Source organism: Pristiophorus japonicus, chromosome 8 (genome assembly GCF_044704955.1).
Source record: "Pristiophorus japonicus isolate sPriJap1 chromosome 8, sPriJap1.hap1, whole genome shotgun sequence".
Classification (NCBI taxonomy): Eukaryota; Metazoa; Chordata; class Chondrichthyes; family Pristiophoridae; genus Pristiophorus; species Pristiophorus japonicus.
Window position 1 is genome coordinate 46566635 of NC_091984.1, and position 144179 is coordinate 46710813.

A 144179-nucleotide genomic window follows, 5' to 3' on the forward strand; every position below is an offset into this window, starting at 1 on the left:
GCTTTTTTGATATATATATAAATGACTTGGATATTGGAATACAGAGTAAAATTTAAAAATTTGCCAATGATACCAAACTTAGACGAGTGGCAAACAGTGAGGATGATATCAACTGACTGCAACAGGACATAGATAGGTTAGTAGAATGGGCAGTCAAGTGGAAGATGGAATTTAATACAGAGAAGTATTACATTTTGGCAGAAGGGATAGGGAGAGGCAATATAAACTAAATGGCACAGTTCAAAAGAGTGTGTAGGGACAGAGGGACAGAGGGGTTCACGTGCATAGATCTTTGAAGGTGGCAGGACATATTGAGAGAATAGTTAGCAAAGCATATGGGATCTTGGGCTTCATAAATAGAGGTATTGAATACAAAAGCAGGGAAGTAATGCTGAACCTTTATAAAGCTCTGGTTAGGCCACAACTAGAGTATTGGTCACAGTTCTGGTCACCACACTTTAGGAAGGATGTGAAGATCCTTCAGAGGGTGCAGAGGAGATTTACCAGAATGGTTCCAGGGATGAGGGATTTTAGCTACAAGGTTAGGTTGGAGAAGGTAGGGTTGTTCTCCTTGAAGCAAAGGAGGTTGAGGGAAGATTTGATAGAGGTGTACAAGATTATAACAGGTTTGGATAAGGTAGACAGAGAAAGGCTGTTCCCATTAGCTGATGGTACAAGGACTAGGGGACACAGATTTGTGGTTTTGAGCAAGAGATACAAATGGGATGTGAAGAAGAACTTTTTTACGCAGCGAATGGAAGGACCTGGAACTCACTGTCAATGAAGGTGGTGGAAGTGGATCAATGATTTCAAAAGGAAATTGGATAGGCATTTGAGGGAAAGAAACGTGCAGGCCTTTGGGGAGAGAGCGGGGGAATGGGACTGGCTAGATTGCTCTACAGAGAGCTGGCATGGACTTGATGGGCCGAATGGCCGCCTTCTGTGCGTAATGATTCTATGGGCTAGACTTTTCACTTTTGTGCAGATCGCCCAAAAATGGTCGTTATTTCCAGTGTTGGCGGTTAATATGGGTTTTGAGATCACCGGATTATCGCACATTTTCAAAAGCCCAACTTCCCAATTTATAAAATGGCCGTTACCGTGAGCGACGTGAAATGGACGTTAGCAGTAAAATTTTTGCCCTTCTGCCGTAAAATGTTGGTGTCCATAGCAACGCCATGGCAACGATCATTTCCCGCATTTCAGGAAGTCAGGGGTCATCAGTAAATGCGCAGAAGAGGCGAGAGAGAGAGGGAGCAGAGAGGAACTGAAAACGTGTGTGGGTGTGTTGTGTGGTTGTTTGGCTGTTGTGGGAGGTAGTAAAGAGATTTAGCAGCAGCAAAAATAATTGAGTGCACAAATAATGTTGTTCGTACGGAGTTTTAGGGGAAAAAAGTATAGTTAAAATGGAAGGGGTGGAGGAGGTGACACAGCACGCTGTGAGGACTGAGGACACTGGCGAAAGCAGTGATGTGGGAGAGGAACGAGTGGGAGGATGAAAATGAGCTCGGAGATTCTCCGACGAGGCAGATGTCTCCCTCCTGCAGGAGGTGGAGTCATGCTGAGGTCAATTGACCCGGGGTGTGCGTGGGAAGCCCACCCCAAAGGTTTACCAGAAGATTGGGTCAACATAGCCGAGGTAATCTCGTCGGCGACAAATGAGGTGCGTGAGGGCAACCAGTGCCGCAAGCGCTGGAACGACCTTGTCGGATCTGCCAGAGTAAGTATTACATTTATTTACATGTACTTATATATTTATATAATTTGAATTGTAAGTGTAATGAATGATTAAAATCAGATGTGATGTCTTGCACTTATACTGGGAATGTTTTACTCAAAGCCTGCGTTGACAGTGTATGTCTTTAGGTAAAGAATGATCATTTTCATAATAATCATGATTACATCTGTCTCTGTGACAGTATCTCGCAATGATCTCACGCAATGATCTCATGCCATGTCATGCTGGTGTTACCTTTTACCGAAGAAGCGTTCGAAGAATAGGGCCGAGCAGAGGCGAACGGGTGGCGGGCCACCAGTCATCAGCAAGCTCACCGACATCGAGGAGCGGGTGCTGGCACTAGTGGGGACCCACCCCTGGTCGGCCACGCAAACAGCAGCAGAACCTGATGTGATGCCACGTGAGTAAAGTATACACCATTGCTTGATGTAAATTCAATGGATGCCACACCCACTCATATCCGAACAATAATATATGATAGATGATTGATAAAGGTGTTCTCTAAATAATGATAGCCTCATGAAAATCATTGTAATGCAGAATTTGGTCATGATCATGAAATGTGATGTCTGTGATGATTTTGATAGCGGTGGTGCTTTTGTTGTGCATATGCTGTGCGTAGCCCTGGAATCACCTTGTGACCCTAGCACCCCCTTCTCCTCTAATAACCTCATTTGTGTTTTGTAGCTCAGCAGCAGTGTGGCCCCATGCAACACCACCGAGCCAAGAAGCTGCGGGTCTGTCGCCGGTGGATCGCCAATCTGGTGCTGAGGAGCCCCGAACCTCGCCCGTGGAGCTGCAGGGTGCCTTCTTCACGGATGACAGTGCCGACTTCGAGGAGCCTGGATCGACAAGCTTCATAATCCATTCGACACCGATAACATCTAGTGCTCCTGCGGCCATGTCCTTCTCCACCGTGCCCAAGCACCGTGCCGCAGGGCACCGCAAGTGTCTCCATTACGGCGGCGACCACGCAGAGGTTGATTTGACGCAGCAGGCCTGCTCCACAAGCGGCAGATCTGAGCGGGGACATGGTACACTTGTCCAGAAGGGGTGTTGAGATAGGTCAGCAGATCCTCCAGACAATGGGGGGGCATATCCCACAAGCTGGCCAGCATGTCCGCCACCATGACCGAGTACGTGCCGCAGGTGGCCGAGACCCTGGAGATGATAGCCAGGAACACTGGTGGCAGAGGGCTCCCAGTGGTCCCGGAGCGCGGCACCGCACCCCAAAGCGCCGTACCCCCATTGCCAACGAAACATGCGAGCCAGGAGGAAGGTCTTGCTTCTGGTTCAGAGGATGTTTCTTCCTTGGGACTGTCCTCTCCCTTAGCCATCCAACCAGTGGATCTACCATCATCCCCTCCCTCAATGAAGCAGCGCCTGAGGAGCTCCTCGGCAAGGCGGCTTGGAGTCGGGAGGGGAAGGGGAAGGGGTAGAGGTGGGGAGGAGCAGCGGGAGGGCGGGGGGAAGGAAAGGAGGTGCATGGCCGCAGGAGTTGTATTGGTCACAGTATTTTTATGTTGTGATTGCTATTTTGTTGGGAGGTTTGGGGGAAGGCGGGGGGGGGGGTACCTTGTTTTTTTGCATTTGTGTTCTTTGATTTTGACAATTTGTTTGAAATGGGAACACTCTTATGAATGATATAAATGTTATCAATTTGTTGTGGGGTGGGTGTTTTTTACAGTTATAATTATGGTTTTATACAAATGTTCTCATTAAATGTTTTTTATTTCACATAACTTTGTTGCACATTGTCTCAGTTAAGATGGCTTCTCCCTGTAAGTGCGTGGGGTGTAAGTTCTCGTTCTCCTCCTCAGTCTGCCACCTCTTTGACTGGGCACACAATGCTCTTGAATATACCTTCTGCCATCTCTAGTCTGCGGCATGTGCAGAGTCATCAAGACAGGCTGAGAAATTACAGGCCCCATTACAATTACAATCAGTATTATACCTATTGTTCACAAACAATAAATTTACCTACTAAACACCTAAAATAAATTCAAATCGTCCACAGTATAATAAGATGTTTATTCAGATGTTCAAATCACCTTAAAAGAACTGCACAGTACATCAAAACTCCCCAGAACTTGAACAGCCTTTTATATGAACCGGCCTCCGATTTACAACATGGCGTCCATACTGCTGGGTTTAGTTCAGGTGAGAGCAACTTTTTCTCAGCAGTTTTTTTGGCGAGCGATATTTTCGGCGATATGTGGGCGAGGTGCCGAAAGTAATGCTCGGCAATATTATGGGCGCTAGTTTCGCCCATTCTGATCTTTATGGCAAAAAAAAGTGGGCGGGTGGTATTCTTAATTCTCGGCGTTAACTAAAAGCCGAAAGTAATGCTGGGCGATAAATGAGCGATACATGGGCGTTAGTTTCCATTTTGTTGCTAATTGGCAATATCTGGGCGTTATACCTCATCTCAACGTTAAGATGGACGTAAAGTGGGCGGTATCGATGCAAAAAAAGTGGAAAGTCTAGCCCTATGACTCTATGCCTGCCTGACACCCATGGAAAACATTTTGTAAAATCACAAGTTACCGCCACACCAACCAGACTTCATCCACATCATCTAGCCCTGGATGATAAATTAATTTGGTTGGCTTTGTATTAAAATCTACCTTTTATAGATTACTAATAAAAGAGACAGTTTCAAACAAGGGAGCACTTTGCTGCACATCGGTGGGGCAAAGAACGGCCAAGGCTAGGGTCCCATCAATCTTATTTAAGATGGCATTCAGAGTGCAAGACATTGCAAGGGCCTGCATGCACTCGCTTGATTGCCACGTTTGATGCTCCAGGCAGGTGGCTATCCTTTCCATGGACGAAGACATCATCACAAAGGCCTGCATCATCATGGCACTCATGCTTGAGAGGGACTCCTCCAATCTCTCTGCAAGCGTGCACAGTGTGGTTGGAAAGCCTGCCAGTACATCACACATCCCTGCTGCTGCTCCAGAAGTGTCATCTTCATTGGTGGCCCCCGAGGTTCAGCATCTGCGTCCAGCTGAGCAGAGCTTGGAGCATCCTGTGCCATCTGACGTGGACTCTCCACTGCTGTCCCTGTCTCCACCATCTGCTCTTGCTCACGTGTGATGTGTGCGTCATTAGATGAAAACACAACTATCTTCTTTACTGATCCAGTGAAGTGTGCGTATCTGAGCAGGTGCATGGTCTGCAGGAGTCCTGTGATGGTGCACCCTCAGAGTGTGTGTACTTCACTGAGGAATCAGCGTCATACTCCTGGACCACCTCCTGTGGGACGCTTGAAGGCCCTGCGGGAGATTAAAGACATGATTTAGAACTGCCAAGGTAAGAATGTTTTAAGAGATCATTATGCGCATGATCATAATTCACTGGCTGCTGACATCAAGTCAACAAGAGTGAGTGTTGTATGCCATGTGACTGTGTGATATTTAATTCTGTCACCAGGAAACTGGGAGACCCCCATTTCCCCATCTCCGACAGCCAGACTCGCCGAGACTCCGTTGATCTCCAGCGCCGCCTCCTCTGCAGATATTCATTGTGAGATTGCTGGAGGACAACCTCCAGTTCTCTGCTTCTCCCAGATGTTCTGTGCTGCCTTCTCCTGCAAAGTGGGAAAGAAGAGACCTATGAGTGAGAGTAATGGAATGTGTTGGACGCATGGATGGACAACATTCGTTGAGGGTGACGATGAGAGAGACATGACTTTGCATTAAAATGAGGGTGAGTGTCAGTGGTGGATGGACAGATGGGGATGTGAGTAAGTACATAGATAGAGAGGGGTGGGTGCACCTGCAAGGTAAGTTGTGTGAGGAGTGATGTGCTGGAGTAGCCTTGAGAAGGCAGAGTGAGGGGGTTGGCGTGATACACACATCAGGATGTCCCCTTAAAGATCGCGGCTGAAAATGAGTCATAAATGATGTCACCAGACATCACCAGTGACACTGTACATACCTTTCCTGCCCTGATTGGGTCATTAACCCACTTTCAGCAGTGAATCCAGGAGCACAGCATCATAGTCCTGCTGCTCACCTCTTGAGCAACCTCCAGCCGTGCCTTCTTGCTTTCACTGCAGGCTTCTTCCTAACGTCAGTAGGAAACAGTATCTCCCTGTGGGCTCTTACAGGCCCCAGCAGCACATCTAAGGAGGCCTCACTAAAGTGAGACGCAGATTTGGATCATTGGGACTCCATTATGACAGTTTCTTCTTTTGTTCTCCCACCTCCAGAATCCATCAACTGACATCTTTTCAGAGTCTCTTAAAATACTGGAGTTGAACTCGGCTCATACGGGCCGTCCTCACTCTCACTCAACCTAATTGGTTGGGAAACCTGGAAGTCAGATGCAAATGCAGTGGCTGGGTTAAAAATCCACTGACAGACGCGCTGCACTTACTTCCAGATTTTCCGCGTGATACCGGGCCCCCACTCCCAGCACGCCATCAAGTAAAAAAAAATTCTCCGCATAGTGTTAAGTAGTCAGGAACCAAATCTCAGTCATCTTGTATAAATTGATATTGTAACAAGGCTTTATAATGAAGGACAGGTGTATGATCCGTTTTATTGCTATTACTTTATATCCTACATGGCATAGGTCAGAGCTCACCTAATTCATTTAAACCATTGATAGATCAGATTCTGGTGGATCATCTGGAGGTGGAGGAAGTTGTGCTTGCAGGAAAAACAATATCCCATACTGGTCAGTGGGGTTACGCTAGTGCTGCAGCTGAATCTCTGCTACAGATAACACTTTTATTGCCTCGAGTCACAGCGCCCAGTTATGCTCAGTATGCCAACCACATTATGGGAAGAAAAGTAAGGAAAAAAAGCAACTAAATATTAATATTCAGTGTGGGTTATAAACAATGGCATTTATTTTGGTCCAGCCTCGAGCCTATGCTTAAACTCATAACCGATATCTTCTTCGCTCTCACAGATCATGATGTTATGAACCACACCCTTCGCTGCACGGTTGTATCACAATGGTCTGGGAGCAGGTTGTTTCGCTGTCCCCTCAGATGGGGAATGATGATGGTTGAGGGAACCACAAGGAAATAGATAGAAATGGGAAGCAGGAAAAATACACTTTAAGCAGTACCTTTTTATGATGGAGTATAATGTTGGAAAGTATGAGGTCATGCACTTTGGCAGAAAAAATTCAAAGAGCAAGTTATTATTTGAATGGAGAAAGATTGCTAAGTGCTGCAGTACAGCGGGACCTGGGGGTACTTGTGCATGAAACACAAAAGGTTAGTATGCAGGTACAGCAAGTGATCAGGAAGGCCAATGGAATCTTGGCCTTTATTGCAAAGGGGATGGAGTCTAAAAGCAGGGAAGTCTTGCTACAGTTGTACAGGGTATTAGTGAGGCCACAACTGGAATACTGCGTGCAGTTTTGGTTTCCATATTTACGAAAGGATATACTTGCTTTGGAGGCAGTTCAGAGAAGGTTCACTAGGTTGATTCCGGATATGAGGAGGTTTACTTATGAGGAAAGGTTGAGTAGGTTGGGCCTCTACTCATTGGAATTCAGAAGAATGAGGGGTGATCTTATCGAAATGTATAAGATTATGGGGGGGCTTGACAAGGTGGATGCAGAGAGGATGTTTCCACTGATGGGAGAGACTAGAATTAGAGGACATGATCTTAGAATAAGGGGCCGCCCATTTAAAACTGAGGTGAGGAGAAATTTCTTCTCTGAGGGTTGTAAATTGTGGAATTTGCTGCCTCAGAGAGCTGTGGAAGCTGGGACATTGAATAAATTTAAGACAGAAATAGACAGTTTCTTAAACGATAAGGGGATAAGGGGTTATGGGGAGTGGGCAGGGAAGTGGAGCCATGATCAGATCAGCCATGATCTTATTGAATGGCGGAGCAGGCTCGAGGGGCCATATGGCCTACTCCTGTTCCTATTTCTTATGTTCTTATGTTTTTAAAAGTTTTTCTCTCAGGCTCCAAAATGAAGAAATAAATCACATGCGGCACACATGAAACTTATCGAATTATCAATCAGAATACAATAAAAATTTCAAAAATAGGATTTAGCCCTCAAATTTATTTTCAAAGTGCTGAAACCTGGTGAGTTTTTGTAATAATCAAATGATGTAATTATAAATGATTGAGTAATAATTAGCAGGGAAATGTATATAAAATAAATCACAAGTGCAATGCATGTTGGAGCATCAACAACAACAACTTGCATTTAAATAGTGCCTTTAAAGTAGGAAAATGGCAGGTGGATAATCAGTAAAAAATGGAGCTATAGATGGAGATATTAGGCAGGGTGACCAAATGTCGAGTCAAAGAGGGGAGCTTTAACATAAGAACATAAGAATTAGGAACAGGAGTAGGCCATCTAGCTCCTCGAGCCTGCTCCGCCATTCAACAAGATCATGGCTGATCTGGCCGTGGACTCAGCTCCACTTACCCGCCCGCTCTCCATAACCCTTAATATCCTTATTGGTTAAAAATCTATCTATCTGTGATTTGAATACATTCAATGAGCTAGCCTCAACTGCTTCCTTGGGCAGAGAATTCCACAGATTCACAACCCTCTGGGAGAAGAAATTCCTTCTCAACTTGGTTTTAAATTGGCTCCCCCGTATTTTGAGGCTGTGCCCCCTAGTTCTAGTCTCCCCGACCAGTGGAAACAACCTCTCTGCCTCTATCTTGTCTATCCCTTTCATTATTTTAAATGTTTCTATAAGATCACCCCTCATCCTTCTGAACTCCAATGAGTAAAGACCCAGTCTACTCAATCTATCATCATAAGGTAACCCCCTCATCTCCGGAATCAGCCTAGTGAATCGTCTCTGTACCCCCTCCAAAGCCAGTATATCCTTCCTTAAGTAAGGTGACCAAAACTGCACGCAGTACTCCAGGTGCGGCCTCACCAATACCCTGTACAGTTGCAGCAGGATCTCCCTGCTTTTGTACTCCATCCCTTTCGCAATGAAGGCCAACATTCCATTCGCCTTCCTGATTACCTGCTGCACCTGCAAACTAACTTTTTGGGATTCATGCACAAGGAAGCCGGTCCAGGCAGCGGGCGGTCGAGGGGGTCGTTCAATCTGACTGCCTGCCTCTCTTCCGCTCTTACATCCGGTCCAGGGTGTCCTTGGAGATGGAGCACGCGGTGTCCACCGGTACGCTCGCGGCCTTCCGCGAGAGGTGGGCACCGGAGGGACTGGAGTGCATCATCACGCCCGGCAACCAAATTTTAATTTGATTTTACGTTTTAAAGTTTAATTTGTTTTAATTGCCGGTGCTTTTAGTGTCCCCCTTCCCTTTTATAGGGGGCACTGGGGAAAAATTGTGATTTTAGTGCCCAAAAAAAACCCAAAAAAAAAGAAGAAGAAAAAAACCAAAAAAAAGGAAAAAAAGGGCCTTGTAAATGTCTGGTGTGTCACCCAGGTCGGGTGGCACGGTTTAATGTTTATGTTTTTTTTCAGGTAAACTCAAAAGAGTTTCATGCACAAGGACCCCCAGGTCCCTCTGCACCGCAGCATGTTGTAATTTCTCCCCATTCAAATAATATTCCCTTTTACTGTTTTTTTTTTCTTTTTTTTCATCTTAAAGGTGGGGATGCTTTAGGAGGGAAGTTTGGAGCATGGGGCCGAGACGGTTGAAGACATAGCCCCCAACGATGTGACAATGTGAAGGAAGAATATATTAAAATCTTGGAGTGTTAGAATGGGGGTTCATGCCTGGTCTTATTACGTACATGTTCCAAAACTTAGTCATATCTTGAAGGTAAAGATGTAAAATGGAGGTCCAGTGCCTCCTCCATAGCTACAGACAAAGAGACACAGAGCCTGGAATTTGTCGGCGGGTCCAGTGCGGGTGGTGTCCATTGGTGGGTCGTGACTCCTCTGCTGGCTCCATCCGACTGTTGAAAATGAACTTACCTTAATGGGGCCTTTTAAGCCCACCCAGCGCGTTGCCCAGCCCAATGAGATGGAGCGGGTCTGGTAACGTCATTCATGACGCGTTTTCAGCCAGAATCTTTAAGGAGGCCATGGCCACATTGCATTTGAAGTTTAATCTAACATAGTCAGCACTGGAGTGCTGCAAGCACTGACAATGACTGTACTGAGGCAGAGGGCTGCACCCAGATTCTCCGATGATTCCCTCCATATGTGGCCAGGAGTACCTGGGTGCAGTGTCGCAAATATTTCAATGATCTCAGTAGATCACAAAATGTTAGTACAAAGCCACACTCAACTGCATCCTGCTGTGCCTCTCATCACATCCCATCACTCTGCCTTCACCTACCCTACTCCTGCAAATCCCAACACACTATGCACCTCCACCCATCCCTCTCTATCTACATTATCACTTCCCCATCTTACTAGCTGTCATGTATGTAACCTTTATGCAACAACACTGCAATACTGTATATACGTAAGAAATGCACACCTTGACCACAGGGGGTGAACTTGTGGGAGACACTCCTTACCTGGTCATCCAGGTATATAAAGGGAGGTCCCACGCAGGGTCATCACTTCTTGGTCCTGTGAATAAAGGTTCAGGTCATGGAGTGACCTTGTCCATAGAATGTGCCTCATGTGGATTTGTGGTATTGTGTAAGGACTTTACATTGGCGACAAGAAACGGGAATCAACGACCCACGAGAATGGCCACCGGCAGCACAGATGAACTGTACTATGTTGGTGAGGACTGGGACGATTTCATTGAGAGGCTCCAGCAGAGTTTTGTCACGAATACTGGCTGGGAGATGGAGTGGCCGACAAGCGAAGGGCTCATCTGCTGACCAGCTGTGGACCTAAGACTTGCGCAATCATGAAAGACCTGCTAACACCCGAGAAGCCGGCGGACAAAACCTTTGAAGAGCTCAGCAAACTAATTGGTGAGCACCTCAAACCGGCGAGCAGCGTACACATGGCCCGACACAAATTCTATACTCACCGACGTCGGGAAGGACAGAGCATACCAGATTTCGTTGCGGACCTCCGGTGCTTGGCCAGCCTCTGTAAGTTCACAGATGCCTGCAGGAGGGAGATGCTAAGGGATTTCTTTATTGAGGGCATCGGTCATGATGGGATTTTCAGAAAGCTAATTGAGACCAAGGACTTGACCTTGGAAGTGGCGGCGTTAATGGCTCATACCTTTATGGCGGGGGAGGAGGAAACCAAGATAATATACGCGTGCAATTCTGCCTTCAACGTGGTGATGGATCAGGGAGTCAATATCATAAACGCGACACAGAGCCCCCCAGGCAGGAAAGGTCAGTTCGACACACACCAGGCAGCAATAGACCCAAGAATAAGTCTCCAACAGAGACAATGGCAGGCTGAACGGACATTTACGCCCCCCCAGTGGACAATGCGGCCCAGGATAGGGCCATTGACACCCACTAACAGGGTGCTCAAGAGCAGTCAAAGGGACAATCAGCAAGGAATGCCTTGTAACAGCTCTTTTGTTCACAACAATGGGAATCTCAGTTCATGCTGGAGGTGTGGGGGCAGACATGCTGCCAGGACTTGCAGGTTTCAATAGTTCCCTGCAGAAATTGTAACCTCAATGGCCATTTAGCCAGAATGTGCAGAAAGCCTGTAACCAGGCTAATATACGAGGCGGATGAACCAGATGAGGGGTCTGCGAGGCAGGATGATGCTTGGGGCATATCACTGGATGCTGAAGTTCAGCGGGTTCATGTGGCAGACATTCACAGCTCATATACCAAAACGCCACCTATGATGATGAAAATCCTATTAAACAGCATCCCTGTATGCATGGAGCTGGACACGGAGGCCAGCCAGTCACTCATGAGTGTTCAACAATTCGAAAAGCTGTGGCCACTCAAAGACAGCAGACCCAAATTAGAATGCATTGAGACGCAATTACGGACGTACACCAAAGAAATCATTCCAATGCTAGGCAGTGCAATGTTGGCGGTCACACACAATGGATCGGTGAACCGGCTGCAGCTCTGGATTGTCCCGGGCAATGGTCCCCACACTGTTGGGAGGAGCTGGTTAGCTGAGATGAACTGGAAAGGGGGGATGTGCACGCCATGTCATCTGTGGAGCGAAGTTCATGCTCACAGGCCCTACAGCAATTTGCGTCACTATTCCAAGCTGGCGTCTATACGTTTAAAGGTACCAAAGTAGTGATACGCATCACCCCAGACGCCAGACCAGTGCACCACAAAGCCAGTGCTGTGCCGTATGTGATGCGGGAGAAAATTGAGAGCGAGTTGGACCGGTTGCTGAGAGAGGGCATCATCTCGCCCGTTGAATTCAGCGACTGGGCAAGCCCCATTGTTCCTGTCCTAAAAGCAGATGGCTCGGTCAGGATCTGTGACGACTACAAAGCCACTATCAACCGGGTGTCCCTGCAAGACCAATACCCGCTCCCAAGAGCGGAGGACCTTTTTGCCATGCTGGCAGGCGGCATACTGTTTACCAAGTTGGACCTCACTTCAGCCTACATGACCCAAGAACTGGCCGACAAATCTAAACTACTGACCACCATCACTAAGCACAAGGGACTGTGCGTTTACAACAGGTGCCCGTTTGGCATTCGATCAGCGGCTGCGATTTTTCAAAGAAACATGGAAAGCCTGCTCAAATCCATTCCCAGAACAATCGTATTTCAGGACGACATCCTCATCACCGGTCGTGACACTGAGGAACACCTCCACAACCTGGAGGAAGTGCTACGCCGACTGGACCGGGTAGGCCTGCGACTCAAGAAGTCTAAGTGTGTGTTTTTGGCTCCCGAGGTCGAGTTTCTGGGCAGACGGTATTCGGCCCACCGAATCCAAAACGGAGGCGATTCGACGAGCACCCAGGCCCTGCAACACATCGGAGTTGCGTTCATTTCTGGGACTCTTGAACTATTTCGGGAACTTTCTGCTGAACATAAGCACATTGTTGGAGCTGCTACACGTGCTCCTGCATAAGGGTTGTGACTGGTTTTGGGGCGACTATCAGGAACGGGCTTTCAATCGAGCGCGGAACCTACTTTGTTCAAACTAGTTGTTGACCCTGTACGACCCACATAAGAAATTGGTTCTGACATGTGATGCATCGTCCTATGGGGTTGGGTGCGTGTTGCAGCATGGTAATGCTGAGGGACAACTACAACCTGTGGCTTATACTACCAGGTCACACTCTCAAGCTGAACGGAGATATGGGATGGTTGAGAAGGAAGCACTCACATGTGTCTACGGGGTGAAAAAGATGTATCAGTACCTTTTTGGCAGGAGGTTCGAATTAGAAACGGACCACAAGCCATTAACATCCCTGTTGTCAGACAGCAAGGCTGTCAATGCCAATGCGTCAGCTCGTATACAGCGATGGGCTCTCACGTTCGCTGTGTATGACTACACCATCCGGTACCGGCCCGGCACCGAAAACTGCGCTGACGCGCTCAGCAGCCTTCCACTGGCCACCACTGAGAGGGCAGCAGAGCAAAGCACTGAGATGGTCATGGCTGTCGATGTCTTTGACAGCGCAGGCTCCCCCATCACAGCCCGCCAGATCAAAATCTGGACCAACAGAGATCTCCTCCTATCCTTGATTAAGAAATGTGTCCTGACTGGGGATTGGGCGCCCGCACACGGAGCATGGCCTAAGGAGGTCAGACCATTTCACAGACGGATGGATGAGCTCTTCATCCAAGCCGACTGCCTACTATGGGGCAGCCGGGTAGTCATGCCCCAGAGGGGCAGGGAAGCATTCATCAGGGAACTCCACAGCGAGCACCCAGGCATCGTGCTGATGAAGGCCATTGCCCGGTCACATGTGTGGTGGCCGGGAATTGATTCGGATCTGGAACACTGTGTTCGCAGGTGCACGACGTGTGCCCAGCTAGGTAATGCCCCCAGGGAGGCCCTGCTCAGCCCGTGGCCCTGGCCCACCAGGCCATGGTCACGTATTCACGTAGACTACACGGGCCCATTCATGGGGAAAATGTTTCTCATTGTGGTTGATGCATACCCGAAATGGATCGAGTGCATCATTCAAGGACCCTCCCTTCAATGTCGCCTATCGCGCCTCCTGCTGGCCTATAGGTCCCGACCGCACTCGCTCACGGGGCTCCCGCCAGCGGAGCTACTCATGAAACGAACACTCAAAACTCGGCTTTCCCTCATTCATCCAGTCCTGTCCGACATTGTTGAGGGCAAGCGCCAGACCCAAAACGAGTACTATGACCGAAATTCAAGGGGGAGATGTATAGAAATTGATGACCCCGTATTTGTTCTCAATCACGCTTTGGGGCCCAAATGGCTTGAGGGTACTGTAATGGACAAAGAGAGGAATAGGGTCACAGTGGTTAAACTTAACAATGGGCAGATATGCCGCAAGCATCTGGACCAAGTTAAAAAAAGGTTCAGCATGGACACTGAGGAACCTGAGGAAGATCATGAGATGGTATTCACACCACCGCCAGTGAACAAGCAACAAGAACATCCAGCAGCATGCACAGTCCCTGCGGTCAGCCCGGACAGGCCGGAATCACCACAGGTGACAGACACGCATACCAAGGCTCAACAAGCAGAGCCCCAACTGCAGCGCTCCACGAGAGAGCGCAGACCACCCGAGAGACTTAACCTATGATCCCAATAAGATGTTGAGGGGGAGGTGATGTCATGTATGTAACCTTTATGTAACAACACTGCAATACTGTATATACGTAAGAAATGCACACCTTGACCACAGGGGGTGAACTTGTGGGAGACACTCCTCACCTGGTCATCCAGGTATATAAAGGGAGGTCCCACGCAGGGTCATCACTTCTTGGTCCTGTGAATAAAGGTTCAGGTCATGGAGTGACATTGTCCATAGAATGTGCCTCATGTGGATTTGTGGTATTGTGTAAGGACTTTACACTAGCCATCACTCACACTCATCCTCATCCCGCAACTAACAGCACAAAAGGGTAGGCATTTGGATGTTTTATGCAATGTCCATGTAAATTTTCTAATAATGTGGTGTCAGACATTGGTATCTTTATTTTCAACACTTTGTGTCCTTGGACAGCTTTGTGTGCACCTTTGGAAGTGGTTTAGTGAGTTACAGTGAATGGTAGGACATAACGGTACCCCACACAATGGTGATGAGTGTGAAAGGAATGGCTTGGTTATTGTAGGGATACTTTATGGTGTTGGTGTGGGGTGGTGTCAACCTAGGACATGATGTGGCAGCCATATGGGTGTACAGCATAAAGTTAACTACATCTGGCCATGATGAGACCATTGGTGACCATGATGAGACAATGTGGATGGGTGCTGATGCCCTCTGTCCTATGCAGCATCAGATGATTGCGGAGAAGGTTGGTGTTGTTGGTGCTGCTGGTGTTGGGGCTCATCGTGGTCCGATTCTGAGGACCAAAGTGAGAGAGTGTAAATGGCACCAATGTTGATGGAATAGATGGCAGGTGAAGTACAGATGACAGAAGCATTCTGTCAATGGTGAGAGAATTCTTCCAATGAGGTGACACTGGATGGAGATTTATTTGGAAACAATTGCAGTCTGCAGAATCTGTGCTGGAAATGGACTGAGAAACAGCTTCTGCCTGAGGAAAGTGATCATCTGTCAGGTGGGAGCTTTTACTGTACATTTGATGCTGTCAAGTAATCAGCTGGAGCAATGGCCACTGAACTCCTGCCTCAGGTTGACAGACGTGGTTTCCGAGCTGTGAGAATCCCTTGGCCATGCAGAGAAATTTAAAAAGTAAGTGAAAAAAGGCTCGTATTCTACCCGTCTCAAAAATAACAACTTTCCCACCCGATCCGTCATTGATCGTGTCCGCTATCACCCTGGATATGAGTCTCTCACTATTTCTTAGATATGGCCCTTACAGCTAAAGGGATCAAGGGGTATGAAGAGAAAGCAGGAAAGGGGTACTGAGGTGAATGATCACCCATGATCTTATTGAATGGTGGTGCAGGCTCGAAGGGCCGAATGGCCTACTCCCGCAACTATTTTCTATGTTTTTATGTTTCTTCAGATTTGTTCTTGGGTAAGGATGATACTTCAGACTCTTAGAGGAGAAATGTGGAAAAAAAAAGAAGAAAAATAACTTTCAGAAAAGTAAATGATTTTGATTGGTTTTCATTCTGATTTTGACTAAAGTATGGAGAAGCAGTCCAGGATTGTAAAATGACAATCCACTGATCAGTAAGTAAGACCAGATTGAGCAGATCACTGGCAAGATGAAGTCGCAATAGCTTTGGTGCTTTAACTGAAGTATTTATTTCTGTATTTTTAGAAGTTGTGGACATCTGATGTCATTTATGGCAGGTTGTGTGGGATCGGGCGTCGTCGTTGCAATCCTGGATATGCTTTGCTGCAACCTGCTCCTCATTATCTGCAGCTTTTATTACTGCCACATTGCATCCCGCCAAGATAAGTTGAAGCTGTGATGTGGCATTCTTCAGGGGCACAGACCAAAGAAGCCCAACAAAACTGACTCACAGCACATGTTTTTGTCAATCAGACACTCTGCAAACACAACCACAGAGTGTATTCTATGACATTGGAGTTTCCTCTGGGCAATTTTAGTCCACTTATTTGTTCTTTGCTCCTTGGGGTTTTTTTTGGGTGGGAAAAATGCCAATTTGTTTTGTGTTGTGTGCTTGCTAAGAATGACAGTGAAGAAACACAGAGTTCTTGACTCTATTATCTGAAGCAATCTTTAGAGAGTCTGGACCATACCTGATTCTCAGCTGGTTATGTGAGTACTGACATAAGGACAGTATTATACCATACTTTCTCACTGCTCCAGTTCATCATCACCTTCATTGCTTGAGCTCCATTTCTACCCAGGGCTTAGAGGTTAAGGCACAGAGTTCTAAGAGACGAGGGGCACTTTTAACCTAACCCGCTCGCGAGAAAATGACATGATTGGATCGGCCAAGCGTTAAGCTAATTGAAAAATAAAATTAAACGTGGTGTAAAATTGACAACCGATTCGATTCATCACTTTCCCATCGGGCGGGTTAGGTTAAAGTTACCCGCAGTGAGTCACCTCAATGTGAGAAGACCTTTAATCTGTCTGTCTCCATTGCATTTCAAACTAACGGCATGATTTTTCCATCCTTGGTAGCAAGGGGCGGTACAACAACCGATGCCAGAAACTCAAGTCTCTATGGCCAGCTTCCCATTGCCAATACTTGGTGAATCAAATATCTGAAACATCCAGTAAATCCATCAGGATTTATTTAGGAGCAAATTGTGGCCACAATGAAAGTATAGTATTCTCCTCCAATATGTCACCCCGATGATGTAATTCGAGATCTGATTTGCATTAAGGGGAACTGGGTAGGATGAAAATACACTGCATATACTTCAGTTGGAATAATTCCAAATCCACTTCAAATAGAATCCAATGTGAACTAATATCAAAGCTTTGCAAAAGTTCAATCAACATTCCGCGGACATATGACATATATCAAACATAATTCTAGGGAAGCTGGAAGGTGCAGGTGGTTAAAGCACAGTCCTTCCACTTCTGTAGACCGGGTTTGAATTCAGCCTCCAATGAGCTATTAGGACAGCAGGACAGAAAATGCATGCAGTGAGAACAGACTATTCAGCCATGCAAGCCAGCTCATTCCACAAACCCTGCCCAATAACGTCTACTCCACTTATTCAATGTGATTAGCAAAAGAACCAGAGGCAACATGAGGGGAAATTTATTTACGCAACGAGTGGTTAGGATTTGGATACGATGGTGGATACTGATTCAATAGCAGCCTTCAAAAGGGAATTGGAGAAATACTTGAAGGAGAAATGAGGAAAGAGCAGGGGGAGGTGGGACTAACTCTTCGAAAGAGTTGGCGCAGACTCGATGGGCCAAATGGCCTCCTTCCGTGCTGTACGATTCTATGACTCCATTCAATCTGCTGAGATAAAGGTGGGACTTCTAACCTAACCCATGGAAAACTAACAACATAAAACCAGATGGAATGTAAAACGAGCACCCGATCCTCGTAGTCTCCTTGGGTTGGGTTAAAATTACCGCAAATCCTGCAAACTTCTCCCTGCCCACTCAGAGAGTGGTTAACTTGTGGAATTCTCTACCGCAGAAAGTTGTTGAGGCCAGTTCGTTAGATATATTCAAAAGGGAGTTAGATATAGGCCTTGCGGCCAAAGGGATCAAGGAGTATGGAGAGAAAGCAGGAAAGAGATACTGAGGTTGAATGATCAGGCATGATCTTATTGAATGGTGGTGCAGGCTCGAAGGGCCGAATGGCCTGCTCCTGCACCTAATTTCTATGTTTCTATGTTTCTAAGGTGATGAAGTGAAGCACTAGCACACTTATCCTTCCTCCACATCTCCATTATTTAACTTAGCTGCCTGCTTTCTATAGATGGCTTTTCCTTGGACAATGAAACACAGGAGGTTTAGTGGAATAAATGTGGGTGCTCGCAGCTCAGTTTTTAAGGGGTACAGTTCAGCACAAAACTGACCCTAATTTGGTATTAACTTATTGTCATTAAAATGGCAACTTGGATCTAATATTCCTGATCTGAGGGCACAAGACACAAGTCCAAATAGTAAGAAATGAAAGAACTATAAGGGACTGAATACAGATCAGATTGAAATCGTCGTGAATCAGACATTGGCCACATATACTCAGTGAAACTCCAACGTTGCACGAGGTTGGCAAAGCCATAAAACAGCTCAAGAATAACAAGGCTACGGGTGCGGATGGAATCCCTGCTGAGACGCTAAAGTATGTCGGAGAGGCGCTGTTGGCGCGGATACATGACCTCATCTCTCTCATCTGGAGGGAAGAGAGAATGCCGGGAGATCTCAGAGATGCAGTGATTGTGACCATTTTGAAAAAAGGGGACAAGTCCGACTACAGCAACTACAGGGGAATCTCCCTGCTATCAGCCACTGGGAAAGTTGTCACTAGAGTTCTCCTCAATCGTCTTCTCCCTGTGGCCGAGGAGCTCCTCCCGGAATCACAATGCGGATTTCGTCCCCTATGGGGCACAACAGACATGATCTTTGTAGCACGACAATTGCAGGAAAAATGCAGGGAGCAGCACCAGCCCTTATACATGGCCTTTCTCGATCTTACAAAAGCCGTTGACACCGTCAATCGTGAGGGTCTATGGAGTGTCCTCCTCCGTTTCGGGTGCCCCCAAAAGTTAGTCAACATCTTTCGCCTGCTTCACGAGGACATGCGACTGTGATCCTTACCAACGGATCCATTACAGACCCAATTCACGTCCGTACCGGGGTCAAACAGGGCTGCGTCATCGCTCCAACCCTCTTCTCAATCTTCCTTGCCGCCATGCTCCACCTCACAATCAACAAGCTCCCCGCTGGAGTAGAACTAAACTACAGAACCAGTGGGAAGCTGTTTAACCTTCACCGTCTCCAGGCCAGGTCCAAGATCACCCCAACCTCTGTTGTTGAGCTGCAGTATGCGGACGACGCCTGCGTCTGCGCAAATTCAGAGGCTGAACTCCAGGATATAGTCAATGTATTCACTGAGGCATATGAAAGCATGGGCCTTACGCTTAACATCCGTAAGACAAAGGTCCTCTGCCAGCCTGTCCCCGCCGCACAGCACTGCCCTCCAATCATCAAGATCCACGGCGCGGCCCTGGGCAACGTGGACCATTTCCCATATCTCGGGTGCCTCTTATCAACAAAGGCAGACATTGATGCGGAGATTCAGCATCGCCTCCAGTGCACCAGCGCAGCCTTCGGCCGTCTGAGGAAAAGAGTGTTTGAAGACCAGGCCCTCAAGTCTACCACCAAGCTCATGGTCTACGGGGCTGTAGTAATACCCGCCTCCTGTTAATGGTTCTGAGGCATGGACGATGTATAGAAGGCACCTCAAGTCGCTGGAGATATATCACCAACGATGTCTCCGCAAGATCCTGCAAATCCCCGGGAGGACAGGCGTACCAATATCAGTGTCCTCGACCAGGCTAACATCCCCAATATTGAAGCACTGACCACACTCGATCAGCTTCGCTGGGCAGGCCACATAGTTCGCATGCCAGATACGAGACTCCCTAAGCAAATGCTTTATGCGGAGCTCCTTCATGGTAAATGAGCCAAAGGAGGACAGTGGAAACATTATAAGGACACCCTCAAAGCCTTCCTGGTAAAGCGCGACATCACCACTGACACCTGGGAGACCCTGGCCGAAGACCGCCCGAGGTGGAGAAAGTACATCCAGGAAGGCATTGAGCTCTTCGAGTTTCAACGCAAAGAGCGTGAAGAGTCCAAGCACAGGCAGCAGAAGGAGCGCGCGGCAAATCAGCCCCACCGACCCGTTCCCTCGATGAATGTCTGTCCCACCTATAACAGGGTCTATGGCTCTCGTATCGGACTGTTCAGCCATCAAAGAACTCACATTGGGAGTGGAAGCAAGTCTACCTCGATTCCGAGGGACTGCCTATGATGATGACATATACTGAGAAACAAAAGAAAGAAAGACCTGCATTTATATAGTACATTTCACAACCCTAGGACGTCCCAAAGCACTTTACAGCCAATTGCGTACTTTTGAAGTGTAGTTACTGAAGTCATGTAGGAAACGCGGCAACCAATTTGTACTCAGCAAAGTCCCACAAACAACAATTAAATAACTGACCAGATAATCTGTTTTAGTGATGTTGGTTAAAGGCCAAATCTTTTTCAGGACACCGGGATAACTCCCTGCTCTTCAAAATAGTGCCATGGAGTCTTTTACGTCCACCTGAGGGGGCAAGCAGGGCCTCAGTTTAAAGTCTCATCTGAAAGGTGGCACCTCTGACAGTGCAGCACTCCCTCAGTACTTCACTATCAACCTAGATCTTGTGCTCAAATCTCCGGAGTTGGACTTGAACTCGCAACTTTCAGAAACGAGAGTACAATTGCTGGGTCATAGCTAGCATCACCTCCAATCGAGTGTAGGCCACATACACTGAGGAATCAGCCTCCAACCTCCATTGCATCGCGAGTGGATTGAAATTACATTGCACACTATTTTTAAGTCTTTGGTTGATGTGTTCACATCAAATTCCTGTGTGCACTATTTTAACAACCTATTTATTTTAAATAAAAAATAATGCAGAGAGGAATTTCAATCCATGAATGTACATAAAAGCTTTAAATTAAGAATATCTAGATATTGCTTCTTTGGCACCAGTGCAAATGGCAGCCCCTCACCCACACACACCATTGCAATTGCGTAGAAATGTATTTCACCCGAAATGCCAACATAAGTTGAGGTCGAAGATCAGCTATGATCTTATTGAATGATGGAGCAGGCTCGAGGGGCTGTATGGCCTACTTCTACTCCTAATTCTTAATTCTTATAAGCCAATGATGAGATGTGGAAAATGAGGCCAGCATACACTCTAGAACTTGCTGTTGCAACATTAGTGCAGAAACGCAAGATGATATGATTTTAGCAGAAGCTTTAACCCAGTTAAAATAACAGATTAATGTCATCATTAAAATAGTGGATCGAAAAATGCCATACAAATGTGTTAAAATTTCATATGTTAGTATTGCAAATATTAATATTTTTTAAAATGTCATGTATTTTGGTTGCACATGTTCAAAAGAAAAAAAATAGTTATTTGATATAATTCTATTTATCTTACATTGAATTATAGGATAGAATTAAAGGGCTTCTTCCTATGTGAAGCCTGTTTGTGTGATAGAAGTTAATTGTGCCGTGTTGAATAGATCTTATTAGTGTAAGCACTTGCATTATTAATGTAAAAATAGCCAGACCACGTAGGTGGCAAGGAAGAAAAGGGCAACTTAATATATGTTTTATTTTAAAAGTAATTAAGTGGCATTTAGATCTCATTATGTTGGGAGTTGCCTCAAATCTGCAAAAATGACATAGATTTTCCAATTATTGGATATAGGAGGAATAACCCATAGGATCATTCCCAAAATGCAGTCTTCGAATCCAGTTTCACAAAGGGCCACTTTTTCACTGAACGTAAACAGAACAGTAAGTTATAATTAAAGAAAGCAAAACATAGTTTCAAGTTGCATGTGTGGTGGGTACTACCTTGATTAAAAAACCAAGTGCCTTGAAGGAAAAATAAGAAGCATATGTAAGCATTCACATCTACTTATAAAAATACATTAAACAGATCAAAAAATATACCCTGCCTTCTCCAATTCTGCTCAGTAAGTCCTGAAATACTTACACATGCATGTTTCTGCTTGTGTGTTCGTAATTATATATGTGCATATTCGTGCTTGTATTTGTATGTTTCAGTGTTCTCTGCATATATACAAGCTTGCTCATGCATTTACATGTTTCTGTATTAGTGTGATGCTGCGTCTGTCATATTCTGCAATTATTGCATGTTTGCACGTATAGGTTTGTGCATTTGTCTGCTTATGTAAACAGTTGCATCTTTATGTGCAACCACTTGCATGTGTATGTATGTCTTAGTTTATGATTAAGATAGATAATATCACTAATTAATCAACTAGATTGCTAAATTCAGTGCTACCCAGAACTCGGCCTAGAAACTGCATAAGGCCTGAAAACGGGCATGGGCATCACGCAGCGTTCTGTACACGCGCCTGTTCAAAGTGGTGCAGGCAGCATGCAAATTTTGTGCTGACTGCTCATTCTAATTATTGCAGCGCTGATCTCCGCGCTAAATGAGCTGCTGATTGGCTTAGCACTCAACAGAAGAGCCAATATCGGGTGCAGTGCACTGGGCAATAAAGTATGGCCTAGGTTCTCTGCACTACTGGAAGGGGAGGTGGTTTGTTGCCGAAGCACCTCATTGTCATTGTGGCCCAACAGCCAAGTGGAAAGAACAAGGAGATTTTCAGATGCAACACTGGAGGCCTTGGTCCTGGGGCACAAAGACACCGATAGGTCCTCTACCTGCAAGGGGGCAGGAGGCCTTCTAGGCTGGACACCAGAAGGCTGCAGGAGGAGATCGCTCAAACCATCGCTGTGACGAGTGTTGGCTCCAGCACCTGAATCCAGCGCCGCAAAAAGTTTAACAATCTCACACGAGTGGTGTGAGCAGAACCCTTTAATTGAGAAGCAAGGTGTTCTCCACTCCCTGTCCTCAGCGACTTTAAACAACTCTAGAAAGCTCCAAACAGTTGCACAAACTTACGCAGAGTCAGTAGAAATGAAAAAGCAAGTCAGCTGCAAGTTAATTGATAATCCCTTTATATAGCGATGTTCGGGGATCTGTCCTGCTACTGAACACATGCTCAACTGGTCGTGATTAGGAGAGGGTGCTAAGTGGAGTGGCGACGTCAAAAATGCAGATCGTGCATCAAATCAGTGGTGCACACTCATTGACGTCACAATCTGCCTCATCTAAATATCTGTAGCGAGCACAGGCAAAGGCAGCTTGCCAACCTGCTGAAAATGGCGGCCACCACGGGACCCATCAGAAGCGAGGTGGAAGTGAGGCGGATTCCCTTTTTTCTTCCAATCGGGCCTTAATGGCCAGCGCTAAAGGCTCCAATTTGGTGGCCCTCCTGTATTGAATAGGGAAAAAAATAGAAAAACAAGGTTAGCCACCAATATACATTAGCTGCAAAGTTGTGGGCAGAGTTTAAGTATGTAGACTGTACTGCCAAACATTGAACACAGCCAGCCAGCTTCATCACTTCTCACAACTTGTAGGCCACAACACTGCTGTACAAGCGGTTATGGCCTACAACTATCATTCCGGCATTTTTTTTCCCGTGGGCTAAAAGTTTGATTGCGTAGCACTACGGGTGCCATTTTTGGGTCAAAAATGGTGTCCAAACCACGCGCACACATGTTTGGTGAAGGCTGCACCGGACACCACCTTGGTGAGGGCGTAAGCGTCGACACTGGGAGCATGCGGCAGAAGTATAGTAAGTAGGCAGATTGTGATGACAATCAGCGTGCAAAGTTGATTTGACTCCAGCTGTATCATTTTTGTCCTCAACGCTCAGGTGAGTTGTTGATTAATTTCTACTGGCTCTGTGTAAATTTGTGGAAGTGTTTGGAGCTTTCCAGAGTTGTTTAAAGTAGGTGAGGTGACAGGTAGTGGTTCTGCAAGTGAAGAAGGCTTTGGTTCTGACTTCAAGTGTTCTGGTCAGACCAGTTGCTCCCTGTCATGGGTGCTCTAGTGTCATCCCCCTTGGTCTGCTGCATGACAGGGAGATGGAGCAGAGGCAGAGAAGAAGAGGACAAGCAGCTCGTAGAGGGAGGAGGATGGAGAGAAGAGCCCTCAGCGGGGGGCCTTACCCACCCAGGGTTTTCCAAGAGCAATTCTCTTACCTCAACCTGAGCCAAGAGCAGTGTATGAAGTGATTGCTCTTTATGAAGAAGTTGCTCACAGAAGAGATGCCACCTCTTGCAATCAGCCCTGCCGCCAGTGGCTGTGAAGGTGATTGTGGCCCTGTATTTCTTTGCGACGGGATCCTTCCAGGCTGAAGTAAGCGACGTCTGTAACATCTCCCAGTTCGCCGTCCATTGCTGCATAAGAGAGATGATAGATACTCTTTATGCCAGGAGAGGGGACTTCATTGTCTTCTCTCCGACCAGAGAGAAGCAGGCTGAGTGTGCACGTTGCTTTGCCGGGATAGCGGGCTTCCCCATGTTGCAGGGTGCCATCGACTGCATGCATGCTGAGATGTATCACAACCGCAAAGGTTATCACTCACTGAATGTCCTGTTGGTGTGTGACCATGCTCAGCGCAACGTGATGGTGACTGCCCAGTATCCTGGCAGCAGTCATGATGCTTCCTTTCTGTGCCAGTCCACTGTTCCCTCAGTCTCTGAGCCACCATGACAAACCAGAGGGTGACTACTGGCCAACTAGGGCTATTGCTTAACCACCTGGCTCATGATACCACTCCGTGACCCAATCACACATGGGCAGCATGAGTACAATGAGAGCCATACTAACACACAAAATCTGATAGAGCAGATCATTGGCATCCTTAAACAATGCTTCGGCCCTGCATTACTCACCAGGACGCATCTCAAGATTTGTTGTGGCCTGCTGCATGCTCCACAACCTCACTATCATAGGGGCACAGCATACAACGACCCGCTGAGGAGGAGGATGACCTCGAGCATATCTGGGCCTAGAATGTCCAGCTGTGGACTACACTACCTCAGCATGGGCAGCAGCAGTCTGGGCTGGCCGGCTGGCTGACAGGCAACAGCAGGGGCACTGGTGGAGGGGCAGTGGTGGGAGGACGAATGCTGTTGGGCATGTTGGATTTCTTGGATCTCCGAAATGAGAAAGACACAAGGGCAGCATTGTGGTGAGGTGAGGGGGCGGGGGGGAGGGGGGAAGCAAGTGGTACACACTTACACCATGTGCAGCTCGTAAATCAGAAGAGACTGTGGATGAAGGAGAAGTGGGATATGAAAAGGAAAATAAATTAGGAGGAGACCAGCATCTTGTTTTCTTTCAGCCTCACCGCTGGCCACAGGCTCAGTCATGCCCCTCCCAAGAATGGCCAGCACCATCTCTTTCTGGGGGTAAGGTGATGCAGGCGAGCCTGTCCACCGCCGGTGAGGTTCTGGTGGTGCCGGTTATGCACCGCCTTTTCCTGCAAGAGAAAGGAAGGTGTGTCAGTGAGTGCAGTGCAGTGTGTTTGGGTGATGTGCCTGTCGTGGTTGAATAGCTGACAGTGTGTGCAAGCTGTGAGATGTATGAGGCATGTGGAAGCGGTAAGTGTGTGAAGGTGAGGTGAAGCTATGAATGTGAATATGAGTTGTGTTTGGGATAAATTGTTGGTAGGTCAGTGATGGGGTGTGGTGCATTGAGCAGTGTGTGAGGCTCGAGGTGCAGATGGCGGGATTTGACATTTGAAGATGAATTCACTGACCATGACCTCTCGTGAGATCATTATACTTCCTTTCACTGCGTCTACATCCTCAGGGCTACACTGTTTGCATTCACTACAGTGGCTCTCTGCTCCCACTGCACTTTGTTCTTTTGCCTGGAGGGTCTCCTGGCCCCCTGTGGAAAGAGCACCTCTCTCCTCCTATTGGCCTCTTGCACCAAGGCCTCCATTGCTACATCGGAGAAACTTGGTGCACGGACTCTCCCATGTTATGCCATTATTAATTGTTCTAATTTAATGTCTTCCCCAGCCAATTCAATGATGTACTGCAGGCAGAATATACCTCCCCTTTAAGAGGTGCAGATTGCCTTTAAGTAGTGCAGGTTAGCTTTAATTGGTGCTAGCCTCGCACAAACTTGGGCCCCCCGCTGAGTTTCAGCCACTCAGCAGTGCCTTCAGCACTGGGCTGAATGCCATAATCATGAAAATAAGCAGGCAGCACGAAGAGCACTTACTGCCTGCAATCCTCCGATCACACAGCGTGATCCCTGCAACCGTTTACGGGGGCAAACCAATTTTTGGCCCATATTTTTGTGTGAGTGAGCAAGTACTGGAATATTCTGAATGTTCCTGAATTAATTTCCAATCCTGTTCTGTCCTTCCATTCCCAGAACAAATACAGCATGGAAATATTAAATGGCATTAATTATTTATGAACATACAAAAAAGACCCCCAGTTGGTCCATCAAGCCTGCCCCATCTCATAATGGCTGGAGAATCATGCCTACACTCATCATACTCCTTATATGCTCCATCACAAAGACCACTGACTTCCACCTCTGTAGCAGCACCCATCTCCACCCCTGCCTCAGCCCGTCTGCTGCCGAAACCCTCCTCCATGCTTTTGTCGCCTCTAAATTTGACTATTCCAATGCTCTCCCATCCCATCCTCTACCCTCCATATACTTCAGTTCATCCAAAACTCTGCTGTTTGTACCCTAACCCGCACCAAGTACCCTTTTCCCATCATCCCTGTACCAGCTCACTTACATCGGCTCCAATTTAAAATTCTCATTCTCGCGTTCCAATCTCTTCACGGCCTTGCCCCTCCATATCTCTGTAACTTCCTCACAACTTTCCAAGAACGTTATGTTCCTCGAACTCTGGCCTTTTACATATCTTCCACTCCCTTTGCCACACCATCACCATGCGTGTTTTTACCCTTCTAGGAAGTAAGCTCTGGAATTCTCTCCCTAAACCTCTCCACCTGTCCACCTCTCTTTCTACTCCTACCTCTTTAACTAAGCTTTTAGTCACCCCTTCTAACATCTCCTTCTTTGGCTTGGCATCAATTTTTGTTAAAGGCACTGTATAAATGCAAGCCTTTCTTGTTCTTGTTGGGAGCTGACTTCCCTCTTGGTCTACCTTTAGGGTCTCAACTTCGGTTTAGCAACAGAGCATCTCAAAGAAAATTCTCAACACCTAGGGCCCAGGTTTCAGCTGTCCCGCAGAACCGCGTGCCTGCGAGAGGCCCGCCTATTTTGCTAAATTAAAAGCGCGCCTAAAACTTACTTCGCAATTCTCCGTGTTCAGCAGGCCTGTTTAGCAGTCAGCGCAGCACAGCACAAGCAGCTGGGGACGGAGCCACAGCCTTGCGCAGAAAAGAGTGCTGGCAGCTGCGCGCACGCGCAGTGGCTCCTGGCCCTCCCAGCGGATCCTGTCTCCGGGGGACCCTATCCCTGGCCGAAGGGACGTCGTGATGTTCGACGCCCCTATCCCGGGCCGAGTGGCCTGCCTGCCTCACTGTCACTCGCCTCGCCTCGTCGCCACTGCCCTTACCTCGAGGCATCCGCTCCGGCCCGCCCGAACACCTCCTCCGCGATGGGGCAGCCCGACCAGCTATTCGGCGGGCCCCGCCCGAACTCCTCCCCGTTGGAGGGCCCCACCTGAACACCTCCTCGGCAGCGGGGCACGTCTGACCAGCAGCTCTTCGGCAGCGGGGCCCGCCCAAACTCCTCCCCAGTGGCAGGCCCCGCCTGAACACCTCCTCGGCAGCGGGGCCCGCCCGACCAACGCTTCGGCAGGCAGGGCTGCATGTGCTGTTGGAGGGCTCCCGGTGCTCCCGAACGGATAGGTGCTGCAGTGGGTGAGTAGAAACTTTAAATTTTTGATTTATTGATTTATTGATTGATGTTTTATTTTTTAAATTTTAAATTTTTTTATTTTTTTTTGATTGATTGATTTATTGGTTGATTTAATTATCATTTATTATTGATGATGGCTCTTTATTGCTAAAAGTGAAGTGTTTAATGATTTGGAAAATCCCCTAACTTCCTTTTAACTTCCCTCCACCCTCCCCCCGCCCCCATCTCTGGCTACCTGCACCTAGTTTCTGAAGTGTACAAAAGTCGACAATTGCTCTGTTCTAAGTTAGTTTGGAGTAACTTTTCGCTGCCTAAACTTGCAAAACAGGTGTAAGTGGCTGGTAACGACCCCATTTGAAAAAAAACTGAACTAAAATGAAACTAACCTAACTCACTAGAACTGGAGCAAACTAAATGCCGAGAATTGCGATTTCTAAGCTACTCCAAACTAAACTAGTTGCTCCAAAAAAATAGGAGCAACTCCAGCCGAAACTTCCTCTATGGTCCTTTCCTGTATGAGAGTGGAGCTGTCATATATCTTACATGCTTAACAGATGTTATTCATCCCTGTGCCCTTAGAAGTGATGAGTGTGGTCTTGGCTGGCTATCACTATCTGTGTGCAGGAAAGGAGAGGAAAGCTTTCCCATCTTTTATTTTCTGGTACCATGTGATCATGTTCATTTCTTTGACCAATTGTATACATTACAGCTGCTTTTGTAAATATCATCACAGATGTTAAAATGGCTTTTTTGCTTCCAACTCCAAGAATTGGAATCGTAAAATCTCTGAAAAATGACTTTGGCAGCAATGGTTCTTGTCAATTTGTAACATAAGAACATAAGAAATAGAAGGAGGAGTAGGTTAGTTGGCCCCTCGGGCCTGCTCTGCCATTTAATAAGATCATGGCAGATCTGATCATGGACTCAGCTCCACTTCCCTGCCTGCTCCCCATAACTCTTGACTCCCTTATCGCTCAAAAATCTGTCTATCACTGCCTTAAATATAGTCAATAACCCAGCCTCCTCAGCTTTCTGGGGCAGAGAATTCCATAGATTTACAACCCTCTGAGAGAAGAAATTTCTTCTCATCCCAGTTTTAAATGGGCGGCCCTTTATTCTAAGATTATGTCCCCTAGTTTTAGTTTCCCCTATGAGTGGAAATATCCTCTCTGCATCCATCTTGTCGAGCCCGCTCATTATCTTATATGTTTCAATAAGATCACCTCTCATTCTTCTGAGCTCCAATGTGTATAGGCCCAACCTACTCAACCTATCCTCATAAATCAACCCCCTCATCTCTGGAATCAACCTAGTGAACCTTCTCTGAACAGCCTCCAATGCAAGTATATCCTTCCTTAAATACGGAGACCAAAACTGTACACAGTATTCCAGGTGTGGCCTCACCAATACCCTGTACAGTTGTAGCAGGACTTCCCTGCTTTTATACTCCATCCCCCTTGCAATAAAGCCGAACATTTCATTTGCCTTCCTGATTATTTGCTGTACCTACATACTAACATTTTGTGTTTCATGCACAAGGACCCCCAGGTCCCTCTGTACTGCAGAACTTTGCAATTTTTCTCCATTTAAATTATTATTTGCTTTTCTATTATTTCCGCCAAAGTGCATAACGTCATATTTTTTCATCTGCCAAATGTTTACCCACTCACTTAGCCTGTCTATATCCCTTTGCAGATTTTTTGTGTCCTCCTCAAAATTTGCTTTCCCACCCATCTTTGTATCATCAGCAAACTTGGCTACAGTATACTCGGTCCCTTCATCCAAGCCATTAATATAGATTGTAAATAGTTGAGGACCCAGCACTGATCCCTGCGGCACCCCACTAGCCCCTTAATTATCCATTATTGGGATGTTTTTCGTGTCTTCTACTGTAAAGACCGATACAAAATATTTGTTCAACATCTCTGCCATTTTCCTGTTCCCCATTATTATTTCTCCAGTCTCATCCTCTAAACAACCAACATTTACTTTAGCCACTCTTTTCCTTTTTATGTACCTCTCTTACTATCTGTTTTAATATTTCATGCTAGTTTACTTTCATAATCTATCTTCCCTCTCTTTATTATTTTTTTAGTCATTCTTTGCTGGCTTTTAAAAGTTTCCCAATCCTCTGACCTCCCACTAGTCTTGGCCACATTGTATGCCCTTGTTTTCAATTTGATACCATCCCTTATTTCTTTAGTTAGCCATGGATGGTTATCCATTCTCTTACAGTTTTTCCTTCTCATTGGAATATATTTTTGTTGATTGTTATGAAATATCTCCTTAAATGTCTGCCACTGCTCATCAACCGTCCTACACTTTAATTTATTTTCCCATTCCACTTTAGCCAACTCTGCCTTTATACCTTTGTATTCTCCTTTCTTTAAGCTTAGGACACAAGTTTGAGATCCAACTTTCTCACCCTACAACTGAATTTGAAATTCACCCATGCAATGGTCATTCATTCCTAGAGGATCATTTACCAGGAGATTGTTTATTAATCCTGTCTCATTACACAGGACCAGATCTAACATAGCCTGATCCATGGTTGGTTCCGCAACGTACTGTTCAAGGAAACTATCCGGATACATTCTATGATCTCTTCCTCAAGGCTACCCTGGCCAATTTGATTTGCCCAACCAATATGGAGGTTAAAATCGCCCATGATTATTGCCGTTCCTTTTTTACAAGCCTCTATTAATTCTTGCTTTACACTCTGTCCAACATTGTAGCTATTGTTAGGGGGTCTATAAAATAGGCCCACCAGCGACTTTTTCCCCTTATTATTCCTTATCTCTAACCAAACTGAGTCAGCATCTTGATCTTCTGAGCCAATATCGTTTCTGTTGTGTATGGAGAAAGATTCAGACTCAACACTGTGAGCTCAAAGTAAAGTGTGACTTTAGTCTTTTACTGCAGGGGTCCAGAGTGCCTCTCCAACCTGTGAAGCCTCCTTAAATACCTGTGCTCCCAAGGGATTGGGACTCCAGGGGACAGGGGATAAACCCTCTGGTGGCTGTACAGAGTAAATACAAGTCCACATACATAACAACACTCCTCCCCCCACCAGCCCCCCTCTCCCCCCCCCCCCCAAAGTCAATAGTATAACTATTTACAATGTGAGTCAATCTGGGGCCCTTCTTGCCGTAAGAGAAGGGCAAAATTCATGGGAACTGCCACCCCGCAAGGAAATATAATTTGGAACTATCTACCAGAAAGTTTGAAGTCCTAAAATGCTCATGGAAGAAACTACGAACTTTAATCGAATTTGGGATTCTACAAGACAAATTAAGTCTGTGGGCAGGGCTAGAGAACTAAAGAAGCCAGTTTGATTATTGAAACTGTCTGGGGCATTGAGACTAAAGTAAATTGTCTGGAAATGGATACTCGAAAACCCTTCTCCACAAGAGACATTAACATTGCAATAACTAACTCAGAGATGGCCAGCCATTAACCTGAACCTGGAAAGCCATTTTCAGCCTATGCATAAAAACAAAAGGCCCACTCCAGCCTGCATGCAAAAACCAAGCACAAAGAACATTGCGATTACCAAGTTAATATTTCCATCAAGAAACAGATTTAGAAGATCAACCCACCTGAGACATATTAACTTTTACCGAGCCCGTCAAAATATTACAAAGAAATGTCGAGCCCGCCAAAATTAAACAAAGAATTTTGGTCTGATTTGAAGCGAAGATTAGGACAGCTCCTACAGTATAACTGGCCCCTATTTTAACAAAGGGTATGCCATACTATGCCTATGCCATCAAGAAGGGAGGGAAACCAACGCGACAGTTGTAAACTAACTTTTCCAGCCTCGACGTCCTGAAATCGAAAATGAAGGAAGAACATCACCATCGTGACAGCAACCGACCACAGCCAACGTGGTACCACTAAAAACCACCGCGATCGACCAACTCAAAACAAAACTTCACAAGGAAGAAACCGAAGAATCGAAAGTTTCCACTCTATAATCTAGGCCTGACTACCAACAGGTGAAAAAGTTACCTAAAACGACTTTGAAACCTATTTCTAACGAAAGAAAATGGGTACTTACCCGGCAAATCCAAAACGCACCCTACCGCATCAGCGGACTCAACCCAACTGAAGATTGTGCAGTAAGAAGTCCTCTCCAACGTTCGGGGTACGGCAAGCAGAACCTACAGAATCCAACGAACCCTGAAACTGCGAACTACTGCTAACTGACCAGAAAGGATTGGTAAGCATAGTCCCTGTCTGCCCTGGAGTCTAACCTAGCCAGTATTAGGTATTTTGGAGGTGGGAGGTGTAATTTTCACTGCAATCCCTTTGAATGTGTGATGTACTGTTCTTTATTAGTGTAATTATAAGAGTGACATTATATTTTCTTATCCTCAATAAAATCAAAGTTCTTTTGCACCAAACCAGTGGTCTTTTGCACATCCCCCAAATAAATCCAGAGTCTAGAACCCAAGGGAGTGGGAGCGATTCGAACTGCTCAAGTAGGTCAGAGGTGAACCTGACCCCCAGGACAATCCCTTACAAAATGGCGACTGCGGCAGGACTCTTGTATAAGGGGTGTGATGCAGATAGTGCTGGCTTGGGAGAAAGAACCAAGATGGAAGAGAGGATTTTCTCCCATTTGTATAAGAAGGTCAATGTCACTAAAGAATGGGTGCTTGGTCTATTGCGCGCTGAGCGTCCAGTTGATGGTGCAGCCCAGTGGACAACAAGCAAGGACCATAAAGAGTCTGTAGAGAAGGCAATTTGGTTGGTCTGTCTACAGCGATAGGTCCAACTCCTAGACAACACCGTTGAGTCACTACAAGCAGAATTATGGGAATGCGCAGAGACCCATCAGGAAAGGGCTATGGCAGAAGAAAGGTTATGGGGAGAACTCCATAAACTAAAACAGGGAAAGACCCAGCTAATGGAAAGGTTTAAAAACAGTCAGGACTATTTTCAATGTCAGGTTACCGAGGCCAAAAATAATGAAAAGATACTGCGGGAGGAAAGCACTCACCTCACTCTACAAGTAAAAGAGCTGGAGGAAAAATTAAGAGACGTGCAGGCAGCATATAAAGTAGCTAGCTCTAACGGGTTTGAGTCAGGAGACCATGATCCCTGCCAGCAACAAATCAAAAGTTTAAATCTTGCTATGGCCAAGGAAAAAGGCATGGTATGCCTAATAAACCCGGGTACGGCCCAGGTAAGCCTGGAAGAGAAAGAAGAAACTGTTCAGCCACCACCTGTGGCACCGGTGACTACACCGGTTCAGCGGCAGGAGGGGCGAACAAGTTACGGGGCGGACAGGGATAGCGAACCACCACCACCTGTGGCACCGAGTTTCAGCTCGGCTTGGCAGCAGGGAGGAGGGGTAGGCGAGCCAGAACAGGAAGAGCCAGAACCAGGGTCAATGTGCCCGGTCCGGCAACAGAAGTTTGGCCCGCCCACCAGTCAAAGGGTACAGGGCCCCTGGAAAGTCAGTTTGTGGTCCCCCACACTCCCCAACAGCTTAGGGCTATGATAAGCCACCTGGGAAAGCTAACTCCAAAGGAAGAGTCCTCGGTTCACTTTATGGAAGTGGAACAGGCAGGGGATATTAATGGGTATGATGATGCTGAGATAGCAAAGATGCTCCTCCTTACCCTGGACGGCAAGCTGTACCACTCTCTCTCTACCGAGAGCAAAAGGGGACAGAGAACATTTGTCGCCGTCCAGGAAGACATTTTAGAAGCTATGGGCTGTAATGACGGGAGTAACCTTCTCCAGAGCAGAGAAAACGGTGCAGCTCACAGGGGAAACCCCACAGGCCTTCGCAGACAGAATGTGGCCTGTGTACCAGAGCACCTGTGCAGGGGACCCCAACCGAAATCAGTTAAGCCGGGACGAGAGAGCCCACTGGCTCCGAAGCCTGGTAGCAAATAGCTTACCCTGAATAAGAACCAAGGCTGAGGCCTAGTTTGACCCAAGAGATCCCCAAGCCACCGAACAGGGAGTGGTCAGGCAACTGATCCTAGCCCACCGTATCGGCTGGGGGACGGAAGAGCACCCACCAAGGGAAGGGTCCACGAGGCCTAGTCAGGATAAGAGGAAATGACACCACGAGGGGGGCAACCCCTCCGATACAAAACATATCTGCTTCAGGTGCGGAAAAAGTGGCCACTGTAGAAAGGATTGTAGAAATCCATGGAAGAGTAGCGCAGGGAAGTGTTCTCCAGCCCCTGCCCAAACGACCGAGACCGAGAAGCCAATCCCTCCCCACTCGTTTGATACCTTCCTAACTGTGCTCCGTATAATGCTAGATGGCCATGGAGGGTAGCCACCACGACCGGTATTGAAACCCCATCTGCCCCATCCCAACCAAAACCGTGACTAGGACAGGCGCAGCCTGTGTTCCCTCGAGTATGATGCGTGGGGGAGACCGACCTTACAGATGGAAGTGGAAAAGGTGAAAGGGACTTACCAGCTGGATACAGTGCCTCAAGCACTCTTGTCTATGCAGTTAACCCCACCGCCTCGCCTCTGTCTAACGGGGTCTTCTACAGCTTGGTGGGTTTCACAGGCACGGAGCAGACTGGCTCATTCTCCGTTCAGCTCTCCATTCGTTTAGGTACACTCCACACTAAGTGGACTTGTGTCCTGATCAAGTGGGACAGGAAGGGAGAGGGATCCTGGGGGCTGATTTAATCCTAGGCCATGGGATCCTAGTGCATTTAAGAAACCACTGTCTTTGGGGGTCAGTCTGCACGGGACAGGAGAGTGAGGTGATGGTTATCCCAGAAAAATGGGATAAAGGGACGGTATGCACCATGAAACCAAAGGAGGGTTACGACCTTGAATCACTGGTCAGTAACACTCCGATAGAGTACCAAGAGTATGTGAGGGCAAACCTTGCAGCTTTTGCCATTCACAAACACGACTGTGGAAGAATAAATGGGGTCGAGGTTAGCATAGATGGGGATCCCATGCCCCGACCACAGAAACAGTATAACTTCCCCAGGGAGGCGGAGGCAGACATGGAAACAGCCTTGGATTCTTTGGTTAAACAGGAGCTATTGAGACCAGTAGCTACCCATGTGAACTCTCCATTGTGGCCGGTTAAGAAACCGGACAACTCCTGGAGAGCCAGGGTGGACTATCGAGTACTCAACCATAACATCCCCACCTGTGTACTCACCGTAGCTGCCGTCGCCGACCTCATTGGAAGTATCCCAGCCTCCGCGACCACGTTCACGGTGCTGGATATTTCCAACGGGTTCTGGTCCATACCTTTAAGAAGGGAAGATCAGTACAAGTTTGCTTTTACCTTTAAAGGACAGCAATTGACTTGGAACTGTCTCCCTCAGGGCTTCCACAACAGCCCCAGTATTTTCCACCAGTGTATGACCAACTGTTTAAAGAGCTTCAGCAGACCCTAGCAGCTAGTACAGTATGTGGATGACCTGCTCCTGTTCACTGATGAGAGGGGGAGCATGGCCCACTGCTGGCTGAGCTGCTGGAGCTGCTGAAAGAAGAAGGGTTTAAAATAAACTCCAAAAAGGCACAGATCGCCTGAAGGAAGTAAAATTCCTGGGACTGGCTGTGCGCGCTGGGGAAAGGGCCATTGACAAAGCTAGAAGAGAAGCAGTGCAAAGGTTACCCGCCCCCCTCCAACACAGTAACAAGAGTAAGATCTTTTCTAGGGCTAACCGGGTACTGCAGAGATTTCATTGAGGATTATGCAGCCACAGCAGCCTCTCTGCTCCGACTCCTACACAAGGGAGGGGAGTGGGAATGGGACAAAGGTTGCGAGGCAGCATTTATCCAACTCAAGAAAGACCTGCAGACCGCGCCAGCTCTAGGGGCCATAGATGGGGGTAAAGTGTTTCTCCTGGAGGTAGCAGCCAGTGGGGACAGCCTGAGCGCAGTACTGCTCCAAGAGCGGCATGGCCGGCTGAGACCAGTGGTCTACTCCTCCAGGATACTCACGGATGTGGAGAAGGGATACTCCAACTATGAGAAGCACCTCCTAGCCACTCACTGGGCTGTGAAAAGATCACTGATCTTCACAGGGGGGTCCCCTATCACACTCCTTACCCACCATACGCCCACCCAAATGCTCCTGGACGGGAGAATCAAGGACGGGACAGTGAGCAGTACCCACATTGCTCGCTGGACCATGCTCCTCTCTCAAATGAACCTAAGAATAAAGAGTCTCTGCGAGCCTAGACTCACAGCCAACATGATCTATCCAGAGACAGCCCACCGGTGTTCCGTAGAAGGGGTATGGGAAATTAACACAGGCTTTCGGGCTGGGTTATACCCCACAGGCCGAGAGATCTATGTGGACGGTTCAAGCACGGTATCTGCAGGTGAACAACTCACAGGCTGCGGAGTTTATGACCCAGAGGCAGGCATTGCCTTGGCGACTAAACTCCCCAGTACTATGAGCACCCAGCATGCTGAACTGTCTGCAGTGGTGTACGTAGTCACACACCCCGAAGAATTCCCTACCCCATACACGATTTGCTTGGACAGTATGTTCACATGCAATTCGTGTACGGAGTACCTGGTTATTTGGTCCCGCCGCGAATACACATCCACAGACGGGAGACCCCTGGCAATTAAGCCCTTACTAGAAAAGATCATGACGCCATAGGGGAGGAAGGGAATATTTACAAACATAAAGTGAAGGCACATTCCACAACAGAACCCTGCTGCGGGGGAAACCAGCAGGCTGACATGTTGGTCAAGCAAGGTGCTCGCACGGGCAAGCCCTGGGACACGTACAACCCAGGCCCCATTGCAGCGGTTAGGGGCAGGATTTGGACGACAGGGAGGGCAGGGGTAGCTTTGCCCCCAGACCTAAAAACGGTTCAGACCCAAGACCCCGTCCTCAAAACTGTCCTGAACATGCTAGCTAAAGGGGAGAGGATAGATGGCCCATACGGCACCGCGGCAATTGCCATTAAAGAAGGCATGCTGTTCAGGGAAAAGCAATGGGTAATACCGCAACAACACTGGAGAGCATTTCTCCAGCTGGCCCATGAGCAGGACACCCCGGACCTGAGACCACTTGGCAACGAGTGGAACAGGCAGGGTGGTGGCCAGGACTCAGGGAAGACGCCCGCGAGTTCTACGCTAGCTGTCTGGTGTCCACTGCCAACAACCCTGACCCCCAGAAAAGAAAGGTTTCTATGGGATATATCAGGAGGGTAGAGGGACCCTGACAGTCGATCCAGATCGATTACATCGGGCCCCTACCCACCGCCCAGGGAGGCTACAAATATTGCCTAATATTGGTGGACATATTCACCAAATGGGTGGAAGCCTTCCCATGCCGAACAGCCACTGACCTGGGAGCAGCTAGGATCCTGGTCAGAGAAGTATTCTCCCGATGGGAACTACCACAATACGTGGAGTCCGACCAAGGGAGTCACTTCACCGGGCAGGTGATGCAGGAGACCCTTAAGGTACTCGGCATCAAAGGGAAATGGCATGTCGCCCACAACCCGCAGTCATCCGGGCCTGTGGAGCGTTTAAACCGCACTATCAAAGAAAGGCTGCGCAAAGAGACAGGGAATTCACCCAAAGGGTGGGTAGAGGTCCTACCACTGGTCCTCATAGGGATCCGGGCCAGCCGGTCAAAGAGCACTGGGTACTTAGGGAATGTCAGCTTAGGGAAGCGAGCCGGGACAGCTTTGTCAGGAATATGTTTGAACACCTTAATTCACTGGCAGGCCGCTAACAACATGGAAAACAGCATCGGAGCAAACGACTGCTGCTAGAACCCCGCAAGCATCACGAATGGGAGATAGGGGACCAGGTCATGGTGAGGAACTATGCTAGAGTAGGGGTCTTTGAGGCACTGTACATGGGACCGTACCACTTATCGACAAGGCAAGCCCCATGGTCTATGCCATAAAAATGCCCCACCGCACAAAGTGGTTCCACATAAATCAGTGCAAACTTTTCAACCCAGGGGCAGCAGCTAAACGTAAGGGACAGCCAAAAACAGTAAACCGTACTAAAGACAGGGACCCCCAGCCAACAGCCCCCGACTGTGGAAATCCCACAGGGGAAGTGGCAGACCCACAGACTTCACCTAGAGGGGCGGTGGACTGTGTTACTGGAGGAGCTATCCCCCCAGTCATTTGGGACTCGGATGCACCCCCAGTAGTCAGAGCCTTAAGAAGGATTCCCCGCACACCACGGCCAAAGACACCATGGTCACCAGCGCCCCAATTTAAATGCTTCAGCCCCAGGAAAGGGTACCTAAGGTCGGGGACCAGCCTACAAGCAGGGACCCCCAGCCGGTAGCCTCGGGCAACGAGGGAACCCCAGAAAGGATGGTGGTGGACCAGCCATCAATTGGGAGTCCCCAGCCCGCAGCCCTTGACCAGGCAGAACCCCCAGGGGACAAGATGAACCATGCAGCCACCCCCAAAGGAGCGGTGTGCTGCAGCACCGGAGGGAGTGTTCCCCCAATAGTGTGGGACTCAGACCCACGTCCGGTCAGGACACTCCGGGTCCTGCGGTACAGGCCGACTTACTACTGGCCCCGCTGGAAACCCAGAGGCCAAAGGAGAAAGGAGAAGGACAGGAATTAACCTGGCCACCCAGAGACGGGTGGCAGATGTACATATATATGTGCTTTTATGAATTTAAGTATGTTTAGTAAGGATCTAGCATAGTGTAGGATTACCTGTGTAATGATAGGAACATATGTAATAGTTATCGGGGAAAATGTGTAAAAGCCCATCCAAGGGTAAGAGAAAGAATCCACCTGTGCAGCTATTAAAAGAGGCACAGGCTGGGTAACACCCGGGAGAAGGAAGAATCTACCGGTAAAGCTATTAAGGAAGCACCGGTAAGATAAGAATAAAACGGCTGTGAGACAAAAGTTAAATGCAGACACCAGTTCCATAGGGAACCGAATAAGACAGCCAGTCAATTAAAGACTGTATTGTGTGTCTGAGAAGAAATGAGCCCAAAGTGGAACTCGGTCACCTTTGTCAAGCCAGAGATTTTCTCAGGCTAGACAATCTGTATTTGTGCCCCTACAGGAAAGAGAACAACATGAGAAGGGTTCTGTTCCTGCTTGCCCTGATAAGGATGAGCAGTGACGGCCCAGGAGACATGGAAGAATCCCTCATTTATGAGTGCTCAGTAGAGAGTGCACCGATCGTGACTGCAGGGGGCGGTACACTGGGTGTGGAAGAACTCGCCATTTACGCCCATGAGGGAAGGTGGCCAGGGTGGATGGGATCTAATTCTACTCACTACTCCAGCCAGGAAGGGTTTACCTATGGGGAGGCCTCAGTTCCCTGCCCCCGGATACGATCGTCGCTGCCCGAGTCAGTTACGGAGGGAAAACGTGTATATTTGACTTGCAAAGGAAAAATTCCCCTGGGAAGATGGTGGTGGCTCAGAAAGCTGAGCAAGGACGCATGGGACCAGGAATCGGACTGGGAAAGACTTGGTAATGATATGCAACGCACCATCACGGGGACACGGGGAGGAGTAAAAGTGTGTTGGGACAAGTGGTGGGAATCTGAACAGGGAATTTACGTTTGCATGTGGGGATCAGAGAACATTTGCCCCGCAGGCATATCAATCACCTTCGCCAGGCAATGGCAAGATGAAGGGGAAGGGATGAGGTGGGATTCCAGCCTACACGGGTGTGCGGTCCCACACTCCCCACTCCCAATTAACGCCACCGAACTAAGAGCACACATTAAGAAACCCCTGCCCATGACCCCGCCAGTATGCACAATAATACCACCACCAAGGGACCAGGAAACGGATTAGTATTGGTACCGATCGAAAAGGTGTTATACCAGGGGGTACACTATGCAGTAGCTTCAGTCATTTTAAACCTTACCGAGGTACACTTACATGCATGGTGCCCGAAGGAAACAGAGCTGCTATACCAGGCCCTACTAAGAGAAATGTTCAAGAAATTTTACGAGTTAGACTTTGGGAATGTAGACAAAGCAGATTTATACACCCTAAATGCAAGGGACACCATGGGCACAGGAAGAGCTAGAAGGGGCATCATAAACAAAGTTTTTACTGTCTACAATACAGGATCCTCTGTAATAAATAGCCTAGATGATATAGAACTGCAAACACAAATAAACGGTCTAAAGAACCAATTGAGGAAAATCCTGAAACAAGCAAACACAGTAGTGGGCTCAGAGCTACACGAGAACCAGGCTATGAATGTCCATTTAAAAGAAATTGTGGCTGAGCTGGAAAAACATGCACAGACAGTAAATGCACTCATACGGGAGGATAGAAACGCTTCAGACCGGGCTGCACAGAACGAGGTGTGCGTGATGTATGGGGCATGGTTGTTGGGTGAGGGCCGCAACAACGTGGAGGATTTAACACAAGGTTCAGTCCCCTCCTGGTTCAGTAACAAGCATCTCGCAGACCTACACCCGTAGAGTAATTCACTAATCCTGTGCCAACTCCGCTTAGCCTCTGAAGCCTACCCTGTCCCAATAGACTGTGGGAAATCTAACCACACTATTATGGGGATAGTATTAAGGATGCCGGTCATGAGTGGGACAACCCGACCTGCACCGGTATAATGGGTGGAGAACATTGGAGCTATTCAGAGAGGTGCCCACATTCGTTTCGCAGCGGTCCCACCCTATGTCATAAAGTGGGAACACGCTGTAACGGGTACTGACCTCTGGGTGCCGGAGCCGGGGTGCGCACGTAATACTGTGTCCCCAGTATTTAAGTACCCATTCAAAGTCACAGTGTGGGTTTAAAGCTGCTGGCGCACAGCCCATTAATTGCACCATGGAGGTAATGGCACAAGATCATGTCCCTCCACAGGTAACATATATAGGGGCTTGGACATATTGTGTCACCACCAGTGCACCCCACGACCAGCATGGACACTTCTGGTGTCCGGTGAGTGACAGCAGTTTTTGCTTCAAACCTGAGGCATCAGTTCAACGGATTGTGCCCATTCCTGAACCCTCCACTGTCCACCTCACTGTGAAGGAAAACATTACAAACCTGCAGGATTATGTTGTACATTTTGGCTATGCAATTCCCCCTCTACCCGAACACCTTACCGCTCTGCTAAAAGCTGTAATAATCTCCCAAATACATTTCTATACTCTAGAACAGAAAACCATTGAGATAGGGAGAAAGATTCTCGAGATTACAATTCTGCCTTGGTGGGACATTTCCAGAAATATAGAGGTCCCAGTCTGGATCAGAATCGCTTCCCACACTTTAGTTATCTGTCAACTCGCGATTATTAGAAACATAGAAACATAGAAAATAGGTGCAGGATTAGGCCATTCGGCCCTTCTAGCCTGCACAACCATTCAATGAGTTCATGGCTGAACATGCAACTTCAGTACCCCCTTCCTGCTTTCTCGTCATACCCCTTGATCCCGCTAGTAGTAAGGACTACATCTAACTCCCTTTTGAATATATTTAGTGAATTGGCCTCAACCACTTTCTGTGGTAGAGAATTCCACAGGTTCACCACTCTCTGGGTGAAGAAGTTTCTCCTCATCTCGGTCCTAAATGGCTTACCCCTTATCCTTAGACTGTGACCCCTGGTTCTGGACTTCCCCAAATTGGGAACATTCTTCCTGCATCTAACCTGTCTAAACCCGTCAGAATTTTAAACGTTTCTATGAGGTCCCCTCTCATTCTTCTGAACTACAGTGAATACAAACCAAGTTGATCCAGTCTTTCTTGATAGGTCAGTCCCACCATCCCGGGAATCAGTCTGGTGAACCTTCGCTGCACTCCCTCAATAGCAAGAATGTCCTTCCTCAAGTTAGGAGACCAGAACTGTACACAATACTCCAGGTGTGGCCTCACCAAGGCCCTGTACAACTGTAGCAACACCTCCCTGCCCCTGTACTCAAATCCCCTCGCTATGAAGGCCAACATGCCATTTGCTTTCTTAACCGCCTGCTGTACCTGCATGCCAACCTTCAATGACTGATGTACCATGACACCCAGGTCCCGTTGCACCTCTCCTTTTCCTAATCTGTCATTATTCAGATAATAGTCTGTCTCTCTGTTTTTACCACCAAAGTGGATAACCTCACATTTATCCACATTATACTTCATCTGCCATGTATTTGCCCACTCACCTAACCTATCCAAGTCACTCTGCAGCTTCATAGCATCCTCCTCGCAGCTCACACTGCCACCCAATTTAGTGTCATCCGCAAATTTGGAGATACTACATTTAATCCCCTCGTCTAAATCATTAATGTACAGTGTAAACAGCTGGGGCCCCAGCACAGAACCTTGCGGTACCCCACTAGTCACTGCCTGCCATTCTGAAAAGTCCCCATTTACTCCTACTCTTTGCTTCCTGTCTGACAACCAGTTCTCAATCCACGTCAGCACACTACCACCAATCCCATGTGCTTTAACTTTGCACATCAATCTCTTGTGTGGGACCTTGTCGAAAGCCTTCTGAAAGTCCAAATACACCACATCAACTGGTTCTCCCTTGTCCACTCTACTAGAAACATCCTCAAAAAATTCCAGAAGATTTGTCAAGCATGATTTCCCTTTCACAAATCCATGCTGACATGGACCTATCATGTCACCTCTTTCCAAATGCGCTGCTCTGACATCCTTAATAATTGATTCCATTATTTTACCCACTACTGAGGTCAGGCTGACCGGTCTATAATTCGCTGTTTTCTCTCTCCCTCCTTTTTTAAAAAGTGGGGTTACATTGGCTACCCTCCACTCGATAGGAACTGATCCAGAGTCAATGGAATGTTGGAAAATGACTGTCAATGCATCCGCTAGTTCCAAGGCCACCTCCTTAAGTACTCTGGGATGCAGTCCATCAGGCCCTGGGGATTTATCAGCCTTCAATCCCATCAATTTCCCCAACACAATTTCCCGACTAATAAAGATTTCCCTCAGTTCCTCCTCCTTACTAGACCCTCTGACCCCTTTTATATCCGGAAGGTTGTTAGTGTCCTCCTTAGTGAATACCGAACCAAAGTACTTGTTCAATTGGTCTGCCATTTCTTTGTTCCCCGTTATGACTTCCCCTGATTCTGACTGCAGGGGACCTACGTTTGTCTTTACTAACCTGTTTCTCTTTACATATCTATAGAAACTTTTGCAATCCGTCTTAATGTTCCCTACAAGCTTCTTCTCGTACTCCATTTTCCCTGCCCTAATCAAACCCTTTGTCCTCCTCTGCTGAGTTCTAAATTTCTCCCAGTCCCCGGGTTCGCTGCTATTTCTGGCCAATTTGTATGCCACTTCCTTGGCTTTAATACTATCTCTGATTTCCCTTGATCACCACGGTTGAGCCACCTTCCCTTTGTTATTTCTACGCCAGACAGGAATGTACAATTGTTGTAGTTTATCCATGCGGTCTCTAAATGTCTGCCATTGCCCATCCACAGTCAACCCCTTAAGTATCATTTGCCAATCTATCCTAGTCAATTCACGCCTCATACCTTCAAAGTTACCCTTCTTTAAGTTCTGGACCATGGTCTCTGAATTAACTGTTTCATTCTCCATCCTAATGCAGAATTCCACCATATTATGGTCACTCTTCCCCAAGGGGCCTCACACAACGAGATTGCTAATTAATCCTCTCTCATTACCCAACACCCCGTCTAAGATGGCCTCCCCCCCTAGTTGGTTCCTCGACATATTGGTCTAGAAAACCATCCTTATGCACTCCAGGAAATCCTCCTCCACCGTATTGCTTCCAGTTTGGCTAGCCCAATCTATGTGCATATTGAAGTCACCCATTATAACTGCTGCACCTTTATTGCATGCACCCCTAATTTCCTGTTTGATGCCCTCCCCAACATCACTACTACTGTTTGGAGGTCTGTACACAACACCCACTAACGTTTTTTGTCCTTTGGTGTTCTGCAGCTCTACCCATATAGATTCCACATCATCCAAGCTAATGTCTTTCCTAACTATTGCATTAATCTCCTCTTTAACCAGCAATGCTACCCCACCTCCTTTTCCTTTTATTCTATTCTTCCTGAATGTTGAATACCCCTGGATGTTGAGTTCCTAGCCCTGATCATCCTGGAGCCACGTCTCTGTAATCCCAATCACATCATATTTGTTAACATCTATTTGCACAATTAATTCATCCACCTTATTACGGATACTCCTTGCATTAAGACACAAAGCCTTCAGGCTTGTTTTTTTAACACCCTTTGTCCTTTTATTCTTTACTTATGGTGTCTCACTTGCCGAGTGAAATGCAGAGGCCGTCAGGCCAGGCACCAAAGGGTGCTGCACGCTCCCTGGCCGAACTTGGGAATCACGCAGGAAGGGGTGACACCATATTACCATGTTTAATTTGTGCTTAATTTTACCTGCTGTGGAATGCAAATATCGAGTGTTGTAACAGGTTACTTAAGATCGTGTTTGACTATGTACCTTTTATTTTTACTGTACTAAAAGTTGTGTTTGACTATATGTCATTATTTTACTGTGAAAACAGAGTTAAGGAGGGGCATCGGACCCCTCTACGCTGTGACCAAATTGTAATGACTGTATTCGCCTGTAAACTGCATTGCATTTCAAAAGGGGATGCACGTTAATGTTTAGCTAAGTAAAGGTTGGTTCTCGGGGTCAGGAATTTTGCGTACCTTGTATGACACTCAAGTGTAGAGTGTCATGGGGGGACCATAAGAGAAGGGCAAAATTCGTGGGAAACCCCCCCCAGTGTTTGGACTCATTGGAAAGGAAATTTAATTTGGAACTATCTACCAGAAAGTTTGAAGTCCGAAAATGCTCATGGAAGAAACTACGAACTTTAATCGAATTTGGGATTCTACAAGACAAATTAAGTCTGTGGGCAGGTCTAGAGAACTAAAGAAACCAGTTTGATTATTGAAACTGGCTGGGGCATTGAGACTAAAGTAAATTATCTGTAAAATAGATACTCGAAAACCCTTCTCCACAAGAGACATTAACATTGCAACAATTAATTCAGAGATGGCCAGCCATCAACCTGAACCTGGAAAGCCATTTTCAGCCTGTGCATAAAAACAAAAGGCCCACTCCAGCCTGCATGCAAGAACCAAGCACAAAGAACATTTCAATTACCAAGCTAATATTCCCATCAAGAAACAAATTTAGAAGATCAACCCACCTGAGACATATTAACTTTTAATGAGCCCACCAAAATATTACAAAGAAATGTCGAGCCCACCAAAATTAAACAAAGAATTTTGGTCTGATTTGAAGCGAAGATTAGGACAGCTCCTACAGTATAACTGGCCCCTGTTTTAACAAAGGGTATGCCATACTACACCTATGCCATCAAGAAGGGAGAGAAACCAACACGACAGTTGTAAACTAATTTCTCCAGCCTCGACGTCCTGAAATCGAAAATGAAGGAAGAACATCACCAGCAACTGACCACAGCCAACGTGGTACCACTAAAAACCACTGCAATCGACCAACCTCGAAACAAAACTTCACAAGAAAGGAACAGAAGAATTGAAAGTTTCCACTCTACAATCTAGGGCTGACTACCAACAGATGAAAACTTTACCTAACAGGACTTTGAAACCTATTTCTAACGAAAGAAAATGGGTACTTACCTGACAAATCCAAAACGCGCCTTACCCAACTGAAGATTGTGCAGTAAGAAGTCCTCTCCGACGTTCGTGGTATGGCAAGCAGAACCTACACAATCCAACAAAACCCGAAATTGCGAACTACCACGAACTGACCAGAAAGGATTGGTAAGCAAAGTCCCTGACTGCCCTGGAGTCTAATCTAGCCAGTATTAGGTATTTGGGAGGTGGGAGGTGTAATTTTCACTGCAAACCCTTTGAATGTGTGATGTACTGTAAGGGTGGTTGTCTCTATGAGGGGGGGTCAGGTTCCCTTCTGACCAACTTGAGTGGTTCGAATTGCTCCCACTCCCTTAGGTTCTGTACTCTGGATTTATTTGGGGGGTGTGACAAAAGTGCAAAGGATACTGGTTTGATGCAAAGAACTTTGTTTTTGTTACAGTCAAGGTAATACAGGCCTACTACTCTGGTAAGAAAATACAAGGCCAACCTTACAATCACTCTAATAAAGACCAATACAAGGAAAGGTACAAGGTCAAACTTATAATCACTTTAATAAAGTACCATACACTACACATTCAAAGGGGGTTGCAGTAAAATGATACCTCCCACCTCCCAATACCTAATTCTAGCTAGGTTAGACTCCAGGGCAGGCAGGGACTTGTGCTTACCAATCCTTTTGATAGTTCATGGTAGATGGTGATGTTCTTCCTTCCTTCAGGACTTCAAGACTTCGAGGCTGGAGAAGTTAGTTTACAACTGTCGCGTTGGTTTCTCTCCTTGTCTTGATGAGGTAGTAGCAACCACCTCTCTCCCCTCTAACCTCTGTTGAAAACGGGCAATTATACGATTTCAGTGTTCTAATCTTGCCACCAAATCTCTTCAAAATCCTTTGTATAATTTTGGTGGGCTTGGTTCTTCTTTGTAATATTTTGTCGAGCTCGTTATAATTTGATATGTATTGGGTGGGTTGATGTTCGAAAACTGTTTCCTGATGGAAATATTAGTTTGGTAACTGCAATGTCCTTTTGTGTTTAGTCTTTCGCATACAGGCTGGATTGGGCCTCTTTGTGATGTATATGCTGAAATGGTTTGTCCAGACCCATGTTGATGGGGAGCTATCTCTGGGTGATACTCATTCTTCCAGACAGGTTAACTCAGTCCTCACACCCAGGCAGTTCCAATAATCAAGCGAGCTTCTTTTGTTCCCTAGGTCCACCCAGAGGCTTGAATTTGTCTTATAAAAGTTCATAATTCTATTAAAGTTCATAGTTTCTTCCATAAGCACTTTAGAGTTCCAAAGTTTTTGGTAGATAGTCTCAAATTACGTTTTCTTTTGAATGAGCCCGAACACAGGGGGGGTTCTGGTGAATTTTGCTCTCTGCAGTCCCCTCTATTGACACTCTACACTCATTGAGTGTCAAACAAGGTAAGCAAAATTCCTGCTCCCGAGAGTCAACCTTCCCTGCATTTATACTATCTAAACATTACCCTGCATCCCCCGTTAAAATGCAATGCAATTTACAGGCGAATACAGTCATTACAATTCGGTTGCAGCATAGAGGGGCTATTATGCCCCTCTTTTACTCAATTTTTACAGTAAAATGACGGTATACAGTCATACACAACTTTAAGTAAAGTAAAATAAAAACACATAGTAACACATTCTCAAATAGCATAAAGGTCCATAGTCAAACACATATTCAAGTTCAGTAAAATAAAGGTACATAGTCAAACCATTTAAGTAACACTCTTACAACACTCGCGATGTTGCGGTTTTCAACAAGTAAAATTAACCAGAAATTAAACATGGTAGTATTGTGTCACCCCTCCCTGCGCGATTCACAAGTTTGGCCAAGGCGCGTATAGCACCGTCTGGTGCCTGACCTGACGGCCCCTGCGTTTCACTCGGCAAGTGAGACACCATAAGTAAAATATAATCGCGAGTTGTCAAATAACTAAAGTATGGGAAGGGATTCGAATCCAGACTGGGACCTCTATATTTCTGAAAAGGTCCCACCAAGGAGGAATGGTGATCTCAAGAATCTTTTTCCCTATCTTAATGGTTTTCTGTTCTAGAGTATAGAAGTGTTTTGGGGAGATTATTACAGCTTTTAGCAGAGCGGTAAGATGTTCGGGTAGAGGAGGAATTGCATAGCCAAAATGTACAACATAATCCTGCAGGTTTGTAATGTTTTCCTTCACAGTGAGGTGGACAGTGGAGGGTTCAGGAATGGGGACAATCCGTTCCTGGGCCACTTGAACTGATGCCTCAGGTTTGAAGCAAAAACTGCTGTCACTTACTGGACACCAGAAGTGTTCATGCTGGTAGTGGGGCACACTGGTGGTGACACAATATGTCCCAGCCCCTATGTATGTTACCTGTGGAGGGACATGGTCTTGTGTCATTACCTCCATGGTGCAGTTAATGGGCTGTGCACCAGCAGCTTTAAACCCACACTGTGACTTTCAATGGACACTTAAGTACTGGGGATACAGTATTACGTGCGCACCCCGGCTCCGGCACCCAGAGGTCAGTACCCGTTACAGCGTGTTCCCACTTTATGACATAGGGTGGGACCGCTGCAAAAAGAATGTGTGCACCTCCCTGAATAACTCCAATGTTTTCCACCCGGTATACCGGTGCGGGTGGGGCTGTCCCATCCATGACCGGCATCCTTAATACTATTCCCTATAATAGTGTGGTTAGATTTCCCACAGTCTAGTGGGACAGGGTAGGCTTCAGAGGCTAGGCGGAGCTGGCACGGGCTCAGTGAATTGCTGTACGGGTGGAGGGCTGCGAGGTGCTTGTTCCTGATCCAAGAGGGGACTACACCTTGTTTTAAATCCTTCAGGTTGTTGTGGCCCTCGCCCAACAACCATGCCCCATACAATACGCACACCTCTTCTGTGCAGCCTGGTCAGAAGCGTTTCTATCCTCCCATATGAGTGCATTCACTGTCTGTGTATGTTTTTCCATCTCGGCCACTATTTCTTTCAAATGGACAGTCATAGCCTGGTCCTCGTGTAGTTCTGATCCTACTACGGTATTCTCCTGTTTCAGGATTTTTCTCAATTGAGTCTTTAAACTGTTTATCTGTGTTTGCAGTTCTATGTCACTTAGGCTATTTATTACAGAGGATGCTGTATTGTAGGTAGTGAAAACGTCGTTTATGGTTCCCCTTCTAGGTCTCCCTGAGCCCATGGTGTCCCTAGCGTTTATGGTGTATAGGTCTGCTTTGTCTACATTTCCAAAGTCTAACTCATAACATTTCTTGAACATGTCTCGAAGTAGGGCCTGGTATAGCAGCTCTGTTTCCTTCGGACACCATGCAGGCAGGTGTACCTCGGTAAGATTTAATATTACTGAATCTATTGCATAATGTACCCCCTGATATGACACCTTTTCGGTCGGTACCAATACTAATCCATTTCTAGGTCCCTTGGTGGTGGTAGGACACCTTTCTATTACTGTGCGTATTGGCGGGGTTGTGGGCAGGGGTTTCTTAATGTGTGCTCTTAGTTCGGTGGCGTTAATTGGGAGTAGGGAGTGTGGGACCATGCACCTGTGTAGGCTAGAATCCCACCCCATCCCTTCCCCTTCATCTTGCCATTGCCTGGCGAAGGCGATCGATATGCCTGCGGGACAAATACTCTCTGATCCCCACATACAAACATAAATTCCTTGTTCGGATTCCCACCATTTGTCCCAACACACTTTTACTCCTTCCGTGTCCCCGTGATGGTGTGGTACGTATCATTACCGAGTCTTTTCCAGTCCGATTCATGGTCTCATGCGTCCTTGCTGAGTTTTCTGAGCCACCACCATCTTCCCAGGGAAATGTTCCCTTTGCAAGTCAAACATACACGTTTTCCCTCTGTAACACTGACTTGAGCAGCGATGATCCGCATCCGGGGGCATGGAAGTGAGGCCTCCCCGTAGGTAAACTCTTCCTGGCTGGAGTAGCAGGTAGAGTTAGATCCCAGCCACCCTGGCCATCTTCCCTTGTAGGCGTAAACGGCGAGTTCTTCCACGTCTCGGGGGCCACACCCAGCGGTTACGATCGGTGCTCTTCCTCCTGAACACCCGTAAATGAGGGATTCTTCCACGTCTCCTCAGTCACTGCTGCTCATCCTTATAAGGGCGAGCAGGAACAGGATCCTTCTCATGCTGTCCTCTTTCTTGTAGGGGCACATGAAACAGATTGTCTAGCCCTGAGAAAGCTCTCAGGCTTGACAAAGGTGACCGAGTTCCAATTTGGGCTCATAGTCTTTGATTGACTGGTTGTCTTATTCAGTTCCTTGTGGACTGATGTCTGCTTTTAACTTTATCTCACAGTCATTCTGCTTGTTATCTTACTGGTGCTTCCTTAATAGCCATACCGGTAGATTCTTCTTACTCCCAGGTATTACCCGGCCTGTGCCTCTTTTAACAGTTGCACAGGTAGATTTCTTTTCCTTACCCAGTTAACTAATACATATATACTTAATCATTACACAGATAAATCTTACACTACTCTAACTTATTACTAAACATTGTTAAATTCATATCACTATATATGTACATCTGCCACCCGAATCCAGGTGGCCAGGTTAATTCCTGCCTTCTTTCTTTCTTCTTCTCCCGCTGGGTGTCCAGCGAGGTCGGTAATAAGTCGGTCTGCACCGCCGGACCCGGAGTGTCCTGACCGGACGTGGGTTTGAGTCCCACACTATCGGGGGAACATCCCCTCCGGTGCTGCAGCACACCGCTCCTTTGGGAGTAACTGCCTGGTTCGTTTCTTCCCCTGGGGGTTCTGCCTGGCTGAGGGCTACGGGCTGGAAACTCTCACTTGGTGGCTGTTCCACCGCTATCTCTTCTGGGGGTCGCTTGTTGCCCGAGGCTACCGGCTGGGTGTCCCTGCTCGCGGGCTGGTCTCTGACCTTAGGTGCCCTTTTGCGTCTGGTCCCTCTCCCGGGGCTGAACCATTTAAATTGGAGCGCTGGTGACCATGGTGTCTTTGGCCGTGGTGTGCGGGGAGTCCTTCTTAAGGCTCTGGCTGCTGGAGGTGCGTCTGAGTCCCAATGATTGGGGGGACAGCTCCTCCGGCAACACAGTTCACCGCTCCTCTAGGTGCAGTCTGTGTGTCTGCCACGTCCCCTGTGGGATTTCCACAGCCGGGGGCTGCTGACTGGGGGTTCTTGTCTTTAGTGCGGTTTACAGTTTTTGGCTGTCCCTCACGTTTAACTGCTGCCCCGGGTTGAAAAGTTTGCACTGATTTATGTGGAACCACTTTGTTCGGCGGGGCAATTTTATGGCATAGACCATGGGGCTTGCCTTGTCGACAATATGGTACGGTCCCATGTACAGTGCCTCAAAGACCCCTACTCTAGCGTAGTTTCTCACCATAACCTGATCCCCCTATCTCCCACTTGTGGTGCTTGCGGGGCTCTAGCAGCAGTCGATTGCTCCGATGCTGTTTTCCATGTTGTTAGCAGCCTGCCAGTGAATCTGTTTAAGGTGTTCAAACAGATTCCTGACAAAGCTGTCCCGGTTCGCTTCCCTAAACTGACCTTCCGTGAGTCCCGGGGCTAACGCATGGGTGGGGGTTCGCATGGCTCTGCCGGTCATGAGCTCGTACGGGGAGTACCCCGTGCTCTTTGACTGGCTGGTCCGGTTCCCCATGAGGACTAGTGATAGGACCACTACCCACCCCTTGGGTGAGTCCCCTGTCTCTTTGCACAGCCTTTCTTTGATGGTACAGTTTAAACGCTCCACAGACCCGGGTTGTGGGCGACATGCCATTTCCCTTTGATGCCGAGTACCTTAAGGGTCTCCTGCATCACCTGCCCGGTGAAGTGACTCCCTTGGTCGGACTCCACGTATTGTGGTAGTCTCCATCGAGAGAACACTTCTCTGACCAGGATCCTGGCTGTTCCCAGAGCAGTGGTTGTTCGGCATGGGAAGGCTTCCATCCATTTAGTGAATACATCCACCAATACTAGGCAGTACTTGTAGCCTCCCTGGGTGGTGGGTAGGGGCCCGATGTAATCGATTTGGAATGACTGCCAGGGTTCCTCTACTCTCCTGGCCACCACCCTGCCTTTTCCACTCGTTGCCAAGTGGTCTCAGGTCCAGGGTGTCCTGCTCCTAGATCCTCGTGGGCCAGCTGGAGAAATTCTCTTTGGTGTTGTTGCGGTACTACCCATTGCTCCCCCCCTGAACAGTATACCTTCTTTAATGGCAATTGCTGCAGTGCCGTACGGGCCGTCTACCATTTCCCCTTTTGCTATCGTGTTCAGGACAGTTTTGAGGACGGGGTCTTGGGTCTGGACCATTTTTAGGTCCGGGGGCAAAGCTATCCCTGCCTTCCCTGCTGTCCCCATCCTGCCCCTGACTGCTGCTATGGGTCCTGAGTTGTACAGATCCCAGAGCTTGCCCGTGCGGGTACCTTACTTGGCTAACATGTCAGCCTGCTGGTTTCCCTAGCTACGGGGTTCTGTGATGGAATGTGCCTTCACCTTATGTATGTAGATATTCCCTTCCTCCCCTACAGCTTTCATGATCTTTTCCAGTAGGGGCTTAATTGCCAGGGGTCTCCCGTCTGCGGATGTGTATCCGCGGCGGGACCAAATAGCCAGGTACTCCGTACATGAATTGCATGTGAACATACTGTCCGAGCAAATCGTGTATGGGGTAGGGAATTCTTCGGGGTGTGTGACTACCTACACCACCGCAGACAGTTCAGCATGCTAGACACTCATAGTACTGGGGCGTTTAATTGCCAGGGCAATGCCTGCCTCTGGGTCATAAACTCCACAGCCTGTGAGTCGTTGATCTGCAGATACTGTGCTTGAACCGTCCACATAGATCTCCCGGCCTGTGGGGTGTAACCCAGCCCGAAAGCCTATGTTAAGTTCCCATACCCCTTCTATGGAACACCGGTAGGCTGTCCCTGGATAAATCATGTTGGCTGCGAGTCTTGGCTCGCAGAGACCCTTTATTCTTAGGTCCATTTGGGAGAGGAGCAGGGTCCAGCGAGCAACACGGGCACTGCCCACTGTCCGGTCCTTGATTCTCCCGTCCAGGAGCATTTGGGTGGGCGTATGGTGGGTAAGGAGTGTGATAGGGGTCCCCCCCCCGTGAAGATCAGTGATCTTTTCACAGCCCAGTGAGTGGCTAGGAGGTGAAGCTCACAGTTGGAGTATCCCTTCTCCACATCCGTGAGTATCCTGGAGGAGTAGACCACTGGTCTCAGCCGGCCGTGCCGCTCTTGGAGCAGTACTGCGCTCAGGCTGTCCCCACTGGCTGCTACCTCCAGTAAAAACTCTTTACCCCCATCTATGGCCCCTAGAGCTGGCGCGGTCTGCAGGTCTTTCTTGAGTTGGATAAATGCTGCCTCGCAACCTTTGTCCCATTCCCACTCCCCTCCCTTGTGTAGGAGTCGGAGCAGAGGGGCTGCGGTGGCTGCATAATCCTCAATGAAATCTCTGCAGTACCCGGTTAGCCCTAGAAAAGATCTTACGCCTGTCACTGTGTTGGAGGTGGGTAACTTCTGCACTGCTTCCCTTCTAGCTTTATCAATGGCCCTTTCCCCAGCGTGCGCAGTCAGTGCCAGGAATTTTACTTCCTTCAGGCCGATCTGTGCCTTCTTGGGATTTACTTTAAATCCTTCTTCTTTCAGCAGCTCCAGCAGCTCAGCCAGCAGTGGGCCATGCTCCTCCCCCTCATCGGTGAACAGGAGCAGGTCATCTACATACTGTACTAATTGCTGGGGTCTGCTGAAACTCTTTAAACAATTGGCCATACACTGATGGAAAATACTGGGGCTGTTGTGGAAACCCTGAGGGAGACAGTTCCAAGTGTATTGCTGTCCCTTAAAGGTAAAAGCAAACTTGTACTGATCTTCCCTTCTTAAAGGTATGGACCAGAACCCGTTGGAAATATCCAGCACCGTGAACGTGGTCGCGGAGGCTGGGATACTTCCAATGAGGTCGGCGACGGCAGCTACGGTGAGTACACAGGTGGGGGATGTTATGGTTGAGTACTCGATAGTCTACCGTGGCTCTCCAGGAGTTGTACGGTTTCTTAACCGGCCACAATGGAGAGTTCACAAATGGTAGCTATTGGTCTCAATATGCCCTGTTTAACCATAGAATCCAAGGCTGCTTCTATGTCTGCCTCCGCCTCCCTGGGGAAGTTGTATTGTTTCTATGGTCGGGTCATGGGGTCCCCGTCTATGCTAACCTTGACCCCATTTATCCTCCCACAGTCGTGTTTGTGAGTAGCAAAAGCTGCAAGGTTTTTCCTCACATATTCTTGATATTCTACAGGGGTGTGACTGACCAGTGGTTCAAGGTCGTAAACCTCCTTTGGTGCACACCGTCCCTTTTCCCTGTTTTACGGGATAACCATCACCTCACTCTCCTGTCCCATACAGACTGACCCCCAAAGACAGTGGTTTCTTAAATCCACTACGATCCCGTGGCCTAGGAAGAAGTCAGCCCCCAGGATCCCTCTCCCTTCCTGCTCCCACTTCATCAGGACACAAGTCCACTTAGTGTGGAGTGTACCTAAATGAATGGAGAGCGAACGGAGAATGAGCCAGTCTGTTCAGTGCCTGTGAAACCCACCAAGCTGTAGGGGACCCCGTTAGACAGAGGTGAGGTGGCGGGGTTAGCTGCATAGACAAGGGTGCTTGAGGTAACGGTATACAGCAAGTAAGTCCCTTTCACCTTTTCCACCTCCATCTGTAAGGTCGGTCTCCCCCACGCATCATACTCGAGGGCACACAGGCGGACAGGCTGCGCCTGTCCTAGTCACAGTTTTGGTTGGGAGGGGGTAGATGGGATCTCGGTACCGGTGGCGGTGGCTACCTTCCCAGGGCCATCTAACATGGCTCGGAGCGCAGTTAAAATGGTCTCAAACGAGTGGGGAGGGACTGGCTTTTCTGTCTCGGTCTTTTGGGCAGGGGCTGGAGAATTCTTTCCTGTGCTATTACATAAGAACATAAGAACATAAGAACATAAGAATTAGGAACAGGAGTAGGCCATCTAGCCCCTCGAGCCTGCTCCGCCATTCAACAAGATCATGACTGATCTGGCCGTGGACTCAACTCCACTTACCCGCCCGCTCCCCATAACCCTTAATTCCCTTATTGGTTAAAAATCTATCTATCTGTGATTTGAATACATTCAATGAGCTAGCCTCAACTGCTTCCTTGGGCAGAAAATTCCACAGATTCACAACCCTCTGGGAGAAGAAATTCCTTCTCAACTCGGTTTTATATTGGCTCTCCGTATTTTGAGGCTGTGCCCCCTAGTTCTAGTCTCCCCAACCAGTGGAAACAACCTCTCTGCCTCTATCTTGTCTATCCCTTTCATTATTTTAAATGTTTCTATACGATCACCCCTCATCCTTCTGAACTCCAACGAGTAAAGACCCAGTCTACTCAATCTATCATCATAAGGTAACCCCCTCATCTCCGGAATCAGCCTAGTGAATCGTCTCTGTGCCCCCTCCAAAGCTAGTATATCCTTCCTTAAGAAAGGTGACCAAAACTGCACGCAGTACTCCAGGTGCAGCCTCACCAATACCCTATACAGTTGTAGCAGGACCTCCCTGCTTTTGTACTCCATCCCTCTCGCAATGAAGGCCAACATTCCATTTGCCTTCCTGATTACCTGCTGCACCTGCAAACTAACTTTTTGGGATTCATGCACAAGGACCCCCAGGTCCCTCTGCACCGCAGCATGTTGTAATTTCTCCCCATTCAAATAATATTCCCTTTTACTGTTTTTTTTCCCCAAGGTGGATGACCTCACATTTTCCGACATTGTATTCCATCTGCCAAACCTTAGCCCATTTGCTTAACCTATCTAAATCTCTTTGCAGCCTCTCTGTGTCCTCTACACAACCCGCTTTCCCACTAATCTTTGTGCCATCTGCAAATTTTGTTACATTACACTCTGTCCCCTCTTCCAGGTCATCTATGTATATTGTAAACAGGTGTGGTCCCAGCACCGATCCCTGTGGCACACCACTAACCATCGATTTCCAACCCAAAAAGGACCCATTTATCCCAACTCTCTGCTTTCTGTTAGCCAGCCAATACTCTATCCATGCTAATACATTTCCTCTGACTCCGCGTACCTTTATCTTCTGCAGTAACCTTTTGTGTGGCACCATATCGAATGCCTTTTGGAAATCTAAATACACCACATCCATCGGTACACCTCTATCCACCATGCTCATTGTCCTCAAAGAATTCCAGTAAATTAGTTAAGCATGATTTCCCCTTCATGAATCCATGTTGTGTTTGCTTGATTGCACTATTCCTATCTAGATGTCCCACTATTTCTTCCTTAATGATAGCTTCAAGCATTTTCCGCACTACAGATGTTAAACTAACCGGCCTATAGTTACCTGCCTTTTGTCTGCCCCCTTTTTTAAACAGAGGCGTTACATTAGCAGCTTTCCAATCTGCTGGTACCTCCCCAGAGTCCAGAGAATTTTGGTAGATTATAACGAATGCATCTGCTATAACTTCCGCCATGTCTTTTAATACCCTGGGTTGCATTTCATCAGGACCAGGGGACTTGTCTACCTTGAGTCCCATTAGCCTGTCCAGCACTACCCCCCTAGTGATAGTGATTATCTCAAGGTCCTCCCTTCCCACATTCCTGTGACCAGCAATTTTTGGCAAGGTTTTTGTGTCTTCCACTGTGAAGACCGAAGCAAAATAATTGTTTAAGGTCTCAGCCATTTCCACATTTCCCATTATTAAATCCCCCTTCTTATCTTCGAAGGGACCAACATTTACTTTAGTCACTCTTTTCCGTTTTATATATCGGTAAAAGCTTTTGCTATCTGTTTTTATGTTTCGCGCAAGTTTACTTTCATAATCTATCTTTCCTTTCTTTATTGCTTTCTTAGTCATTCTTTGCTGTCGTTTAAAATGTTCCCAATCTTCTAGTTTCCCACTAACCTTGGCCACCTTATACGCATTGGTTTTTAATTTAATACTCTCCTTTATTTCCTTGGTTATCCACGGCTGGTTATCCCTTCTCTTACCGCCCTTCTTTTTCACTGGAATATATTCTTGTTGAGCACTGTGAAAGAGCTCCTTAAAAGTCCTCCACTGTTCCTCAATTGTGCCACCGTTTAAACATAGAAACATAGAAAATAGGTGCAGGAGCAGGCCATTCAGCCCTTCTAGCCTGCACCGCCATTCAATGAGTTCATGGCTGAACATGAAACTTCAGTACCCCCTTCCTGCTTTCTCGCCATAACCCTTGATCCCCCGAGTAGTAAGGACTTCATCTAACTCCCTTTTGAATATATTTAGTGAATTGGCCTCAACTACTTTCTGTGGTAGAGAATTCCACAGGTTCACCACTCTCTGGGTGAAGAAGTTTCTCCTCATCTCGGTCCTAAATGGCTTACCCCTTATCCTCAGACTGTGACCCCTGGTTCTGGACTTCCCCAACATTGGGAACATTCTTTCTGCATCTAACCTGTCTAAACCCGTCAGAATTTTAAACGTTTCTATGAGGTCCCCTCTCATTCTTCTGAACTCCAGTGAATACAAGCCCAGTTGATCCAATCTTTCTTGATAGGTCAGTCCCGCCATCCCGGGAATCAGTCTGGTGAACCTTCGCTGCACTCCCTCAATAGCAAGAATGTCCTTCCTCAAGTTAGGAGACCAAAACTGTACACAATACTCCAGGTGTGGCCTCACCAAGGCCCTGTACAACTGTAGCAACACCTCCCTGCCCCTGTATTCAAATCCCCTCGCTATGAAGGCCAACATGCCATTTGCTTTCTTAACCGCCTGCTGTACCTGCATGCTAACCTTCAATGACTGATGTACCATGACACCCAGGTCTCGTTGCACCTTCCCTTTTCCTAATCTGTCACCATTCAGATAATAGTCTGTCTCTCTGTTTTTACCACCAAAGTGGATAACCTCACATTTATCCACATTATACTTCATCTGCCATGCATTTGCCCACTCACCTAACCTATCCAAGTCACTCTGCAGCCTAATAGCATCCTCCTCGCAGCTCACACTGCCACCCAACTTAGTATCATCCGCAAATTTGGAGATACTGCATTTAATCCCCTCGTCTAAATCATTAATGCACAATGTAAACAGCTGGGGCCCCAGCACAGAACCTTGCGGCACTCCACTAGTCACTGCCTGCCATTCTGAAAAGTACCCGTTTACTCCTACTCTTTGCTTCCTGTCTGACAACCAGTTCTCAATCCACGTCAGCACACTACCCCCAATCCCATGTGCTTTAACTTTGCACATTAATCTCTTGTGTGGGACCTTGTCGAAAGCCTTCTGAAAGTCCAAATATACCACATCAACTGGTTCTCCTTTGTCCACTTTACTGGAAACATCCTCAAAAAATTCCAGAAGATTTGTCAAGCATGATTTCCCTTTCACAAATCCATGCTGACTTGGACCTATCATGTCACCATTTTCCAGATGCACTGCTATGACATCCTTAATAATTAATTCCATCATTTTACCCACTACTGAGGTCAGGCTGACCGGTCTATAATTCCCTGTTTTCTCTCTCCCTCCTTTTTTAAAAAGTGGGGTTACATTGGCTACCCTCCACTCCATAGGAACTGATCCAGAGTCAATGGAATGTTGGAAAATGACTGTCAATGCATCCGCTATTTCCAAGGCCACCTCCTTAAGTACTCTAGGATGCAGTCCATCAGGCCCTGGGGATTTATCGGCCTTCAATCCCATCAATTTCCCCAACACAATTTCCCGACTAATAAAGATTTCCCTCAGTTCCCCCTCCTTACTGGACCCTCTGACCCCTTTTATATCCGGAAGGTTGTTTGTATCCTCCTTAGTGAATACCGAACCAAAGTACTTGTTCAATTGGTCTGCCATTTCTTTGTTCCCCGTTATGACTTCCCCTGATTCTGACTGCAGGGGACCTACGTTTGTCTTCACCAACCTTTTTCTCTTTACATACCTATAGAAACTTTTGCAATCCACCTTAATGTTCCCTGCAAGCTTCTTCTCGTACTCCATTTTCCCTGCCCTAATCAAACCCTTTGTCCTCCTCTGCTGAGTTCTAAATTTCTCCCAGTCCCCAGGTTTAGTCTGTGTTTCCAGTCTACTTTAGCCAACTCTGCCCTCATCCCACTGTAGTCCCCTTTGTTTAAGCATAGTACGCTCGTTTGAGACATTACTTCCTCACCCTCAATCTGTATTACAAATTCAACCATACTGTGATCACTCATTCCTAGAGGATCTTTTACTGGGAGATCGATTATTATTCCTGTCTCATTACACAAGATAGCTTGCTCCCTTGTAGGTTCTGTAACATACTGTTCTAAGAAACAATCCCGTATGCATTCTATGAATTCCTCCTCCAGGCTATCCCATGCGATTTGATTTGACCAATTGATATGTAGGTTAAAATCCCCCATGATTACTGCGTTCCTTTTTCACCTGCCTCCATTATTCCCTTGATTATTGCCCACCCCACCGTGAAGTTATTATTTGGGGGCCTATAAACTACGCCCAGCAGTGACTTTTTCCCCTTACTCTCTTTATTCTCCACCCACAATGATTCAACACTTTGTTCATTACCTCCAATATCATCTCTCACAACTGCCCTGATATCATCCTTTATTAACAGAGCTAACCCACCTCCTTTCCCTTCTTGTCTATCTTTCCGAATTGTCAGATACCCCTGTATGTTTAATTCCCAGTCTTGGCCACCCTGCAACCACGTTTCTGTAATGGCCACCAAATCATACCCATTTGTAATGATTTGTGCCGTCAACTCATTTACTATATTTCGAATGCTGCGTGCGTTTAGGTAGAGTGTTTTAATACTAGTTTTTAAACCATGATTTTTAGTTTTGACCCCTCCTGCAGCCCCTTTATATTCATACATATTGTCCCTTCCTATCACCTTGTGGTTTACACTTACCCCAGTGCTCCTCTGCCCTGTTGCCTCCTGCCTTTTGCATTCTTTCTTGGGGTCCTGTTCATCTGAGCTCTCACCCACTCTAACTAGTTCAGAGCCCTCTCCTGGGTTCTGAATACTTCTTGCATTGAGACACCGAGCTTTCATGCTTGCCTTTTTATTACACTTTGACCCTTTAGAATTTTGCTGTACAGTGGCCCTTTTTGTTTTTTGCCTTGGGTTTCTCTGCCCTCCACTTTTACTCATCTCCTTTCTGTCTTTTGCTTTTGTCTCCATTTTGTTTCCCTCTGTCTCCCTGCATTGGTTCCCATCCCCCTGCCATATTAGTTTAACTCCTCCCCAACAGCACTAGCAAACACTCCCCCTAGGACATTGGTTCCGGTCCTGCCCAGGTGCAGACCGTCCGGTTTGTACTGGTCCCACCTCCCCCAGAACCGGTCCAATGCCCAAGGATTTTTAGAATCCCTTCTCCAGTGCCCACTCTTTCCGCACCCAAAGCAGGTATGTTTTGTATCGGAGGAGTTGCCTCTCTCGTGGCGCCATTCCCTCTTGTCCTGGTTAGGTTGGGTTTCGTGAACTCTTCCCTTTTGTGATTGCTCTTCTGTCCCTCTGCTGTTTCTGTAAGCTAGGGTCAGCTGCCTAAGCACTCCCTGTTCTATGGTTTGGGGATCTCTGGGGTCGAACCAGGCCTCAGCCTTGGTTCTTATTCTGGGTAAACTGTTAGCTACTAGGCTTCGGAGCAGTGTGCTAATTCATCCGGGTTTAAGTGATCTCTGTCTATGTCCCACTACAGGCGCTTTTGTACACCGGCCACAGTCGGTCTGTGAAAGCCTGTGGGGTTTCTCCTGTGAGCTGCATCGTTTTCTCTACTCTGGAGAAGGGACTCCTGTTATTGCAGCCCATAGCTTCTAAAATGTCTTTCTGGACAGCAGCAAGTGTTTTCTGTCCTCTTTTGCTCTCAGTAGAGAGGGACTGGTACAGTTTGCTGTCTAGAGATAGAAGCACCTTTGCCATTTCTGTATCATCGCTCCCATTAATATCTCCTGCCTGTTCCACTTCCACAAAGTGAACCAAGGGGTCTCCCTTTGGAGTTAGCTTTCCCAGGTGGCTTATCATAGCCCTAAGCTGGTGGGGGGTGTGGGGGACCACAAACTGATTTTCCAAGGGCCCTGGACCCCTGTTAAGGGTGGGCGGGCCAAACCTCTGTTGCCGAACCGGGCACATTGGCCCTGGTTCTGGCTCTCCCTGTTCTGGCTCGCCTCCCTCCCCTCCCTGCGGCCAAGCCAAGCTGAAACTTGGTGCTACAAGTGGTGGTGGTTCACTATCCCTGTCCGCCTTGCAACTGATTTGCCCCTCCTGCTGCTGAACCGGTGTAGTCACCGGTGCCACAGGTAGTGGCCGGGTAGTTTCTTCCTTCTCTTCCAGGTTTACCTGGGGTGTACCCGGACTTATTAGGCATACCATGCCTTTTGTCTTCGACAGAGCAAGGATTAAACTTTTAATTTGTTGCTAGCAGGAACCGTGGTCTCCCGATTCAAACCCATTAGTGCTAGTTACTTTATTCTCTGCTTGCACATCTTTTAATCTTTCCTGGAGCTCTTTTACTTGTAGGGTGAGGTGAGTGCTTTCCTCCCTCAGTGACTTTTCATTACTTTTGGCCTCGGTAATCTGACATTGAAAATAGTCCTGACTGTTTTTAAACCTTTCCATTATTTGGGTCCTTTCCTGCTTTAGCTTATGAAGTTCTCCTGATAATCTTTCTTCTGACATAGCCCTTTCCTGATAGTTCTCTGCGCATTCCCATAACTCTGCCTGTAATATTTTATTCATTCTGTCTAGGAGTTGGACCTGTCGCTGTAGACAGACCAACCAAATTGCCTTTTCTACTCCTTCTTTGTGACCTTTGCTTGCTGGCCACTGGGCTGCAGCATCAGCTGGACGCTCAGCTTGCAATAGACTAAGCACGCATTCCTTAGTTACATTGACTTTCTTATACAATGGGAGGAAATCCTCTCAACCATTTTGGTTCTTTGCCCCAAACCAGCACACTCCACATCACACCCCATATACCAGAGTCCTGCCGCGGTTGCCATTTTGTAAGGGGGGGTGTGGTCTCTATGAGGGGGGGTCAAGTTCCCTTCTGACCAACTTGAGCGGTTCGAATCATTCCCACTCCCTTAGGTTCTGTACTCTGGATTTATTTGGGGGGTGTGACAAAAGTGCAAAGGGCACTGGTTTGATGCAAAGAACTTTGTTTTTGTTACAGTCAGGGTAATACAGGCTTACTACTCTAGTAAGAAAATACAAGGCTAAACTTACAATCACTCTAATAAAGAACAATACAAGGAAAGGTACAAGATCAAACTTAAAATCACTCTAATAAAGAGCAATACACTACATATTCAAAGGGGGTTGCAGTAGAAATATACCTCCCACCTCCCAATGCCTAATTCTAGCTAGGTTAGACTCCAAGGCAGGCAGGGACTTATGCTTACCAATCCTTTTGATAGTTCATGGTAGATGGTGATGTTCTTCCTTCCTTCAGGACTTCAAGACTTTGAGGCTGGAGAAGTTAGTTTACAACTGTCGCGTTGGTTTCTCTCCTTGTCTTGATGAGGTAGTAGCAAACACCTCTCTCCCCTTTAACCTCTGTTGAAAACAGGGGCAGTTATACGATTTCAGTGTTCTAATCTTGCCACCAAATCTCTTCAAAATCCTTTCTATAATTTTGGTGGGCTTGGTTCTTCATTGTAATATTTTGTCGGGCTCGTTAAAAGTTGATATGTCTTGGGTGGGTTGATGTTCGAAAACTGTTTCCTGATGGAAATATTAGTTTAGTAACTGCAATGTCCTTTCGTGCTTAGTCTTTCGCATACAGGCTGGATTGAGCCTCTTTGTGATGTATATGCTGAAATGGTTTGTCTAGACCCATGTTGATGGGGAGCTACCTCTGGGTGATTTTGTGATGGTAATGTCTCTTGTGGAGAAGGATTTTCAAATACTCATTCTTCCAGACAGGTTAACTCAGTCCTCACACCCAGACAGTTCCAATAATCAAGTGGGTTTCTTTTGTTCCCTAGGTCCGCCCACAGGCTTGAATTTGTCTTATAAAAGTTCATAATTCTATTAAAGTTTATAGTTTCTTCCATAAGCACTTTAGAGTTCCAAACTTTTCGGTAGATAGTCCCAAATTAAATTTTCTTTCGAATGAACCCAAACACAGGGGGGGATCTGGTGAATTTTGCTCTCTGCAGTACTGTTCTTTATTAGTGTAATTATAAGTGTGACATTGTATTTTCGTATCCTTAATAAAATCAAAGTTCTTTTGCACCAAACCAGTGGCCTTTTGGACTTTATCACATCTAGAGTCCAGAACCCAAGGGAGTGGGAGCGATTCGAACCGCTCAAGTAGGTCAGAGGTGAACCTGACCCCCGGGACCACCCCTTACATTGCCCTGGTTGATCGTCTCGGTGTGAAAGTTGGTGTTGTTGAATCATTTTTGGGTCCTCGCTGGGCTGCTGTGCAGCTAGCCTTACTGGGCTGCCTGGTGTGTTGGGCCCTGCAGGGCTGCTGTGGATGATGGGTTCTGCTTCGTGGTCAACCGTGGTGCCGGTTGCCACTGGTGTGTATGTTGGGGGATCAAAAAAGGTTGAGTCCAAGGTGGGTTGCTCAGGATAGTCTAAGTCTGAGTTTGGTTTGGTCCAAGTGTTTCCGGTGAATGAGTTAATTTGAAAGTTTGACCCGAAACATCCTGCTCCTCTCTTTGGCCATGACAGTGCTGGAAAGTCACTTGGCACCTTGTCCATAATTTAATAGAAATATAGGATCATTGGTTTCAATCTCACGTGACACATTTGCTCTATCATGGTATGCACTTTGTTGAAACCGTCTGCTCTCTACCTGTTCATGTAGATCAGGGTGAACTAACGAGAGCCTTGTCTTAAGTGCTCTTTTCCTGAGCAGTTCAGCAGGTGGGATCCCAGTGAGTGAGTGTGGTCTCATGCGGTAGCTAAGCAGGACTCGGGATAGGCAAGTCTGCAGTGAGCCTTCAGTTACCCTCTTCAAGCCTTGCTTGATGGTTTGCACTGCTCTCACTGCCTGACCATTGACGCTGGTTTAAACGGGGCAGATGTGACATGTTTGATCCCGTTACGGGTCATGAATTCTTTGAACTCAGCAGTGGTAAAACATGGCCAGTTGTCACTCACCAGGACATCATAAGCCATGAGTGGCAAACATGGCCCGCAGGCTTTCAGTAGTGGCAGCGGACATGCTAGTCGACATTATCTCACATTCAATCCACTTGGAGCACGCGACACAACCACAAGGAACATTTTACCCAAGAACGGGCCTGCATAGTCGACGTGTACCCTAGACCACGGTTTGGAGGGCCAAGACCATAAACTTAGCGGCGCCTCCCTGGGTACATTGCTTAACTGCGAGCATGTATTACATCTGTGAACGCAGGACTCTAAGTCCGCATCGATACCGGGCCACCACACGTGGGATCTGGCTATTGCTTTCATCATTACGATGCCTGGGTGGGTACTGTGGAGGTCTCTGCCCTTCTTGGGGATCACTACTTGATTGCCCCACAGAAGGCAGTCTGCCTGTATAGACATTTCATCTTTGCACCACTGGAACGGCTTTATCTCTTCCTGCATTTCCACTGTGACACTGGACCGACTCCCGTGAAGCACACAGCTTTTGACTAGAGATAATAAGGGGTCCTGGCATCTCCAGGTTTTGATCTGCCGGGCAGTGACGGGTGATTGCTCACTCTCAAATGCTTCCATAACCATGGCGAGATCTGCGGGCTGCGCCATTTCCACCCCCGTGGTGGGCAATGGTAGCCTACTGAGAGCATCAGCGCAGTTTTCTGTGCCTGGCCTCTGGCGGATGGCGTAGTTGTGTGCGGACAATGTGAGCGCCTATCTCTGGATGCGGGCCAATGCTTTGGTATTTATCCCCTTACTCTCGCAAAACAGGGATATAAGTGGCTTATGGTCAGTTTCCAATTCGAATTTTAGCCCAAACAGGTATTGATGCATTTTCTTCACTCCATAGACACATGCTAATGCTTCTTTTTCAATCATGTCGTAGGCTCTCTCGGTCTTAGACAGACTGCTGGATGCATAAGCAACCGGTTGCAGTTTCCCAAAATCATTAGCTTGTTGCAATGCATACCCGACGCCATATGACAATGCATCACATGCTAGTACCAAACGCTTACATGGATCATACGACACAAGCAATTTGTTTGAGCATAACAATTTTCTCACTTTTACAAAGGCATTTTCTTGGCTTTTGCCCCAAACCCATTCGCCCCTTTTTCGTAGTAAGACATGCAGTGGTTTTAGCAGGGTGCTGAGACCCGGTAAGAAGTTACCAAAGTAGTTCAAGAGTCCCAGAAACGACCGCAGCTCCATCACGTTCTGTGGCCTTGGTGCGTTCTCGATTGCCTCCGTCTTCGCGTTGGTGGGCCTGATGCCATCTGCCGCAATCCTCCTTCCCAAGAACTTCAGACGCCAGGAAAATACACTTCGAGCATTTTAACCTGAGCCCCACGTGGTTGAGTCAACTAAGAACCTTCTCCATGTTCTGCAGGTGCTCGACTGTGTTCCGACCTGTGACCAAGATGTCATCCTGGAAGACCACGATGTGCGGGACCGGCTTCAGTAAACTTTCCATGTTTCTCTGGAATATTGCCACCGCTGATCAGATCCCAAATGGGCATCTGTTATAAACAAAAAGACTTTTGTGCGTGTTGATGCAGGTGAGGGCCTTCGATGATTCCTCCAGTTCCTGCGTCATGTAGGCTGAAGTTAGATCCAGCTTCGTGAACGTCTTTCCTCCCGCCAGTGTTGCACCGAGGTCGGTGGCCTTTGGTAGTGGATATTGGTCCTGCAGGGAGAAACGATTGATAGTTACTTTGTAATCGCCACAGATTCTGACGGTGCCGTCTCCCTTGAGGACTGGAACAATAGAACTGCCCCACTCGCTGAACTCGATCGGTGAAATGATGCCCTCTCTTTGCAGCCAGTCTAGCTCGATCTCTACCCTTTCTCTCATCATGTACGGTACTGCTCTAGCCTTGTGATGGATGGGTCGTGCCCCCGGAATTAGTTGCATCTGCACTTTTGCTCCTTGGAATTTCTCGATGCCTGGTTCGAACAGTGAAGGAAATTTGTTTAAGACCTGGGCACACGAAGTGCCGTCAGCGGGCGATAGCGCTCGGACTTTGTCCAAGTTCCAGCGTATCTTTCCCAGCCAGCTCCTGCCGAGCAGCGTGGGACCATCGCCCAGCACCACCCAGAGTGGTAACTTGTGCACCGCTCCATCGTAGGAGACCTTTACGGTAGCACTGCCGATTACAGGAATCAGTTCTTTTGTGTAAGTTCTTAGTTTCGTGTGAACTGGAGTTCAGCCTGGCCTTGAGGCCTTGTTGTGCCACAACCTTTTGAAAGTCTTTTTGCTCACGATGGACTGGCTTGCGCCCGTGTCCAGTTCCATTGACACCGGGAGTCCATTTAGTTCAACATTCAGCATTATCGGGGGACAATTCGTGGTGAATGTGTGCATCCCTTGTACCTCTGCCTCCTCGATCCGAGGCTCTGGTTCGTCGTGATCTTCCGTGGATCTGTCCTCCTCTGCAATATAGTGGTTTGCAGGTTTAATGGGCTTTGCAGCTCATCTGCAAATGTACTCTTTGAATCGGCATGAATGGAAATGATGATCACCCCCGCAGCGCCAACAAAGTGTTAATGGCCTTAGCATTCATCACCCTTGATGGTGGACTCTGAGTCATCTGCGGACGTGTAGTTGCATGTATGTGTGACCTGCCCTGTACATTATGATTTGAAAACAACATCACTTTCTTCATAGTACTTGTTGCAGCACTTGTGTGCTGAGAGATTTGCTTCGTACTGTCACTGGTGGCAACGAATGCCTGGGCTCTCGCTATGGCCTTACTCAAAGTTGGAGTCAAAAGTTTGCGAAATATGTTTCGTGGCCAATGCCAAGTACAAAAAAGTCTCTGAGCATATGCTACAAATGTCCTTCAAATTCGCAATGTCCTGCAAGGCATCTTAGCTCGGCGACATAACTCGCCACTTCCTGGCCTTCAGATCTTTTGTAGGTGTAGAACCAGTACCTCACCATCAGAACGCTTTCCTTCGGGTTCAAATGCTCTTGGACCAGTGTGCACAAATCATCGTACGATTTCTCTGTGGGTTTTGCTGGAGTGAACAGATTCTTCATGAGGCCATACGTTGGTGCCCCGCAGACAGTGAGGAGGATCGTCCTTCATTTGGCAGCGCTCTCTTCCCCATCTAGCTCATTGACCACGAAGTATTGGTCGAGTCGCTCCACAAAAGTTTCCCAATCATCTCCCTCCGAAAATTTCTCCAGGATGCCCACTGTTCTCTGCATCTTTGGGTTCGCTATCTATATCTCGTCACCAGTTGTTGTGTATGGAGAAAGAGTCAGACTGAACACTGTGAGCTCAAAGTAAAGTGTGACCTTAGTCTTTTATTGCAGGTCTCCAGAGTGCCTCTCCAACCTGTGAAGCCTCCTTAAATACCTGTGCTCCCAAGGGATTATGGGATCCCTTGGATCTCCAGGGGATGAGCCCTCTGGTGGCTGTACAGAGTAAATACAAGTCCACATATATAACAGTTACTTTCTCAAAACATTCAATCAGGTTAGTCAAACACGATCTTCCCTTAACAAATCCGTGCTGACTATCCCCAATTAATCCTTGCCTTTCCAAATGTAGATTTATCCTGTCTTTCAGGATTTTTTCCAATAATTTTCCCACCACTGAGATTAGGCTGACAGGCCTATAATTATTGGCCTATCCCTTTTTCCCTTCTTTTACAGTGATGGAGTCTGTAATTTCAATCCATATTGATGACTGCTCACATGCTGCAAAATAGAGATGGGAGAAGGTTAATTGAAGAGTGAGCCCAATCAAAGAGGTGGCAGACTGCTGAGGAGGTGACGTTACACCCAATGCATTTACAGGTATAAACGATCATACCTGGACTTAGAAACATAGAAACATAGAAAATAGGTGCAGGATAGGCCATTCGGCCCTTCGAGCCTGCACCACCATTCAATAAGATCATGGCTGATCATTCACCTCAGTATCCCTTTCCTGCTTTCTCTCCATACTCCTTGATCCCTTTAGCTGTAAGGGCCATATCTAACTCCCTCTTGAATTTATCTAAGGAACTGGCCTCAACAACTTTCTGCGGTAGAGAATTCCACAGGTTAACAACTCCCTGAGTGAAGAAGTTTCTCCTCATCTCAGTCCTAAATGGCTTACCCCTTATCCTTTGACTGTAACCCCTGGTTCTAGACTTTCCCAGCATCAGGAACATTCTTCCTGCCTCTCACCTGTCCAATCCCGTCAGAATTTTATATGTTTCTATGAGATGCCCTCTCATTCTTCTAAACTCCAGTGAATACAGGCCCAGTCGACCCAGTCTCTCCTCATATGTCAGTCCTGCCATCCCAGGAATCAGTCTGGTGAACCTTTGCTGTACTCCCTCAATAGCAAGAATATCCTTCCTCAGATTAGGAGACCAAAACTGAACACAATATTCCAGGTAAGACCTCATCAAGCCCCTGTACAACTGCAGTAAGACCTCCCTGCTCCTAAACTCAAATCCCCTCACTATGAATGCCATTTGCCTTCTTCACCGCCTGCTGTACCTGCATGCCAACTTTCAATGACTGATGTACCATGACAACCAGGTCTTGTTGCACCTCCCCTTTTCCTAATCTGTCGCCATTCAGAAAATATTCTGCCTTCCTGTTTTTGCCACCAAAGTGGATAAACTCACATTTATCCACATTATACTGCATCTTGTCCGATAACATGTGTGTTAGAAGGCTGCGATTCCCAAAGGAGGTCATCAGTGAGATATGCCAGCTAATTAAGGGAGATCTGCAGCCTACCAGCACCATCAGGACTGCATTGCCCATTGAGGTTAAGGTTACTGCGGTATTTTCCTTCTACGCATCGGGCTCCTTTCAGGCCTCAGCTGGCAACATTTGCGGTATCCGTCAGCACGCCACACATTGTTGCATTTGACAGGTGACTGAAGCCCTTTATGCTCGCAGGATGGACTTTATAAACTTCCCTATGACCAGGGAGGCACAGAGTGAGAGGGCTTTGGGGTTCTCGAGAACAGCAAACGTCCCCAAGGTGCAGAGAGCAATAGACTGTACGCACATCGCCCTGTGAGCACCTTTACAGGATGCAGAGATGTTTCGAAACCGAAACAGATTCCACTCCCTGAATGTGCAGCTCATTGTCAACCACAAGCGAATAATCATGGCAGTAAATGCAAATTTTCCAGGGAGCATCCATGATTCTCATCTTGTGTGAGAGCACTGTCTCGGACCTGTTTAAGAATCAGCACAAGATCACGGTTGAACGCCGGGGGAATAAAGGGTATGGCCTTGCTAGCTGGCTCATGATCACCCTGCGGCCCAGACGGAAGCTGAGAAGCGATACAACAAAGCCATATAGCCATACAAAATATCGTCAAAAAGACAATTGGAGTTTAGATGCCTGGACCACTCAGGAGGCAACCTACAATACCACCTTGAGCAGGTCGCTGAGTTCATTGTGGTGTGCTGCATGTTGCATAACCTAGCTATGAGGAGAGTACAACAATTGTCAGATGGGACTGTTGGTCCACCTCAGGAGAGAGGGGAGACAGAAGAGGAGGATGAGGAGGAGGATGAGGACCGCAGGGAGGACAATCAGCCTGGCGATGAACCCATGCCCCCACACCCTCCCCCTACACCACTGGAAAAGTCCCGTGATAGTTACGCAGCTGAAAAACTGTTGCGTCAGCAGCTCATAAATGAATGTTTTGCGGGAAGTTATCTTGGTGACAGTTGCAGTTGCGTTACATTTCATCCTTGCCTGGCATGGCCATGGCCATTGTTTGCAACCTTGTATTGATGTTTTACCATACGTTATTAGAAGACACTTCAGAACAATTGTAAAGTTCACTAAAATGTTTTAATAATTTAACAACTGATTTTAATTTTTTTAAACAAACTATATATAACAACCCCCACCCCACCCCCACCCCCACCCCCGCAACCCCCAATGGTGAACAACATTTTTTCAACAACAATATAACGAGAACACCCTCCCACCAACCCCAACAGTCAACAATCAACAATTTTTTTAAAATAATAATAAATCATTCATATACGCTCCCCCCCCACCTCTCTACCTGTGGCCACGTTTCCCTCCTCTAACTAGACACCCCCTCATCGTACCCCCACTTTCCCACTTAATCCCCTAGTAACGGGACCAAGAGGTCTTGCAGCAGAGCACCTCAAGGGCTGCTGCTGTGGGGGGTGGGTGGGGGGGGGGGGGGGCGGAGGGGGGGTGATGTTGGCAGAATTACCTCAGTGGATCGAGGAGAAGACATTTGCGAGGAAACGTCTTCCGAGCCAGAAGGAAGTTCTTCTGTCATGCTGGTTGGTGGTACAGCACCTTGGGGTACAGTGCCGTATCCCGAAACTATCGTGTGCCTCAGTCATTCGCCCCATTACCGCAAACATCTGCCCCATGCCCTTCGATATTCTGGCAGATAGTGTGGCAATGTTGCCGGTCAACCCACCAAGCGCCTGGAGGAGCTCTCGACCTAAGTCGACGCTCGTCCTCGACAGTGACACCATGTGCTTGTTGACATCTGCCCATCACAGCGCATGTCTACCTCACCAACTCGACCTCCACGGGGCCGGCGTGGGCACTGGATGACTCGGAGTGCCCTGCTGCAAGTCGCTTGGCCCCGCTATTTCATCCGTTGAGGATGACGTGGCCGCAGGTACCACAGATGACATTTCCAGCTCATTATCATCCTCCTCCTTGGTCGTATGTTCTTCTTCTTCGCCTGAGGTGAGCACGACCTGCAGCGGTAGTGGTGATGCTCCAGGGGCCTCTCGTTGCGCCTGGGGAGTGTGAGGAGCTATAAAACATAATTGATGTTAGTAGAAAAGTAGGGGAGACATGAGAATGCTTGTGCTGCGCAGGCGTTTGTCATCATCATAGGCAGTCCCTTGGAGTCGAGGAAGACTTGCTTCCACTCCTAAAGTGAGTTCTTTGGTGGCTGAACAGTCCAATACGAGAGCCACAGACTCTGTCACAGGTGGGATAGACATTCGTCAGGGGAAAGGGGGGGGTAGGACTGATTTGCCGCACACTCCTTCCGCTGCCTGCGCCTGACCGCTTCATGCTCGCAGCGTTGAGATTCAAAGAGCTCAGCGCCCTCCCGGATGCACTTTCTCCACCTAGGGCGGTTTTCGGCCAGGGACTCCCAGGTGTCAGTGGTGATGTTGCACTTTACCAGGGAGGCTTTGAGGCTGTCCTTGTAATGTTTCCGCTGCCTACCTTTGGCTCATTTACCGTGAAGGAGCTCCGCAGAGCATTTGCTTAGGGAGTCTCGTGTCTGGCATGTGAACTATATGGCCTGCCCAGTGAAGCTGATCGAGTGTGGTCCGTGCTTCAATACTGGGGATGTTGGCCTGCGCGAGGACGCTAATGTCCTCCCAGGGGATTTGCAGGATCTTGCGGAGACATCGTTGGTGATATATCTCCAGCGGCTTGAGCTATCTTCTGTACATCGTCCATTCCTCTGATCCATACTACAGCCCTGTAGACCATGAGCTTGGTGGTAGATTTGAGGGCCTGGTCTTTGAACACTCTTTTCCTCAGGCGGCCAAAGGCTGCACTGGTGCACTGGAGGCGATGTTGAATCTCCACATCAATGCCTGCCTTTGTTGATAAGAGGCTCCGGAGGTATGGGAAGTGGTCCACGTTGTCGAGGGCCGCGCCGTAAATCTTGATGACTGAGAAGCAGTGCTGTGCGGAGAGGATAGGCTGGTGGAGGACATTTGTCTTATAGATGTTAAGCGTAAGGCCCATGCTTTCATTTGCCTCAGTGAATACATCGACTATGTCCTGGAGTTCAGCCTCAGAATGTGCGCAGACGCAAACGCCGTCCGCGTACTGTAGCTCAACAACAGAGGTTGGGGTGATCTTGGTCCTGGCCTGGAGGCGGCGAAGGTTAAACAGCTTCCCACTGGTTCTGTAGTTTAGTTCCACTCCAGCAGGGAGCTTGTTGACTGTGAGGTGGAGCATGGCAGCGAGGAAGATTGAGAAGAGGGTTGGAGAGATGACGCAGCCCTGTTTGACCCCGGTCCGCACGTGGATTGGGTCTGTATTGGATCCGTTGGTAAGGATCACAGCTTGCATGTCGTCATGGAGCAGGCGAAGGATGATGACAAATTTTTGGGGGCATCCAAAATGGAGGAGTACAGTCCATAAGCCCTCACGGTTCACAGTGTCAAAGGCCTTTGTAAGATCGAAAAAGGCCATGTATAAGGGCTGGTGCTGTTCCCTGCATTCTTCCTGCAGCTGTCGCGTTGCAAAGATCATGTCCGTTGTGCCCCTTAGGCGACGAAATCCGCACTGTGACTCCGGGAGGAGCTCCTCGGCCACAGGGAGAAGACGATTGAGGAGAACTCTAACGACAACTTTCCCAGTGGCTGAAAGCAGGGAGATTCCCCTGTAGTTGCCGCAATCGGACTTGTCCCCCTTTTTAAAGATGGTCACGATCACTGCATCTCTGAGATCTCCCGGCATGCTCTCCTCCCTCCAAATGAGAGAGATGAGGTCATGTATCCACGCCAACAGCACCTCTCCACCATACTTGAGCGCCTCAGCTGGAATTCCATCCGCACCCGTAGCCTTGTTATTCTTGAGCTGTTTTATGGCTTTGCCTACCTCGTTTCACTGAGTTGATGGTGGGTCGCATGCTGCGGGATGGAGTCGAGAACACTCGAGTCAAAGGCAGAGTCTCAATTGAGGAGATCTTCATAGTGCTCCTTCCAGCAGGCCCTGAGAGCCTCGGTGCCCTTGGAGTGTTTCCCCATTCTTGACCAGGAGTGGGTTGGACCTTGGGAGTTTGGACCGTAGGTGGCCTTGACTGCGATGAAGAATCCTCGCATGTTGTGGCTGTCAGCCAGTTGTTGTATCTCCTGTGCTTTCTCCATCCACCACCTGTTCTTTAGGTCCCTGGTTTTTTGTTGGACCTCAGCCTTGAGCCTGTAACGTTGCTTTGCAGCTCCTGAGTTGAGTTGTTGCTTGAGGCTCAGAAATGCTCTGCGCTTATGATCTATTAGCTCTTGGATCTCCTGATCATTTTCATCAAACTAGTCCTGGTGTTTTCTGGTTGAGTAACCAAGTGTCTCTTCACAGGCATTGGTTGTAGAGGCCTGAAGGGCAGACCAAGTGCTGTGGGCATTCAGCATCTCAGGGTCATCAAGGCACACCAGATTAGCTGTGAGGCGCTGTCTGTATAGGACTCTCTTAGCTGTGTCTTTAAGTGCCCTCGCATTGACTTTTTTGCGGCACTGCTTCTGCTGTCCCCTCTGCTTTGGGGCTATGTTAATATCGATGATGGATTGTATTAGGCGATGGTCTGTCCAGCAGTCGTCAGCTCCTGTCATGGCGCAGGTGATGCGCACATCCTTGCGATCCCTGGCTCGGACGATGACATAGTCGAGCAGGTGCCATTGGTTGGAGTGAGAGTATTGTCACGATACCTTGTATTTGTCCCTCTGGTGGAACAGGGTGTTGGTGATGAGGAGTTCGTGTTCTAGACATTTTGTCAGGAGTAGGGTACCACTGGAGTTGGCTTTCCCTACCCCTCTCTGCCAATCACGCCTCCCCAGAGGGCTGTGCCTTTGCCGACCTTGGCATTAAAGTCACCCAGGAGGATCAATTTGTCGCCCGTGGGGACGCGGAGCAACACTACAGCAATAAATGTGAAGAGAGATGTTACATATAATTAACATGAGAGTACAGAAGAGTACAGAAGCTGCATGCATAACATTACATAATTCATATAAATTACTTTAAATTACCACTGGTTTACCACTGCTTTACACATTACTCACATGGCGCAACAATGGGATCTGCAACACCATGGGTGGCAGAACGATTATGCCTGTCCACCAAGCTGCGGCACGCTTCTCCAGATCAGTCCGAGGGTGTAGATCAGTAGGCCCTCCTCTGGTCTGCCTCCGCTCTGCCTGATTCTTAGATATCTTCCTTTTTTCCTCTGCAAATGTGACATAAGCTAATTCAATAGGTACTATTATAGAAACACAACAGATGTTGTAATCCACAATTAATCACCCCAAATGCTATTCATCACTAACGTTATATGCTAATATGGTTTGTATCCACAATGGATGCATGGTTATAACATCTACGTTCAGAGAAAATATTTAATAAGATCGTATTTAGGAACTAATGCTTGACACCAAACATCTCGCGTTCAATCTCCAGGAAAGGTCCCATCCCTGGACAGTGCCATTCGGCGTCTGAGGGGAGGGAGGAGGTTTATTGGAATCGATAGAGGTCCCCGAGGGGGAGAAATCAGGACCGCTGTTGAGCTCGGCAATGACGGGACCATAATGGGAGGGGGCACCGTGTCCCTGGGCTGTGCTCAGAAACCTCTGTGTAGGCCGGAGCTAATGTCCCAAAGTGTCCCAAGACAGACTGTGAGCCAGGGCAGTTCTTCCCCAATCCAGGCTGGGTCACTGTGTGAGTGACAGCAGCCGGAGAGACTCACACAGTCTGGGCAAAGCTGACCGGATCCCTCAGTGCTCAGTCGTGCCCCTATCCACCAACCTAACCAAAAAGGAGACAGTGCCCAAGTGAAAGAGTTGCTCACAGCACACAAGCAGCGATATAATTTAATAATTCTCCTTCTAAACTAAAGTGGTAGAAATACTGAGTGTTTGCGGTCTGCCTGTTTCCCATCATTCCTTTGGCCCCAATTTTCGATCAAAGCCTTTAAATAATAATTAATACTGTCGATTAAGTTTAAGGCATTGCAGCAACATTAGACTTAAAGGGCGCAGGTTCCGACCCCAATCCAAATCTTAACAGGGAAGCTACCCAAGATTACCCAGCTTAATTACAATCCGACAGATTTACATTCTAATTAATGAGTCAGTGCATCATTACAATTATAAATTTAATAATTTAATACTTACTCTTACCAATGAAACAAGACTGTTCCAGCGCTTGCGGCACTGGTCTGCCTCTTGCCTATCGTGGGCCACAGCTGACACAACAGCGGAGTTATCGGCCCATATTCTTTGGTAAATCTAGGGGGGGAGGTTTCCCACGCCCACCTCCGGTTAATTAGCCCCATCGAGTCTCCACTTTGTGTACTAAAGCCTCGCTTGCTTCTTCGGTGAAGGCTTTCGCCCTCCTTCTCCCTGCAACCTCCTCCACACTCTCTCCCGACTCCTCGTGGTCCATCTCCATCTTATATGCTTCTCAACTCCTTCAAAAAAATGTCTCCTCAAAAACCTTCCTTCTCTCTCTCCCTCACTTTGCCTTCTGAGCATGCGCAGATGATCCCTGACCTCCCGAATTGCGGGAAAAGTGCTTTGCCTGAAAAAAAACACGCATGCGCAGGACGGCCATTGCTATGGACACCAGTCTTGCACGACTGAATACATCGCTATCGACCATTTCACATCGCTAAGGCTATCACCCAAATTAAAAAGGTGAAACTAACGGTTTTTAAAATGGACGATTTTCCAGCAATCCTGAAAAATAAAAAAAGCACTAAGGCCGGAAATATCGCCCATTTTTGGGTGATAACGATCATAGTTGAAAGTCTAGCCCTATATAGAATAGTAATGAGGTGAGAAAAGAAACAATCAGCTCAATAAAAATTCCCAGCAGGATGATAAGGAAAATTAAAGCCAAGGAACAGGAAATAAGACAGGTGGAGAAAACCAAAGCAAGTTGTTACATAAATAAAACAGTTCCCTGTGTAGTGGTTTTCCTACATTAACGGATTAAATCAAAACATCCTAACAGTCGTCTTTCATATCTGTCCCAGTGCCTTGTCATTCACGCAGACATACAGAAAAATCATAAATACAGGAAAAATAATTTACAGATAAGCTTAATCATTATCTGGGAAAATAAACTCAATATAAAACAACTCCTAATATATTGAAAGTCCTAATGTAATGAAGCTCCTAACTTAACAAACCACTGAATACTGTGCTATTTTGTGGGAAACAAAATTTCACTGTGTGAGGGATCATTCAAGCAAACTCCAGATTATGGCAGCTGCCACAATATTATTTGTCATTTATACATGTGATTGTTTTAATTCATTCTCGGGATATGGGCATCGCTGGAAAAACTGCTGTTTATTGCCCATCCCTAGTTGCCCTTGAGAAGGTAGTGCTGGGCCTTCTTCTTGAAGTGATGCAGTCAGTGTGGTGAAGGTACTCCCACTGTGCTGTTAGGGAGGGATTTCCAGAATTTTGACTCAGTGACGATGAAGAAACATCGATATATGTCCAGGTCAGGATGGTGTGTAGCGTTGAGAGGAACTTGGAGGGTGATGGTGCTTCAATATACCCACTGCCCTTGTCCTTCTAGCTGGTGGATGCCGTGGGATTGGGAGGTGCTGTCGATGAAGCCAGAGTAAGTTGTTACTGTGCATCCTGTGGATAGTAAACACTGTAGCCACATTAAACCGATGGTGGAGCAGGTGGATATTTGTGCTAGTGGATGAAGTGCCAATCAAGCAGATTGCTTTGTTCTGGATGGTACCAAGCTTCTTGAATGTTGTTGGAGCTGCACTCATCCATACAAATGTAGCGCATTCCATCACACTCCTGACTTGTGCCTTGTAGGTACAGAGGCAGAGGTAAGCCAGGAGCAATGTGCCCGTTAAGTTGCCAGCCACTCAATGGTCTGGAGGCTCCGTGCAGCTGAATCACCGGCTTTCAAAGGAAACAGACGCACATGTGCAGAAATTTGAGTTGGCCACCGAGCCCGTTAAAGGGGCCGTGCACCCAAAATAAATGAAAGGAAACATTAGTTAGGAAGTGAGCCATTCACCACACAATACACAGCCTTTGACCTGCTCTAGCAGCCATTGCATTTATGTGGCTGGTCAAGTTGAATTTCTGGTCAATGGTGGCCCCCAGGATATTGATGGTGGGGGATTCGGTGATGGTAATGCTATTGAATGTCAAGGAGAAGTAGTTAGGCTCTCTCTTATTGGAGATGGTCATTGCCTAGCACTTGTGTGGCGCAATTTAACATTAACTATATGACACTTTATCTGTGCTGTGATTGATTTTTAATCACATCATTGAGAAGACCCAATAGATAATTGTGAAATAGACTATTTAAGGAAGATGTCAGTTCATGAAAGTCTCCATAATGGAATGAGAATACTATTTAATAATTATCCAAAATATTTTATTCATACAATGAGTTTACAAATAAAATTAATCCTAGAAACAAATCCTGATTGTCTGCTGGAGGAATATTAAAAGATATTGGGTCGGAATTTGGGGTCGGAGGAGTATCTCCAGGTAAAGCCTCTGTAAGGAAATCTCTTAAAATCAATGAAATGATTCCTCGTGATTCAGGCTCGAGTATATTGTCCAAATGCAAGTTTATTACTCAGACACCAATAGTACAATAAATTCATGGTTATACAATAGACACATACAACCTGGGGTCCTGCAGACCCAAGGTGATCAAGTTTGGCCTCTGCTGGGGTTGGACTTCCGACCATCCTGTGAGCTCTCACTACAAGAAGGCTGCTACCTGTACTTTGTCACCTGTCACATGTTCAAAAACCTCACAGCCATCCTTAAAGTACCCTCCCCCTCAATGTGAGGCATATCACATGATGCCCAGAATGTATATTGAAGTGAACCTTACCAAATCTCTAGACCTGATATAATAGCCTTCTTGATGGTTTAACTGTTAATCAATTTAGGATGCGTTTATTTGTACTGCCAAAATGGCCGCCATGCTCCACCCTTTGTTTCTGATTGGTTCCCTTGGAGGATAAGCCACACCCTGATGTTTCACAGGAATGTGTCACTGGAACCGCCCATCCTAAGGTCTCACTGACTTTGCAAATTGTATCTCGATCCACTTTGACTTCCTGAAGCGACAGAGGATAGAGCTCCCCAGAAGACAGCAAGGGCAAAGTGCTTTACCCCAGTCCAAGTCCTCCCCCAGCCAAAGTGCCTTACCCCAGTCCAAGTGCATCCTTCCCCCAGCCGAAGTGCCTTACCCCAATGCAAATGCATCCTCCTCCGCCCCGTCCCGCACCTCTCCCCCCCATCATAGATGGGGCATTGTGTATGGATTGTTAACAGGTTTATTGGGTATGAAGTGAATAGTGACAGTGTCGTGACTTCTGAATATCATCCACTCCAACAATGTCCCTTGTGCGGGATTGAAAGAACATGATCCATCTTCCCTGAGTTCTCCCTCTCCCCTCCGATCCACCCCCCTCCAATTCCCCCTCCCCCCAGCCTCTCTCTCTCTCCCCCAGTCTCTCCCTCTCTCCCCCCAGTCTCTCTCTCTCTCTCTCTTCACCAGCCTCTCTCTCTCTCTCTCTCTCTCTCCTCCACCCAGCCTCTCTCTCATCATTGCCGCCCCCCCCCTCCGACCGCCGCCTCGGGCCCAGGCTGACCAGGGGGAGAGAGTCGGAGCCTGAGGTCCTGCTTCTCAGCACCATGCGCATGGACTGATCCGGCGAGTTTCTGGATCAAGTTGACCCTATTCTTTAGTTTCTTCCCAAGGTTCTGGAGCTGTTGTCTATATGACAGGGTGCAATCGAGTATGACTCCTAAATAGGTTTACCTCTGTACCACAAAAGGAGACTTTCAAAGCTTGGTTTGCTTGATAGGTGTTGAGGTGGAATGTCGAGGTGACAGTCTTTTGTGGGTTTGGCCGGAGTTGCCATTGGCGGAAGTAGGCCTCCATCATCTGTAAATCACTGATCAGGGTCTCCTCGGTGATGGACAGATTCGTGTTTGCGTGGCCAAGGCAATGTCATTAGCGTATACAAACTTGTGGGACTCAGTTTCAGGCAGATCAACGGTGTAAACGTTGAATAACATGGGTGCCAGGACAGAACCGTGTGGGAGTTTGTTGTTCAAAGTCCTGCATCTGCTCTTCTGGGTGCCAGAGTACACACAGATATGTCGGTTGCTAAGCATGGAGTTGAGAAGATGGATCATTGCTCTGCAGGATAAAATGGTGGAAAGTTTGAAAAGCAATCCATGCTTCCATACTGTGTCATATGCCGCCGTCAGGTCCACAAGTGCTACGGCCATCTTAAGCTGGTGCTGGAAGCCTGCTTTAATGTGCGTTGTTAAAGCTACCACTTGGTTGCAGCAGTTACAGCTGCTCCCGAAGCCCGCTTGCTCCTTAGGGATGGTCGGCTCGATGATGGGGACTGGTCTGTGGAGTAGTAGCCTCTCCAGCATTTGTAACAAGTACACAGTAAGGAGATGGGTGGTAGCTGGAGGCTTCACATGCATTCTTCCCCTGCTTCAGGAGGGCAATTATTTTAGTCTCTCGACAAATAGGTGGAATTTAACCAGTTGCCAGGACCTCAGAGAAGAGGAAGGGATGGATGACAGCTTTCTCGCAGCCCACTCTGTTACGTGATCTTAGATCTTAGATCCCTCATGTCGTCTCAAATGACATCGAACTTGTTAAATCGACCTCCCGGTAACAGTAGCAAACCAAGCAAATCGAACGGCCCTCTCCAAAGAAAACTACATGTAGGCCCAGCCATCCCAATATGCCAACTCAACATCGAAGGCATCTCTCGTTCAAAATACCTCGCAAGGTTACTCAAGGAAAACAGCGTCGATGTTCTGGTGCTTAAAGAAACACACATTGAACACATCCACCAGTTTGACACAAGAGGACGGATCACCGGTTTTGACCTAATCACATTCAGTAACCATCCCAAATATGGCCTGGCGTGTTATGTTCAACAAGGCATTGAAGGCTGAAGATTGAACTTGAGCATACTAATATTGCCGGAGTTTTCACTACAGCAATATGCATAGGAGAGCTAACAATCTCCAATGTCTACAAACCACCACTGGCCCACCTCTCCCTCCTAGTCAACATCCATCCATCCATCTTGGAGACTTTAATAGCCACCGCACAATGTGGGGCTATGCAGACGCCAACTATAATGGAAAGGCAATTGTACAATGGGTTTCACTAGAGAATAAATTCCTCCTTTTTGACGCCAATCATCGAGGTATGTTCCATTCATCAAGGTGGCAGAGATTATAATCCAGACCTATGTTTCTTCTCTAAAGACAGCAAAGGAAACCCAATCGTCACCCCAAAACGGTTCTCGATGACTTCCCCAAAGTCAACACAGGCCCTCAATCATCAACATTGGGATCGAAATTCCTGTCATATAGTTAATGTGAACTTGGCAGACCTAGCAGCAGTGGCACATCAGCATGCCCATTGGTTCTCGGATGCCACCCTGGATGCACTCCTTGAGGCCCTGGAGAGGCGATGGGTAACAACTGAGAGGCCTATGGAGGGAAATCTCACAACAAGTTTCTGCGATTGGCACAATGGCCAGGGCAGCCACTGAATGCCGACAAAAGTAGATGGTGAGGGTGAGTAAATCTGAACCGTCCCTATGCTAAGCTCTGAGCTCAATGTGCACTCTCTGCTCAATGTAGTGTTTCGGCATCCATGCTCTGCATGGCTGAGGTCAGATGCAAGGTTCCCATTTGAAGCTTCACCCACTGCAAGGACCTGCATGCACTGTTAACTCTGCTACTTGGTTTTGCAGACCCATCCCTTATGTTATTAACTCCTCAGTCTTCATATGCGCCTCGAAGACGGTAGCCTCCCCATTACTGTTAGGTCCTGGACCCCTAATTCAAGCATTGCCACAGCAAGTCCACACAGTGAATGGAAGTTACATCGAACTATGAAGACTCTCATACAGCAACATTTACTAAACTATGTAAAGCACTTGGGACACACTGATAGAAAGGCTCTAACTTAAATATTCTCCTTAATTTCAAAGGACAAGCTTGTCCACAACCGCAGGGAGCAGATGCAGACTTCAGGAGGGGACTCTGAACTCCAGGACTTGACTCCATTGGAGGAACGTGTCTTGGCCCCGATGGGCATTCAGGTTGGTGCCATGGCGGTGGGTGAGGCCGACCCCCCTGGGAACAATAACGCTTTGTTGAGTTCCTTTGCAGCATCGGCAGGATACTTAGGAGCATCCGGCAGGATACTTAGGCCTGACACCACAATCCTTCAGCTCTTTCCATGAGACTACCATTCTCGAATGTGTTTGCCGCTTCTGGCCCCATTCTCTGCAGGTAAGCTCTCTTCTCTGGCTTTGTGCTTTCAGATGATGACTCAGATGGCCAGGGGCTTACACGTCAGCCTTCCACTGCTTGTGATGGTGGAGAGGACGAGGAGGTGGAGGACACCCCTCTGGACGTGACAGAGGATCCAGCCTCCTTAGAGTGTGCAGCCAGCAGCATTTTTTCGGAAAGCATGGTCGGGGAGATGGAGGTGGGTGATGCTCCGGGACCCAGTGGCCTGCAGCAACACCATGGGGAAGAGGAGATCAGGGGGCCAGCTCCCCGGAGAATACGTGTGCAACTGAGTGATGCTTAGCAGCACTCTGATGATGAAGCCGACTTAGAGGATCTTGCAAGACCATCATTGCTGATGCACAGCAATCTATTGGGTGTTTTGTAAAGGGTGCCCGAGAGTGTCGATGCACTTGCTTTGAGTGTGGTGGATGCTGCCTCAACGATTGCATTTGTGACTCAGCAGCCCATGGAGCCCAACCTTGGTGGATACCAATGGATGTTGGATGCTTCAAGTGACCATGGGCTCCCAGACATGGTGGCACGGGCTATGGCTGATGTGGCAGTAGCCATTGAGCACCAGGCCAACGCCATGGTAGACCTGCAGACTGTTATGCCATCAGTGCGTATTGGCATCTATCAGCTCTGTGGTGTTGCTGCAGGTGCAGTCTGCTATGATGCAGAGCCAACTTGAATCCATGCAGGCACTGACTGCTGCCATCGTGCCTGGGACCCCATCAGTTGCATGGGGAACTAACGTTGGCAAAGCACGGCAGCAATCTGTGCTCAGCCAGATAGCTCCAGATAGTGAGGTTCTTCCCCGGGGGAGTAGCAATATGTTAGGCCTGCTGGAAGGTGATGTCCTCTCTCAGAACAACATCATTCCACCTTTGCCCCTGCTGCTTTCTGCAACCCATCCACCACAGAACTACCACCCATGCTGAGGTGATGCAGTCCACAGCTGGCTTTTCCAGGGCCTGAGCTGGTGGAGAATGTCCTGCTAGGCCATCAGCTGTGGCAGCGGCACCAACACAGCGACCTTCTATCAGCCTTGCTGCAGGTACTGAGATCCCAGTGAGGAGGAGCAGTAGGCCTGGGAGGGGGGAGAAGGGAAGGGGTAGGAAAGCACTCAGAAAGACCTGTTAGGATGTGTGTGCTAGTGACCAGAGATGGTGACTTTGCTCGAATGTGAACTACTGTGAATAGTTGCAGTTGGATGAGCCAATAAAGAATTGTGTGATGCTGGCCAGAGATTCTGTCCTTGATCTATGATAAAGTAATATAAATAGTTACCCGTGCATGTGGATGATAACATTTCAAGGGGACTGGTTTCAATTATTGTTTGCTGTGGATCATGATGTCCTTTAGTGCTTCTTTACAGCACACTATAGTGTTTTCTGTAAATAAAAATTAGTTTCATTTGTCACAATAGCCACGAAGTATTGGTCAAGTCGCTCCACGAAGGTTTTCCAATCATCTCCCTCCAAAAATTTCTCCAGGATGCCCACAGTTCTCTGCATTGTTGCATTGGGGTTCATCATCTGTATCTCATCGCCAGTTGTTATGTCTTGGATAAAGAGTCAGACTATATACTGCAAGCTCAAAGTAAGTGTGACCGTAGTCCTTTATTACAGATCTCAGAGTGCCTCTCCAGCCTGTGAGGCTTCTTTATATACAGGTGCTCCCAAGGGATTGTGGGATCCCTTGGGACTCCAAAGGATAAGTCCTCTGGTGGTTAGACATGGTAATTACAGGTTTACATACATAACAGTTCCTATCACATAGCAGTAATCGTTGTGAGCTCTTAGAGTGACCATACCAATTTGTACTCAGTTGTGAACACGTGAACACTTGATTAAGACTGTCCAAAAATAGAATTTTGCAGCCAGTGGAGAGAAAGACTTTCAACCCAGTTCATACTTGATTCAAATGAAAGATCTTAAGATGATGAAAAGACATGTGAACCCCATTAAATTTACACTGCAAAAGACATTTGAAACAGATAAGGCACACTTCTGTTTTAAATCCTGTCGCATGTGGATTTACAATTTGGGAAGATCCATTTGCTGCGTTCATAAATAGTCAAGGCTTTTCCAACATCCTTTAATGATGAAATATTCGAACAAACTCTGGATCTCCTCATTTCATTCCAGTGCAAGCTGACTGTGGCAAAGCAAAGACCACATCTAAGTACTGGCTCCATTGCTCCAGTCAGCAAGTCAGCAGTTGCCAATGATTTTCCAGTCTGGAAGTGTGTACTTCCAGAAATTCTCCCTCCGAATCACAACAACTGAGGGCTTTTTTGCTTGCAGAAGACTTCTTGGCAATGTGACTGGGCTTACGTCCCACTTACCAAACACAGGGCTCCTTTTAAATTCTCCTGATATACTGTTTTTCTCTGTCTGAGGGTCTCAATGAAAGAACAAATGTGTGCATTCATAGCCACAAAGCTAAACAACCCCAGCCTGTGCTGAATTACATCATGTCGAGTGGGACTAATAGCTTGAAAGCTTGTGACCCCCTGAGCTTACTGGTGTTATTAAAGAATTAGGGAGACCCTTCCTGTTTCCAACTCACACTCTCATAAATTTGACCTCCTAAATGAGACTGAGTTACATTAAAAGTCTGGAGGATCATTTTGTCGAACACCGTCCCCCTGCCTCCAGCTTTCCTGTGCTATTCCAATCACGAGGTGGGTCAATGTAAATGCTTGTATAATGTAGCCAACATGAATCATTGTTTGCCTCCCACTAAAAGATCCTTGAAAAAGCAACACTTCAAAACTGCATCTCCCACAATGCATACTTTAGGCCGCTCCCTGTTCTGCTGTACTGAAGCACTGTGACGTCAGTGTAGTTGGCTGCACCCAGTGATAAATTGAAATCGTTAACAGCAGTTGGATTTTCGGTTTCTCAGATCGCAGCTTCCTGTGAAGTTCCCATGATAGCACTTTTTTTTGCACCACAGAATAGCACGCATTGTGCAGCAGGCAGGCACTCCCAAGTATATGTGTGTGTGTGTTGGGGAGAAGAGGGAGCTAGCACATTATGGGTCATGCTTATGGGTCAAATCTCCCGCTTAAATGGTTGTTGCTGTTGCTCAAGCTCTTGGGTGGAGGTGCACCTGCTGCTCTCTCGATTTATCTGTCTGTGTGCCTCACGCTGTCTCTCTTTTCCTGTGTGTCTCTCGAGCTCTCTTTGCCTGTCTGCCAGTGGGTGTTTCTCTCTGTTTCTTGCCCTTCATTGTTCTCTCTTTCTCTTTTTTTTGTCAGCAAACAAAGAGAAAGAAAAAGAGCGTGCAAGAGCACCCGTGCACACAAGTGAACAGGATCATTGTAAATTTTCACTATTTTTGGAAAGACTTATAGCATAAGAACACTGCAAAGTAAAATGTGGTCAGTACTTCACAGAAAGTATTTGGTAGCACTTAATACACTCTGCACATCCGTATTGGACACACTGCTAAGTGGTTGTGACATACTAGAATGTGGACAAACCTGTACAAAAACACAAAGGAGTTCTTTTATTGATTTCATAAAGCCCCTTGTAAAATCAGTCCAAGGGTGATAATTGTGCTGGCAGACCTCCTAAATGAGGCTGTGTTACATTAAAAGTCTGGAGGATCATTTTGTAGAACACTTACTGGATAAACGAATACCTCATGACCCTTCGGCTCACTCTAACCCGGAACCAGTCTGCTGCGGTCATCAGTGCATATGCCCCAAACCTGGAAGCTATGGACAAGGCCAAAGATGAATTCTACTCCAGCCTTGAACAGTCCCTGTCCCAAGTCCCAACGGATGACAAGCTGATTCTCCTTGGCAACCTTAATGCCAGAGTTGGAAAGGGCACAGACCTCTGGAGAGATGTGATTGGCAGGGAAGGGGTAGGGAAAACCAATCCAATGATATCCTCCTCCTGACGAAATGTTTAGAACATGGTCTTGTCATAACCAACACCTTGTTTTGTCAGAAAGACAAGTACAAGGCCTCATGGCAACACCCTTGTTCCAGGCACTGGTATCTGCTAGATTACGTCATTGTCCGATGGAGGGACCGCAAGGGTATCCAGGTCACTCGCGACATGACAGGGGTTAACGACTGCTGGACTGACCACCAGTGTAGCCTCGAAACGGCGGGGGCAACAGAAATGTTGCCGCAGAAAACTCAACACTGAAGCACTCAAAGACCCTGTGGAGAAAGACCTATTCAGCCAACGCCTTACAATCAACCTGACGACTTCCAATGAATCGGAGCCACAGAGTGTCTGTAGCGCATGGTATGCCCTCAAATCCACCTGTGAAGAGACTCTTGGTTATTCTACCAGAAAACATCGACTGGTTCGATGAGAACGACCAGGAATTCCAGGAGCTAATAAATCGCAAACTCAAGGCATTCTTGAACTGGAAACAACATCACAACTTGACTGAAAGAAAGCAGATCTACAGACAACTGAAGGCCGAGGTGCAACAAAAAACTCGGGACCTAACGAACAGATGGTGAGTGGAAAAAGCACAGGAGATCCATCAACTAGCCGACAACCATGATGTGCGTGGATTTTTTTTAGCAGTCAAGACCACCTACGGTCCAAGCACTCAAGGGCCTATTCCACTGAAAGCTAAGAACGGAGAGGTGCTCATCAAGGATAGAAAGGCAGTCCATGCCCACTGGAAGGAGCACTTCGAAGATCTCCTTAACCATGACTCTGTCTTTGACGTGAGCGTCCTTGACCCCATCCCACAGCATGCCACCCACCACCACCTCAGTACAATCCCAGCCCCGGCATGAGGTTGAAAAGGCCAACCGTCAACTGAAAAACAACAAGGCCTCAGAAGCAGATGGAATCCCCGCCGAAGTACTGAAGCATGGCGGAGAAGTACTCTTGGCGTGTATCCATGACCTCATTTCCCTTATCTGGAAGGAGCGAGCATGCTAGGGGATTTCAGAGATGCTGTAATCATGACCATCTTCAAGAAAGGTGACAAGTCTGATTGCGGTAATTATAGTGGAGTTTCCGTGGTGTCTGCTGCAGGGAAAATTATCGCAAGAATCCTCCTCAATCGTCTCCTCCCAGTGGGTGAAGAGCTCCTCCCACAGTTGCAATGCGGATTCCGTCCACTAAGGGGCACAATGGACATGATCTTCACCGCACGACAAATCCAAGGAAAATGTAGTGAGCAACATCAACCTCTGTACATGGCTTTCTTTGTGTCCTCACAAAGGCCTTCGACTGAGAGGGATTATGCAGCATCCTTCTCAAATTCGGCTGTCCTCAAAAACTTGGCACCATCCTCCGTTTGCTTCATGATGACATGCAAGCTGTGATTCTTACCAACAGATCCACCACAGACCCAATACACGTGCAGACTGGTGTCATTGTACCAATGCCCTTCTCAATCTTCCTCACTGCAATGCTTCATCTCACCTTTAAATAGCTCCAGATCCAAGGTTGTTCCAACGTCCGTCATTGAATTATAGTATGCAGACGAAGCTTACGTTTGTGCACACTCAGAAGCCGAACTCCAAACCATCGTTGAACCTTCACTGAAGCGTACGAGAGTCTGGGCCTTACATTACGCATCCGTAAGACAAAGGTTCTCTACCAACCTGCCCCTGCTGCACAGTACTGCTCCTAGATTATCAAGATCCACAACAAGTCCTTGGACAACTTCCTATACCTTGGGAGCCTACTATACGCGAGGACAGACATCGATGATGAAGTCCAACACTGCCTTCAGTGTGCCAATGCAGTCATCGGTCACCTGAGGAAGTGAGTGTTCGAAGCCCAGGATCTCAAACCCAGCACCAAGCTCATGGTCTACAGAGCAGTAGTGATACCTGCCCTCCTATAAGCTTCAGAGACATGGACTATGTACATTAGGCACCTCAAAGCACTTATATAGTGCCTTTCATAGCCTCAGAATGTCCCAAAGTGCTTTACAGCCAATAAAATACTTTTCAAATGTAGTCACTGTTGTAATGTTGGAAACGTGACAGTATATTTGTGCACAGCAAGGTCTCACAAAAAGCAATGTGAAAATGTCCAGATAATCTTTTTTTTTTTAGTGATGTTGGTTGAGGGATAAATATTGGCCAGGATACCAGGGAGAACTCGCCTGCTCTTCTTCGAAATCATGCCATGGGATCTTTTATGCCCACTTGTGAGGGCAGACGGGACCTCGGGTTAATGTCTCATCCAAAAGACGGCACCTCCGGCAGCACAGCAGTCCCTCAGTACTGCACTGGAGTATCAGCCTCAATCTGTAGCATCAGGAGCAGAATGAGCATACTTCATGGAGCTAGCAGAGAAGAGTTTCAAGAGCAATGTGGCCCCTTTAACTAAAGTCAAGTGCTGCAAGAATTTTGAGAGGGATAAAAAAAGATAGGGATCAAAATAAGGAATTTCTGTGTGATTGGAGAGGAAACATTTTGTTCACTGATTAATTGACTATAAAATATAATCAACTGCAGCTGCAATCAATTCATTAGGATCAAAGAAGCCTTTATTATAGATTTCAGGATATAACATGGCCTCCTTAGACTAAGCCACAGGTGATCCAAAGCCTAATGACCAAGTCTTTCATTTGTTATCCAATTTAAACTCCATGTCTGACACATGTAGCTGGTTCATACTTGTTCAAAGCTCAAAGGACAGTCCTGGAGTTTAAATATTTGTTCCATAAACACTTATAATTGCTTTATTATATATATTAAGTGATCTCCTGATTAGGAGATTAGTTAAGATATATATTACAAAAACAAAATACTGCAGATGCTGGAATTTGGAATAAAAACAGAAAATGCTTGAAATCTGACAGAGTTATCAACCCGAAACATTAACTCTGCTTTCTCTCCACTGATGCTGCCTGACCCGATAAGTTATATATTAGTTGCTCACTGAAAAAATTGAAAAAAACTAATTTGTACATAATTACAAAATTCCATGATTAAAAATATGCATTTAGATTTTGTACTGGCATTGGTCATGGAAGATTGGAGGATGTTGTTGGATCAGGACAGGAGGATTATATGGTGCACTGGAGAATGTATGTTGTTGTATTATATATTTAAAAATGTTGAGAAAAAAAGGCTAAGAATAAAGAATGTAAAGTAGGAAAAAAGGTAGAGAGAAATTATCAATTTTAACTACTTTCACCGGTCAATGGAAAGGGAAATCGGGCAGGGTGTAAAACAGGCACCGACCCAGCCAGTTAAAACTGACCACTGGATAAAAACTGAAAGGAAATTAATTAAATTTATTGAAAAATAAGATGAAATGGTACATTGAAAAGTTTGTGTTTGACTGAAGATATTACAGGTATAACAATATTTACGGAATCTTACATTTGTCAGTTTGTGTGAGGGGGGTGGGTATGCTGTTTATGTCAGTGTGTGAGCCATGAGGTAAACAAGTCAGGTTATTGTTTCTGTGGAAGACTTGCTTTCAAAGGAGATGGGGTCATGTTGAAGTTTGCCACGTTGGTACACAATTGGATGTGCAATGGACAGAGGGAAAGATTGATGAAATTGGGTTGAGTTATTGAGGGGTTGTAAAATGTTAGGTAGAAAGGAGGGGAAACGAATGGAGTTGCAGAGAGGTTGAAGATGGCAAATGTGAGAGGTGGGTGGCAACAAGTGGGTGATAAAGTGGTGGGGAGCAGTTACAGGTTGGAGGAGGAAAGTTAAAGGTTTCAGAGAACTTGATGATGGTGGCTGGTAAGCAAGAAATAAGTTGATGTGATGAGGAAAGAGCCACAATGAGGGAATTAGGGTGGTTATGTTGGAGAGAAGAGATATAAGTGTATTATTATATTTCTTGTATGCATTTTTGTAGAGGCGTAGGGATTTTGGAATATTTGGGGGGGGTTTGCAAGAATTTGGGAGGGTTGTTTACAGGTGTGGGAGAAGTAAGTCATGTGTTTTGGGGTATGGGAAGATGAAGTGTGGAGATCACACAGTATGAGAGTAAAAGATGATGATGCTGCTAAGGTGTGTGGCAGTGTTGATAGCACGGTGCCGGAGTGTTAAAGAAATAGGGCTAGAAATTTGCCAGCCTGTCAATATTTGTTTTTTAACATCATTTTTGTTAAAAAAAAGAATTAAAATGTTGCCATTTTTTAACGGGGTAAATTTGGCCCAAAAATATGCTTGTCGATAAAAATCGGCTTTGCTTGGAAAACGCCATCCTTGCTAACTTTACCATGAGGCTGATATCACCAAAAATACAGGGGAGAAAACACACAAAAAAAATTTAAAAATAAAGAAATGAAAAATCAGAAACCATTATCAATACTCTTAAGTAATCAATCGCTGAAAAAAAATGTTTTTAAAAAGCTTCAACTTACCTTTTTTGCAGGTCTTCCTACTTACTGATGTTTCTGAGGCTCCAATGCTTGCTTTTCTCGTGCGTTGTTTTTGTTATGTATACACACCTTGTAACCAGCATTCTACCACCACCAGAGGGCACATCTGTTGGAGTTCCAAGGAATCCCAGCATGGGAGCACTGCATATAAGCAGGCCTCCCATGCTGTGCCAGCACACTGGAATCAGAATAAAGAGACTAAGGTCACACTTACTCAAGTCTACAGTACTCAGTCACATTGCTTTATTTGAGACATAACAGTTTTTTGACCCGGGTACTGGTTCTCCAAACGGCCAAATTTAGGCGATCCTATTTTTTACGTATGGCGATTCACCTTTTGCCGATATTTTGAAACCGCCATTCTTAATCTTTGGGGAATTTTATTAGCTTTCTTTTAATGACAAAAAAACACTTCTTTCGCAAAAATATCATGTTAAAACGTGCGTTAGGCTGGCTAATTTCTAGCCCACAGAGTTGGATTGCAAGAGTAATGGAGATATTATCTGGATGTAGGCGTAGTAGGGCTTGAGAGGAATGGGGAGAATTTGTGAAAATTGGGGCATCCCAGGCCCTCAAAGAGGGAGGTGCTCTGAGATGCGGGGGTTGGCCCTAGCGTTTGGGAGCAGTGGGTAGCGTACTTAAGGATGTGGCCTTGGAAATAGCGGATGCATTGACAGTCATTTTCCAACATTCCGTAGACTCTGGATCAGTTCCTATGGAGTGGAGGGTAGCCAATGTAACCCCACTTTTAAAAAAGGAGGGAGAGAGAAAACAGGGAATTATAGACTGGTCAGCCTGACATCGGTAGTGGGTAAAATGATGGAATCAATTATTAAGGATGTCATAGCAGCACATTTGGAAAGAGGTAACATGATAGGTCCAAGTCAGCATGGATTTGTGAAAGGGAAGTCATGCTTGACAAATCTTCTGGAATTTTTTGAGGATGTTTCCAGTAGAGTGGGCAAGGGAGAACCAGTTGATGTGGTGTATTTGGACTTTCAGAAGGCTTTTGACAAGGTCCCACACAAGAGATTATTGTGCAAATTTAAAGCACATGGGATTAGGGGTAGTGTGCTGACATGGATTGAGAACTGGTTTGCAGACAGGAAGCAAAGAGTAGGAGTAAATGGGTACATTTCAGAATGGCAGGCAGTGACTAGTGGGGTACCGCAAGGTTCTGTGCTGGGGCCCCAGCTGTTTACATTGTACATTAATGATTTAGACGAGGGGATTAAATGTAGTATCTCCAAATTTGCGGATGACACTAAGTTGGGTGGCAGTGTGAGCTGCGAGGAGGATGCTCTGAGGCTGCAGAGTGACTTGGATAGGTTAGGTGAGTGGGCAAATGCATGGCAAATGAAGTATAATGTGGATAAATGTGAGGTTATCCACTTTGGTGGTAAAAACAGAGAGACAGACTATTATCTGAATGGTGACAGATTAGGAAAAGGGGAAGTGCAACGAGACCTGGGTGTCATGGTACATCAGTCATTGAAGGTTGGCATGCAGGTGCAGCAGGCGGTTAAGAAAGCAAATGGCATGTTGGCCTTCATAGCGAGGGAATTTGAGTACAGGGGCATGGAGGTGCTACCACAGTTGTACAGGAACTTGGTGAGGCCACACCTGGAGTATTGTATACAGTTTTCGTCTCCTAACTTGAAGGACATTCTTGCTATTGAGGGAGTGCAGCGAAGGTTCACCAGACTGATTCCCGGGATGGCGGGACTGACATATCAAGAAAGACTGAATCAACTGGGCTTGTATTCACTGGAGTTCAGAAGAATGAGAGGGGATCTCATAGAAACGTTTAAAATTCTGACGGGTTTAGACAGGGTAGAGGCAGGAAGAATGTTCCCAATGTTGGGGAAGTCCAGAACCAGGGGTCACAGTCTAAGGATAAGGGGTAAGCCATTTAGGACCGAGATGAGGAGAAACTTCTTCACCCAGAGAGTGGTGAACCTGTGGAATTCTCTACTACAGAAAGTTGTTGAGGCCAATTCACTAAATACATTCAAGAAGGAGTTAGATGTAGTCCTTACTACTAGGGGGATCAAGGGGTATGGCGAGAAAGCAGGAATGGTGTACTGAAGTTTCATGTTCAGCCATGAACTCATTGAATGGCAGTGCAGGCTCGAAGGGCCGAATGGCCTACTCCTGCCCCTATTTTCTATGTTTCTATGTTTCTATACTATTGCGTGGTAGAACGGAGAGGTAGGTGCTGCATTTGGGAGCTTCAGGGGGAAGAAAGTCTTGCTGTCTGGGTGTACTGGAGTATGGGTCATGGGGTGAGCGGACGCAGGTAGGATAGTCCAGCATATGTTTGGATTGGGAACAGTCACAGGTGAGAGAAGAGGTTCTTGGGTTGAGGGTAGGGGAGGTCAGTGCTGGGCAGTGGGAGTATTGGGGAGAGAGAGGTCAGCTTTCAGGGTTGTGGAGGACCTAGAAGAGGAAGGGTCTAAGAGAACTGTAAGGTATGACCTCAGATCATGGAGTAGGATGCTGAGGTTCTACATCTCACAGAACTAAGAGGGACAGAGATGAATTGCATTGAGAAAGATGGTGGCTCGCTATTTCTTCCTTAATGATAGCTTCAAGTGGGGAAAATGCTTGAAGCTATCATTGAGGAAGAAATAGCAGGACATCTAGATAGGAATAGTGCAATCAAGCAGACGCAACATGGATTCATGAAGGGGAAATCATGTTTAACTAATTTACTGGACTTCTTTGAGGATATAACGAGCATGGTGGATAGAGGTGTACTGATGGATGTGGTGTATTTAGATTTCCAAAAGGCATTCATTAAGGTGCTACACAAAAGGTTACTGCAGAAGATAAAGGTACGCGGAGTCAGAGGAAATGTATTAGCATGGATCGAGAATTGGCTGGCTAACAGAAAGCAGAGAGTCAGGATAAATGGGTCCTTTTCGGGTTGGAAATCGGTGGTTAGTGGTGTGCCACAGGGATCGGTGCTGGGACCACAACTGTTTACAATATACATAGATGACCTGGAAGAGGGGACAGAGTGTAGTGTAACAAATTTTGCAGATGACACAAAGATTAATGGGAAAGCGGGTTGTGTAGAGGACACAGAGAGGCTGCAAAGGAATTTAGATAGGTTAAGCGAATGGGCTAAGGTTTGGCAGATGGAATACAATTTTGGAAAATGTGAGGTCATCCACCTTGAAAAAAAAACCAGTAAAAGGGAATATTATTTGAATGGGGAGAAATTACAACATGCTGCAGTGCAGAGGGACCTGGGGGTCCTTGTGCACGAATCCCAAAAAGTTAGCTTGCAGGTGCAGCAGGTAATCAGGAAGGCGAATGGAATGTTGGTTTTCATTGCGAGAGGGATGGAGTACAAAAGCAGGGAGGTCCTGTTGCAACTGTACAGGGTATTGGTGAGTCTGCACCTGGAGTACTGCATGCAGTTTTGGTCACCTTACTTAAGGAAGGATATACTAGCTTTGGAGGGGGTACAGAGACGATTCACTAGGCTGATTCCGGAGATGAGGGGGTTACCTTATGATGATAGATTGAGTAGACTGGGTCTTTACTCGTTGGAATTCAGAAGGATGAGGGGTGATCTTACAGAAACATTGAAAATAATGAAAGGGATAGACAAGATAGAGGCAGAGAGGGTGTTTCCACTGGTAGGGGAGACTAGAACTAGGGGGCACAGCCTCAAAATACGGGGGAGCCAATTTAAAACCGAGTTGAGAAGGAATTTCTTCTCCCAGAGGGTTGTGAATCTGTGGAATTCTCTGCCCAAGGAAGCAGTTGAGGCTAGCTCATTGAATGTATTCAAATCACAGATAGATAGATTTTTAACCAATAAGGGAATTAAGGGTTATGGGGAGCGAGCGGGTAAGTGGAGCTAAGTCCACGGCCAGATCAGCCATGATCTTGTTGAATGGCGGAGCAGGCTCAACGGGCTAGATGGCCTACTCCTGTTCCTAATTTTTATGTCGGGACAACCTCTTCCTGGTCCTTTTTGGGGCTATTAGTTCTGGTCATTGTGAGTGTTGATACAAGTGAGCCTTGCTGCCCAGAGCCCAGGAAGCAGTCCCCCCAACCCATGTCATCATGACCCGAAGAGCAGCTTTAAATTGTTTGAAGCTTTTATTGTGCTTTTATTTTGTTTGCCAACTGTGTCGATTATAAAATGGTATTTACTGTGTCATACTTATATGCACATTTTTTACATTCAAATTATTGTACTGCAAATTAGCTGATATTCAAATTCTTCTACTTAATTTCTTCAAGTTCAATGCAAATTTCCCCTAGCGAATTGCCATTCACTCATGAATTTGTTAGAAAGGATAGCCAAGCAAATCAATCCAAAAAAATTCCAAGTCCTTTTGTCAGCATTTCTGGGGGCCAAAATTGCCCACTGCCAGAAACAAGGCACACCTACCATTTTCGATGTGTTCTGGCCGTCCCAATGCATGGGATGGCGTAACTGTCAAAATTCAGCACTTTGGGGATTTTTTTCAAGCGGGCCTCATCATAGGGGTGGGGGTGCGGTGGGGCGGGGGTGGAGTGGCTGTCACTAGCGGGGCGGGGCGGAGTATCCAAGACTGTCAATCATCAGCACCGTGCTGATGACATCATCGCACTGGCATGTCACAATGTCTCTCCCCTTCACTTTAGTGGCACATACTGGGCCACCAGGGAGGGTTTCAGCCAGCAAAGCGGTCGGGGGAACCGACCTGTGGCGGGGCCGCTCCCACGGGGCAATTTTCAAAAGGTTAATTTCTCGAGGGGCAATTTCGTGAGGGGGTTTCTGCCAGTCGGTGTGCAGTCAGCACGTGCATGCCACCACAGGAAAATGGGCGGAGTGGTCCCGGACACCGCTCCAAAACTGAGGAAGGTCAATTTCCAAAATGGCGGCCCACCCACGGAGACTCGGCGGCCATTCGGTGCAGCCCCGTTGTCGCCACTTTCAGGCGGCCAGAGGCCTTACCGGAAGGGACAATTTCCGCCCCCTAATGTCTAAAATAAGGTTTTAAACTTAATAGTAACATTAAAACATTGCACATTTCACAATAACAGCTTTAATTGTTTCAATATGTTCTTTAAGCTGCTGCTTGTTTCACAATCCTGCCATTAAAGTTTCTCATTATATCCTCAATTCATTATCCTTTTACGCGGGGGCCTCCTATCAACACGAGCAGGCATCGACGATGAGATCCAACAGCATCTCCAGTGCGCCAGTGCAGCCTTCGGCCGCCTGAGGAAAAGAGTGTTTGAAGACCAGGCCCTCAAAACTGCCACCAAGCTCATGGTCTACAGGGCTGTAGTAATACCTGCTCTCCTGTATGGCTCAGATACATGGACCATGTACAGTAGACACCTCAAGTTGCTGGAGAAATATCACCAACAATGTCTCCGCAAGATCCTACAATCCCCTGGGAGGACAGGCGCACCAACATCAGTGTCCTCGTCCAGGCTAACATCTCCAGCATTGAAGCACTGACCACACTTGATCAGCTCCGCTGGGCAGGCCACATAGTCCGCATGCCAGACATGAGACTCCCAAAGCAAGTGCTCTACTCGGAGCTCCTTCATGGAAAACGAGCCAAAGGTGGGCAGCAGAAACGCTACAAGGACACCCTTAAAGCCTCCCTGATAAAGTAGAACATCCCCACTGACACCTGGGGGTCCCTGGTCCAAGATCGCCTTAAGTGAAGGAAGTGCATCCGAGAGGGTGCTGAGCACCTTGAGTCTCAACACCGAGAGCATGCAGAAATCAAGCGCAGACAGCGGAAAGAGGGTGTGGCAAACCAGTCCCACCCACCCCTTCCCTCATTGACTATCAGTCCCACCTGTGACAGAGTCTGTGGCTCTCGTATTGGACTGTTCAGCCACCAAAGAACTCACTTCAGGAGTGGAAGCAAGTCTTCCTCAATTCCGAGGGACTGCCTATGATGATGATCCTTTTACTAACCTTCTACACAATTTTTTGTCTCTCCTTTACCAACATGGCTAAACTGTATCTTCAATTACTCAGAATTCCACTTCTCCTCAACTCAAAGATCTTTCCCCTAGACCCTCAGATTCCTCCTCAGGATCACCTCTCTCCCCATCCCAAAGTCCCCATTACTCACCATTATTCCAAAGTTCCTCTCCAATTGCTCCCAGGCACAATATCTGCTTCCTCAATACTCCATCACCCTAGGAACCTCTCCATGTCTCAAATCTTGGTATTCCCCTCTCACTGCTCCCAAGAACTGACTCCTCGCACTGCCAGGCCCTATGACATGACTTCCCATTCTTGCAGATCCCAGGAATTCCATCCCATTGCTCCCCTATCCCAGAAATCCCACCTAAAGCTTCCATGCCCTGAGAATCCTCATCCCATACCTCCCCACAGTGCTCCCAGAACTCAGCAACCTAACCCCCTGGCTAATATTTCCACATCCCCATCCTCTGAAACTCCCGCACTACATAAGCTCAGCACCCTTACTGCTGTACTGCCAAGCTCCAGTATTCCCAAACTAGATCTGACAAAGTCAGCACCAAGCCCTAGTAACCTAAGCCCTGGACTTCCTCCAAAACTGCCAAACCCACAACTTCCTCAACCCTCTCCTCTCAACACACTCCTCACTGCTACTACACACTGGTACCTACTTGCAATGTACCATCTTGCTATTTCTTGCCTTCACAAAGAAGCAATTAAAAAGAGTACACAGATAAAGCAACAACAATAATAATATCAAGGCCACTGATTTATAATTTTCACAGAAAAATGGATAGAATTGTAGAATTTTATCCACACAATAGTAAAAATGACACTTAATTTATTCAGTCATGCCTTTGATAATACTACATACCATAACACCAATTTTTATAAACCAATATAGCCTCCAACTCACTGTGAACACCATAGATAGTGAATGCTTTCCAGCACATTCCCGATATCACACTTCATTATAGCTGCAAAACAATATTTAAAATATGGTGGGTGACACACTTCCTGATCAGAATCCGTCGGCGCACGCCACCCACCATATTAGACACTTTTGTACCAGTTTTACACCTGTAAAATGGGCGCATCATTATCCATTGTCTCGGCCTCTGTTTCTCATGTGTCTTAGCTTCTTTGAGATTTCTTATCATGCCTCCTGTTGTCTCATGCTAATATAATTCCTGTAATTTAACAATGTCATGTTCAGCTACACTATCCCCCAGTTTTGATGAAGGGTGTACATCTCAAACATCAGTTTGTCCATTCTCTGCCAGACCTGCTGAGGGTTTGCAGCCTTCTTGATTTTAACAGGGCGATAAGGACATTTTGCCCTGAGGCAGGCAGCAGAAGCAACCCGGCCTGGACTACCCCCGGGATGGCAGCGGTGTAAACGGGTGTGCGCCGCGCCCTGTAGCTTTCACCCCGGGTGGCGGCGCACATGGCGATGATGTAATTGCCGTGCGCGCCGACCCCTTGTCGCCCCGAGCCATCCCCTTTACAACCCCACAGGGGGAAATTGGCCGGCGGGAGCGAGGTTGGTGTGGGGCGATGCCACTGACAGCTTTGCAGGCCGGAAAGCTGTGGTGGCTGGGATGCCCCGGCCGCCCTTACAGGGGAGGGCTTGCAACGTGGCTCCCATCTTTTTTCTGTCGGCCGATTTTACAGTTGGCCTGACAATGGCGGCTGCCAGTGGCCCAGTGGGCACCAGGAAAGCAGCTGCAGAGTTCACAGAGGCCCTCCCCTTTAAAAGAAGGTGAGGGACGTTGTAATGCGTTAGCACGGCGCTGAGCGTCGTGCCACGATTCCGCCCTCTGGCGCCCTGATAACGCCCCGCTAATTTCTTTGATTCAAAGACCCCAATTCCGGGACATGTAGCTGCCCATCTCGTTGGCACAAAATTTTCATTTAATTCGAATTGTATGCCCCAAACGGGGCACGGGCAATTTTGCCCCCCATCTGTGTTGAGTAATTATGAGTGATGGTATAATAAGAAATGTTTGTATGGTAATGTTACATGCTCCTCGAAATGGCTGCTTAAGGAACAAGGGTGTAGTCAGACATGGATGCATGCGTAACCTGCTACACTCCTTCCCACTGGGCCTACTATTGAGAACGCAATGACTGCCTGAGATCTGCAAACAACCACGACTCTCATTGCTTGCAGTAAGATAGAGCCCCTTGCTGTGCTGAAACCAGAAATATATGGACAAAACAGCTGTGGGTCATGTGACAATCTGATGATGTGATATATGGTTTCCATCTGGAATGGGTAAAATACTAAGTGGCCAAAATTGCTCCTTTTTATAGCCTCATTAGTGGCTCCAGGGGGCACTAACAGGGCGCAATGGCAATTTTGCCCTCTCTTTTAATTGAAGGGAAGGGGCATTGTAGCGCGTCAGCACTACGCGGATACTCCGCATGGCGCTGCCACCCCGGGAGTGCCGGAGACAATGCTTCGCTTCCTTTGAGGGGCACACGACCCAATTCTGCATCGGGGGCGGGACTTCTGGGCCGGGCGATAAAAGTCCCGGCCCCGGAAGGCACCAATTAAGGCAAGGGGCAATTCGCCCCCTAAATATTCTGGACCCGTTCCTGGATGACAAATACAACAACTCCAGCCCCACCTCCACCCCCTCCCCCCCCTCCTCCCCACCCCCATCACCAGTTAAAAAGATATTCCAGTATAAAAATCCAACAACAGGTCATATTCTTAAGCATTTATGGGCGCGCAGTGTGCCTGTACTCAGCCAAATTGCTCTGCCTGAATACAGTTATATTTGCACTGGGTTCCATTGCACTAATGAAGGCGCTCTGAATCTGCATTCCAACTCAGCTTGAAGCTAAGGTTGAGGTTTTTTTACATTCCCAGGATGTGGGTGTTGCTGGCAAGGGTGGCATTAATTGCCCATCTTTAATTGCTTCGAGAGGGTGGTGGTGGACCTTATGAAACTATTTGTTAATAACGAGTGGCTTGCTAGGCAGCAGTTAAGATTCAACCACATTGACATTCCATTCAGTGTATTAGATTATTTTTTTTTTAAATGAGAATTGGACAGGGATAATTTTAAAGTTTCATAATTTTGAAAAAAGATCTTGGCAAAGATGCTTGGTGCTAAATAATATAAATTAAAGTTGGCTAAAAGATGAAAGAAATATCATGGCTTCTGGCTTGCAGCAGTGTGCCAAATTTAGGCCTATTTCCTTATCCCAACAGTGCAGATCTGTCTGAGAGCCTTAACCAGCTCCAGAAGATGACAAAGAGTTCCTGGCACTACAATTGTCTTAGTGTAACATGGCTGAATGATAGACTGCTGAGTTGGCCCTGGTTAAAAAGTTAACGAGTGTTAACAGTTTATGAAATATAACCTTGCTTGGAAATTTAAAGCACGGCCTTCCCAAGCAATGCAATTAGTATTTGTCGCAAAGGCTGTAAAACTGTACACACTTCAGCCCATGTGGGTCATATTTGTCTTTCGCTTTGTCTCGCTTTTTCAGTACCTTGAAGTACAAATTACTGGTGATCTCTAGTGGGAATACTTTCACTGCACAAGCGGATATTGTAATGTTAAAACATCTAGAGTTTGTTTTGCTTATATTTTCAGTGTTGTGGAGAGCTTCCCCAATACAACAACAGTAACATCATAATGCACCAGGCCTTTACAGCCAATAAAAACAACAGATTTTCAACCCATCACTCAACCCACAACCAAAAAAATAAAATAACAACTTGTATTAGTATAGCATCTTTAATGTAGTAAAATGTCCCAAGGCACTTCGCAGGATGTAATACGTGTGTCACTGTGAATAAAGATTTGTAAGCAACTAAAGACTAGGGTCTAGTCTTCTATCATTCACCAACTGGTTATCTGACTTTTACAGGGGATGCATTGAAGCCAGAGGTGAAGGAACATAGAGTTCTCAGAGGGCTTTATGGATGGAGGATGTTACAGAGAGAGAGGAGCAAGGCCATGGAAGGATTTGTACACAAAGATGAGAAACTTTAAATTCCACTCCAGAGACTTGAATACATAATCGAGGTTGACATTTCAGTATGGAACTGAGGGAGTGCTGCATAGTTGGAGGTGCCGTCTTTCAGATGAGGCATTAAACCAAGGTCCCGTATGCCCTCTCAGGTGGTGCCACAGATCCCATGGAACTATTCAATGAACAACTGTGGACCTAAAACAGATTAAATTGTTTATTTTATTGCTGTTTGTGAGACCTTACTCTGTATATTGGCTGCTATGTTTCCTACATTACAACAATGACTACACTTCAATAGTACTTCATCACCTGTAAAGTAATTTGGAGCATGCTGTGGTCATGAACGGTGCTAGATCAATGCAAATTTTTTGGGGCCAAAATTGAATACCGGGCCGTAACCGAGGCGAGGCGGGACTTTCTGCACCAGTGGGGCGCAATGTCGTGCGCTCCACTTCCTCTCAAGGGTGGGACTGGGGCGCTAACCTATAGTGACTGCTGCACTATATGCCCGGAGAAATGACTGCATAAAGTTCCCCATGACCACCAAGGCAATGTGTGACAGGGCTGATGGCTTCTCCAGGATTGCTGGCTTCCCAAAGGTACAGGGCTGCATTGATTGTACCCACATTGCCTTGCGAGCACCTTTGGAGGATTCCGAGATGTACAAGAACAGAAAAGGCTTCATTAATGTACAGCTCATGTGTAACGACATGCATCATATCATGCAAGATACCCTGGGAGCACCCATGATGCGTTCAACCTATGTGAGAGCTTTATATCTGCCATGTTTCCGCAGCAGCCAGAAGGACAGAGCTGGCTACTGGGAGACAAAGGTACAGCCTCGCCAGCTGGCTCATGATGCCCCGACGCGTAACCCGGACGGAAGCTAACTGGGAATAAACATGTCGCACATTGTGATGCGCAGCATCATAGAGAAGACCATTGGCATCTTGAAGCAGTGTTTCCGATGCTAGGACCATTCCGGAGGCTACTTGCTGTACTCCCCTGGGAATGTCAGTCAGTTCACTGTTGTGTGCTGCATGCTGTATAACTTAGTCATCATGAGGCAGCAGCAGCTGGTAGTAGAAGACCCATCTGAGGTGAGAGTGGCTGATGATAATGATGAGGAAGATGCAGATGACAAGGAGGAGGACGAGGATGAGGAAACCATGCAACTACCTGAACCCGGAGCACGACGGCAGAGGAGGGCAGGACATCGTACCCCTTTAACGATTGCTCGAGCCTTGCACCAGCAGCTCATCCGTGAACTCTTTGCTGCCTGAAGGCTCAGCGGCAACTATTCCACATGGACCATGTTTACTGTTTGGACCTGCTCCGTAATGTTGTGTTGTGTTAATGGAACAAATAATGTAAATGATTCAGTTATAATTTAAAATATATTTTATTCAAAAGTTTAACAAACATTTGTACTTAAATAAAACTATTCTTGTATCAAACTTTAAAGTTTTCAGTTAAGATCACTTACGAACTTTAAGATCACTTACAAACTCTAAGATTACTTAAAAACTTTAAGATCACTTACTAACTTTAAACTTGTAAATTTACATAACTTACAAAAAACTTTTAATTTGAGAACAACAGTAACAACAATAATAATAACAACAACAGCAGCAAAGAAAGGCTGCAGCCATCTCTCCTCCACCTTATTCTAAGACCGCCCGCCGCGCTAGGTCTTGGTGACTCCACCACCCGTGTCTGCAGGTGGTGGCGCAGTGTTCCTGGGGTTGGTACTAAGCATTCTTTCTAACATCTCAGGTAATGCGCACCTGTTGGGGGCGGGGGTGGAGGGGTGGCAGGAGCAGGTGGCAATGTGGAGGGCCTGGCTTGGGGCTCTTCAGAGGCTGGTCTGGGGATTGGAGTGGGAGTGGCAGTTGATTCTGTCAATGGGTGCGGGGTCTGGGCATGTTCCCTTATTGCAGCAGCTAACTCTAACATGCCCTCCCTCATGCGCCCTGACACTGTCTCAATGAACTCCAACATTCCCTCTCTCATGTTGTGCAAAGGTATCTCACCTACCTGCAACATTCCCTCTCTCATGTTCACTGAGAGTGTTTGAACTATCTGTGACATTCCTTCCCTGATATTCACTGACATGCTTTCAGCTGACTGAGATATTCCCTCACTCATGATCCCAGACATCATTCCCATTTCTTGTGAGAATGTTGTTACTTTTCCTGACAGTCCCGATTCCTCATCACCCACCCCACTGATGGTATCCAGGAGTGATCACGTAAGGTCAATGCTCTCTGCACTCGTTGCCATCATGTGAACCACATCTGTTAGAACCTGCACCTCAGGAGAGCATGGTCGAGCTCTCCTTCCCCTCCTCACCCTGGGTGTGGCTCGCTGCATCCCAGTGGGACTCGCAGCCTGGGACGGTGGGGCCCTGGGTCTGCCTTGCTGCATCCCACTAGTGTCATGTATGTAATCTTTATGTAGCAACACTGCAATACTGTATATATGTAAGAAATGCGCACCTTGACCACAGGGGGTGAACTTGTGGGAGACACTCCTCACCTGGTCATCCAGGTATATAAAGGGAGATCCCATGCAGGGTCATCACTTCTTGGTCCTGTGAATAAAGGTTCAGGTCATGGAGTGACCTTGTCCACAGAATGTGCCTCGTGTGGATTTATGGTATTGTGTAAGGACTTTACATTGGCGACGAGAAACGGGAATCAATGACCCACGAGATGGCCACCGGCAGCACAGATGAACGGTACTGTGTTGGTGTGGACTGGGACGATTTCATTGAGAGGCTCCAGCAGAGTTTTGTCACGAATACTGGCTGGGAGACGGAGCGGCCGACGAGCGAAGGGCTCATCTGCTGACCAGCTGTGGACCTAAGACTTACGCGCTCATAAAAGACCTGCTAGCACCCGAGAAGCCGGCGGACAAAACCTTTGAAGAGCTCAGCAAACTAATCGGTGAGCACCTCAAACCGGCGAGCAGCGTACACATGGCCCGACACAGATTCTATACCCACCGACGTCGGCAAAGACAGAGTATACCAGATTTCGTTGCGGACGCCCAGCGCTTGGCCAGCCTCTGTAAGTTCACAGACGCTTGCAGAAGGGAGATGCTAAGGGATTTCTTTATTGAAGGCATCGGTCATGCTGGGATTTTCAGAAAGCTAATTGAGACCAAGGACTTTATCTTGGAAGCGGCGGTGTTGATGGCTCAGACTTTTATGGCAGGGGAGGAGGAAACCAAGATAATATACGCGCGCAATTCTGCCTCCAACGTGGCGATGGATCAGGGAGTCAATATCATAAACGCGACACAGAGCCCCGCAGGCAGGGAAGGGCAGTTCGGCGCACCCCAGGCAGCAATAGACCCAAGAGTAAGTCTCCAAAAGAGACAATAGCAGGTTGAACGGATATTTACGCCCGCCCAGTGGACAATGCGGCCGGGATGGGGCCATTGACACCCACTAACAGGGTGCTCAAGAGCAGTCAAAGGGACAATCAGCGAGGAATGTCTTGTAACAGCCCTTTTCTTCACAACAATAGGAATCTCAGTTCATGCTGGAGGTGTGGGGGGCAGACATGCTGCCAGGACTTGCAGGTTTACAGAAATTGTAACCTCAGTGGCCATTTAGCCAGAATGTACAGAAAGCCTGTAACCAGGCTAATATACGAGGCGGATGAACCAGATGAGGGGTCTGCGAGGCAGGATGACTCTTGGGGCAAATCAATGGACGCTGAAGTTCAGCGGGTTCATGTAGCAAACATTCACAGCTCATATACCAAAACGCCACCTATGATGATGAAAGTCCTATTAAACGGCATCCCTGTACGCATGGACACGGGGGCCAGCCAGTCACTCATGAGTGTTCAACAATTCGAAAAGCTATGGCCACTCAAAGCCAGCAGACCCAAACTAGAATGCATCGAGACACAATTACGGATGTACACCAAAGAAATCAGGCCAGTGCTAGGCAGTGCAATGTTGGCGGTCACACACAATGGATCGGTGAATCGGCTGTCGCTCTGGATTGTCCCGGGCAATGGTCCCGCACTGTTGGGGAGGAGCTGGTTAGCTGAGATGAACTGGAAATGGGGGGATGTGCACGCCATATCATCTGTGGAGCGAAGTTCATGCTCACAGGCCCTACAGCAATTTGCGTCACTATTTCAATCTGGCGTCGGGACGTTCAAAGGTACCAAAGTAGTAATGCGCATCACCGCGGACGCCAGACCAGTGCACCACAAAGCCAGAGCTGTGCTGTATGTGATGCGGGAGAAAATTGAGAGCGAGTTGGACCGGTTGCTGAGAGAAGGCACCATCTCGCCCATTGAATTCATCGACTGGGCGAGCCCCATCGTTCCCGTCCTAAAAGCGGATGACTCGGTCAGGATCTGTGGCGACTACAAGGCCACTACCAACCGGGTATCCCTACAAAATCAATACCTGTTCCCGAGAGCGGAGGACCTTTTTGCCACGCTGGCAGGCAGCAAGCTGTTCACCAAGTTGGACCTCACTTCAGCCTACATGACCCAAGAACTGGCCGACGCATATAAACAACTGACCACCATCACCACGCACAAGGGACTGTTTGTTTACAACAGGTGTCCGTTTGGCATTCGATCAGCTGCTGCGATTTTTCAAAGAAACATGGAAAGCCTGCTGAAATCCATTCCCGGAACGATCGTATTTCAGGACGCCATCCTCATCACGGGTTGTGATACCGAGGAACCCCTCCACAACCTGGAGGAGGTGCTACGCCGACTGGACCGGGTAGGCCTGTGACTCAAGAAGTCTAAGTGTGTGTTTTTGTCTTCCGAGGTCGAGTTTCCGGGCAGGAGGGTTGCTGCAGACGGGATTCGGCCTACCGAATCCAAAACTGAGGCGATTCGACGAGCGACCAGGCCCTGCAACACATCGGAGTTGCGTTCATTTCTGGGACTCTTGAACTATTTCGGGAACTTTCTGCCGAACTTAAGCACATTGTTGGAGCTGCTACACATGCTCCTGCGTAAGGGTTGCGATTGGTTTTAGGGGGACTGTCAGGAACGGGTTTTCAATCGGGCGTGGAACCTACTTTGTTCAAACTGGTTGTTGACCCTGTACGACCCCCATAAGAAATTGGTTCTGACATGTGATGTATCGTCCTATGGGGTTGGGTGCATGTTACAGCAGGGTAATGCTGAGGGCCAACTATAACCTGTGGCTTATGCCGCCAGGTCGCTCTCTCAAGCTGAACGGAGATATGGGATGGTTGAGAAGGAAGCACTCGCATGTGTCTACGGGGTGAAAAAGATGCATCAGTACCTTTTTGGCAGGAGGTTCAAATTAGAAATGGACCACAAGCCGTTAAATCCCTGCTGTCAGACAGCAAGGCTGTCAATGCCAATGCGTCAACTCGCATACAGCGATGGGCTCTAACGCTCGCTGTGTATGACTACACCATCCGGCACCGGCCCGGCACCGAAAACTGCGCTGACGCGCTCAGCAGGCTTCCACTGGCCACCACTGAGGGGGCAGCGGAGCAAAGCGCTGAGATGGTCATGGCTGTCGATGCCTTTGACAGCGCAGGCTCCGCCATCACAGCCCACCAGATCAAAATCTGGACCAACAGAGATCCCCTCCTATCCTTGATTAAGAAATGTGTCCTGACTGGGGATTGGGCGCCCGCACACGGAGCATGCCCTGAGGAGGTCAGACCGACAGATGGATGAGCTCTCCATCCAAGCCGACTGCCTACTATCGGGTAGCCGGGTAGTCATGCCCCAGAGGGTCAGGGAAGCATTCATCAGGGAACTCCACAGCGAGCACCCAGGCATCGTGCTAATGAAGGCCATTGCCCGGTCACACGTGTGGTGGCCGGGAATTGATTCAGACTTGGAACACTGTGTTCACAGGTGCACGACATGTGCCCAGCTAGGTAATGCCCCCAGGGAGGCCCCGCTCAGCCCGTGGCCCTGGCCCACCAGGCCATGGTCACGTATTCACGTAGACTACGCGGACCCGTTCATGGGAAAAATGTTTCTTATTGTGGTTGATGCGTACTCGAAATGGATCGAGTACATCATATTGAATTCGTGCACGACATCCACCACCGTGGAGAGTCTGCGCGTGGTCTTTGCGACCCACAGCTTGCCGGACATCCTTGTTAGAGATAATGGCCCATGTTTCACAAGCTACGAATTCCAGGGGTTCATGTTGGGTAACGGCATTAACCATGTCAGGACAGCACCGTTCAAGCCGGCCTCCAATGGCCAGGCGGAACGTGCGGTCCAAATCATAAAACAAGGCATGCTCCGGATTCAAGGACCCTCCTTTCAATGCCGCCTATCGCGCCTCCTGCTGGCCTATAGGTCCGACCGCACTCGCTCACGGAGCTACTCATGAAACAAACACTCAAAACTCGGCTGTCCCTCATTCATCCAGTCCTGTCCGACATTGTTGAGGGCAAGCGCCAGTCCCAAAACAAGTACTATGACCGAAATTCAAGGGGGAGATGTATAGAAGTTGATGACCCCGTATTTGTTCTCAATCACACTTTGGGGCCCAAATGGTTTGAGGGTACTGTAATAAATAAAGAGGGGAATAGGGTCATAGTGGTTAAACTTAACAATGGGCAGATATGCCGCAAATATCTGGACCAAGTTAGAAAAAGGTTCAGCATGGACACATGAGGAACCTGAGGAAGATCATGAGATGGTATTCACACCACCGCCAGTGAACGAGCAACAAGAACATTCAGCAGCATGCACAGTCCCTGCGGTCAGCCCGGACAGGCCGGAATCACCACAGGTGACAGACACACATAGCAAGGCTCAACAACCAGAGCCCCAACTGCGGCGCTCCACGAGAGACCGCAGATCACCCGAGAGACTTAACCAATGATCCCAATAAGACGTTGAGGAGGAGGTGATGTCATGTATGTAACCTCTATGTAACAACACTGTAATACTGTATCTACGCAAGGAATGCACACCTTGACCACAGGGGATGAACTTGTGGGAGACACTCCTCACCTGGTCATCCAGGTATATAAAGGGAAGTCCCACGCAGGGTCATCACTTCTTGGTCCTGTGAATACAGGTTCAAGTCATGGAGTGACCTTGTCCACAGAATGTGCCTCGTGTGGATTTGTGGTATTGTGTAAGGACTTTACAACTAGAATCCCCGGCCTCGGACGGTGGGAAACCATGTAATGTCCCACCAACACTCAAACTACTAGTCAGGGAAGGGGCCAGCATCTCAATGGGTGGCACCTGCAACTCCTCCAAAGTGAGTACAAGAGATTGGGCTTCATCCATCCCCTCCACCTCCCCCTCATCCCCATGTTCTTGGTCTGGAAGGTGGGATTGGAAGATGTTCCCCTCTTCAGGCTCGTCCTCATCTGAATTTTCTTCTGCATCGTCAGGGTTGGCCTCAAGTTCTGCAAAATATAACAGAACAGACAAATGGTTAGCAGCAGAGGAGGGGGCAGGGTGGGTGGCATGAGTAGGCTCACACAGCGCTGGCAGCAGGCTCATTTCAAGGACCATGATGAATGATAACACATTGCGTCAACCGAAGCGTAGCTGATGGAGACAATCCCATGAACCGAAGCATGGCTAGCCCATGCAGTACTTAACATTTAGCAAAACCAGACTGTGGAATTGGCAGGACTTACCCTCTCCCTCGAGCGTGGGCCCAGCTTATGCAGTGGTGGTTGCTTTTCACCAGGCAGGACCCATCAAAGCAGTGACCCTCTCTTCCAAGGGTGTCAGTGGGTGCAGATTTGCCGGGCCTCGTCCTGTTCAAGTTCTTTCCATTTTGTTATGTGCCACCTTCCTCTGCAAGGATTAAAATACAATTTTTTAGAGAGGGTGTTTTTCTGCTGGGTGGGACATACAGATGGTCACATTTACAATTGCAATTCCAGTGAAAAATGAAAATATTACTTACACTAACTACTTGACCAAGGTCCTGCCACTTCCTTTTGCACTGGCCTCCAGACCTTGGGGTGGTCACCATTGCACAGTAATATTGTGCAAGTTGGTTCCAGCTCTTTGGGTGGAACTTTTATGTGACCTCTGCTGGTGTCCAGCTCCTGCCATCTGCCCTCAATCACAGTAACTAGTGCCTCCACTTCATGAAATAAATTCTTGGTCCTTGCACTGCCTTGCATCTTGTATTGCAGCTCCGATTTTTCAATGTTCTCACACTGCACTCAATGTTCTCTCACACACAACTTGCTCTTTAAAAATGGCTGATTGCAGACCAGGAGCTGTACTGCGCATGCGCACCCATAGGAATAACGTCAAAAACGTTCTTTTTTTTCGCGCATGCGCAGAAGGTGCGGCATCATTTTTTCGGCGCAGACAGCAGGCTCCGCCCCACCACCTCTAGGCGACGGGACAGGCTGCGTGGCACCAATTTTGAAAAATACAACGGGGAAACTTGGCACCAATATTTTTGGAGTATTTCTGGCCGAGAAAAACAGGCGTAACTCTGGCAATATGCCAAAAAAATGGCTTTGGGCAAAATTGAGCCCATGAAACTGAAAGGAGATAAAAAGAGAAAATACATTAAAAGTGGCATTTAAAAAATATACTCTGGGTTGTCAATTAATAAATTTGTTGAAAGACATCACGTAGCGGGAAGAGATGATATTATGCTATGTAGCTTGCAGCAGTCTGAAAGATGAATACATGAATTCTGCTTGACAACTCTGTGAAACCAGGAAATCAGACTCTTGAGGCCTGAGACATTAGAGAGAGAAGGAAAGAACTTGCATTTATACAGTACCTGATCACATTTTAGGACACCTCAAAGCATTTCCCATTAAATTACTTTTGACGTGCAGCCACTGATCCAGAACATAGAATTTACAATATAAAAGGCCACTTGGCTCATCGGCATGTGCCAGTGGTAGCTGTTTAACTGAAGCTACATAATGTAATCCTACTTTCCAGCTTTTTCCCTTACCCTTTTACATTCTTCCTTTTCAGATACCTAGCTGATTCCCTTTTAAACAAGTCTCTGCCTTCATAGCCACTTGTGCTAAAGCATTCCATATATTAATAACCCTCTGAGTAAAAAGAAAAGCCCCTAACTTTACCCTTTAATCTTTTTGCAATAATCCTCCGTCGATGCCTCTCGCTACCAAGTTGACAACCATTGGAAGCAAACTTCCACTATTTGCTTTTGTCTTCCACTATTTGACTCTAAACCTTTCATAATTTTGTAAATCTCTTTTATATTGCCCTTAATCGATTATATAGAGCCCTGGAGTATTGTGTACAGTTTTGGTCTCCTTACCGAAGAAAAGAGATACTTGCCAGGAGGATATAATTGCCATAGAGGGAGTGCAACAAAGGTTCACCAGACTGATTCCTGGAACGGGGAGATTGTCCTATGAGGAGAGATTGAGTAGACTAGGTCTATATTCTCTAGAGTTTAGAAGAATGAGAGGAGATCTCATTGAAACATACAAAGTTCTTACACGGCTTGACAGGGTATATGCACGAGGATGTTTCCCCTGGCTGAGGAGTCTAGAACCGGGGTTCACAGTCTCAGAATTAAGGCTCGGCTATTAAGGACTGAGATGAGGAGAAACTTCTTTACTCAGAGGGTGGTGACTCTTTGGGATTCTCTACCGCAGAGGGCTGTGGAGGCTCAGTCGTTGAGTACATTCAATAGATTTTTGGATATTAAGGGAAACCAGTGTGTGGTGTCCTTACACCTTACTATAGAATCACACGAGGCATGTACTGCAGACAAAGTCACTACGTGACCTGAACCTTTATTTCCAAGACCAAGAAGTGCTGACCCTGCGTGGGACCACCCTTTATATACCTGAATGACCAAGTGAGGAGTGTCTCCCACAAGTTCACCCCCTGTGGTCAAGGTGTGCATTACTCATGACATCACCTTCCCCCAATGTCTTTGGGTCAAAGATTGAGTCTTTCAGGCGGTAGACGCTCTCTCGTGGAGCGCCGCAGTTGGGGCTCTGGTGGTTGGGCCTTGGCATACGTCTCTGTCGCCTGAGGTGATTCCGGCCTGGGACAGGCGCTTGCCCTCAACAATGTCTGACAGGGCTGGATGAATGAGGGACAGCCGCATTTTAAGCGTGCGTTTCATGAGTAGTTCCGTGGACGGGACTCCCGTGAGCGAATGCAGCCGGGACCTATAGGCCACCAGGAGGCGCGATAGGCGGCACTGAAGGGAGGGTCCTTGAATCCGGAGCATGCCCTGTTTTATGATTTGAACCGCACGTTCCACCTGGCCATTGGAAGCCGACTTGAACGGTGCTGTCCTGACGTGTTTGATACCATTACCCAACATAAACTCCTGGATTTCATAGCTAGTGAAACACGGGCCATTGTCGCTAACCAGGATGTTCGGCAAGCTGTGGGTCGCAAAGACCGTACGCAGACTCTCAAGTGGTGGATGTCGTGCACGAATTCAATATGATGCACTCGATCCATTTCAAGTATGCATCGACAACAATCAGGAACATTTTTCCCATGAACGGGCCCGCGTAGTCTACATGAATACGTGACCATGACCTGGTGGGCCAGGGCCACGGGCTGAGTGGGGCCTCCCTGGGGGCATTTCCCAGCTGAGCACACATCGTGCACCTGCGAACCCAGTGTTCCAGGTCTGAATCAATTCGCGGCCACCATACATGTGACCGGGCAATGGCCTTCATTAGCACGATGCCTGGGTGCTCGCTGTGAAGTTCCCTGATGAATGCTTCCCTTCCTTTCTGGGGCATGACTACCCGGCTGCCCCATAGTAGGCAGTCAGCTTGGATGGAGAGCTCGTCCATCCGTCTGTGAAACGGTCTGACCTCCTCGGGACATGCTCCATGTGCGGGCGCCCAATCCCTGGTCAGGACACATTTCTTTATCAGGGATAGGAGGGGATCTCTGTTGGTCCAGATTTTGATCTGGTGGGCTGTGATGGGGGAGCCTGCGGTGTCGAAAGCTTCAACAGCCATGACCATCTCCACGCTTTGCTCCAATGCCCCCTCAGTGGTCACCAGTGGGAGCCTGCTGAGTGCGTCAGCGCAATTTTCGGTGCCTGGCCGGTGCCGTATGATGTAGTCATACGCAGCCAGCGTGAGAGCCCACCGCTGTATGCGAGCTGACGCATTGGCATTGACGGCCCTGCTGTCGGCCAACAGGGATGTTAACGGCTTGTGATCCGTTTCTAACTCGAACCTTCTGCCGAAAAGGTACTGCTGCATCTTTTTTACCCCGTAGACACATGCGAGTGCTTCCTTTTCAAACATCCCATATCCCCGTTCTGCCTGGGCGAGCGACCTGGAGGCATAAGCCACAGGTTAGAGTTGGCCCTCATATTACTCTGCTGCAACACGCACCCAACCCCATAGGATGATGCATCACACGTTAAAACCAGTTTCTTACAGGGGTTGTACAAGATCAGCAGCTTGTTAGAACAAAGCAGATTCCGCGCCCGATTGAAAGCCCGTTCTTGACAGTCCCCCCAAAACCATTCACAACCCTTACGCAGAAGCACATGCAGCGGCTCTAACAATGTGCTTAAGTTCGGCAGAAAGTTCCCGAAGTCGTTCAATAGTCCCAGAAATGACCGCAACTCTGATGTGTTGCCAGGCCTGGGGTGCACAACGGATCGCCTCCGTTTTGGATTCGGTAGGCCGGATCCCGTTTGTGGCAATCCTCCTGCCAAAAAATCGACCTCTGGGGGCAAAAACACGCACTTGGACTTCTTTAGTCGCAAGCCTACCCGGTCCAGTTGGCGTAGCACCTCCTCCAGGTTGTGGAGGTGTTCCTCGATGTCTCGACCCGTGATTAGGATGTCATCTTGGAATACGATTGTTCCAGGGATGGATTTAAGCAAGCTTTCCATGTTCCTCTGGAAGATAGCGGCCACTGAACGAATGCCAAATGGACACCTGTTGTAAACGAATAGCTCCTTGTGCGTGGTGATGGTGGTCAGAAGCTTGGATTCTTCAGCCAGTTCCTGAGACATGTAGGCTGAAGTGAAGTCCAACTTGGTGAACAGCTTGCCACCTGCCAGCGTGGCAAAAAGATCCTCCGCTCTCGAAAGCGGATATTGTTCCTGTAGTGACACTCAGTTAATGGTGGCCTTGTCGTCGCCACAAATCCTGATCGAGCCATCCACTTTAAGGACAGGAATGATGGGGCTTGCCCAGTAACTGAATTCAACAGGTGAAATTATGCCCTCTCTTAGCAGCAAGTCCAACTCACTCTCAATTCTCTCACGCATCACATATGGCACGGCTCTGGCTTTGTGATGTACTGGTCTGGCGTCCGGGGTGATGCGTATCACTACTTTGGTGCCCTTAAAAGTCCCGACAACTGGCTGAAAAAGTGGCTCGAATTTCTGTAGGACCTGTGAGCATGAACTTCGCTCCACAGATGAAATGGCGTGCACATCCCCCCATTTCCAGTTCATCTCGGCTAACCAGCTCCTCCCCAAGAGCGCGGGACCATTCCCCGGGACAATCCAGAGTGGCAGCGGTTCTCCGATCCATTGTGTGTGACCACCAAGTTGGCACTGCCTAGTACTGGAATGATCTCTCTGGTGTACATCCGTAACTGCATGTCAATGCGTTTCAGTTTGGGCCTGTTAGCTTTGAGTGGCCATAGCTTTTCAAATTGTTGGGCACTCATAAGTGACTGCCTGGCTCCTGTGTCCAGCTCCATGCGTACCGGGATGCCATTTAATAGAACTTTCATCATCATAGGTGGCGTTTTGGTATACAAGCTGTGGACGTCTGCCACATGAACCCACTGGACTTCAGCGTCCATAGCTTTGCCCCAAGTGTCACGTTGCCTTGCAGACCCCTCGTCTGGTTCCTCTGCCTCGTAAACTAGCCTTGCTATGGGCTTTCTGCACATTCTGGCCAGATGTCCACTGAAGTTACAGTTTCTGCAGATAAATTGCTGAAACCTACAGGTTCTCGCAGCATGTTTGCCACCGCGCCTCCAGCATGAGCTGAGATTGTTGTGAACAAAGGAACTGTTTACGGGCATTCCTCTCTGATTGTCTCTTTGATTACTCTTGAGCTGAGTGTCAATGGTCCCATCCCGGGACGCATTTTCCCTTGTGATGGCGTGAATTGCCAATCCCCCTGCCATTGTCTCTGTTGCTGGCCCACCTGAGAGCCTGTTGCTGCCTGGGCGGTATCGAATTGCCCTTGCCTGCCTGGGGGGTTCTGAATCTCATTTACAATGTTAACTCCCTGGTCCATCGCCAAGTTGGAACCAGGGCTGCGCACGTAAATTATCTTGGTCACCTCTTCCCCTGCCGTGAAGGTCTGAGCTATCAACGTTGCCCTTTCCAAAGTCAAGTCCTTGGTCACAATAAGCTTCCTGAAAATCCCGGCATGACCAATGCCCTCAATGAAGAAATCCCTTAACATCTCCCCCCTGCAGGCGTCTGTGAACTTACAGAGGCTGGCCAAATGCCGAAGGTCTGCGACGAAGTCCGATATGCTTTGTCCTTCCCGACGCCGGTACCGGGCCATGTGTATACTGCTCACCGGTTTGAGGTGCTCACCGATCAGAGTGCTGAGCTCTTCAAAAGACTTGTCCACCGGCTTCTCGGGTGCGAGCAGGTCTTTCATCAGCGCGCACGTCTTGGATCCACAACTGGTCAGTAGATGCGCCCTCCGCTTGCCAGCCACTTCCTCTCCCAGCCAGTCCTTCGTGACAAAGCTCTGCTGGAGCCTCTCAACGAAATCATCCCAGTCCTCACCAACACAGTACCATTCCTCTGTGCTACCGGTGGCCATCCTTGTGGGACATTGATTCCCGTTTCTCGTCGCCAAATGTGGTGTCCTTACATCTTACTATAGAATCACATGAGGCATGTACTGCAGACAAAGTCACTACGTGACCTGAACCTTTATTTCCAGGACCAAGAAGCTCTGACCCTGCGTGGGACCTCCCTTTATATACCTGGATGACCAGGTGAGGAGTATCTCCCACAAGTTCACCCCCTGTGGTCAAGGTGTGCATTACTCAGGTGTATACAGTGTACAGTGTTGTTACATAAGGGTTACAGTTATGTGAAGGTTACAAACATAACACAGTGATATGAGGATAGTGCAGTAAAGTGAAGTTGAGATAGAAGATCAGCCATGATCATACTGAACGAGGGAGCAGGCTCAGAGACAGAATGGCCTACTCTTGCTCCTATTTCTTATATTCCTATGTTTTTAATCATTTTTGTTCCAGTGAAAAGCCTTCTTCATAATTGTAACCCATTGTTCTTGATATCAATCTAGTGAATTAAATTGTTATTTAAACAAGTACACACAGAAATGATTTGTTTTTGATTGAGTTGGTTGAGAAAGGAATGTTGGCCAGAACGCACTGCTCTTCTTTAAATAATACCAGAGTTGCTGTTTTAGATCAATGCAATAGATCCCATGGCACTATTTATATCTCATCCAAAGGACAGCACCTCCAACAATACAGCGTTCCCGAAGAACTGTACTGTTGTATTAGCCCAGATTATGTGGTGAATCCTATAGTACGGCTTGAACCACCAACCTTCTGACTCAAAGGCAAAAAGGCTACAAAATGCACCAAACTGACACTTCTTAAACCTTGTGTCCCAGGGTTAATTCCTTAAAGTCACTAGGTATGACCTATTGGTAGCATTACTATCAGTCTTTGTTTTTTTCGAGCATAGCCAAATGCGCTTATTTAATGAAACCTACATTTCAGTGCTATCTCAAGCAGGAAGTGACATGTCGCCAGTTTTCATGATCAAAACTTTCACAGTAGTACTTGCCCCTCCCCTCCCGAGGCATACACAAGTCAGCAGCAAGAAACCCATGTTGTGATTCCGAATGTCTGTCGCTACTCCAGCCTAGGACCAGCTGCTGCACATGCCTGCATTGCCAGCAGAAAGAATGCCTTGCCTGCCACAACACCAGCTTGATTAAATGAATGAATCTTTGGAGAAAAGCTTGACAAGACAGCACCAGAAGTCCGAAGACTACTGGTTGATGTCTCCAATTTAATGAGTTTCAAACATTGACCGCAAAAACTTTCCGTGTTGAATATTTTAAAGATGCCAGGAGTCCACCTAACATATGCAAATGAAAATCAGAAGAAATGAATAAGAGGCAGCCGATCCCATATCACCCGTTTTATACTATTGCCAAAAATTAAAATTATTCCCACTGTCTGTTTGGTTAGCTGCATGACACTTTCTCACTTGTTAATATCATTTCAAAAGATGGATAAGTCACCACTGTTTAATGTGAGTTTGCCGCTAAATCCACATAGGTAACGGAATTACTTAATATCAATGACCTGACTGCAAGAAGGAAACAGCTAATTGGGATAATCAGGCTATTGGAGGAAGGGGTAGAGAGTGGCATTGAAGCTTGCTGTGTATATAATGCTGGGTCTCATAGGTATAAACAATGGCTCAGATTGTCCTGGGGACTTGTGTCATTTTAATGGCAATAACGGTGCAGGGACCCTTGAGCAACGCAAGAGAAAGAGGAAATTATGGAGTAAATGACTTACGCCATTATTTATGCATTATTCACCATATTTTCCTGGGACTTTTACACTGCTCTGTCATCATACTTACAGAAAACAGTGAGGGATTCATTATCATAGATCCGTCATCATGAAAATCAATGGCAATTGCAATTTTCTTGGATTTAACGCTAATTTTCACATCACTGCCACATGGACTCAAATATAATGGCACTGGTGGCCTGGCAATGGCGTAATTTATTGATTCAAAGGGTCCATCAGCAGTTCCAATTATGCATACGTAGTTTGTCCAAATGGTCTGCAATGTGGAGTGAAAGTATCTTTGGTGGCAAGACTAGTGGGAGGCCAGAGCATTGAGAAATCTTTAAAAGCCAGCAGAGAATTACTAAAAAAATGATTAAGAGAGGGAAGATAGATTATGAAAGTAAACTAGTACAAAATATAAAAACAGACAGTAAGAGTTGCTACAGGTACATAAAAAGGAAAAGAGTGGCTAAAGTAAATGTTGGCCACCTGGAGGATGAGACTGGGGAAATAATAATGGAGAACAGGGAAATGGCAGAAACGTTGAACAAATATTTTATATCGGTATTCACGGTAGAAGACACTAAAAACATCCCAATAGTGGATAATCAAGGGGCTACAGGTAGGGAGGAACTTAATACAATCACTATCACTAATGAAGTCCCCTGGACCTAATGGCCTACATCCTAGGGTCTTAAGAGAAGTGGCTGCAGAGATAGCAGATGCATTGGTTGTAATCTACCGAAATTCCCTGTATTCTGGGCGGTACCAGCTGATTGAAAAACTGCAAATGTAACGCCCCTATTTAAAAAAGGAGGCAAACAAAAAGCAGGAAACTATAGACCAGTTAGCCTAACATCTGTCGTTGGGAAAATGCTGGAGTCCATTAGTATATTATTAGGCAGTCCCTCCTATCGAGGATGACCTGCTTCCACACCAAAAAGGGATGAGTTCACAGGTGTTTCAATGAGGGACCTGACATTCTAGGTCCCGAACTACACTGAAGGGTGGAAGATGCCTGTGCGTGGATTCTTTTAACGTTGGGTGGCTGTTGCACACCAGCCACCACACGGGCTTGACATTATTAAGGAAGCAATAGCAGGACATTTGGAAAAGCTTGATTTAATCAAGCAGAGTCAGCATGGTTTTCTGAAAGGGAAATCTTGTTTGATAAATTTGCTGGAGTTCTTTGAGAATGTAATGAGCAGGGTGCATAAGGGGGAACCAGTGGATGTGATGTATTTGGATTTCCATAAGGCATTCGATAAGGTGCCACATAAGAGGTTACTGCACAAGATAAAAGATCACGGGGTTGTGGGTAATATATTAGCATGTATAGAGGATTGGCTAACTAACAGAAAACAGAAAGTGGGATAAATATCATTTGCCGGTTGGCAAACAGTGACTAGTGGGGTGCCGCAGGGATTGGTGCTGGGTCCTCAACTATTTACAATCTATATTAATGACTTGGATGAAGAGACCGAGTGTAATGTAGCCAAATTTGCTGATGATACAAAGATGGGTGAAACAGCAAATTGTGAGAAGAACACAAAAAATCTGCAAAGGGATATAGACAGGCTAAGTGAGTGGGCAAAAATTTGGCAGATGGAATATAATGTGGAAAAATGTGAGGTTATCCACTTTGACAGAAATAATACAAAAGCAAATTATGATTTAAATGAAGAAAAATTGCAAAGTGCTGCAGTACAGAGAAACCTCGGGGTCCTTGTGCATAAAACACAAAAAGTTAGTATGCAGGTACAGCAAGTAATCAGGAAGGCAAATGGAATGTTGGCCTTTATTGCAAGGGGGATAGAGTATAAAAGCAGAGAAGTCCTGCTACAACTGTACAGGGTATTGGTGAGGCCACACCTGGAATACTGTGTACAGTTTTGGTCTCCGTATTTAAGGAAGGATATACTTGCATTGGAGGCTGTTCAGAGAAGGTTCACTAGGTTGATTCCGGAGATGAGGGGGTTGACTTATGAAGATAGGTTGAGTAGGTTGGGCCTATACTCATTGGCGTTCAGAAGAATGAGAGGTGATCTTATTGAAACATATAAGATAATGAGGGGGCTCGACAAGGTGGATGCAGAGAGGATATTTCCACTCATAGGGGAAACTAAAACTAGGGGTCATAGTCTCAGAATAAGGGGCTGCCAATTTAAAACTGAGATGAGGAGGAATTTCTTCTCTTAGAGGGTTGTAAATCTATGGAATTCTCTACCCCAGAGAGCTGCGGAGGCTGGGTCATTGAATATATTTAAGGTGGAGATAGACAGATTTTTGAACGATAAAGGAATAAAGGGTTATGGGGAGCGGGCAGGGAAGTGGAGCTGAATCCATGATCAAATCAGCCATGATCATATTAAATGGCGGAGCAGGCTTGAGAGGCCAAATAGCCTACTCCTGCTTCTATTTCTTCTATTCTTATATTCTTACAGGAAGTGGTTAATGGGGGCAACCCTTTCTCAGGCTTCAATTAAGTATCAGTGCATTGTAACTACTGTTGATAGGTTTTGGATGAAGAGAAATGCCAAGGTTGAACAGAATTCCTTTTAATGGACAGATCACTCATTCATAGCTGGTTCTTGGAATTGAATAATTTTAATTATTTCATCTATACAGTAATACTGTGTGTATTTTCAATGTCCTAGTCAGCAGCCATTATCTGCATCTAAAGAAGCCTTCTCTCACGAATTATGAAATCAGGATGCTAAGTGCTACTGGCTCAGAGATTGCTTAAAAAATAATTGGGGTAGAATTTTCGCAGAGCCTCTCCCAATTTCATACTTCGGTGGAATATCGGCAAAAATCCCAGAGAAACGACGTAATTAATTATCTGTACAGTATCTCCAGGGTTTCCTCCGACCTTCTACCACAGCTCTGGTGGGAAATCAGGAAGTCTGCAGCAATTCTACCCAATATTTTTTAGAATGAATATTCTTCTGTTTAACTCCTTTGACAAGATTCTTGGAATGCCAGCTTGGCTCAATGATAGCACTCTTGACTCAGATAGAGGCAACCACTGAACCAGGAGCTGAACACCTACAAGATGAGCTATAAACTTGGAAAGTCAGGCAACATCTGTGGAGAGAGAAACAGAGTTAAGGTTTCAGGTTGATCACTGGAAAAAGTTAGAGATGTAACATGTTTTTAAGCAAGTGTAGGAGCAGAGAAAGGGGGGAGGAGAGGAAAGAACAAAAGGGAAGGTCTGTGTTAGGTGGAAGGCAGAAGAGATTAAGAGTCAAAAGGGACTGTCAATTATGTACATTCTGTTTGTAGCCACCAGATGGCATCATTGTTGGAGGCCACTGAGCAGCATGCACATGATGCTGCTCAGGTATAAAAGGCCAGCCATTTTGAGAGTCAGGCACTTTAGGCCTAAATAAAGCAGTGCCAAGGTTGTACCTTGCTTAGTTAAACAGTACTCAGTTTGAACCTTTATTGCATACATAACATTTGGCGACAAGAATACAAGAAACTTTGTTTGCAAAAGGAACACGATTAGATTTTTAGAGCAATTCGTGGAGGGAGAAGATTGGGCAGACGTTGTGAGCCATTTGGACCAGTACTTCGTGGCCAACAAAATGAAGGGGCTCGACGATACAGATCAGCGCCGGGCCGTGTTCCTCACTGTGTGCGGTTCAAAGATCTACGGTCTGATAAAGAATCGACTCATGTCTAGTGATCCAACAGAGAAAACGTACAAGGAGTTGTGTACATTGGTACGGGAGCACCTCCAGCCAGACAACGGCATCATCATCTCGAGATACAGGTTTTATACACACGTTCAATCGGAGGGCCAGAGCACGGCGAAATTCGTTGCCGACCTGAGACGTCTAGCGAGACTATGCAAGTTCGGGACGGTGTTGGCAGACATGCTGCGGGACTTCTTTGTTATCGGTATCAACCACGAGGTGATCCTGCGCAAACTTCTGGCGGTGGAGGAGTTGGATTTAAAAAGGGCCATCCAGATCGTTCAATCATGTATGACGACGGACAGGAGTTTAAAGCAAATATCGGTGAAGACCCAAACCTCGGCAAGTCCTGTAAATGCGATTGATTCGGCGTTCGGCAGAGCGGCACATGGCAGGGCCTATCCGGCTGCGTTCGCGAAACCTGTGGCTGCCCAAAGTCCGCCAGCGGGAATGTATCCTACTTCTCCATGTTGGCGTTGTGGGGGAAATCATCGGCACCAGCAATGCCAATTTAAGCAATATAGTTACAAAGGCTGTCTGAGAGTGGGGCATCTCCAGCGCAAGTGTCCGCAGATGAGCAAGTGAACTGCGACACACCACGTGGAGGATGAAAGTCAGACTAGCGCGGATCCGGATACGCAATCCGAGATGCCAGAGGAGGACGTGTATGGACTGTACTCCTTCATAACCAAGAGTAAACCAATTTTGATTAATGTGAAGTTTAATGGGATACCGGTATCGATGGAACTGGACACGGGGGCGAGTCAATCGATCATGAACGAGAGGGCATTTTATAAGCTATGGGATACTAAGACTGTGAGGCCCAGGCTAAGCCATGTTAACGCCAAGCTGTGCAAGTACACCAAAGAACTGATAAAGGTGACTGGCAGTGCACAAATTAATGCGTCATATAACGGTGCGGTTCACAAGTTACCGCTGTGGATTACCATTACCAGGCAATGGCCCAATGCTGCTCGGCAGGAGCTGATTGGAGAAAATCAGATGCTACTGGAACGAAATAAAGGCGTTGTCATTGGAGAAAGATACTTGTGCCCAAGTATTGAGCAAGTTCCCCTCACTGTTCGAACCGGGTATCAGCAACTTCACGGGAGCCACAAGGTGCAGATCCATGTGGAATCAGATCCAAGGAACATCTGAACAATCTGGATGAGGTTCTACTGCATTTGGATAGAGTGGGACTCAGACTGAAATGCTCGAAGTGCGTCTTCATGGCACCGGAGGTCGAATTCCTCGGGAGCAAAATCGCCGCTGATGGCATCAGACCTACTGACGTGAAAACCAAGGCCATCAAGAATGCACCCAAGCCGCAGAATGTGACGGAGCTGCGTTCGTTCCTGGGTCTACTTAACTACTTTGGTCATTTCCTACCTAAATTGAGCACCTTACTAGAACCAGTGCACATGCTATTGAGAAAAGGCGACAACTGGGTGTGGGGCGCATTGCAAGACAGAGCTTTCGAGAAAGCCACCAATCTGCTTTGTTCAAACAAGCTGCTGGTACATTATGACCCATGTTAACTTTTAGTTTTGGCCTGTGAGGCATCGTTGAATGGAATTGGGTGCGTACTCCAACAAGCCAATGAGTCAGGGAAACTTCAAGCTGTCGCGTATGCACCCAAAGGTTTGTCTAAAGCGGAAAGAGCATACAGCATGGTAGAAAAAGAAGCATTAGTGTGTGTGTATGGTGTTAAAAAGATGCATCAATACCTGTTCGGTCTGAGGTTCGAATTAGAGACTGATCACAAGCCACTCATTTCATTGCTTTCCGAGAGCAAAGGTATCAATACCAATGCTTCATCCCACATCCAAAGGTGGGCTCTGACATTATCTGCCGATGATTATGTCATTCGCCACAGACCTGGCACAGAGAATTGTGCCAATGCTTTGAGCCAGTTGCCGTTGCCCACACCGGAGGTGGAAACGCCACAACCAGCAGATCTAACGTTAATCATGGATGCTTTTGAGAGTGAAGGAACCCCTGTCACGGCTCAACAAGTTAAGACCTGGACCAGCCAGGACCAGATATTATCGGTGGTAAAGGGTTGCATCCTCAAAGGGGATCGGTCTGCCATACCTGAGCAAATGTGCGAGGAGGCCAAACCGTACATTCGTCACAAGGACAAACTGTCTATTCAAGCAGATTGCATATTGAGGGACAATCGCCTTGTAATGCCCAAGAAAGCGAGAGAGAAGTTTGTGCGTGAGTCACACAGCACACATCCTGGTATAGTGATGATGAAGGCCATCGCCAGGTCCCATGTATGGTGGCCAGGAATTCATTCTGAGCTGGAAGCATGCGTGCATCAGTGCAACACCTGTATGCAGCTCAACAAAGCACCAGCGGAATCACCGCTGCGTCTGTGGTCATGGCCATCCAAACCTTGGTCCAGGATCCATGTAGATTTTGCAGGTCCCTTCCTGGGCAAGATGTTTTTAGTGGTGGTGGTCGCTTATTCCAAGTGGATAGAATGAATAATCATGTCATCCAGCACATCCACGGCAACCATAGAGAATCTCAATGTCATGTTCGCGACACATGGTCTGCTTGACATAGTGGTGAGCGACAATGGGTCGTACTTCACCAGTTAGGAATTTCAGGAGTGTGTGAAACTTAATGGCATAAAACATGTAAGGTCAGCACCATTCAAGCCTGCGTCCAATGGGCAAGCAGAACGTGCAGTACAAATTATCAAGCAAAGCATGAGGAGAGTAACCCAAGGGTCACTGCAGACCCGCTTGTTCTGCATACTGCTGAGTTACAGGACAAGACCCCACACACTCACAGGGGTCTCACCTGCTGAACTCATGATGAAAAGAGGTCTTAAGCCCAAGCTATCTCTAGTACACCCGGATTTAAATAATCATGTTGAATACAGAAGACAAAATCAACAAGGGTACCATGATCGTGCAAATGTGTCACGCGAGATTTCTGTTAATGATCCTGTATATGTGTTGAACTATGGTCAGGGTCCCAAATGGATCGCTGGTACGGTCATGGCCAAAGACGGCAACAGAGTATAGAAACATAGAAACATAGAAAATAAATGCAGGAGTAGGCCATTCGGCCCTTCGAGCCTGCACTAGCATTCAATAAGATCACAGCTGATCATTCACCTCAGTACCACCTTCCTGCCATCTCTCCATACCTCTTGATCCCTTTAGCCGTAAGGGCCACATTTAACTCCCTCTTGAATATATCCAATGAACTGGCATCAACAATTCTCTGTGGTAGGGAATTCCACAGGTTAACAACTCTCTGAGTGAAGAAGTTTCTCCTCATCTCAGTCCTAAATGGCTTACCCCTTATCCTTAGACTATGTCACCCGGTTCTGGACTTCCCCAACATCGGAAACATTCTTCCTGCATCTAACCTGCCCAGTTCCATCAGAATTTCATTATTAAGCTCAAGAATGGGCAAACTTGCAGGAAACACATGGATCAAACAAAGCTGAGGCACACAGACGAGCCAGAACAGTCTGACGAAGAAACTGTCGATGACCAACCAACCTACCAGCAGTCTTCAGAGGACTTAAGAGTCATCAGTGAACCCGGAATTTCCATCACGGACCTGTTCAATAAAAATGGACTTGCAATTCCTGACATGGCCACTGCCACTCCCAACAAGTCAGCCATCCAGCCATCAGCCACAACAGACCCCGCACACTCACCCAAGGCTGGAATCGAACTGAGACGGTCAACTTGGGGGCGCAAAGCACCGGACCGTCTCAACCTGTGAAAGACTGCGATAAGATGTCAGAGTGGGGTATTGTCATGTATGTACATGCTGTTTGTAGCCACCAGATGGCATCATTGTTGGAGGCCACTGAGCAGCAGGCACATGGTGCTGCTCTGGTATAAAAGGCCACCCATTTTGAAAGTCAGGCACTTTGGGCCTAAATAAAGCAGAGCCAAGGTTGTATCTTGTTTAGTTAAACAGTGCTCAGTTTGAACCTTTATTGCATACATAACAGAGACGATAGTGCATGGTGAAAGGAGATGGTAATGGGACAAGTTAAAAAACAAAAGATGAGCCTAGTTCGGGTGTAAATGAAAATAACAGAATCATCAACAGCTGCCATGGGAAAGAGAGTTCTTTCCTCCCATCCCCGCTTTCCCTGCCCCTACAATTGCTTAAAAACCTGTTACATCTCTAACTTTTTCCAGTTCTGACGAACGGCCATCGACCTGAAACGTTAACTTTGATTTACTCTCCACAGATGCTGCCTGACCTGCTGAGTATTTCCAGCATTTTCTGTTTTTACTTCAGATTTCCAGCATCTGCAGTGTTTTGCTTTTGTACAAACTTGGAGAAGCTGATTAACAGGTTCAAAACAGCTGACAACTTAAGCAAATGTAACGCTGAAAAGCAGCCCTAATTAAAGGGCATTGCTTCAAGGTAACGGAATTCATTTTTATTTCACATTTTTAGTAATGTTTTAGGATCACATTCCACACTTCAGTCGATTATGCTGTGAAACATTAAAACCCAATAGCATCACATATGAGATATAAAAAGTAGTTACAAATTGGGAGTACAATAGGGCATTAACTTGTCATGGTTAAGATGCAGCCATAAACAATATTCCTATTGTTCTATTATAAGGAAAAAACTGAATTACACACAAGTGCAACTTTTGGACAGATGGATTCAGAAATTTTCGAAGGGGAAGGTGAATTCTGATGGTGCAAAGTTTATTTCTTGGGGGTGGAGGGGCATGGAGTATGGGATGCAGTGCACTTCCCTTACAGTCACAACAACTAGCCACATTTTCTTTACCTGCCTCTTGATCTATTACCATCAACGTTTCCAGACAGTAACAACCAACAACTTTCCACAGGCCTCCTGAATAATATGCCCACATTATGCCAATTTTCTCAGCATCACTTCTCTCTCTTTTTCTTTCCTATGCATCGCAGTAAAGACAGTTCTTATCCATCTGGGAGAGGCAAAAGATAAATAAAAACTCTGGCTATTTAGGGGAAAAAAATCTGGAAAATTCCTCTCCAACCACTTTCGGCGATTGAAACTAGACCAGAAAATCACATTGAGAAACAAAACTTGCTGTGCTTGTGTCTGACATTTGTGTACATATTTGTATGCCTGTGGGAGAGAGTTAGAACCCCACCTGTACAGGTTATGGAATTCCTAACATTCTCTCATGCTTCAAAAGCATTCTTTTAAAAGCTGGAATCTGGAGATCAGAATCCCTGCTTCATCAGCTGTAAGAAGGGGAACAAGATATAAGATCGGGATGGTTGAAGAACGAGGTCTGCTGCTTTATCCTCCCCTATGCCGTGACATGCCAGAATGCCCAGGGTAGCCTGCTGCAAGGGAGTCAAAGGCCTGTGATTTATTATCCCTTTTCCTGTTGCGACCTGTTATCTTGAATTTTGTGCCATCTGCCATATGTGGAAATGTAGTCAAGATGTAAATTGAAAAAGCACATGCACAGTGGCAGCCCAATCGGCAAGCCCACCTGTGTGTCAGTAAGTGACCTTGCATCCTGCAGCCAGATTGGAGTACAATGAATTATTGTGTGAATTCCTTGGAAGATTAGTGTGGCAAGGCTATCAATTGGAAATTGCATCTCGAAACTGGGCCATGCTGAAGAATGCATGAGGTCTGTATGGTTGTATGAGAGACTGCCATGGGGAACTGGTAACTGTGGAATATGTTGATTCGCAACACCTTGTGGCACAACCTTGAGCCTTTCATCTGGTAAATATTTTTGTGGGAGTAACCTTGCCTCGCCATGTTTCTTAAAGTGTGCCTCTTCTCCCACTTCTATTCCCCAATTGTTGAGAGCTTGGTCACCACTTTCTGACAAGCAGAGCACACTATTCCAAAGAGGATCATCCTTGAACCTCTTGCAGCAGCATGTCCACCTGATCAGCCATCAAATGGAGGTCGCACACTGCTAACCATCACTTGCACACTGACTCTATTTCATGACTCTACACCGGGTTTTCTTTCACATAAATTGTGCTTTTGAAACAATATTTGTCCTTCTATGCATCTACTTTTCTTTGAGAGGGTGCATTCTTTTATATTTGAGCTGCTAGCCAAATTTTCCAAACACCACACTGGCCCCATACCAGGAATTTATCAAAAGCTTCACCGAGAGCTCATGCTAATTGAGCTGACCTGAGGAAATTGTTGCAGATTAGCTCATAAGAACATAAAAATTAGGAGCAGGAGTAGGCCATACAACCCTTCAAGCCTGCTCTGCCATTCAATAAGATCATGGCTGATCTTCGACCTCATCTCCACTTTCCCGCCCGATCCCCATATCCCTTGATCCCCTCGAGTCCAGAAATTTATCTCAGCCTTAACTATACTCAATGATTCAGCATCCATAGCCCTCAGGGGTAGAGAATTCCAAAGATTCACAACCCTCTGAGTGAAGAAATTCCTCCTCATCTCAGTTCTAAATGGCCGACTCCTTATCTTGAAACTATGCCCCCTAATTGTAGACTCTCCAGCCAGGGGAAACAACCTCTCAGCATCTATCCTGTCAATCCCCCTCAGAATCTTATATGTTTCAAAGAGCTCAGTGCTCTTTGGGCTAGGTTTCCATGACCAGCGGGCTATTCCTGACTCCACTTCACCTGCATCACACAATTGGCCCTATTGTATGCAATTGTCGCTGAATACAAATAATTAACTTTAAAAAAAGATCCCAGTCCCTTGGGGTAATGAACGGGCTTCTTTCTTATTGTCTCTACGGGGAGACTTCTGTAACAAACAAAAGTAAAATTAAATCACAGTTATATGTAAATAAGTATTGCTAAGACAATAATAACTTTTATTTATATAGTGCCTTTAACGTATTAAAATGTCCCAAGGTGCTTCAGTTACAAGACAAAACAGTAAAATTTGACACCGAGCCACATAAGAAGAAATTGCGGCAGATGTCCAAAAGTTTGGTTAAAGAGGTAGGTTTTAAGGAGCGTCTTAAGGAGGAAAGAGAGGTAGAGAGACAGAAAGGTTTAGGGATGGAGTTCCAGAGCTTGAGGCATGGCCACTGCTGGATGAGCAGTTATAATGAGGGATGCTCAAGAGGGCAGAATTTGAGGAGCGCAGACATCTTTTAAGGTTGTGAGGCTGAAATAGATTACAGTGATATAGAGGGGCGAGGCCATGGAGGGATGAATGGTTATGAACAATATTATTGGGAATCATGGATGCACCTGCTAACAATGTCTGAAACCAAATGTAGCTTGCACTATTGAGCCTTGTAAAGATGATGCTGAGCATGGCATATTTCCATGGTTACTAGTGCAATAGTGTCAAGTACTTCAATTTGATGAATAACTTGTTTCAGTAAATTACTTTTTTTTCTAATAATATTTGCATCCTGAATTCCATACAAAATTAATAATAGGGAAGATTTATTGCAAGCATGAAAGTCAAACTGTGGCTGAAGCCTGCCCCAGTACACAGAGAAAATCAAACCCTTTCCTATTTATAAAATTTCAGAGAAAAGTAATTGTAGGAACAAAAAAGGTAATTTCCATTCTTTAAATTCAAGACAATTTCCACCTAGCTATTCAAAAAAAATCTGCCACCTAATAATGTGCTTCCATTGAAGTTTTGATACTGTTCAGTTCAAGTGTTGTTTAGTATTACGTGCGTGTAGCTAAGTGGCTGTAATGATTGGAAGGTGTACTTTATCATCAGCCACAATCATCATCATCATAGGCAGTCCCTCGGAAACGAGGAAGACTTGCTTCCACTCTTAAAATGAGTCCTTAGGTGACTGAACAGTCCAATCCGAGAACCACAGTCTCTGTCACAGGTGGGACAAATAGTCGTTGAGGGAAGGGGTGGGTGGGACAGGTTTGTCGCACGCTCTTTCCGCTGCCCGCGCTTGATTTCTGCATACTCTCGGCGATGAGACTCGAGGTGCTCAGCATCCTCTCGGATGCACTTCCTCCACTTAGGACGATCTTTGGCCAGGGACTCCCAGGTGTCAGTGGGGATGTTGCACTTTTTCAGGGAGGCTTTGAGGATGTCCCTTTAACATTTCCTCTGCCCACCTTTGGCTCGTTTGTCGTTCGCTGCACAGCCACAATATTCGCAAGGTAACAGCAATTAGCGATTTGCAGGGTATGATAGATTTAAGAGAGACACTTCCAAAAGGGTAATGGCACAAATGAAAATGATCTCACCATCCCACACTTTGTCCATTAGAAACTTCCTTAGACCTCTAACTAGACTGCACTGGAGATTGCTGGTTACACAAAAATGTAAACAGGAAATTAACTACAGTACCAATACAATCAGCTAATAGGACCCAGCCTTGCTGCACAGTGTGCTGCTGGCACAATGCCTGTTGTGTCCCTGCACCTTACTACAAACTCACATGAGGCATGGATATATCAGACACGGTCACTCTGTGACCTTCACCTTTTTTGCCAGGACCAAGGAGTGCTGACCCTGGGTGGGACCTCTCCTTTTATACCTGGAAACCCAGGTGAGGAGTGTCTCCAACAAGTTCACCCTCTGTGGTCAGGGTGTGCATTTCTATGGTACAGCTACAGTGTACATGAGTTACAGTTACATGACTATGTCATTGCAAGATGGTTAAATACATGACATTACCTCCCCCCTTAAGTCTTTTTGTTTCAGAGGTTAAGTCTATCAGGTGGTCGACGCTCTCTCGTGGAGCGCCGCAGTTGTGGCTCTGGTGGCTGAGCCTCAGCACGCGTCTCTGTCACTTGAGGTGATTCCGGCCTGTCCGGGCTGGCCGCAGGGACTGTGCATGCTGAGAGCTGTCTTTGTTGCTCGTCCACTGGCAGTGGTGTGGGTGTCATCTCATGCTCTTCTTCAGGTTCCTCCGTGTCTAAGCTGAACCTTTTCTTTACTTGGTCCAAATGTTTGCGGCATATCTGCCCATTGTTTAGTCGGACCACCATGATTCTATTTCCTTCTTTGCCAATTACAGTGCCCTCGAGCCACTTGGGTCCCAAAGCATGGTTAAGAACAAATACCGGGTCATCTATTTCTATACATCTCCTCCTTGAGTTTCGATCATGGAGCTCAGTTTGGGACTGGCGCTTGCCCTCAACAATGTCTGCCAGGGCTGGGTGAATGAGGGACAGCCACGACTTGAGCGTGCATTTCATGAGGGATTCCGCTGGCGGGACTCCCGTGAGTGAGTGCGGGCGGGACCTGTAGGTCAACAGGAGGCACGATAAGCGGTACTGAAGGGAGGGTCTTTGGATGTGTAGCATGCCCTGTTTTATGACTTGGACCGCCCGTTCCGCCTGGCCATTGGAAGCCGGCTTGAATGGCGCTGTCCTGATGTGCTTGATACCATTGCCCGTCATAAACTCCTGGAGTTCATGGCTGGTGAAACACAGGCCATTGTCGCTGACCAGGATGTCCGGCAAGCCGTGGGTCGAGAAAACCATACGCAGACTCTCCACGGTGATGGATGTCGTGCACGAGTTCAATATGATGCACTCGATCCACTTCGAGTATGCATCGACAATGATCAAGAAAATTTTTCCCATGAACGGGCCCGCATAGTCTACGTGAATACATGACCATGGTCTGGTGGGCCAGGGCCACGGGCTGAGTGGGCCCTCCATGGAGGCATTGCCCAGCTGGGCACATGCCGTGCACCTGCGAACCCAGTGTTCCGTACATGTGACCGGGCAATGGCCTTCATTAACACGATGCCAGGGTGCTCGTTGTGGAGTTCCCTGATGAACGCTTTCCTTCCTTTCTGGGGCATGACTACCCGGCTGCCCCATAGCAGGCAGTCGGCTTGGATGGAGAGCTCATCCATCCGTCTCTGAAACGGTCTGACTTCCTCGGGGCGTGCCCTGTGTGTGGGCATCCAATCCCCAGTCAGGACACATTTCTTTATCATGGATAGGAGGGGGTTCCTGTTTGTCCAGAGTTTGATCTGGCAGTCTGTGATGGGGGAGCCCGCAGTGTCAAAAGTCTCAACGGCCATGACCATCTCGGCACTCTGCTCCGACGCCCCCTTGGTGGTAGCCAGTGGGAGCCTGCTGAGCGCGTCAGCGCAATTTTCGGTGCCTGGCCGGTGCCGTAAGGTGTAGTCATACGCAGCCAGCGTGAGGGCCCAGCGCTGTATGCGAGCTGACGCATTGGCGTGGAAAGCCTTGCTGTCAGACAACAAGGATGTTAACGGCTTGTAGTCCATCTCTAGCTCGAACTCTCTACCAAAAAGGTAGTGGTGCATCTTTTTCACACCGTAAACACACGCGAGTACCTCCTTCTCGACCATGCCGTATACACGCTCTCCCTGGGAGAGCGACCTGGAGGCATAAGCCACCGGTTAGAGTCGGCCATCATTGTTACCCTGCTGCAACACACACCCAATACCGTAGGACGATGCATCGCATGTTAAAACCAGTTTTTTACAGGGGTCATACAAAGTCAACAGTTTGTTGGAACACAGCAGGTTCCTCGCCTTATTGAAAGCCCGTTCTTGACAGTCCCGCCAAAACCATTCACAACCTTTACGCAGGAGCATGTGTAATGGCTCCAGCAATGTGCTTAAGTTCGGCAGAAAGTTCCCAAAATAGTTCAAAAGTCCCAGGAATGATCGCAACTCCGACGTGTTGCCGGGCCTGGGCGCCCGGCGGATCACCTCCGTTTTTGATTGAGTGGGCCGGATCCCGTCTGCGGCAACCCTCCTGCCCAAAAATTCGACCTCTGGGGCCAAAAACATACACTTGGCCTTTTTCAGCTGCAAGCCTACCCGATCTAATCGGCGTAACACCTCCTCCAGGTTGTGGAGGTGTCCGTCGATGTCTCGACCCATTATGAGAATGTCGTTTTGGAATACAATCATTCTCAGAATGGATTTGAGCAAGCTTTCCATGTTTCTCTGAAAGACAGCTGCTGCCGAACGAATGCCAAACGGACACCTGTTGTCGGCAAATAATCCCTTGTGTGTCGTGATGGTGGTCAGAAGCTTGGATTCTTCAGCCAGTTCCTGAGTCATGTAGGTTGAAGTGAAGTCCAACTTCGTGAACAACTTGCCACCTGCCAGCGTGGCAAAAAGGTCCTCCGCTCTTGGGAGCGGGTATTGGTCTTACAATGATACTCGGTTGATGGTGGCTTTGTAGTCGCCACAAATCCTAACCGAGCCATCTGCTTTGAGGACGGGAACGATGGGACTTGCCCAGTCGTTGAATTCAACGGCTGAAATTATGCCCTCTCTGAAAAGCCTGTCCAGTTCACATTCAATTTTTTCACGCATCACATACGGCACCGCTCTGGCTTTGTGGTGCACTGGTCTGGCGTTTGGAGTGATGCGTATCACTACTTTAGTGCCTTTGAACGTTCTGACACCAGGTTGAAACAGTGACCCGAATTTTTGCAGGACCTGTGAGCATGAACTTTGCTCCACGGATGAAATGGCGTGCACATCCCCCCATTTCCAATTCATCTCAGCTAGCCAACTCCTCCCCAAAGGCACGGGACCATTTCCCGGAATTATCCAGAGTGGCAGCCAGTTCTGTAATCCATTATGTGTTACCACCAAGTTTGCACTGCCCAGCACTGGGATGATCTCTTTGGTGTACGTCTGTAGCTGCATCTCAATGCTGCATTCCAGTTTGGGCCTGCTAGCTCTGTGTGGCCATAGTCTATCAAATTGTTGGGCACTCATGAGTGACTGGCTAGCTCCCGTATCTAGCTCCATGTGCACCGGGATGCCATTCAGTAAGACTTTCATCATCATGGGTGGCGTTTTAGTGTATGAGCTGTGGACGTGAGCCACATGAACCTGCTGAACTTCAGCATCTATGGCTTTACCCCAGGCCTCATCCTGCATTGCAGACCCCTCGTCTGGTTCCTCTGTCTCGCAGATTAGCCTCACTACTGCCTTTTTGCACATCCTGGCCAAGTGTCCACTGACATTACAAATCCTACAGGTATATTGCTGGAACCTGCAGCTTCTCGCAGTATGTCTACCCCCGCACCTCCAGCATGAGCTGAGATTGAGATTGCTGTTAACTAAAGGACTATTACCAGGCATTCCTCTCTGATTGCCCATTTGGTTGTTTCTAAGCACTCTGATGGTGGGTGTTAATGGTCCCATCGCGGGACGCATTATTCCTTGAGATGGCATGAATTGCCGATCCCCTTTCAATTGTTCTTGTTGCAGGCCCACCCTCGAGCCTGTTGCTGCCTGAGCAGTTTTGAAATGCCCTTGCCTGCCTGCGGGATCCTGAGCCGCGTTCACCATGTTAACTCCCTGGTCCGTCGCCACGTTCAGACCAGGGCTGCACGCGTAAATTAGCTTGGTCTCCTCTTCCCCTATGATAAAAGTCTGAGCTATGAACGCCGCTCCTTCTAAAGTCAAGTCCTTGGTCTTTATGAGCTCCCTGAAAATGCAGGCATGGTTAATGTCCTCGATGAAAAAGTCCCTTAACATATCCCCCCTCAGGCATCGGAGAACTTACAGAGACTGGCCAAGCCCCGCAGTTCCACCACGAAGTCTGAGACGTTTTGTCCCTCCTGATGCCGGAGAGAGTAGAACCGGTGCCGGGCCATGTGTACGCTACTCGCCGGCTTGAGATGCTCACTGATCAGCTGGCTGAGCTCTTCAAAGGACTTGTCCACCGGCTTTTGGGGTGCGAGCAGGTCTTTCATCAGCGCATACGTCTGTGGTCCGCAGCTGGTCAGTAGATGCGCCCTCCGCTTGTCAGCTGCTGTCTCTTCCAGCCAGTCCTTGGTGACAAAGCTCTGCTGGAGTCTTTCCGCCAAGTCGTCCCAGTCCTCACCCACACAGTAACGTTCCTCTGTGCCATCGGTGGCCATCCTCGTGGTTCGGTGCTTCCCGTTTCTCGTCGCCAAATGTAGTGTCCCTGCACCTTACTACAAACTCAACACGAGGCATAGATATATCAGACACGGTCTTTCATCAGCGCATACGTCTGTGGTCCGCAGCTGGTCAGTACCCCACAACCGGCTCGCACCCCAAAAGCCGGTGGACAAGTCCTTTGAAGAGCTCAGCTAGCTGATCAGTGAGCATCTCAAGCCGGCGAGTAGCGTACACATAGCCCGGCACCGGTTCTACTCTCTCCGGCATCGGGAGGGACAAAACGTCTCAGACTTCGTGGTGGAACTGCGGGGCTTGGCCAGTCTCTGTAAGTTCTCCGATCAGACACGGTCACTCTGTGACCTTCACCTTTATTGCCAGGACCAAGGAGTGCTGACCCTGGGTGGGGCCTCCCCTTTTATACCTGGAAACCCAGGTGAGGAGTGTCTCTCGCAAGTTCACCCCCTGTGATCAGGGTGTGCATTTCTATGGTACAGGTACAGTGTACATGAGTTACAGTTACATGACTATGTCATTGCAAGATGGTTAAATACATGACAATGCCGACTCTACAATAATTTCAATACCTTGATTCCCAGAGGCACCACTCTGCTTATCTCAGGTGAGGAGGTGGGTGGGTTGAGGTTCCTGCTCCTGGTCACTGTGGCTGATGTGCCACTTGATTTCTTACCGGACATTTGCTTGACCTCTTGTGTCTTTTCTGAGCTGATTCCATGGAAGATTCTGGCTTGGACGTGCAAGTCTCTCTCTTGTACTCTGAGGTTGACTTTAAGTGTTGGGCAGCTGACCGGCAAGGTGCACCAGTACTTTTGAGGGCCAGGCCAAATTTAAATATAACCGTCAAGCAGCCCGCCCCAAGTGGGCATCCCGATGAAGATCACTAGATTTACGCTGGCACAATATTGGGTGGCCAGGAGACCACCCGTCCGAGGGTAGGATATGTGCAGGAGGTGGGGGTCGTGATTGTGGAGTGGTGGGCGGGGGCTGGGTGGGGGGGTGGGGGGGCTGCGGGTGAGGGGATGGTGGAGAGCCCAATGCAACAGAAGACAGTTCAGACAGTTTATTTTTTGCGAGGCCCAGAGAAGCACTCCTGCATCTCCTGGCTCCACAAGAATAATTTAAAAGTTACCTTTCTGTGGCCTTCGGCAGAATCGCCAGCAGATTGGTCGGAGAATGCATGGCACACGCTCCGGCCAATTCCATCCAAAAATAACAATCAGGCTCCTATAAGCATCGTAGGACTCTGATTTGCATATTAAAAGGGGATTTGCAGGAGCTTGCGGAGATATCGTTGGTCAACCAGTCTGTCCCACCTGTGACAGAGACTGTGGTTCTCATATTGGACTGTACAGCCACCTAAGAACTCATGTTAAGAGTAGAAGCAAGTCTTCTTCGATTCAGAGGGACTGTCTATGATGATGCTTGCTGCCATTTTTGCAGGGGCAAGGTCGAAGGAAGGGGTCGGTGGGGCTGGTTTGCCGCGCGCTCCTTCCGCTGTCTGCGCTTGACCTCTTCACGTTCTTTGCGTTGAGACTCGAAGAGCTCAATGCCCTCCCGGATGGACTTTCTCCACCTTGGGTGGTCTTCGGCCAGGGTCTCCCAGGTGTCAGTGGTGTTGTCGCACTTTACCAGGGAGGCTTTGAGGGTGTCCTTGTAGCGTTTCTGCAGCCCACCTTTGGCTCGTTTGCCATGAAGGAGCTCCGAGTAGAGCACTTGCTTTGGGAGTCTCGTATCTGGCATGCGAACTATGTGGCCTGTCCAGCGAAGCTGATCGAGTGTGGTCAGTGCTTCAATACTGGGGATGTTAGCCTGGATGAGGACACTGATATTGGTGCACCTGTCCTCCCAGGGGATTTGCAGGAGCTTGCGGAGATATCGTTGGTCAACCACAGTCTGTCCCACCTGTGACAGAGACTGTGGTTCTCATATTGGACTGTTCAGCCACCAAAGAACTCACTTTGGGAGTGGAAGGAAGTTATCCTCGATTCCGAGGGACTGCCTATGATGATGATTAGCATGGATAGAGGATTGGCTAACTAACAGAGAACAGAGAGACAGGATAAATGGTTCATTTTTTGGTTGGCAACCAGTAACTAGTGGGATGCCGCAGGGATCAGTGCTGGGACCCCAACTATTAACAATCTATATTAATGACTTGGAAGAAGGGACTGAGTGTAACAAGTTTGCTGATGATACAAAGATGGGAGGAAAAGCAATGTGTGAGGAGGACACAAAAAATCTGAAAAAGGACATAGGCTAAATGAGTGGGCAAGAATTTGGCAGATGGAGTATAATGTTGGAAAGTGTGAGGTCATGCTTTTTGGCAGAAAAAAATCAAAGAGCAAGTTATTATTTAAATGTAGAAAGATTACAAAGTGCCGCAGTACAGCGGGACCTGGGGGTACTTGTGCATGAAACACAAAAGGATAGTATGCAGGTACAGCAAGTGATAGAAACATAGAAACATAGAAAATAGGTGCAGGAGCAGGCCATTCAGCCCTTCTAGCCTGCACCGCCATTCAATGAGTTCATGGCTGAACATGAAACTTCAGTACCCCCTTCCTGCTTTCTCGCCATAACCCTTGATCCCCCGAGTAGTAAGGACTTCATCTAACTCCCTTTTGAATATATTTAGTGAATTGGCCTCAACTACTTTCTGTGGTAGAGAATTCCACAGGTTCACCACTCTCTGGGTGAAGAAGTTTCTCCTCATCTCGGTCCTAAATGGCTTACCCCTTATCCTCAGACTGTGACCCCTGGTTCTGGACTTCCCCAACATTGGGAACATTCTTTCTGCATCTAACCTGTCTAAACCCGTCAGAATTTTAAACGTTTCTATGAGGTCCCCTCTCATTCTTCTGAACTCCAGTGAATACAAGCCCAGTTGATCCAATCTTTCTTGATAGGTCAGTCCCGCCATCCCGGGAATCAGTCTGGTGAACCTTCGCTGCACTCCCTCAATAGCAAGAATGTCCTTCCTCAAGTTAGGAGACCAAAACTGTACACAATACTCCAGGTGTGGCCTCACCAAGGCCCTGTACAACTGTAGCAACACCTCCCTGCCCCTGTATTCAAATCCCCTCGCTATGAAGGCCAACATGCCATTTGCTTTCTTAACCGCCTGCTGTACCTGCATGCTCACCTTCAATGACTGATGTACCATGACACCCAGGTCTCGTTGCACCTTCCCTTTTCCTAATCTGTCACCATTCAGATAATAGTCTGTCTCTCTGTTTTTACCACCAAAGTGGATAACCTCACATTTATCCACATTATACTTCATCTGCCATGCATTTGCCCATTCACCTAACCTATCCAAGTCACTCTGCAGCCTAATAGCATCCTCCTCGCAGCTCACACTGCCACCCAGCTTAGTATCATCCGTAAATTTGGAGATACTGCATTTAATCCCCTCGTCTAAATCATTAATGTACAATGTAAACAGCTGGGGCCCCAGCACAGAACCTTGCGGCACTCCACTAGTCACTGCCTGCCATTCTGAAAAGTACCCGTTTACTCCTACTCTTTGCTTCCTGTCTGACAACCAGTTCTCAATCCACGTCAGCACACTACCCCCAATCCCATGTGCTTTAACTTTGCACATTAATCTCTTGTGTGGGACCTTGTCGAAAGCCTTCTGAAAGTCCAAATATACCACATCAACTGGTTCTCCTTTGTCCACTTTACTGGAAACATCCTCAAAAAATTCCAGAAGATTTATCAAGCATGATTTCCCTTTCACAAATCCATGCTGACTTGGACCTATCATGTCACCATTTTCCAGATGCACTGCTATGACATCCTTAATAATTGATTCCATCATTTTACCCACTACTGAGGTCAGGCTGACCGGTCTATAATTCCCTGTTTTCTCTCTCCCTCCTTTTTTAAAAAGTGGGGTTACATTGGCTACCCTCCACTCCATAGGAACTGATCCAGAGTCAATGGAATGTTGGAAAATGACTGTCAATGCATCCGCTATTTCCAAGGCCACCTCCTTAAGTACTCTAGGATGCAGTCCATCAGGCCCTGGGGATTTATCGGCCTTCAATCCCATCAATTTCCCCAACACAATTTCCCGACTAATAAAGATTTCCCTCAGTTCCCCCTCCTTACTAGACCCTCTGACCCCTTTTATATCCGGAAGGTTGTTTGTATCCTCCTTAGTGAATACCGAACCAAAGTACTTGTTCAATTGGTCTGCCATTTCTTTGTTCCCCGTTATGACTTCCCCTGATTCTGACTGCAGGGGACCTACGTTTGTCTTCAGGATGACCAATGGTATCTTGGCCTTTATTGCAAAGGGGATGGAATATAAAAGCAGGGAAGTCTTGCTACAGCTATATAAGGTATTGGTGAGGCAGTTTTGGTTTCCATATTTACGAAAGGATATACTTGCTTTGGAGGCAGTTCAGAGAAGGTTCATTAGGTTGATTTCGGGGATGAGGGGGTTGACTTATGAGGAAAGGCTGAGAAGGTTGGGCCTCTTCTCATTGGAATTCAAAAGAATGAGAGGTGATCTTATCAAAACGTATAAGATTATGAGGGGGCTTGACAAGGTGGATGCAGAGAGGATGTTTCCACTGATGGAGGTGACTAGAACTAGAGGGCATGATCTTAGAATAAGGGGCCGCCATTTAAAACAGAGATGAGGAGAAATTTTTTCTCTCAGACGCTTGTAAATCTGTGGAATTTGCTGCCTCAGAGAGCTGCGGAAGCTGGGACATTGAATAAATAGACAGTTTCTTAAACAATAAGGGAATAAGGGGTTATGGGGAGAGGGCGGGGAAGTGGAGCTGAGTCCATGATCAGATCAACCATGATCTTATTGAATGGCGGAGCAGGCTCGAGGGGCCGTATGGCCTACTCCTGTTCTATTTCTTATGTTCTTATAAGGGAATTGGTCCACATTGTCCAGGGCCGCGCTATGGATCTTGATGACTGGGGGGCAGTGCAGTGCAAAGCATCAGTGTTAACAGGGCGGATATTCTGCCAAATCCATTTTGAGGCTGTTATCTCCCCATTATCACCAATTTAGACAAGTTAAAATTACACTCTTTCTGTCTGTCCCTCTCTCTCTCTCAGTCTTTCTGTTCTTGTCAGATGTAATATTGCCAAATCCTTGGCCAATAGTTCCATACTGGACACCGATTCAGGGCTGTTATTCTTCTTGGAGTCTTGCTCCTGTGTATCATAAGATACAATTAAGGGATTAATTGTGGAATTATCTTGAGAAATGTCAATGGTGGATGGATAAATTACTTAGGAAGATATGAATGTATAAATTAAGAATTGATGACTTTGGACAGAACATCATGTCAGGATGTACGTGTTCACCACAAACAGCTTTCAATGTTTCAAACATGTTTAATCTTTGAAAATATATATTTAGCTCTGCATGTCATTGAAAACCCATTGAGCACTTTAATAGCAGTTCTCTACACACGATTTCCAAATATTCAGTTTCTGGTTAGTTGGTTACACGCCTGATTCTCCCCTTTACTGCCAATGCTAACTGTGCCACACGGTTTATAAAAGATCAGGTTTGACCTCCCCAAAGGGCTTAGTGGTCAAGTGCATCATTCAGTGTGGTACAGAGTCATGCAGACCACGAAGAGCCCTGGTACAATCCCTGGTCTGTGCTGAGAAAGCTGACTTCAACAGGGCAGCTTGAGGAACACTATAATTTATCTCATGACGTTTGTGGTAGAAGGAGAAAAATCAGCCAGAGCTTATCTTAGTTTACCATAGAGCAGTAAATTATCATCCTGGCCAAAGACCGCCCTAAGTCGAGGAAGAGCATCCGGGAGGGTGCTGAGCACCTCGAGCCTCGTTGCCGAGAGCATGCAGAAAACAAGCGTAGGCAACGGAAGGAGCGTGCGGCAAACCAGACTCCCCACCCACCTTTTCCTTCAACCACTGTCTGTCCCACCTGTGACAGAGACTGTAATTCCTGTATTGGACTGTACAGTCACCTGAGAACTCAATTTTAGAGTGGAAGCAAGTCTTCCTCGATTTCAAGGGACTGCCTATGATGATCATCATCCTGGAATCGGAATAATACCTTAATTACAAATTAGTAATAAATATCGACTATTATCATATAGTTACCTCAAAACGTCCCTTTGATAAGCCATACAAGAAGATTCCCCTGAAGGTCTTTCATTCTTTCCCACTGTACGCGTGTGATAAGATAATTTGATAACTTTTATGACTGATTTGAATTTCATTATATTTGCATATTTCACACTGCATAAACTGATAGATTGCACAACCAGACATTCGCACTAGTGTCTCTCTGAGACTGCATAGTTTGTTTTAACCACAGCCTGCGGTAGTCCTTATCCCTTTCGTGACAGAGGAGGTTTCTGGCCTCCTCTCACACAACAGCAATAAAAACCACATTTCATCGCAGGCTCATGAAGAATAGCACGAATACGGGCTCTGCTTTCTGGAGACTCTCACATGATCATAACCAAGGAAACCATTCGATACTATCTGCTGATTGTGACTAATACGTAAACTAATTTCATCTCCCAGATTGTGAAATGTTGCGTGTTTAGAATAGGTCAAGGAGGGTCACGCCAGAAAGGGGTCTCATCAGGATGAAAGAGACCATCAAGAGTGATAAACCCAAGTATTCATAGTAAAAACCACAGGAAATACTCCTCACAGATTCTTTTTAACTAGCATCAGATGTAATGAAGTCAGTTGCTGTAGAAGCACGACAGTGAGGAGACAGCAATGATCTGTGCGGACTGTTTAACTCTTTCATTTTATACTAATTGAACCTCAAGAAAGCATGATGGGGTTTTGTGATTGCTTCCTGGTGACATTATGTTTATATAATATTACCACTGGCGGTGCTCTTTCTAACACTCATTTTTCACGTGGGGCTGCCTAAATTATCATCCTGTCTGCATTTTCCCAGATGCTTTGCTGTTCATTTCAATTTATGAAAGGCAGGCATAATTAAGTATTCCATAAAACAATGTTCCACTCTAATCTTGAACAGTTATGTCTACTGGTAATAAGCCTTACCTTCATCTGGCTTTAATTGTTCAATCATTTTAACAAGCAGAATGACAGGCACAACCATTCTCTGTGTGGAGGTGATGAAGGTAGCCAAAATCTTGCTACTCGTGGAGAGTTTAGATGCAGGGGAGGACATGCTACATTTCCTGAAGGGATTTTTGTACCACACTACCCTGCCCTTGCTAGCCAACAGTCTTTTTACAGCTTTAGAATCAGCACAGAAATCAAGGTGGGCAATTTTTTTCATATTTTCGTATGAGCTCATGTTCCTACCCTCCTTACACGCGTAGGCCTCAAGAACTACAGTTACATCCATCTCACCCACCTAGTCCTGAATGTTCACTCTAGCAACCAAATTATGACATTATAAATGGAGCCTGTAAGCGGTTTTGATCCTAGCCCAATGGCTAGATGGACGGTTTGAATTGCCCCCGTCTTATGAGAATTCTATACCCGGGGATTATTATTCAGAGTGTAAATGGAATAAGTCACGGACAGGAATACTTTGGTGAAAAATCGCACTTATTTATTTGGTCTAACATACACTGGCTAAAACATGCACTACTAAATTAAATCACTGTCTCTGGAGAATAAGATCCAGGTTAAAATAACATACAGTACTACACTGAGGACCGGTGACATGCAGTAATTTCCTTGTTGCTATGGTAGAGTCTAACTCCCACCTACCAGTGAATTACTCAGTCACATGAAGCTCCCTCCCTAGAATAGCCTGAAAAAGCTTCACTTCCAAGAAAACTCTGAGCCCTTTACACCCCACACAGCTCGCCTGGCGCTCTGGTTACCGGCTTGGGACACTCGCGCCCATGCTCAACAGTTGGTCTCGATCGCTCAGCTGATCCTTCTTCTTGTCACGTCGGTCTTGGTGGAGCGAGAGTGAGAGGGGGAACACTCGAATGCTCCAGAACACTAGAGAATGGTGAAAAAGAGTCTATCTTTAAATGAGTCTTGCTGCCCTCATCTCTCCTGCCAATCTTTGAAATTCTTTTGCTTCTAAGTACTCCGGTGCTTAGTCGGCGATGGGCCATCAGACCCATATGTATTGGACTGATGGCCCTGGGTCTGGGACATCTTTTGTATAGGGAAGAACTGGCCCCTCTTGGTCTGGCCAGGCAAGTGGGTCCATTGTTCTACTTCTCTTCTGAGATGGAGGTGAGGAGTGCCTTTGCATAATAGAGTGGTTATCCAATAGTTTATGCATGCCTCAGATATCTGAGCCCCTTTCCCTTTGCTAGGGCGAGCCCATACATTCTGGATGACTGACAGTTCTTTGTCACAGCCAACTGCCATGCGGTCTCTGGGGTTTTAACAAACCAGCCTTTTCACGTATCTGCACAGGGTGACCCCAACACAGGGAAAGTACCCTCAGGGAAAAAAAACATAAAGTCCATGAAATATTCTCAACTGAGTCCATTCTTTAAACAGAGACTTTGCAATCTCTTCAAGCCATAGGCCATATCGCTTGCAACTGTTCTCCTCTTCCCAAACAGCACCTTATACACTGTAAGACTGTTTCCTATCCATCACCGCCAAAGAGGAAACCAGACCATTACGTTACTAAAACTAAATAATATTAAAAGCTTGTATGCACAAGACAGTTGTAAAGTCTAATATTTAGCATAAATACAGGTATGCCCAACTGCCCGCTATTCATTTTTTGAAATATTCGGCCTGTTCTCGGGTGAGTTCTTCTTCTGGTGGATGTGCATACAGCAGATGCAGAATCAACATAACAACTGGCCAATTTTCAGGAGGAACCTGGCTGTCCAATTCCCTAAGGGTCTCAGCTCGTTCATCAGCTATGAGACCAGAAGCTTGACACCGAGCCAACTTCCCTGACAAACACTCTGAACCTGGATTAAAGAGTTCCTTGACAGAACCAATGGAGAAGCATACCTTTCCCAGGACAATCCAACCACTTTAACAGATTTTGCAGGTTTGTCCTCTGTAAAAATCATCTGAACTTGTTGATTGAATTATATCCCTGAAATCACTCCAGTTTCCATTGGGCCTACTTTTAGCTTTTTTTACCCACCAATTCTCTCCTTTCCTGAAAGCGCTGATTCAGATTGGGACTATGGGTGCTGAAAACCCTCCGATACCCCTCCCAGTTGGACATTTTACATGTGCGAACCAGGACAGCAAGTGTTGGCGGCCAATTTAACAATTCAGTATCACATCACTGAACCACTGAGCCATTAGAGGAATTGTTTTTTTTTTTAAATGTTCAAATCAATATGAAGCTTGATCCATAATTTTCTTTTCTTTATAATATCAGTCTGTTTCGTTATAAAGAGCCACAATCTGGAAAATATATTTAGATGGATGGTACTAAAATAAACGGCAGTAGTGACAGCACATCTCTGATCCCTTTTCCAAGCACTCACTTTTTCCACTCTGAGTCTTGGAGGAGTGTCTAAAAACTGTGCAAAATCATTTAATAGGAGGCACCAGTACCCCTTTAAAAACAGTTACAAAGAATTATCATTAGATTTAGAAAAAAAACTTGTATTTCTATATTTCTGCCCCATCAGTTTAGCCTGGCATTATTCCCTCCCCTCCTAGTTAACCTAGTTAATTCTGGCACTCCCACATCCCCTCACCTCCCCAAATCCCCAGTTTATGCTGATCCTCTTCCCCCATTCTCTTTCTGTTAATGCTTTTCTCCCAAGTCAAAGTGCTGATCTCAGCTTCTCCTTTTTCCTCCCCACAGCACCATCACAGCTTCTGCCCCTTTGTAGGATCTGTTCCTACCCCCAATGGTAAAAATTGGACTATTAAATATAAAAATCAACTGCATTACAACCCACAAAAAGAGCTTGGCAGGAAAGGGTTAATCATACATTGCAGCCAAACCATTAGACATCATGAGGGACAATGATACAGGATATCTGCCATTGACCTAAATCATCAGACAATGGCAGCCAAAGAGAGACACTCATCATCAGAGCACCAGAAGAGGGACATTCAGACCTTCAATGGTTTTCTGTCTGAAAATATACAGGAACATTCACATATTCATTTACTTTAAGGGGTTACATTGTTTAAAATGTGTACCTTGGACTATGGCTCCAGAAAGGCTGATATCAGGGTAGGGCTAGACAATAGACTGGACCCTGAACCATTTGGATATGAATGCTACTAGAAACCAACAATTAAGTCACCTTGGGAAAGTTATTTAGTAAAGGACCTCACCCAACAGAAAGGCGGTGGCCAAAGTAATCATGGACAATGACTCTAGATGAGGAACAATTGGCCTTCAAGAGTTCACATTTGATGCCACCATCGTGTTAAATCTGTTCCAAGATTGCAAGTTGTTTTTTTGGTATAAAGAAGACCCATTTTCGAAGGCAAAACATGGCAGTACAGGAAACAGTACAGGAACAGCTACATAAGTTTTTGGGACACAAGCTGCAACCAAGGAAAGGGCCTACAGTCAACCTCAGAAGACAGCCAAGAAATTGGTGATTGTATGTTTGTGTGTAGGTCTGGGTAACTTTATGTGTAACAGCCAAATCATCGAACAGTTTTGTGTGCGGGTCTGGGTAACTTTAACAGTCAAATCATTGAAGGGTTTTGTGTGTGGGTCTGGGTAACTTTAACAGTCAAATCATAGAAGGATTTTGTGTGTGGGTCTGGGTAACTTTAACAGTCAAATCATTGAAGGGTTTTGTGTGTGGGTCTGGGTAACTTTAACAGTCAAATCATTGAAGGGTTTTGTATGTGGGTCTGGGTAACTTTAACAGTCAAATCATAGAAGGGTTTTGTGTGTGGGTCTGGGTAACTTTATGTGTAACAGTCAAATCATCGAAGGGTTTTGTGTGTGGGTCTGGGTAACTTTAACAGTCAAATCATTGAAGGGTTTTGTGTGTGGGTCTGGGTAACTTTATGTGTAACAGTCAAATCATCGAAGGGTTTTGTGTGTGGGTCTGGGAAACTTTATGTGTAAAAGTCAAATCGCGAATGGATTTAACTTTGTCAAGTTGTGCTGATGCAAATGAACTTTTCGCAGGGGTTTTTATTCTGCGTTTGTTAGTCCCACATAGATCGAACTGATTTATGCGAGGGAGGGAGTTGTGTGCATGTTCAATAAAATAAATGAATCTTGGTTGAGCCAAAAACCATGTGTCGTGTGTAATTTTGTACTTATAAATCCTGACGTCAAAGAACCATGTAACGGGGGACTAGGCATTTAGTAACCCTTACACCTTCATTACTATCTCTCTAGTCTCATCCATTCACCTCGTGGCCATTGATTACGCCTTTCCCTCTCCCTTCATTCACTGCCATCCACTAACTGTAATTTTACATGTCAAGTATAGTTTTTTTTCCCTGAAAGGATTTGACCTATTTTAAATATGAAAGTAAAAGTAGTGATAATGTTAACACTTTCCATTAAAATAACAGATAAAGGTATGTTAAGCAAATATGTAGTTTTTTAAAAGCTGCACTCTCATTTGATTTGTATAGCTTCTTTAGAGACAATTAACAAATAAAAATGCCTGTACCTGTGATTCTCAGAAACCATAGTCTAATCTTTAAATCTTTCTGCCTCAAGTTTGTGCGTAACCAAGAGTGGGGAAAATGGTTCTATTGGCCTTCGGTTCTTCTTCCACCTGATATGATTGGTTCTGATAGCTTTCAATGGTGCTTTCCGAGTGGTCCGATTGATTGATATTGACAACTTCCAGTCCCATTGAAAATAACAGATTTTTCTTGTGAAACTCTGGCAAGGTTGTGTTGCTGATGTCAGTTTAAAAGCTGAAACTTGGCATGTACGATTCTGCTGATTTCAAAGATGCAATTGCTCAGGAAATTTGCCTTGAAGGAGTTCCACACAGTTGATGTTGAATTCTCCCCACCTGTCATAATTAATCTTTACTAACAGTGGTTGGATTAAAGGACAGTATCCGATTAAAAACAAGAGCATACAAAGTAGCCAACATTAGTGGGTGGACAAAAGATTTGGAAGCTTTTAAAAGCCAGCAAAAAGTGACTAAAAAAATGATTAAGAAAGGGAAGTTAGACTATGAAAGTAAACTAGCACAAAATATAAAAACAGATAGTAAGAGTTTATCTAGGTATATAAAAAGAAAAAGAATGGCTAAAGTAAATGTTGGTCCCTTAGAGGACGAGACCGGGGAATTAGTAATGGGGAACATGGAGATGGCAGAAACTCTAAACAAGTATTTTGTATCAGTTTTTACGGTAGAGGACACTAACAATATTCCAACAGTGGATAATCAAGGGGCTATAGCGGGGGAGGAACTTAACACAATCACAATCACTAAGGAGGTGGTACTCAGTAAGATAATGGGACTAAAGGCAGATAAATCCCCTGGACTTGATGGCTTGCATCCTAGGATCTTAAGAGAAGTAGCGGTAGGGATTGTGGATGCATTAGTTGTAATTTACCAAAATTCCCTGGATTCTGGGGAGGTCCCAACAGATTGCAAAACTGCAAATGTAACACCCCTATTTAAAAAAGGAGGCAGACAAAAAGCAGGAAACGATAGACCAGTTAGCCTAACATCTGTGGTTGGGAAAATGTTGGAGTCCATTATTAAAGAAGCAGTAACAGGACATTTGGAAAAGCAAAATTTGGTCAGGCAAAGTCAGCATAGATTTATAAAGGAGAAGTCATGTTTGACAAATTTGCTGGAATTCTTTGAGGATGTAACGAAGAGGGTGGATAAAGGGGAACCAGTGGATGTGGTGTATTTGGACTTCAAGAAGGCATTTGACAAGGTGCCACACAAAAGGTTACTGCACAAGATAAAAGTTCACGGGGTTGGGGGTATATATTAGCATGGATAGAAGATTGGCTGACAAGCAGAAAACTGAGAGTCGGGATAAATGGTTCAATCTCTGGTTGACAATCAGTAACTAGTGGGGTGCCGCAGGGATCAGTGCTGGGACCCTAACTATTTACATAGAAACATAGAAACATAGAAAGTAGGTGCAGGAGTAGGCCATTCGGCCCTTCGAGCCTGCACCACCATTCAATAAGATCATGGCTGATCATTCACCTCAGTACCCCTTTCCTGCTTTCTCTCCATACTCCTTGATCCCTTTAGCCGTCAGGGCCATATCTAACTCCCTCTTGAATATATCCAATAAGCTGGCATCGACAACTCTCTGCGGTAGAGAATTCCACAGGTTAACAACTCTCTGAGTGAAGAAGTTTCTCCTCATCTCAGTCCTAAATGGCTTATCTCTTATCCTTAGACTATGTTCCCTGGTTCTGGACTTCTCCAGCATCGGGAATATTCTTCCTGCATCTAACCTGTCGAGTCCCGTCAGAATTTTATATGTTTCTTT

The 144179-nt window shown here is 46.9% G+C and overlaps 2 long non-coding RNA genes across 2 annotated transcripts; one reads left to right on the top strand and one right to left on the bottom strand.

Moving 5' to 3' along the window:
- Positions 1–22865: 22865 nt before the first annotated feature.
- Positions 22866–27170, bottom strand: LOC139268502 (uncharacterized). The gene is made up of 2 exons (XR_011594041.1): positions 27070–27170; positions 22866–23199 (listed from the first exon to the last, which is right to left on the bottom strand). It is a non-coding gene; the product is annotated as an uncharacterized lncRNA (long non-coding RNA).
- A 48-nt stretch (positions 27171–27218) lies between these two features.
- LOC139268501 (uncharacterized) lies at positions 27219–100091 on the top strand. Its single transcript, XR_011594039.1, has 3 exons — positions 27219–27643; positions 80117–80227; positions 98629–100091. It is a non-coding gene; the product is annotated as an uncharacterized lncRNA (long non-coding RNA).
- Positions 100092–144179: the final 44088 nt, after the last annotated feature.